The 144,179-nt window shown below is 35.1% G+C and overlaps 1 protein-coding gene and 2 long non-coding RNA genes across 4 annotated transcripts; 2 read left to right on the top strand and 1 right to left on the bottom strand.

The window, feature by feature from the left end:
• Positions 1–44,067: 44,067 nt before the first annotated feature.
• Positions 44,068–44,864, bottom strand: LOC117325892. The gene is made up of 2 exons (XM_033882394.1): positions 44,683–44,864; positions 44,068–44,312 (listed from the first exon to the last, which is right to left on the bottom strand). The coding sequence occupies exons 1-2, from the start codon at positions 44,858–44,860 to the stop codon at positions 44,101–44,103; spliced, it is 390 nt and encodes a 129-aa protein (XP_033738285.1). The 5' UTR covers positions 44,861–44,864; the 3' UTR covers positions 44,068–44,100.
• A 16,716-nt stretch (positions 44,865–61,580) lies between these two features.
• LOC117325891 lies at positions 61,581–66,579 on the top strand. Its single transcript, XR_004532392.1, has 2 exons — positions 61,581–61,739; positions 62,238–66,579. It is a non-coding gene; the product is annotated as an uncharacterized LOC117325891 (long non-coding RNA).
• A 24,483-nt stretch (positions 66,580–91,062) lies between these two features.
• Positions 91,063–107,604, top strand: LOC117325890. Of its 2 annotated transcripts, XR_004532390.1 has the most exons (12): positions 91,063–91,156; positions 91,505–93,639; positions 94,745–94,779; positions 95,166–95,228; positions 96,381–96,816; positions 97,131–97,205; positions 97,563–97,681; positions 98,533–98,632; positions 100,240–100,345; positions 101,438–101,496; positions 106,342–106,817; positions 107,394–107,604. It is a non-coding gene; the product is annotated as an uncharacterized LOC117325890 (long non-coding RNA). The 2 variants fall into 2 exon arrangements; XR_004532391.1 differs by lacking the exon at positions 91,505–93,639 and having other exon boundaries at positions 91,105–91,156.
• The last annotated feature ends 36,575 nt before the right edge of the window (positions 107,605–144,179 follow it).

Below are 144,179 nucleotides of genomic sequence, written 5' to 3'. Positions count from 1 at the left end.
TTCCGGTTTAAGATGTGACGTGTCTTATCGGCAATTGTATTTCAATGCCCCCACCCACACGCCCCACCCCCACCCCTTCCCACATAACACACACCGCCCCCAACCAGTCCACTAATATTTCTTCCCCAAACTTTCTTTGTACGTCGCCTTTAATATATCGTCACACTCCATTAAAACGCAAAATTATTTCTCCACATTACGACGATATAACGAGATCATTGTACATGTCTTTACACTTTTAAATTTAAGTGCACCAAACTCATATACTAGAATACATGAAAGCCCTGGAGATAGTATTTTAAACACCAGGTATCGCAAAAGGTGTATCAGTTTAAAGTACATGATTTGATCATTCCCGGTCTTCTCACTGTGGCGTTATATCCTTTAAATAAAATTACGTGTCAAATTTTAAAATATTTGTGTTGCTACAAATAATCTGTAGGAAACTGAATTTTATCTGGTGTAGAGAGTGAAGTTAGTGATAGAGTTGTAAAGGTGTTTGAGATTTATTAGATTCAATTATATCCCATAAATAATCTAGGGATATTCAGATTTTATAAATCAATACCATGTAGTATAGTCCTAGTAAGCTGTGACATTGCGGTAATAACGTTTAAAGTTTAAACAAATTTAAAGTAAATATTGAAAGTAATGTGTCTAATTCACGTGTTAAGCATAGTTTATTGATTTCTTGGAGATGAGTCACCTGGGTTTTTTAGTAGTTTTTGAAGGTGTCATCAATATTTGTGATCGTTGCACACGTCCTCCTAAGTTTTATAAGTCCTACATTTTGCATAGTCACATATGATATATGTGTAACGATATCATATTTCCTAAAAGTTTCATCACCATATTACCTTCATATCACACCGAACACAAGCAAGAGGCCAGTAAATGAAATAGCAAACTATTGTTTGAAGCTGAAAATATACTTTATCTTTCGAATTTTTCATGGTGTGATTTTCTTTACATACTTACTTTACCACACAGCTTTTTTTACCATTTAAGGGTTACCTTGGTATTTATCTAGCCTTAAAACAAAAGTGAAGTACTTCATCATAACGTCTCCGTCCCCATAGTACACTCGAGAAATACTCATTAGGATGAGAGGATATTTGTTAACAATATATGCTTATTTCGGTAATAACCTTATCTAATATTCAACACGACAAGCTTTCTAGAGTGTTTAACGCCGTATCAATTCCCACACACCGTCTACATATCGGAACACTTAATTATTTGCCCATACTAATTTTTCCAGCTATTATTTTGATTTGTATAATTTTGTTTTTCAATCCATGTTAATTGATCGCCATCAGAATATAAAACTTTTGTGTCCGACTTTACAGACATATACGATAACCAACGCTGTCTTTAATAAATCCACTATACATTTGTTTCTTGTTACCTGCTTCTGAAATTCGGTAATATAGCAATGGGTCTCTTGTAGGCAATATTTGTCATAACAGCATTCGTGGCACTCTTGGTGCGGGAAGATAGCTCATCAGTGTTAACATGATCTCGTATTCGGTTTGCTGGAGAGAGAAGATAGCTCATCAGTGTTTTCGTGATCTCGTATTCGGTTTGCTGGAGAAGGAAGATAGCTCATCAGTGTTTTCGTGATCTCGTATTCGGTTTGCAGGAGAGAGAAGATAGCTCATCAGTGTTTTCGTGATCTCGTATTCGGTTTGCTGGAGAGAGAAGATAGCTCATCAGTGTTTTCGTGATCTCGTATTCGGTTTGCTGAAGAGAGAAGATAGCTCATCAGTGTTTTCGTGATCTCGTATTCGGTGTGCTGGAGAAGGAAGATAGCTCATCAGTGTTAACATGATCTCGTATTCGGTTTGCTGAAGAGAGAAGATAGCTCATCAGTGTTAACATGATCTCGTATTCAGTTTGCTGGAGAAGGAAGATAGCTCATCAGTGTTAACATGATCTCGTATTCGGTTTGCTGAAGAGAGAAGATAGCTCATCAGTGTTTTCGTGATCTCGTATTCGGTGTGCTGGAGAAGGAATATAGCTCATCAGTGTATTCGTGATCTCGTATTCGGTTTGCTCAAGAGAGAAGATAGCTCATCAGTGTTAACATGATCTCGTATTCAGTTTGCTGGAGAAGGGAGATAGCTCATCAGTGTTTATTCGTATTCGGTTATTAGTACCAGAGAAAATACGCAATCATGACATGTATTGACCACTGGTATAACCGGATTTGACAGAAGAATAAAAGTATTCATGGTCGATTAGCCTGTAATAGAAGGACTACCACTGTCGTATGTATGGAACATCAAATGGACCGATTTTATTAACAAATTCACTTAATATATCTTGTGCGCTTATGTCAACAACGTTAACTAAATCCATTCTGTATACTTGTTAAAACAAATAACTCTTCGAGTTAGATAAGTGGGGAGTCGTTAGGGCACCGATATCTTTGGGCTGACATTAAACATGTTTTCCTTAAGGAGTCCATGCAAAGTCACATTCCCTCGAATTTCCTATGTCCAAGTATCAAGTAACTATATTCAATTTATCCTTTTTTTTTTTACATAAATACCTTCTCATAATATGCCCATGTATACAAACAAAATGGAGTATAATGATTGTTTTTTTTTTTTTTTTTTTTGCAGTACGCTTGACTTAGATATTTGTTTTCATATTGCCTGACAAAGCTACCGTATGGACTAACTTTTAAATTGTTTGTGCTTTAAGAGACATTAAATGACATCAAAATCGTCCCATACGAACCAATACATATTATTAAACTGACGTATATCACCAATTCAGTGTTTTTGTTATTAGATTTTAATGTTTATATCTAACCCTAGAAATGAATACTGTTTCTGGTCGTACAATTAGACCGTATCTACATCCCATCAGAAAGCATTCAGTTGTGCACGTCTGACCTTATCTGCGGAGTTTTACCTAAATATTCCTGGTCAACAGGATAGTGTGCCCGACACAGTTTCTAAAACTAGGGCGGAAGAGCTACTATCAACGGCCGTAGTCTCTATGCCGAAAATGTAGTAGACGCTAGTACACAGTATGATGTTTGCAAATCTAAATGAAAGATTATAATTATACTATATTGTATTGTTAGATGTTTTTCGCCGTTATCAGGTCGAATGTTTTTTAACAGAACTGTTTTACTAATGAAAGTCATTGGTCTTACTTGAAAGACAATTTTGAATTGCTTGACTTTGTACACATTACCCACAAAATAGATACGACTAGAAAATAAAGATTAGTGTCGGGTATACCTTATATATGACGGGAGATTGACCCTTCTATTGCCAACCGAACAGACAATGCCCTTATAAACCCAAGTACCACGGCCAATGACAGCAAGCAACTTTTTTCTTTCTTCAATTCTGATATTGATTTTATCAATAATAGAAAAAAGGGATATTCTCATAAAGTGAAGAACTGGTTAATCAAATCTTGTTTCGATGGTGATAAGGGATATCCTTAAGTTGAGAAACTAATGAAACCGGGGAAGGAGCTCGGCGTTATTGCGTTCCATAACCTGTAGTGGCTTCTCGTTTGAGTATGCCAAAACTCTACAGCGAGGATTTAACATCATTCAACCTAAATGATATTTACTAATAGATGAAATGACAATTCATCATACCTTCATAGGTACAGATGTATCACCATTGTTCAGCATGTTCTTGTATGTTGAATGAATACATTTCAAGATTGCTTTTGTTTAAATTGAGATATCTTTACACATTCACTAGTCTCTGTGTCTGGTTCACCGGCATAGGTAGCCGGTCGTTATTCCATGCCACATCTTGATTCGGCAAACCAATCGTCAATGGCCTTACTCCACAGAAGTGTTTGCTGGCCAATTTTTGTTCTAATATCCTTTCACCTTGTAAAGTTTCGTTGTTGATAATAAATGTGGTCTTAAGGAACCTAAGGTCATATAGAAATAGCGACAGAAGTTACAATCTCTCCGTTATTGACCTGGTGCGTTCAAACAACGCAAACCACATGGGCCTTGTATTTCCCATATACATCCTGACATGTCAACCATCCTCATTCAGTCTACTTCCTACTTCTGCTTATTACAGGCGCTACTGGTGTTTTGTTCAATATGCTGTACCAATAATCTGTGGCTTAAATTACGCATACATGCATTTTCCAATAAGTAATGATGAATGCACCTTGAATATTTAAATGGGTATCGCCCTCAAGCATACTTGGTATTTCATCTCTACGTCAAATATACACATACGTTTTGTATTTAACAAAATCACCACTGTTGGTTGCTGAATATCACTGCTTTTTTTTAATAAACTTTTTATATAATATACTCATTTTCGACAACATGACATTGGTTAATGAAAATGTCGCCTCTCAAGTATGTCTTTAATTTTGCAATAGAGTATTGCTGATGTCGCTAAAAACTACGCGGAAAAAAAAATCAACTTTTAAATTTGCTTGTCGCGTGTTCCACAAGAGGATGTACTTTCCCGTGTCTGTTGCCCTGATATCCAGACAGTTATACGCGTATGTCGCTTATCTACGGTGTCATATTTCAACAGCGCGTGGCACCGACCGTGACCACTTGACAGATGAGTAGGTATATGTTTATCTGACGCCCAAATGCACCCAAAAGAGAAACACAAATGAGGGATGCACAGGCATTTGACAAGGGGTATAAATGTCCCATGAGAGAAAATCAAATATCGCCAAACTTGCTATCCTGTCACTGTTACATGATAACTGTTTGATACCTTTATGGTTTCCATCTCAAGAATGTTGTCAGCTGAATAGCGATATCACTTTACTCATCAGTAGGAAATATTCATGATGTTTTACATTTAGGCAATGATAATCAAGAAATTCTACAAAATGACGTATACTATCGATAATTCACCGTGATATATTCCTTATGGAGTCCCTAGAGGATTAATATTGCAGCCAAAGATTTACCTTTTATTACACTCGTACTTATATACGACAAACATATAGTATTGATTTATTTTTGTCGACAACTACAATTTGTATGTGCATGTAAATTGTCAATATATCAAACCATCTGTCTACATAAAATAATTCTTATTTAACACGAACTATTGTATTTGATGTAATTTGATGTCTTTTTGATTTGAATAAAAAGCAACACAAAACAAATGATGCTTAAAGTGTCAAAGTGCGACCATTGTTAGCGGCATTTTCTTATATGGGTTTGTACCATAACAAAAAGTTTGAATTAAAATATTTTATGGAATGAATTGAAATCATATTGGAAATTAATGAGAATTATATTTTTATATTTTGACTGTTGATTCTTTATATGAACTTACCATATAAAAACAGCAAACCTTTGACCATGAAATCAATGTGAATAAAGTATGAAGACATAATTTCACGTGCTGATTTCCCACACATTACAACAGTTATACATTAATATACCTAAAAAAGTCCCCATTTCATTTACGAACATTGTGTTTTCTTTGCCATCTATTCACATAAAATAATTCTTATTTAACACGAATTATTGTATTTGATGTCTGTTTGTTTTGAATAAAAAGCAATACAAAACATATGATGCTTAAAGTGTCAAAGTGCGACCATTATTAGCGGCATTTTCTTATAGGGGTTTGTACCATAACAAAAAAGTTTGAATTAAAATATTTGATGTAATGAATTGAAATCATATTGGAGATTAATGAAACTTATATATACAGTGTATATGTATGTATTTTTCGAGCTTCAGCAACATCTAGTCTGACTTTTTCTGATATCGACTTTTAATCGATCCAGACTGGTATAAAAATTAGATAAACAATCAAAACAACTGGACTATCAGAGTAAGCAAGTTATATCAATCCTTTTTGTTAACACAGACTGAAACGCGTAGGAACAGGCGAGTTGAATAAGGATGACGTCTATCGTGACTGATTAGATAATTGCAGTCTTAGGCAAAGCTGGGTGCACTATTCACAGTTGCACACGACGAAAAAACAAACTGATTTCATTTAATTTTCATTTAAACTGTTGTCAAACGCCTGTTGCGTGTAGTTATATTACATACATCGTGCAAACCAGGAAGTGTTCGCTCTTAAACTAGCCCCGATAAGAGTGATATACCAACTCTTGTCCCCGGAAATTTAAAAACGGATCCTCCCTGAATATTATAAGTTCTTTTCGAGATCTACCGGCTAATGCATGTCTCTTCATGAATCTTCATCACAGCTTAAGTGGATAGCGCCCAGGTGCTAGTAATGATTTATACTTTCCTACGGGTGAAGTGTATGATATTAAGGAAGCCTAACAGGGTCACATGAAAAAAATAATCTGAGAACTAGGTTTGTTAATGAGTGTCTATCCGAATATCTATTTATCAAATAGATGTAAAAGTTTTCTAAATGACAAACATTGAATATATCAAAAGCAAAGTATACACGGAATACCGTAAAATCCAATTAAGTATAAGTATAAGTGTATGTTAAAAGCTAATGTTTCTTTGGCAAATGAGATTATGGCTGACCAAATTGCATTACATTACACATGCTTCGAGAAATTATTTAAGCTTTCATAAAGTTTAAAATATCTTGTACCTTTATTGTTACGTGTGTTCAAACACCTTTCAAAATAAATGTATCATATTTATATTTTCCATACTAACGCTTTTTCTGATCGAGAAATAACCTTCCAAAATTGAAAATATTATGCATTATATAGAATGTATTACATTATTGATATTTGTTGTATTTTTCCAAGATACTTTCCCTCATTGAAACCTACCTTCAAGAGAGAGAAAAAATCTGTATATATTGATAACAAGAACAGCAACGAATTGACAGAATCGAGGGAGGGCGAGGAGAGAAAGATCTTTCTTTCAAACCTATTACAGTTTGGGAGGAGACATTTTGGAATCGTAGGATTTGGACGATGGAATTGCCCGTAAAGATGTTTGGGGAAAAAACTGAGGACGATTCACTAAAGAGGAGAAAGCCTGGCAGAGAATACAAAGATTCCGGATATTAAGGAGCCTCCATAGACCACATGTACACGCTACGATAAAAGGTAGGGTCGTGTATATGGTAGAGAGTGCTAGGGAATATATGTGTACACTTGACGCTATGTTCTACCTCCTCAATTTGTCAGACAATCTCTGCACTAAAATCGGTTGCAATGCATACAAATCTAATGTCATGAGATTAAGGGTATAATTTCCATATGTATACATATTTATTCTCTTCAGTTGTAAACTGAATACTTCTTCGAAAATGACTACAACTACCACTTGATACGACGTGATTCGGTTTAGGTGAAAAAAAGTATGAAAGAAAGCAAGAGCAGGTTCAGTCACGGTGGGGAATCACGTGGTCTGCAGTTGGTGGGTAACACGAATTCAAAACGGCGGCCGCCAGTGCGAAAGAAGAAAATGGAGGTAGGACACTGACAATACACATTACGTGGGCAATTTATAGTGACGAGCACATACAACATTCGATTCCTGATATATCGATACCTCAAATGTGCTGCAACTGTCCGTAGTTTTCTGTAACATTCTGACCAAAATTTTCAGTCGATGCGATTCTCCTTGAACGAGGGGTGGTGGTTTACAAGAATAGATGATATTTCGTTCGTTTTTTTGAAGTCTAGACACAATATTTGGCTATAAAACTGACCGTTGCAGAAAGCGATGGTCTGATGTGGATTGTACATCGAAACCTATTGCTGAAATATTTTGTTAAAGGTCTAACCTGGCAAACTCACACGGCCCATGCCACACAAGCTGGAGTCGTTGACCGTGGAGAAATATCACACAGAAGAGAAGTTCATTAGTCTACTAAAACAAAAGCCTATTACGACAACTTCCACAAACGCTTCACCATAGGCGATTATACGGGATTTAGAGTTTTGATAGTCATCGGATCACAATGTTTTTAATAAATGCAGTGTTCAATCATTTCCTCGTCAATTCTAACTTTTTCACAGCATGATTTCAATCACCAGTGTCAGGCGTCCCTACACCGCTTATATTATATGAATACACTAATTAGCAACGGGATGTATGTCCTAGCATTAACCCATATACGTGGACGATATGACAGTGACAACGAATATTGTTGTGAAAGGAAGGTGAGTCCTGATATTTGGTTTGGTTTGGTTTATTTTGTTTGTAAATATCCTATTAACATCCAGGGTCATTAAGGACGTGAAAGCCGGAGTCCTGAGAGACATGGAAGAAGTAGACACATGGGCTTGCATGAAACTCAAACTAACCATATTCCGGAGACTTATACTGAAAACAAATATGGTGAGTAGGAAAGATTAAAGGGAAGAACGGTAATAGATAACTCAGTATAGAGCTTTGGAAAGCGGTTCGACTGTTCAATTGATATCAAGAATCGCATCAAAAGGATGAGAAATCAGTGAACTTCCATTCAAGTTTAAAGCCTGGACATACCAGCATGGTGTAAATCACAAAAGCGTGTGGGTAATGGGCGTCTACGAAGTACATGTAACACTCACGGACAGGAAGGAATTGGTAAGCCAACCAAGAACTGAATGCGGCAGAGAAAGGACAATGTTGCGACTGTATCATCAGGACGCTTCGGTGTAGGAACCATCACAACACCAAAGTAGGGCAGTTATCAGTGAGAATGCGGAGTGATGGATGATGAGGCTAAGCAAGTGATAACCGTCAGCATGAAGCAACATGGAAGCTGAATCCACAGGGAAGGTGTGAGACATCGAAAGAAATACTGTGGCAACATCTTTAAAATGAAACCGTAACTTTTTTATGCATTCAGAACGATACAGCATTTGAACTCTGTGGGAGAGCAGCTACCTTCATGTGTCCCTACATCATGCCAGGTTGCACTGATGGACGAAGGGTACTAGTGAAGGCATGTCATTATCGTTAAAGAGCTAACAGCGAGGTGACGAGAGGAAACACCACTTAACTGCCCGAAATGATGAAGCAGATGAGGAGATGATGTTGCGAAAACATCAAGGGCAATGGTTTATATTGACAGCAAGGGTCATTTAAGGACTACCAGGTTTTGGGGTGGAGGAAAGCTGGAGTACGAGGAGAAAAACCACCGGCCTACGGTCAGTACCTGGCAACTGCCCAAAGTTGGTTTCGAGCTCGCGACCAAGAGGTGGAGGGCTAGTGATTAAGTGTCTGGACCCCGAACGAGCAACAAAACTTTGACAACAGCAAGCAGTATCGATAGCAGTTCAGTTCATGGTTAGAACTTATCAACCCAGTCGGTGCATCGCTGGAGGACGTCGTTGAAAGTGCCAAAACGCCTTAAGTAGCAGGATCAATCTGATGATGGGATTAGTCAGGATTAGATTAATTCAGTATAAGGTAAACAATAGCAGCCGACCCGGATTTGGTCAAGGATTTTATAAATAACAAATATTCTTCTTTGTCTATCATCATTATGGAGATACCGCGCACGGAAGAGTGTACTCACACTGCATTCACGGATTCAATGTGAAAAATGGCTACTTTCTGTGTCATATTTATATCCCTCTTGCTGGCCATAATAAAAGTTTATCTCCTTTAGCATTGGTATTTCCTTTGACGTTTTTTTGGGGTTTTTTTCACAACTTTATATGAAAAATATTAGTAAGACTGTTGGGAAATTACGATATACACCGACACAAGTGTTAGAGTAAATGTAAGGTTGATTCATTTATCTTGTTTAGAGGGTTGGGTTCACACCAGACTGAGGGCAGTTAATATTTACTGTATTACCATTTTAAAAACTTCGAGTTCAGTTAACCTATTTGCAATTACATGTGTATTATATAGAAGGATACATGTATGTGCTCTGATCTTACAACTCGGGTCTTTTTCCAAACACATACCAAAAAGTTTCCACTTTAACTTCGCTATTTTGATGTCCCAGTTACGGTCCGGTTACTGTACTTTGTAGTGGTAACCCCATTTTATTCCCCTGTGATTTTGGCAGACATCTGCACTCCTCTCCTATTTTTATTAGCAAGCTTTATTTGTTTTACAACAATTGCGACAAAAGTTATACTAACTTATACTGTTTGTCTGGGTGGAAGCGGATGAAAGGCCTTTTTTGACGGAGAAAACCCACGTGGTCGTGCAGTTGACACGTCCGATCGAAGTTCGAAGCCCGGTTGACTTGGTGAAAGGCAAGTGTGTTACCATTGTGCCATCCGACCACCCTGATATTTTTTGTTTTTGATTTTCGTCCTTCGTCATATCCCGTGCTTTTCTCAGGAATTTTTAATTCGTCGAAATGAGTAACTTTCACCCTCTATACGTTTTTGTAACTTAACTTTTTTCTTTTTTGTCTCCATGGTTACCTTAATTGGTCAATGTATATACCAGCCAGCTTCTCGCCTTCCTCTTTTGTTAACGTTTTTAACATATTTCACAGGAACAAATGTAATGAATATCATTATATTGTTTATTCCCTTGACTTGCAATCGTACCGTGGCTGTAAACTACGTGTGAAGGGGCGTAACTTTAACAGGTATTTTTGCAAACAAATACATGTAGATGCATGCTTTTCATCGACCCTGTCAATTCACGATTAAATTGATTAATATCGTTTAAATTTCATGTGTTTTCTTTAGAATTAAATTTTATAGACGTTATAACATATACGTTCAATATCTTAGCACGAAGAGAACATTTTAATTACTATTTGTAATACTTGCGTGCTCAAAAGAAAGTATGTGTTAAGACATACTAAGACATCAACAACACAAGTAACGAGGATCGATATTGTTTTATTTATTTCACAAATCTTAATTTTTGAGTAACATAATATAAATGCGACATATATACATTACAACATATGGTACGGGGACTTAACTCAATTTCAAATGCAAAAGAGATATTTTAAACAGCATGTATCGGTTCTATTTTTCTTTCGACAAATACTATAGCAATTCAAGCCAGATCATACTTGTGATATACCTAACAACATTAATACATTTGTACGTACATGTTGTTTTTAATCTCTGCTCTTTCAACTGATCGTATTATCTCCTTTTTCGATTCCTGTATTCTGTTTTCAGTCTTTTCTTGGTTGGTTGCACATCTTTCTTTTATTTCTCTCCAGGTTGCAGAGTTTGAAGTTATCTGTTGAGAACGATTCCATCTTCAGACAAATGCTCTGCAGTATATATATAAGTTTTATCTTGTTTCAAACTGATAACTCAAGTTAGAGTTATTCCAATATATTTAAATAATTCAACAATTCAATGGCTACTGTTGGATTCTTATGGTGTCAAAAAAGAAGTAACCCCCTCCCCCCCCCCCCCCCCCCCCCCCCCCCCCCATCACCACTACCCCCCCCCCCCTCATCACCACTTACTCCCCCTTCCCCATCACCACTTACTCCCCCCCCCCCCCCCCCCCCCCCCGTAACCACTTATCCCCCCTCCCCCCATTTACTTACTTCTTCATTCCATCACTTACTTCTATATATATTTTTTTTCTAATCCTAATTATTTTCTACGGTTTTGAAAAATTGCACAAAGCATCAAAATATGAAAGAAGGTTCCAAAAACATATCTTGTATTTTTGTCACGATGGGGCCTGTTACACTGTACATTCATGTATAAATATGTACCATGTACAAAGTATATTGTACATGTATATATTTTTTTTATATATCCAAACCGGAATTTGAATCAATAAACTAAATACATTACATCTAACACAATTTAATGCTTTCAGATATAGCTTGTGCAATATTTTAAATATTTTGTTTTATAAAAAGTAGAGATCTATATAGATCTACTAATTATTTATAAATCTCTGATAAATCGTTATTAATTGAATATTGACCGATTTTCTTATTTGAATACCTTCAGTGTAATCAATTATTATTATCATTATTATTTTTTTTATTTTTTTTACGCATTATCTTATTTTCCTTCATTTATTGTTCTGATGGAACACAGATATTTCAGACTTGTATCACCTCATGCAATCCTTTTTATTTTGGGCGGAATAAAAATCAACCGACTTCTATTTTAGATATACTATCAAAACTTCCGGTAAAGGTTAGACTGGTGACTTTCGTTTGGGTGATATATAACCAAAATAATCAGAATGCCGATGTCACGTAAGCGTGCTTACATAGAAATCGCAAAGGTAATGTAATACGATGTCAATATGTAACTACAGCTTGTCATTCATGACACTATATAATTGAAGCATGTAGATTGTAGGAACCTCTAAATTTGAACTCATTACTCAATACTCATCGTGAAACTTATATAACTTAAGACTGTAAGAAGCTAAACAAACTGTTAGTAGGTGTAGATAATATACAAACATAGCATTCTGATAGGGCCGATACATGATTATATCGACATAAGAAAAAATCTGAACTGAGGACGAAGTCCGAGGTCAATATATATATATTCGATAAATTAATTATAATATAGCCCAAGTTTCCTCTGACCCTGCCACCCTGTCAGTTGGCCTTGTACCAGACACAAGAAGAAACTCGGTCTAGTCGATATATATGTAGCGGGACTGGACTGGGTCGATCATCGGTGACCAGGTAGCTCATTTGGTAGAGCATCCGGCTAGTGTTCGGAGGTCCCAAGTTCGAACCCTGGTCTGACTGCTACATTTTCTCCTCTCCTGTTACATAATTGGCGAATTTGCCTACCGCTGTTTAAAGCATAAGGAGTATGCTTGGCAGGGGGATATCGGAACTTGTGGTCGTCATGGGCGAAGACTTGAAAAAAGGAGTGAGGAGAGTGGCGGAACTGGACTGGGTCGATAATCGGCGACGAGGTACCTCAATTGGTAGAGCATGGTCAGTGTTCGGAGGTCCCAGGTTCGAACCCCGGTCTGGCCGCTACATTTTCTCCTCTCCTGTTACATATATAACCATGTAGCCGCTAGCTGCACTCTCCCTTCTTTAGAAACCAGACTAGTTAAACATGTTTGCCAAACTTCATAATTTACAAACTACCATTCTCATCTTTTAAATTGCACTTGTAAAAACTCGATAAAACCGTTTCAAATCAATGACTTAATAGGTTAAATATATAAGATATTAATGTAATCCTTAATCACATTTATGTATTGATTACATAGCTTATACATGTAGTTATTGGCTAGGTCTATTTACACTTAATCTAATTAAACTAGTACTGCCAGGATAGCATTGCGGCACTGACATTTCACTCAATTTTGAGATATGATGTTGGTCGATTTATATTTACTGAGGTAATAATAAATATCTCGCTTACATTTCTCTTAATGTCATCAAATGCCACTTCTCTGTTCTTCTAGTGTAGATTTCTTGTATGACTGGCCTTCCTTAATTGTCATGTAAATTAGGCCTAGATAAAAACCTAGGAAGTGTACTGTATCATCCATGTGTTCAAAATGAACAGAGTAAACATCAAACTCTGTGTGTTTTGTTCTGACCTCAGATTTCACCTGGTGTCATGGAATTTCTGTTCCTATATAATCCTGAGCTTTCCATAGTGATTACACTGAAACTAGTATTCCGGAGAGGTAATTATATAAACACTTCTGATTTTGAAACTCAATCCAGCTATAAGTGAGGTGTTAGAACCATGCCCATTAACCCTAGATCACTATATGAAACTAAATATCCCCCATACAGGATCTAAGTCGCAATGACAACAAGAAATCTGTGTCTGTGACAGTAACAGTACAAGTTTTTAGAGAACATATATAATTATCCTTACCGTGTTTTAAATATTCGTGTATTGTATTTAATTTAATAAGTATGGTTAAAGGAGACCAGTACGCATATCCCTGACCTTTCAACTGTTTTTAATGTCTTTACCATTATATTCTGTTAATCTTTTAAACCTAATTGGTCCAGATCTAGAGGTCCTAAATGGATATATGATAACAATTTCACATACATTGTATATACAACTGACATGGATTGTCTCCCTTGGATCACAGCTTGATCAGTTACAATGTAAATTAACTTTTCTGTCAATAACTATTGGTGAACTCCAATTTTATACTGGGATGTATTCATAGTACTTTTAAAAGTGCAGCTTGGAGTGATATATATATTGTTCCGATAGGCAAATTTACATCATAACAAAATAAACATAGGACATCCAGAATAAATCCATGCCTAGAATGGTGGTCATAACCTAGCTATATATGATTTTTAAGAATGAAACAACTTAGATATGTATACCAGTTAATGGTTTCAACATATTTAGTGTAAACATAATATAATTGCACAAGTTTCAACATGGGTATCATCTCATATGCTGGAAAAATTATGTTGGTTCAAACCAGTTTTCCATTTCATTTAAATGGTAGTAACTTGGAATTTGCCTAGAATTGAAAATGCTTGGTGTCATTTGTGTACATATATATGTACCTTGTGTATTTCTCTAGCCTATCTATGTGTACATGTTCAGGGTATCCATTGTTTATATCGCATGAGTGACAGGGGGCAATGTATGAGCATCAAAACCCTTTGAGTATGCATGCATCTCAAGAATTCTTGCAGACACATGCACAGCCATTTCTCGCACACTTCAATCAACTCTACTTGTCTTGAACAACTGAATGGATTTTGTTGAAACTTGGTCTGGAGTAGTATTGGGCAAATAGATCAAATGTTTCATAAATGGAGGATGTGGCTCCCATGGGGCTGGAGGGTTGAGCCAGCTAGGTCTTATTAGGGAAATAGTGGTAAATCCTTTACACGGATACTACAGTCCTGAGCGACTGAATGGACTTTGATGACATTTGATATCAGGAGCATAATTCAGCAAAGCGGATACAATGTTTTAAAAGCAAGAGAATGGCTCCCCTGGAGTGGGGCCCAATATGGGAAATAAAAGTTAAACCTTAAATCTAGGTCCACAGAGGTGGGCCAAATAGGAGAAATATAACAAAAATTCTTTAAAATCCTTCTTCTTTAAGACATTATTTGGTCAAGATTTGGTTTGAACATGTACAATAGTCAATTATTTGGAGAGGTAGCTCAAAAAGTAGAAAAATCACTGATAATATATATTTCAAGTAGAGTAAATTTTTCGATGATTACTAAAATATCCATGCGAGTGATATATCCATGCAGACCATCTGGACTTCTTGTTTTCTGTCAATTAGCCTAATTTGACATGTTTTGCCTGATCAAAATTCATCGTGTCTGATTAAAGTGAGTTTTATTTCATTACTATGAAATAGCCAGTGAAGCCATGTAACAGATAGTTTTAATCAGATTTAAAGTTGTTTAATGTCAGAGTCATCTGAAAGCCATGGTGCATGATGTACAGATAAATGTTCTACCATAAATTTAAACCATTAGATGACCTGATTATTTTTTTTACAGATGGGGGCATACATGGCATTTCCATTCTGTGTGTACCTTGCTGCCAACAGACAGTATATGGTTGAGAACCTGGTTGATCAGAAGTTAAAAGTGAGTTGATATTGGTGTTATTGCTTACCACTATCCCTTTATTTTTATTTTTTAGACTTTGTTAGGTTTGGATAAATTTTTGCTTATGAAGTTGAATTGAAAAGTACATTGTACAATTAATTTGTCCTCACATACAAAAAGATCCATCCAATGCACATCCTTTATATATCTTAATATCTTAATTTAAAGCTAATTAAGTTATAATCTTGTAGAAATTAGGGATGGACATAATGAAATAGACAAAAATCACGAGCTGTGTAACATCTATTTCATCATCTCTGGCTTTTACATTATGGTCTTATGTTAGAAGTTAGAATCTCAGAAACATTAAAACAAACTATTCACATAGCATGTATATGAAATTTAAATATCTAATCATCCTATAGTTTGAACAAAAATTCAAGGAGAGAAACTCTTAAGCTTGCTAATCATTTTCAAACTAAAAACATTATTTCATTATATTTCAGAAAATGAAGATACGTGGCAGGTAATTATGCATTTATCACAGCATCCATACTAAATGCAAATCCAACATTCAAGGGAATATTGATATGGACCAGGTTGCAAATGAAGAAAAATAAATTACAGTTAAACAGATAAGTTGTAGTTGACAGGACCCAAACAAACTATTGACTTATCCTGTGGTTCAACTTAACCGTGATTCTAATTATGGACATATATTGCAATGAAATAAATGGCCCAAATCCATCAGTTGTCTACCATATACATCATGTCCAATATCATGGTGGGACAAAATCACATCGTTTATGAAATGCACAGAATACAGATGAATACCTATGTAATACCTAGGTGTAATTAGCCCCAGTTTTATGACACACACACACCTGAACACAGACACACTCTTGTCAAGCATACACATAGTTGATAATGAAAGATAGATTTTTCCTGGACCATGAATAAGTTATTCGGACAATTCAATAGCAATAGGCATTGAAACTGCGACTAAAAAAACATGAGGTCCAGAGGAAGTAAATCGCTCACCTGTGTATAATGGTAATGATGGCAGAAATTGTGTTCATTTAATTCTTGTAACAATTTTTCTACCTTTTCTGCTGCCTTTCCCCCAACTACATGTACAGTTAAAACCAGATCTGGACTATATCCTATCATTCTTCAAGAATTTATTTTTTTTAATATTTTTAGCCCACCATCTGATGATGGTGGGCTATTCAAATCGCCCTGCGTCCGTGGTCCGTGGTCCGTCCCTCCGTCCGTCCGTCCGTCCGTCCGTCCCTCCGTCCGTCCGTCCGTCCGTAAACAATTCTTGTTATCGCTAATCCTCAGAAAGTACTGAAGGGATCTTTCTCAAATTTCATATGTGGGTTCCCCTTGGTGCCTAGTTATGCATATTGCATTTTGAGACCAATCGGAAAAAAACATGGCCGACAGGCAGCCATCTTGGATTTTGACAATTGAAGTTTGTTATCGCTATTTCTGAGAAAGTACTGAAGGGATCTTTCTCAAATTTCATATGTAGGCTCCCCTTGGTGCCTAGTTATGCATATTGCATTTTGAGACCAATCAGAAAACAACATGGCCGACAGGCAGCCATCTTGGATTTTGATAATTGAAGTTTGTTATCGCTATTTCTGAGAAAGTACTGAAGGGATCTTTCTCAAATTTCATATGTAGGTTCCCCTTGGTGCCTAGTTATGCATGTTGCATTTTGAGACAAATCGGAAAACAACATGGCCGACAGGCAGCCATCTTGGATTTTGATAATTGAAGTTTGTTATCGCTATTTCTGAGAAAGTACTGAAGGGATCTTTCTCAAATTTCATATGTAGGTTCCCCTTGGTGCCTAGTTATGCATATTGCATTTTGAGACCTATCGGAAAACAACATGGCCAACAGGCAGCCATCTTGGATTTTGACAATTGAAGTTTGTTATCGCTATTTCTCAGAAAGTACTGAAGGGATCTTTCTCAAATTTCATATATAGGTTCCCCTTGGTGCCTAGTTGTGCATATTGCATTTTGAGACCTATCGAAAAACAACATGGCCGACAGGCAGCCATCTTGGATTTTGATAATTGAAGTTTGTTATCGCTATTTCTGAGAAAGTACTGAAGGGATCTTTCTCAAATTTCATATGTAGGTTCCCCTTGGTGCCTAGTTATGCATATTGCATTTTGAGACCTATCGGAAAACAACATGGCCAACAGGCGGCCATCTTGGATTTTGACAATTGAAGTTTGTTATCGCTATTTCTCAGAAAGTACTGAAGGGATCTTTCTCAAATTTCATATATAGGTTCCCCTGGGTGCCTAGTTATTCATATTGCATTTTGAGACAAATCGGAAAACAACATGGCCGACAGGCAGCCATCTTGGATTTTGACATTTGAAGTTTGTTATCGCTATTTTTCAGAAAGTATTGAAAGGATCTTTATCAAACATTTTTGTAAGTTCCCCTTGGTCTGTAGTTCTGCATATTGCATCTTGGGACCAATAGGAAAACAACATGGCCGACAGGCAACCATCTTGGATTTTGACAATTGAAGTTTGTTATCGCTATTTATCAGAAATTGCTGAAGGGATCTTTCTGAAATTTCATTTGTAGGTTGCCCTCTGTGCCTAGTTATGCATATTGGATTTTGAGACCAGTCAGAAAACAACCTGCCCGACAGGCAGCCATCTTGTATTTTGACAATTGAAGTTTGTTATCGCTATTTTACAGAAGGTACTGAAGGGATCTTTCTCAAATTTCATATGTAGGTTCCCCTTGGTCCCTGGTGTTGCATTTTGGGACCAATCCGAAAACAATAGACAGCCATTATCGCTAAATCTTAAATTTTTTATAGAGGTTCCTCTTGTTTGAAAAGTACTAGAGGGCTGTTTCTGAATTTACACAGATTAGTAAGACTTAGAGGAAGGGAAAAGTAGAGAAAAGATCAATCTGACATGGAACCTATAAAGATCATTCAATGGTGGGCGCCAAGATCCCTCTGGGATCTCTTGTTTTTAAATATTTTTAATATTTTTCTTAAAACCCTCTCTATCAAGCCAAAAGAAAACCACACCCTTGGTTTTTAGGTCACCTGAGACGAAGTCTCAAGTGACCAATTCTAATCGCCTTTCGTCCGTCGCCCGTCGTGCGTCCGTAAACTATTTTCATTTTCGACTTCTTCTCCAAAACCACTTAACCAACTTCAATGAATTTTGCAGAAAGTTACTATGGCTGAAGGTCAACCAAAATTGTGAATTATATGGTCCCCACCCCCAAGGGGCCTGAGGGGTGGGGCCAAAATGGGTCAAATTGACTAAAACTTCAAAAATCTTCTTCTCTACTCTCAGATATGTGGAGTCAAACACACTTCATAGATTGAAGGGTCTTGTGGTGCTTTACCAAAATTGTGAATTTCATGACCCTGGAGTCTCATGTTTGCCCCTGGGGAGGGGGTAAACTTTACAATAGTTTATATAGGGAAATCACATTCTTGACTTTTATTTGTTGGATTTGTATTGGAACTCATTCTTATCTGGTCAACATTATCAGCAAGGGAGAACAGTTTGATGGTTTGCATATATATTGGCCCTGACTGATCCCCAGGGGCTGATGGGCGGGGCTAAAAAGGGTCAAATTGACTGAAATTTCAAAAATCTTCTTCTCAATACCTGTATAAAATAGAATCAAATACTTTTCATAGAAGGAAGGATTTCATGGTGTTTGACTTAAATTGTGAATTTCATGACCCTGGGGTCTCACGTTTGCCCCTAGGGAGAGGGTAAACTTTGCTATAGTTTAAATAGGGAATTCATATTTTTGACAATCATTTGTTTTATTTCTATTGGAATTAATTCTAAAATTATCAGCATGGGATAACAGCTTAATAATATGCACATATTGGCCCTGACTGACCCCAAGGACTGACGGGTGGTGCCAAAAAGGGTCAATTAAATTAACTGAAATATTTCAGGTGACCGTTAAGGCCCTTTGGGCCTCTTGTATCAAAATGCATTAAGTCGTTCAGGACTTGAAGCGTTTTAAAAGATTTACCTTAATTTCCCCTATTGCGCCCCATCCCTTCGCCCAGAGGGAGCCACATCCTCCATTTATACAACATTTATATCTCCTTTGCCCAATAATACTCCAGAGCAAAATTTCTTCAAAATTTACCCAGTCGTTCAGGACTTGCCCTGGCCCTCTTCCACAAGGGAGCCACACCCTCCGTATAATCAACATTATATCTCCTTTGCCGAATAATGCTCTAGACCTAACTTCATCAAAATTCATTTGGTCATTCAGACACTAGTAGCGATTTAAAGAATTTGCTTCAACTTAACCTATTGGGCACCGTCCCTCTGGCCCCAAGAGAGTCACACTCTTGGTTTACACAACATTATGTCTAGATCTCTTTTGACCAATACTGCCATTGAATCATTCAGAACAAGTAGCGATTTAAAGGAAACGACGGACGTTGCATAATAAAGCACTAGCTCATCGCCAGTTCGGGCCAGGTGAGCTTATACGTGAATCGATCTATGTACGCCGTTGTCAATTTGTGGTAACATTAAAGCAGTGTTTATATGTAATTAGGCGCCTGTCATGTCATTTATGATTTCATTCAACTGGTAACGGTATAGGTTTTCCTCATACACATTTGATATATGACAAACCCGATCACACCAAAAATGAATTAATACGACATTAAAATGAAAACTTATTATTTGTAGCTTACCTGGCAAAAAGGTTCAGTGATCTTGTATAATTATATCATAGTGCGGCATCGGTTGTCTGCGTACGTCGTCAGTCTGTCAACTTTTTCTAAAAATTGCTACGATAGTTCTTAACAACTAATTAGTAGATATTGACCAAATTCGTATCCATGCGCAAAGGGTAACTGCTTTTGTATCAATGGTGAAGTCGTGGTTCCCTGGGGCAGATACCTATAATGCGGTATTCTATCCCAATTTTTCCTGAAACTTTGTTATGTTGATTAAAGGAATATCAATTTTGAATAGATGGTGGATCTTACTCCTCTTGGGCGGGAGCGGCATGGTCCAATAGGGGAAATATAAAGCATTCCTTTTCAATATCCCTCTTCTTCTGTAGGAATGCCGGGATCTTGTCCCAATTTGGCCTGAGGCATCCTTGGCCTTGGGTGAAGGGATGTCAATTTTGAATAAATTGTTGATCCCAATTTGGCCTGAGGCATCCTTGGCCTTGGGTGAAGGGATGTCAATTTTGAATAAATTGTTGATCCCAGCCCCGTACGGTGAGACATAGCCGAATAGGGGGGGGGACAAAGTTTTTGAAATCTCTTTATTATGTACCAATTTTGCCTTAAGTATTCTTTTGTGAAGGGGAATCGATTTTGTAAAAACGTGGGTCTTTTCCCTCGTGGGGCCTTAGAGGCAGTGCCAAAAGGCGGATAAATTGTATAACAAATCCTTAAAAATCCAGGATTCTGTCCCAATTTGGTCGGAAGAGTCCTTGCGTGAAATTTGTTTTATAAACGGTGGCTCTTGCCCCAAAGGGGCTGACGAAGCGTAGCACAATGGAGGAAATGAAGCAAACTCTTGAAAAGCCTTCTGTTGAAATGAATTGCTTTGGTCTGAAATGATGGATCTCACTGCCCGTGAGTTGCAGGGCGGGGCCCAAAAAGGAATATTAGTGATATTTCCTTGATGTTACTTTTGAGTGTTTTTTTTATTTAGTTGGCTTAATCGTATAGGAATATGTTGACTACAGTGCATTTTACAGAGTGGCAGGTCCCAAACTGGGAAAAGTATTTCTGATAAAAATGTAATGTTTTCACAAAATCACCGAAACCCGGATGAGCAATGTAGGCATCACGGGCCTCTTATCTTAAATTGAAATAAAACTACAATTGTTAAACTAAACTTTTCACAAAACAGGCATACAATGGCTTAATTGCCAGAATATGAATATTGCATTTGCGAATCAATAACAAATAAAATCTGAAGCGGTGAACCCGCTTAATTTGTGGTCCAAATTGGTTACTTGTGTATAAACAATAATAACATTTTCTTTCTTTTTTTTAGCGATACAGCGACACAAGTGAATGTAGCTTTCGACGTACATGGAAACTCTGTAATAAACTATGTGATGGATCTTACCAAACAGATAGACGATTTCTTTCATCCAAAAAAAGACTAACTGAACCTTATTATCATGGAAAAAACGAAAACCTGTAAAGTGGATTGAAAAACAGTCAACTGATATGTAAATTCCATTTGAAAAAATGGTACATGTCAGAAGTTATTTGACAATTACTTTGTTTTAGAAAGGAATTCATATTAGATGGATAATATACCGGGGTATATTCACGTTTAGCAATCGAAATCATATGTTTGTTTACAAAAGCTTATACATGTATACGTATTGTGTAAAACTTGATGAATCAAGCATATAGATCAATTGGACATTTATAAAAAGTCAATAATTTCGACACATACAATTAATTGTGGATCCCGTGATGCTGATAATGTTTTTGATATGTGATGTTCTGTAAATAAAATATTGTTATAAAATTATACAGTAGTAATGTATTTACTATTTGATTGGCATATTTGGTGATCGTTTGTTATAGTGATTTTATTATGAAGTTAGTTTAAACAATAAATATTTATTAATCAAAATAGTCAATACATATACAAATAATTTTATTGGATGGGGAAAACAAGCTTAGGGCTTATATTAATTCCTTTCCCATGTACATACAAAGGCAAATATAAATCTTCGGAACTGGGACACCTTACATCAATATGAAATGAAATAATAATATTTATTGGTTACAATTTAAACCAATAGACATATATACATGTGGTGAATAGAATTAATTGTAGAAATAAACGACAGCGACGCCTGTAAATAAAAGTACCTTTTAGAGCTTTTAAAATACGTATAAATGTATGTCATTATACATACGATAGATGACAATGGGTTCAAAAATATTAGCTAAAACGTTTACTTAGCTTAATATAATTTTGTACTGTCAAGAATATTTTATCATTTTTCTGTATTGAATAAGTATCATTTCCCTTTATGAAGTTAGAAGCTGATTTAATATTCTGTTCGTATGTATGCTAATATTTGCCAGTGCTCTGGAGAATTGTTTCAACAAATTTAAAACAAATTTGATATAGTAATCTTTGTTTTGTCTTAACGTTGACCTAACTGTAAACAAATTTCATCGAACATTCTATTTTGGTCACGTATGACTGGAAAAAGGTGTCAATGTCATGGTTAGTATTTACAGAGAATCTCTGTACTTATCCTGTGACTTTATTAAGTTGGATAACTAAGTTGTTAATGTGGTATGAAATTAGATATACATGTACCAGTTATTATATTATTTGTAATAAGCCCACTCATATCTTTGTAATTAATGGACATGTCAAGTAATGGCGTACCCACCCCCACGTTGTATGTGTTGGCAATCTGGGTTTATTGTGGAGGCAGGGTAGTCTATAGCTAGTGATAGGACGCAGGACTATATGTGACTGGTCTAAGGGTCGCTAGTTCGAGAACCGGCACAGGCGTTGTGGCAGTGCAAGTATTGTGTAAAATCCGTGAGCGCCGAAATGGCAGCTCTGGTTGAATGCTTCCAAGGGAGCTGAAAAAAAACATTGTCTAGTTGCTAAAGACCAAATATCAACGGGTAACAATTTGTGAACCGCTTTAAGACGGCTGCGATGCTGTAGTATAGCGGTGTGTTAAACTCTAAATAATTATTACTGCAGGTGTACGTGGTGTGAAAGAAGACAAGATCTCGTTTGTAGTACCCTGTTTTCGCTATATTATTGATAGATTTATATCATGAAAAGATGATCCCATTAAATATAGTTAATAGATAATTTAAAATCGGTTCCATTGCTTTTGATGTTTTTTTCTTCAAATTGATGGTAAATTCCACACCATTCGAATCATTGAAGAACAAACCCAACATATTTATAGTGTTTTAAAACTTTGTAATAGTGTCAGTCATCATGGCTTGAACAGGATACTATTTGATAGTGCGAAACAAATTACAAGCTTGTACTATATTATGAATTGGAAGATCACATGATCTGCAGTTGATAAAGGATATTGACTTTGAGATAAAACATAATTGCGGTGCATATTCTTCTATTTTAATACCTTAAAGTTCAAGATAATATACGTATGTTATTATTGACCTTTTGAGCCCACTATCATCAGATGGTGGGCTATTCAAATCGTCTTGCGTCCGCAGTCCGTGGTCCGTCCGTCCCTCCGTAAACAATTCTTATTATCGCTATTTCTCACAGTCACGGACCTTTCTCAAATTCCAAATGCATGTTCCCCTTGCAATTGGTACCTAGTTGTGCATATCGCATTTTGGGACCGATCGGAAAACGACATGGCCATCTTGGATTTCGAAAATTGAAGTATTCGTTTTTAAACGAACATTAATGTTCGGTTATTGCCATCAAGAACTGGACTGAGAAATATGACCATATTGGGTAGCCACATTCACCAATACGCCATCTACTGTCTGTTTCAATGAAATATGGCTGCCCCCATTGCCTTACGCTTCAAATAATTTACTGGCAAAAACATCTTCGTTTTATGTAGTAGTATTACCGAAAATGTTGAAATGTATTCAGTAGATGTTTTCAAGATGCATACGATTTGAGAAATACATAACTCTAGCGAAATGTGAAGACTAAATGAACCTGAACTTTGCGAATAACTCCAGGTCAATATATAATGCCAGTGAATGACAGATAAAATATAACTTGTAATAAGTAGTATTGCTACTGATTGTCTTCACTTACCCTTTATGTTATCCTGGTTCTTAACTTATTCTTGTTTCAGCTCTCAACGGACTTTGAAAGAGAGTTGAAACTAGTAGTCATCCCGCACGCTGAATACTGGCAGCGTTATGTGAGTGTTGCAGTCAGTTGCTGATTGACAATTGAATATGATTTGATATGAAACAAATAGACTAGTGGCTTACTCTAGCAAAGTATGATTCACATTAATAATACTTACCTTAAACCACTCTGTGGTGCAAAATGTTTCCATATGTTCCCTTTTTTGCTTCTTTCTATACATACAAAATGTACATATTTTTGTTGTTGTTGTTGTTGGAATGCTTTACCTCCGAGTACTGATCATGAATACTTTTTTTGTAAAATTCTCTATTACTCACAAAGTCTATATAAACACTATACCGCAGAAGGCACGATTTTTAAATATACTTACCTCTCCTACGTTTCTGGTATTACCTGATGCCGTCTGATGCGATATGTCATCGAATCAAAATCGGCGCCTTCTACGACAAATCCGTTTCCGTACCTTTACATAAACGACTAGATCCACTGACTGTGCTGGCGGCATACCTAATATTCCGCTATAGATGGAAAGCTTTAACCGTGATTACCTGCATCTTTCTATATATCAATGGAGTAATCATAAAAGATTCAAACAAAGCACATGTCCCTGAATTACGTAAATATCGGTATGACTTGTTTATTTCTGTTTTATTATTAGACATCCTCTTACTTCCGTACGGTCTCCTTGTACAATGTGGCGATGTCGAAAGTAATCCCGGTCCGACTACAGCTGACGAACATATAAGTCTTGTACATTATAACGTACAGAGCATTTTACCAAAAATTGACGTGCTTTTTACGGAACTTAATATGTATGACGTGCTGGCATTCACTGAAACGTGGTTAAATCCCATTAACGAGACCTTGAACGATTTAATTCACGACGATTTTTATCCACCTTTTTGTAATAGTAGACCAGATCGAGTTGGAGGCGGTGTGGCGGTTTACGTTCGGGAAAAAATAATAGTTAAACGGCGTAAAGATCTCGAGATTAGGAATATTGAAAGTGTGTGGCTGGAATTAAAACTGAAATCACAGAAAATGTTACTTGGTACTTTTTATCGTCCACCAAACTCTAACGACCACTACTGGAACATGATCCACTTTTCTATAGAACTTGCATTTAATACAGGTATTACAAACATCCTGATTACTGGAGATTTGAATGACAATATGTTAATAACGAGTAACTGTCCCCTTAAAAATATCATGCACCAATTTGACTTAAAGCAGTTAATTACTGAGCCAACACATTATACTGAAACCTCGAGTACTTTACTTGATGTCATCCTCGTTAATAATGACAATATTGTAGAATATGCTAACGTAGGTGATCCTTTTCTCTATAGTAATCTTAGATACCATTGTCCTATATATGCTTATTTGAAATTTAAACGTTCACCAAATAATAAATGCACTAAACGACGTATATGGTTATATAAAGATTGTGATTTTAGTGATTATCGGGATAAATTGAATAATGTCATATGGAACGATACAGAAGCACTATCAGTTGATAATACTGCAGATTTTCTTTCAACGACGATTTTGAAAATAGCCTCGGACACCATACCAAATAAAGTAATAACATTACGAAAGCGCGATCCCCCTTGGATGCACAATAGTATCCGCAGATTAATCAGAAATAGGAAAAGAATCCATGCTAAAGCTAAACACACACAAAACCCCCTACATTGGGAAACATTCAGAAAAATAAGAAATACTTGTGTTGGTGCTATCCGCAATGCAAAAAACAATTTTTACAAAAAAATGTCTTCTAATCTTCAATTTACGTCTAGTTCGTCTAGAAAATGGTGGAAAATGTTGAACTCTCTTACACAGTTTTCATGCAAATCAACCGACATACCTACACTGATTTACAATGACATAGAATACACAAATGATAAAGAAAAAGCCAATGTACTTAATAACTATTTTGTCCAGCAGACTGTACTTGACGATTCACATCATAACCTACCAATTATCAATGACAACAACACCAGAATGCTAGATAATATAAATATTACAGATCAAGACGTGTCTGACGCCATTGATATTTTAGATGCTTCTAAAGCCTCTGGACCGGATAAGATTAGTGGTAAACTTATAAAAGAAGGGAAAAGACAATTAATAGGGCCTCTTTGTAATATTTTTAACAAATCGTTACATAATCAATATTACCCTGCAATATGGAAAAATGCCAATGTTATCCCAATATTTAAAAAAGACGACCCAAGTGCTGTTTCCAATTATCGTCCTATTTCATTAATAAGTATAATAGGCAAAGTTATGGAAAGGTGCATTTTTAAACATGTTTATAATTTTTTGCGTGATTCTTCTTTTTTTACTGAGCACCAGTCAGGTTTTAGATGTGGCGATTCTGCTATTAATCAGCTATTGATTATCACAAATGACATTGGTAAAGCTTTAGATTGTGGGAAGGAGGTACAGGTTGTGTTTCTTGACATAAGTAAGGCGTTTGATCGCGTCTGGCACAAGGGTCTTCTCTATAAAATACAGAAAGCAGGCTTTGAGGGAAATATTTTAGGGTGGTTTAAAAGTTATCTTTCTGATAGGAAACAACGAGTTGTGGTAAATGGTGAATTTTCAAACTACAGTACTATTAAATCTGGCGTTCCTCAGGGCTCTATATTAGGGCCCCTGTTGTTTTTGATATTTATAAATGATATAATTTCGGATATTGGCAGCATTATCAAATTATTCGCTGATGACACTACTCTTTATCTCGTAATAGATAATGCAATTAATTCAGCAAATATTATAAATAACGATCTTTTTAAAATTCATACATGGGCCACTCAATGGTTAGTTACGTTTAATACAAATAAAACGGAGTCGTTATTAGTCAGTAAGAAAATTTCAAAATGTAATCTTCCACAACTAAGTATGGACAATACGAATATAAAACAAGTTTTATTACATAAACACCTAGGTTTATATTTCAACTCTGAATTAAGTTGGACTAACCATGTAGATTGTATTATTTCTAAAGTATCAAAAAGGCTAGCAGTTCTCCGCAAACTTAAATTCCTTCTTGACCGTAATACCTTGGAACGTATATATTTCTCATATATAATGCCTATACTCGAATACGCCGACGTTGTATGGGATTCTTTACCAGCTTTCCTTATAAATAAACTAGAATTAATTCACAAAGAATCTGCAAGAATAGTTACGGGAGCAACAAAACTGGTAAGTAGTGAACTATTATATAAAGATACATGTTGGGACACATTAGCAGAACGTAGGAAAAAACATAAGATAATTAAGCTTCATAACATGGTTCATAATCATACTCCTCCTTCCCTTTCTAACTTACTTCCAAGAAGAAATTCTGAAATACATAGCCAAAGAACTAGACAATCAAACCAATTATCCATCATCAAAACTAATACCAGTTCCTACAAAAACTCATTCCTTCCAACCACTATTCATCTATGGAACAACTTACCCTCCACCATTAGAGAAAATGCATCCGTGTCAGTCCTAAAAAAATATCTTGATAGAGACAGAAATAAATTGCTAAGTTATCTATCCTGTGGAAACCGTAAAGCCCAAATTTATCACACCAGACTCCGATTAAAATGTAGTAGCTTAAAAGCACATCTTTTTGAAAAAAATCTTAATGATGATCCTTTTTGTTCATGTGGATACATCGAGGACAACTTTCATTTCTTATTTGCATGTGAAAAGTATACAGATATAAGGGAACAATATATATATACATTAAACTATGACTTAGATACGGATTGTTTACTCTGGGGAAGTCCAGACCTTACAGTACAAAAAAACGAAGAAATTATATTGGCAGTACAAGAATTTATAATGAAGAGTGAGCGTTTTGTGTAATCAAGTCATATTGTATGTATGTATGTATGTATGTATGTATGTATGTATGTATGTATGAGTGTATGTATGTATGTATGTATGTATGTATGTATGTATGTATGTATGTATGTATGTATGTATGCATGCATGCATGCATGTATGTATGTATGTATGTATGTATGTACGTATGTATCGCATCACTCGAACATGTGTATTGTTATGTCTTACAATATATATATATATATATATATAGATATGCTTAGTCAAAGCTTACAAAGTTCCTAAGTGATTATATAGTATTTACTTAGATCAGTCGTTTTCTCAAATGTAAAATACATTGTACCTATAGTGTAACTTTACTACATTAGTCTCTTATTGTGCGTTGTATATTTATTTGTATGTAATTATGAAAACATGAACAGTGCTCGGACAGTAATATTATTGTTTAACGTCAGCATTCCCATGATCACTCTACTTTATATCTATGTCTATCATTAATAAGGAGATGGTTTTACATAAGCTCTAAGCTTGTTACCAAATCCTCTTGTATACTTTTGATTTATTGTACTGTATTACTTATTCTCAAATAAATATTGTTTAAACTAATATACTTATGTCAACAAATATTGCGCAGGCGCATTCGTCTCCGGATGTTTAGAAAGTTTTGCTCTTCCGTGTTCATTCCAAAACGGCTGACATTATAGCATAGGTCTGCAAATATGTCCGCGATTTACTTAAATGTGTAATATATATATTCTAGAATGTTACATCATTATCAACAAGATGAGTATTTCTATAATTTAGAGAAAAAAATATATCAATAACGGCATACGAGACGATACATTGTATCATACTATAGGTTACTGTACATGTTTGCGAGAAAGGTAGATACTAGGTGGCATTTGTGGTCAGGGTGACTGGTTATAGCGTTAACATTGTCATCGATTTCCATATTCCATTTTCCTTTGACGAAAACGACCAATAAATCAAATGCAAATGATAATATCTTGTTGCCATGTGCACGGGATTGGTTGTTGTAGGCGATACTTGGAACGTATTTACTGTTGTAAGGGAGGTAACTGCAAGATTACGGAATTCAAACGTTAAACCAATTTGATTGGTCGATTCTTCCATGACTTTGGCAATGGGTTTACAATCGAAGTGACAGATAACTACGGCAATGTTCAGATGATATCAACAATAACATTTTTAGATACGTGTGGTCGGCAGTTGTCATGTTTAAAATGAATAATTATATAGCTTGTTTTTATTTCGGCAAAGTCGAGAATATTTACTGAAACGGACCACAGGTGAAGCAGACTTGGAAATACCGAAACGAAGAAAAATGGGGCTTAATTATAATATAAATTGGCATTATTTTCAGAGAATTGACCCACATATATGTTTTTCAATGCCTAATTGTAATATATGTAAAATATTAGAGGTTTACGAATTTTAAATTAATTTTTCATTTGCGAATCGCGGCCCGATTGTCGTTAGAGTTGAATTACCGAAATGGCCGATAGTGGACCCAAATCGATATTTTTACGAGAGATTGGACCCAATATAGGATCTATTAATCTTTGGTGTGTGTATAGAGACCATATGAATTTTTTTCCTTTACCTGGAAGTATTTTGAAAGAATTTGCAAAATACCGAATTCACGATCAAATTTTCGATTGTGACGAACTACTGAGACGGTGTTAAGTTCATGTTCAGTCAAACTGATTGAAATCAGCTGTTACATATGTACACATGGCTACGTTTACTATGCAATACGCCTACGTATTTTTTTTTTCAAAGACGGAAAACGGAAATCCGGATTATCTAAAAACAAATGCAAAAAGACTTGTGATATTCACTTTAATTTGATATTCAGCCATTAATTGTTATTTGTAGTTTTATAACTTCTGAAATAGTGTGATCGATTCTCTATATAATATTGCTGTGGAACTTGTGTTATTTTTCAAACAAATTCATTTTGATAATTTGTTAATATAGAACGTTCATCAAGTCATGATCAAGACTTGAAATTCTCGCTACACCATACTTCAAACACGGAGTAATCAATGAATTTAATAAATTGAAAATTGAAGTCAAGCAAATGAGTTAATATTTACCTAAATAATTTTTCAATATACAACACATGTTCAGATGACTATTTGTGCCATGCTGTTACAAGATTTCAGTTACAATTCTAAAAGTCAAGCAAATGAGTTAATATATATTTACCTAAATAATTTTTCAATATACAACATATGTTCAGATGACTATTTGTGCCATGCTGTTACAAGATTTCAGTTATAATTCTAAAATTGTATTACAATGTAGTATGTAAATATATGTTATACTGTCAATATCCACAAAGCGAGTGTAGTCTACTGTACTCCGTCATGCCGGTAGATAGCGGTACATATACGTACTGCTTACATCTAGTGCTTACTTGTGTGAACTATAAATCAATAACAAAAATGGTTCATATATTTCTATATACATTTATGACTTCACAAATTATGCGGTGTCTGAAGATCTGAATGAAGTGAATAAACGATGTATAAAATTATTTTTATGAAATATTCAAGTCATAGATCATTCTTTTTTTAAAAATACTGATTTCAGGTCCATTTTGGTAATTCAACTATAACGGCAATTAAAATACTTCTCGTTTTTTTAAGCCGGAAAACGGAAATCCGGATTATCTAAAAACAAATGCAAAAATACTTGTGGTATTCACTTAATTTGATATTCAGCCGTTAATTGTTATTTGTAGTTTTATAACTTTTGATATATTGTGATTGATTCTCTATATGATATTGCCGTGGAACTTGTGTTATTTTTCAAACAAATTCATTTTAATAATTTGTTAATTTAAAATTTTCATCAAGTCATGATCAAGGCTTGAAATTCTCACTACACCATACTTCAAACACGGAGTAATCAATGAATTGATAAACTGAAAATACAACAAATGTTCAGATGACTATTTGTGCCATTCTGTTACAAGATTTCAGTTACAATTCTAAAATTGAATTAGTATGTAAGTATATGTTATCCTGTCAATATCCACAAAGCGAGTGTAGTTTACTGTACTCAAAGTCATGCCAGTAGATAGCGGTACATATACTTACTGCCTACATCTAGTGCTTACTTGTGTGAACTATAAATCAATAACAAAATGGTTCATATATTTCTATATATGACTTCACAAATTATGTGGTGTCTGAAGATCTGAATGAAGTGAATAAACGATGTATTACATTATCTTTATGAAATATTCAAGTCATAGATCATTCTCTTAAAAATATTGATTTCAAGTCAATTTTGGTAATTTTACTATGACGGCAATCAGGCCTAGAATGGCGTATAAACCCCTAATATTTTACAGATGATTAATTTTGACATTGGAGAGCATATAATTGTGTCCATTCTCTAAGCACTGGTAGAATGTACAGAATAGAGCTTCATAAATATATTCTCAAAATTACTAATTACCCCGATGAATATAACATTTTACATAAACCTCCCATGACTGATGATTAAACTTGCAAATCTCCTGTGTCATTCCAATTTTGATATGTGTAAATATATACACGTACTGTATATATATAGTTATAGATATGGAATGCTTCACAATTTGCATACAGTTATGGAATATTATAACACCCCCAAAAATGTTCTCTCCACATAAAGGTGTGATTTGTGCAATTACATTGCTGAATTGTGTGGTTCAGTATGATTGGATGATCAACATTGGAAAAGGACAATAAATAGGGAATGTGTCGTCCCATCGAATGGACTGTAATCTTTGTGATCAGGTTTGAAGTTGAAAATGAATCTGGAAGTTTTCTTTTCCTGTTTGCTGAATTATTCGATGAAGATAGTCTTTATCTGGTTGTTATTCTTTATCACATTGTTTACAATACTGTAATTATACCAGAAGTTTATCTTCTCATATACAGATTTATTAACATCAAATGATTCCTGAACAAAAGGAGTCAGTTTTGTTTTGTTTTGAAGTACCATAAATGCTTGAGTACAGTTTCATTCTTAGATACATTCTTAATTCGGGCCTTGATTAGCAGCTCTGGTTTTGGTTTTCAGTAATTCTTTATGTGTGTTTCATCATATTAAGTTGAAATACAACTATGTATGCCAAACTAACGATGGAACTAGCCTAAATTTAGTGCATATTAGAAGTTGGCATCAATAAGGTCACAGAGTCCTGGCTGTATTATAACTGATGATGCCTTCCCGAAAGAAAGAAGACATATTTTATTTTCATCGATCCAAGATAGATCAACACACTTCCAATTTCAATTAGGACCTTACAGAAACATGCACGTGTACAATCAAATCAGAACAGCTGCAAATATTTCAAATTATTTGCAATTAATTCCTAAACCGATATCAGTAAATTTATCAACTTAAAACTTAGAAGATTACCGATTTTGCATTAAACAATAATGTTCGTTTACAGTACTTCCAGTACTTTGATTCTTTCAGGTTACAAATTAATTAAAAACAAAGTTATAATAGTAACGAAGGATAAACGGTAATTAATTTTATTAGTAAACATTTGATATCAGATAACGGATTCTCCAACAGTTCACCGGTTTATCTCAAGTTTTAAACATGAGGGATTCCTCTTTCAACCCCTAGGGTATGACAGATTGCACGCGCTAACTTTCTGAACCGGAAATACTTGCTGAAGTACTTTATGGGTGACGTCACTAATAGTTCCCGTGTTGTTAGTTAAAGTTTAGTATGCGTATGAGACACAAAGTTTTATGAAATGACAAGATGTACCGTTGTTAACATCAGAATAGTATCACTGATATCTTATTACAGTGTTTGTTTGAATAAATATTGTGAATTAATTTTAGACCTATGTTTTCTTGTGTAATGATATTGGGAGCCATTTCTTTGGGTTGTGATGGGTACTTCTTCAAATGAAGATTTTCATGCGCCGACCATGTGCATTTGTTAACAAACATACATAGACCACTGATTTCATATGCAATTATCTAAAGTGGTGGGAGAAAACTAATCATAAATTCCTCCTCGGGTTGAGATTTCTTTGTCACATTCCCAAAGGCAGGGACAGAATCTATTAATCCATTACAATATATTGTAAATGAGTGAAAAGGTACCCCCATAATAATATTGGACAACTGCTATAATTTAAACAAAAGCTGATTACAGACATTTTCTTTCCATGTGTGAGTAGTTAATTTCCAATACCCTTTTGAAGAAGACATTTATTCTTTATTTTTATGAATTTTACACAGTACTAATAGATTTATATACATGTATCTACTATAATGTTACTAGTACATGTATAGTGTTTCCGCTTTTGCATTGTTTTTAAAATACCGGAGTAAAATGTATTATCCATCGTTTAGCTCACGTGGAAACTACAACGGCAATTGGTGAGTAATCCTTGTCAGTGTTGGCACCATGTGTCATGCTTTGAAAACGATAAGCTTTTACGGATTGATATGTCATGCGTACACTATAGATGAAATCCAATATGAATTTATGACGAGGCGGACTCATCGTACCATGAATAACAATAGCTTTCTGGAGCCTGCACGCGATTAAAAATATTTCATTAAGTATCAAGTTATTATTCACAGGTATGGGTCTTTTATTATTAAACAGTATATTATAATTATCTCATGGCACGATATCGTGTCTTCGTTAACCCCCAACTTTTCGACAAAAGACTTGATGGATAGTTCATATGGCTATGCAAATGGGAAAAAAATGATTCGCCGATGTAAGGTTGAATAAATGTATCGTAGAATGACTTCATTAAGTTCAGAAGAGATCGGTCTATAATATATGTTGTGTATTATGATGTTATCAAATTCTAAAGTGAATATTATTAATATATATTTGAAGGTCATTTATCAGCCTGGTCAGGAAATCAGCATGCGTTTGCTCTTTTGATTACGACACTGATAATCACAATCTTCTTTATTATCAGATAAGGCAATTATCTTGCTTCATTACTGATATACATATATACTATGGTGTCATTTGTGTGTGTGTGTGTTTTTTTTGTTTTTTTGTTGTTGTTGTTGTTTTTTTTTTTGGAGGGGGGGGGGGGGGGGGGTCATAAAAGGCAATTAGTTTGAAATGAAAATTGGATACTTAATATGTTCATATTGTACAATTCAGATAATGTTTTACACTGCATGCTTGTTTGTTTATTTGTTTTTTACAGAATAGATATCGCATCGTGTAAGACGAATCAATGACAGGATCACGTGTATGGTTAGTTAGTACCTTTTGATAACTCTTTAAAATTGCAAAGAATGCGACGATTCAAAGTGATTTATAACAGAGCCACAAATACATGAAAATTTCTAAATCGTGACGACGGGGGCATCAAATCTCGCACATCTATGATAAGGGTCAACATTTTAAATTCTACATTTAAGTAGAAAAATGCTGTGTGCTATTCTCAATATTGCATTATATCCGATATTGTTATGACTGTAGGATAACCACTATTGTTAAACCTAAATAATAACCAGTATTGTTTAAATTCTATTGTAACCATTATTGTTAAAATTGCATGATAACCCTCTGAATTTGTTACATACATATACGTTAGGCCAGACGCCTGTACTATTGTTCGCGTTGTACATGTCTGTATGCTTTACATTATATACAGTTTATACCAGATCTTTTCGAATAAAAATCATGTTTATTTACTTAAACCGCGAGTGTTTTGAAGAAAAAAAATGTGTATGATATTTTCGCTATACTCCGTGGCGACCAAGAATACTCGTATTTCACGAGCGTTCATGACACCTTGTAAATTGTCAGTTGTGATGGTAGACACTGTGTGATTGCTAGATATTCACAACATCGTGTGTAATTGCTAGGTATTCACGACACCATGTGTATCTGCTAGATATCAATGTCACCTCGTGTAATTGCTAGGTAATGATGACACCGTGTGTAATTGCTAGGTATATGATGACACCGTGTGTAATTGCTAGGTAATGATGACACCGTGTGTAATTGCTATCTCATGGCACCTTACATATGTAATTGCAATACATTTCAGTGTGTGTTTTTGAACTTAATTACACAGTGCGCAATTACTAGATACACATGACACGGTATGTAATTGTTAGGTATTCATGACACTTGGAATGCCAAGTACCAATTACACCGTCTTGAAATGCCAAGTACCAATTACACCGTCTTGAAATGCCAAGTACCAATAACACCATCTTGAAATGCCAAGTATCAATGACACCGTCTTGAAATGCCAAGTACCAATTACACCGTCTTGAAATGCCAAGTACCAATTACACCGTCTTGAAATGCCAAGTACCAATTACACCGTCTTGAAATGCCAAGTATCAATGACACCCTTTGTAATTTCTAGGTACCCAAGACACAGTGTGTAATTGTTAAGTATTTATTGCACAATGTGTAATTGCTAGGTATCCATTTTACCGTGTGTTATTGATCGGTTGTCAAGACACCGTGTGTTATTGATCGGTTGTCAAGACACCGTGTTTTATTGATCGGTTGTCATGTCCTCGTGTGTGATTCCTACGTAACATGACACAATGTGTAATTGCTAGGTATCCATTTTACCGTGTGTTATTGATCGGTTGTCAAGACACCGTGTGTTATTGATCGGTTGTCAAGACACCGTGTGTTATTGATCGGTTGTCATGTCCTCGTGTGTGATTCCTACGTATTCATGACACAGTGTGTAATTGCTATGTAGCCACGACACCATGTGTAATTGCTGGGTATCTATGAAAACGAGTATAATTGCTAGATTTTCGATAATGCCATATGTAACAGCTAGGTTTCCATAAAACCGAGAATAATTTCGAGATTTTCCATAATGCATTGTATGTAATAGCTAGGTATCAATGAAACCGAGTGTAATTGGGAGATTTTCCATAACGCTGTGTGTAAGTACTTAATGACACCGTGAGTAATTTCTTAGTATTCTATGGGACCATGTAGAATTGCGTATGACATTCCTCGATATCGTATATAATTGCTAGGAATTTCAGGAGAGCAATGTTTATTTTCTCAATTTTGTTTGACAACCGGATTCAAAACCAAGCATGCACAATTCGGGACCAACGGAAACCTCTAAGTGAAGTTTGAGAAAAATCCCTCTTGCACTTTCCAAGTTCAGGATAACAAACTCCAATGATTTAAATCCAAGAGGGACATCTGTCTGCCATTTTTTCTCGACCAAGCTCCAAATTTAATGGGCACAATAAGGATAAGGGGAAGTATGTGCGTGAACTTTGTTCCATTTCCCTCAAATACTGTTCAGGAAATAGTGATAACAAATCTTCAGTTGTGAAAATTCAATATGGCAGCCGGTCGGCCATATCGTTTTACAGATCAAAATTGAAATTAATCTGGACACTCTGATATTGTGAATTAAATCACTTCCAGAAGTTTCCATAAGTACACGTGATACAGTAATAGCAGCTTCGTTGTGATATACTTTGAAAGATGACGTCAGTTGCCCAACATCGCCCTTATTAAAATATCATCGACGATCAAAATAAACGACTTTCACATTGTAAGCATTTTATTTACATGAACAATTTAACAATAGAAAAAAAAATGTTTACAAATTTTAAAAAATAATGCCAATACTCAAGTCCGTAAAATACCAAGCCAATCTGAACATTTTATCAAGATCAGAATTCTAGGAATATCGTAAATGTTTATAAAATACATGTCGAAAGATACAGATGCAGTATTCTGTAGATTTATGATCACATGCTCATTAGATTGTACAAGCACCTTCGGTGAATCTTAATAAATATCTTTCAGAAAAGATTGAAGCCGCACTTGTGTGGATAGGTCTCAACGACAAGGCAGAGGAGGGGTCATGGATATGGCTCAATGGGGTCAGGCTAGATACCACCTATTGGTCACATATTATTCTCAATGACAAAGATGATATGTTTAGGGCAAATACACGATCTGCCGATTGTGGAACACTAAGGTATAGAAAACTCGTTGACAATAACTGCTTGAGGACAATGCCTTGCCTCTGTGAGAGGGCAGATCTGGTTTAGTCTAGTAGCATCAATTGCTATGGACTTAGACCATCCCAGAACTTGATGTTTTCCAGAGTTCACCATGCTGGATACCATTGATATTTTTTTTTCAAACATTTGGCCTGATTCAATGGATCTTAATGTATCCCACGGACCCTTTCCATTATTTTTGTCTAGGATGTCGCAGGTTTAATTTGTGATTGACGAAGCTGATCATAGGCGACATAATGCAACACCATAAATTGACTTAATGTACACTGGACATTGTTGGGAAGTTTCAGTCCTATTTAAAACCCAAAAACATTTTTTACATGCATGTTCTTCCCCAATTTGTAACACGTGTCTAAATTGTAATTTTTATGGGTACATTTGCAGTTCTATTTTAATTTCCTGTATAGATTGTCATTACCATGAATGCATGTCAGTCCTATTTTAAACACGTGTTTCAATTGTGGTTTCAACGGATTGATGTTTAGTCCTTTCAGTAACACTTGTTTGAATTTCAATTTTGATGCATGTAAGTGATTTTTTCTCTTCTATTTGAATCACATGTTTAAATTGTAACGTTTATGTATGGCTTTTCAGTCCGTCTGGAAGCACACATTTGAATAATCTTTTTTCTCCTGCTATGTGATTTTCCCTCCGATTGGTAACACGTGTTTAAATTGTCATTAATATTGATATATCTTAAGTAATATTTTAAATATCTGATTCATATGTTATGTATGAATTGTTAATCCTATTTGAATAATGTGTTTAAATTCTAATTTTTATGTATGAATTTCCAGTCCTTTTTAAAACACTATTAAATCATTATTTCAATACATGTACATGATTGTTCTCTCCTATTTGAACACGTATCTAAATTGTTTTTTTGATGTGTGTATTTGCAATTTTATTTGATTCACTTGTTTAAATTGTCATATATATGTATGGCTATTCAGTCCCGTCTTAAACACATATTTCAATCGTCGTTTCAATGGATGAGTCATAAGTCCTTTCAGTAACGCATATTTGAATAGTTATTTCAATTGGATGAATTATAAGTCCTATTTGAAACATAAAGTTAAATTGTCTTTATTTTTATGAATTTTCAGTCCTGTCGTATGTTTCTATCGTCACTATTATGAATGTAAACTTTATTTATTTTACAATAATTGCGAACAAGTTATATCAACTTATATTAATCATGCTTGTTGGCCGGGTTGGAAGAGCGCGAGGGGTCTTACTGTGGGAGGAAATCGGAGTAGCCGGGGAAAACCCACGTGGTCGTGCAGGTGACCCCATACCTTTTCACGTCCGATCGAGTACTGGAACCCCGGCCGTCTAGGAAGTGTGTTACTACTGTGCCAACCGACCACCCACTATTATGAATGATTACACATGCTCAAATTTGTTTTCATACAAAATTAGTAACATAATTCAATGCATTGCCTATAACTTTTTTCGTCTAGATCAACATCGATTTTGTGGTATATTTTTGATTGATAAATTATAAATACATCTGAAGAAGGAAGGAAGTGAATATTCTTGTTTGTACTGACCGGGAGGTACTGTAAGATTGTAGGATCTCTGTCCTATCCGTAGGCAGTAAGTTAAATATTTGGGGCCAGTAACTCTAATCTGGTCCTAGTTGTTTAATTATCGTATTTCATTTGTTTTTATATCTGTTTATACATTGATATGCCTGGTGGTTCTGTTATTACCACTCTGATTCTCATTTTGAGGATTTAACGTAAATCGTATGACACTTAGTCGCAGGTAAAGCAGCTGATACTTACCCTTACGGGACATCTGGATTTGTGTTTATGTAACTGCTCTCATTTGTATAACATCTGTGCTCTATCCAATTTCTTTTAACCTTTTTTAAATAACGAAATACAAAAAAAAGAAAAACCTAAAACTAAACAAAAACCAAAAAATAGCATCTCACTTGATGTATTTATGAACTTCCTTCAAATGATTGATATAATTAGCAGGAATTATGGGACACTTCGCATCACTGTTAATGTTGCGTCCCATACGCTTGCTTATTAGTGTATTCATGTAAAATGAACAATGTTGTACTTTGTTGAAACTTCAACATTCCAATGACGTCACATTGTTTACAGGTTCCGCGTTGTGTCTGCACTGCCTTACACGAAGGCTACATTTGGCAGTGTTTTTGTCAGTTTTTGGGGTTTTAATTGATGATATGTAGGAGAGCAACACCAAATAATATTAGCTATGAATATAGTTTAACGAGAAACGGTAAGTTAAGCGTAAGAATTCTACTTTCACTTTGTCACCGCATTCCTGATCGAAGCCGGGATCGACTGTCATGGCAACGATGAAGGCCGTGGTTTTAGCAAAATATTAAACGTACAAACTTGTACGTATAACTTAAAGCGTTCCATATAATACAGTATGTCTTTGAAAATTATCTGCAATTAAAACATTTGATTAATTACGATTCGTTGCGTTCGTGTAGTGATGTTTGTTCGTTTTTATGCATGATAATAGGGGGAAAGTTCTATTATAAAGCCAAAAACGCCTTACAATACGTATATGAAATAGACATTATTTCTATGAACTGAACATTTTTAGCCTCTATTATCATCCACAGCCCTACTAGATTTATATGTAATGATGCTCAGTAGTGATTTCACGTTTGTGTTGTTTGTAAAATAATGGAGTAAAATTAAGTATAACTGCTCATTGTTTAGCTTTCATTGAAACTAGTCAACGCTGTCATTCAGCAACAGATATTGATGATTGTTCTTGAACAGTGTTGGCACAATAACCCATGTAATGAAAACAAAGTTTTACCAATCGATATAGGCGGCGATAAAGAATGCTTACAATGTACATAAAATCCAACTTGGAGAAATGACGAGACAGCCTCACCATACCATCAACAACAAGAGAAATATTTTATTTAATTTCAAATGTTCCACATGGTAAACAATATACATGTATTCTATAGGATCATGTTATGTAATGCCATAGCCAGGTGCGGAACACTTTAATTATCTCAACACGTCACTGTTTAGACCAATAGCTCTGGTGGCTACGCAAGTGGTTTTAACCAAGCGTAGCAGAATCGAATTATACATGTGTGGTATCTAATACACGACAACGTGTTTAATTGCTAGGCATCCAGGATACCGTATGTAATAGCTTTCATGGCACGTTATTCATGATATTGCACTGCATTTCATGATACCGTGTGTAACTTATGTTAAGTCTGACTACCTAAAAAGACCGTTCCTAATCACTAGGTACTGTGAAATGCTTTAATTTCGAGGTTTCAAAATTTCGCGATTTTGTACCAGGAACTTGCAGGGTCTTAATTTCGCGCTACACCGTTTTCAAAACAATGTCAATTAGGGTTACACAGTTCGATCTAAAACGACTAATGGAACAAACAATACACTTCTAAGAATGTGTCAACGGGAATCCTTAATAAAAATATTGATTTATCTTACATCGATGCATTCAAGACAGCTCAATAGATTTGAGAAAACTATTTTTAAAAGTCGATGAATATTTGTTTCGCGTAGCTCTCCGCGGAGATGACATATACAATCTATTGAACCGTAATTGCATTTGTGTGCCGTTTGTACAAGCAGCATGCACGACAAATTGCAATTACTGGATCATATGCCCAATATCTTATTTAAATCATGCTTATATCCAAATTCCCGGATTATTTTGCTATTGAAGTTGAAAAGAAACTTTCTCAAAAATTGATTTGGCTGATATAAACATCGACTTACGGTTGCCTACTATCAGCATCAAGCATGAGCAGTGGCTCGTATCGGTCCTTTGTGATTTACAGTAAAAATGGCTCACCTGTAAACACAATTTGTGGAGTTTTAATTCCCGCTTTGATAGCGAAGCGCAGATTTGCGAAATATAGAACCCCTGCGAAATAGAAGCACTTGACAGTATTTCAGAAGAAATGTGATTATTTTTATATGAATATTATTTGCAGAGCATTATAAATCCACATATATTTCATATGTATGATTTAATATGCTAAAGTTTGGCATACTTATGAAATATATTGTACATTTAATGGAAAATTCGAAAAAAAATACTCTTTATTACTGTAATTCGTGTTATATGACATAATCCGCTGTTTATCATTGCTGTGATGTGAAATACCTCTTTGTAAAACAGAACATTCCATGAACAAAACACTGCAAATCACTACCAAAGGGGAGCAATTATAAGCATAATCCACATCACTGGTATCGGTCGTGATTCCCGATAACTAGGAGATAATCCAGTGTCATTTCTCTCGGAGTCAAAGATTATTTACAAGCACAAAGACAGGACTCGATTACACAGTAGATAGAGCGGAGATAATTTGTTTCCTGTTGGCTATACATTATGATATATGTGCACAGATTAAGACTATATATGACTGTATATAACGAGTACAATAATGGCAAAAAATTAAAGTATTCGACTGAAAAAATGATAATAATGAGTAAAGAATTGCAATACCAGTTTTAAATATAACCTGGAGAGCCACAACGCATATCTAAAACAAAAAGGTATGTATATGTGTGTAATAGTACGGAGAGTCCGCTGGGTTTGACCGTTCCGGGCCAGCGACTGTGAGACAAAACCCAGTGATTGTATAGTATTTTAATATACCGACACTGGTCAGCAGACATTTCTCCAAAAGCGACATTTGTAGACTTTTCCGTATTGCAATATAGGTACCCTCAATACCAAAAACCAATAAATAAATTCTTTCACTTTGGCTTTATTTTAAGTACATTGGCTCGGTTATATCACGCAATCCAAGATTGAGTAGCATTGATGATTAATTCATCTTGTAAATATTAATTTTGTTAGAAACTGAGATACGATATGTCACAACTGAAAGTTAAATAGATCGTGTATCTTGTAAACCTTTTTGATAGTTAACTGTCCAACCGAAACACAGACTTTGATATGCCAGGTTACCTTTCAGTAACAACCTATTTGATTGATAAACGTGTTGACAAGAGAACAGCACACAAGGTATGGTCTATATAGCCCTCTTCTTATAATGCCAAAAATGCGTGGCACTATAATTCAAATAAAATATGTCATAATTTGTTTGAGGCAGTGGGGGTAACTGCTTACATGTGTAACGTGTTCGAGTGCATTTGTATAGAGCTAGTCCTCTGGTAGGCGAGGCGTAACTCTTACCTTTGGTTGTTATTTTGAATATGACCCCTTGGCGAGGTAAAATTCTTTTCGACCTTTGGTAGCAAGGCAAAATAGTCAACCCTCTGGAAGGCGAAATGCAATTATTACGCCTTTAGTAACAAGACTATTACTATTGATGGTGAGCCACTCAGTGACAGAATGAACAAAGACATTTTGTGATGTTCAATTGTAGATTGTATTCATAATATTTACATTGTCATAATGACAACCATGAGAAAATACATATTTACAGTAGTTATGCAATATGTACATTGTCTTCTATTTCGTTCCTTTAACACTTTCTCTAAATGTATCACTCATATATGAGCCAGAGGCTGAGAAAAGGGCCCTTATGGGTCAAAAAATAGATTATCACTTTTTTGTATTTTCTGATTGTACAGATATTTGTGATTAAAATGGTGCAAAAAAATCTTTGATACCTTAATCATTGGCGACACAATCACAGTTTGAACATTACATAGTTATTCTTAAATTATCAAAGAAAACACGACGTCAATATTTTTGTGGCGTCGTCAATATTTTTCTGACGTCGTCAATAATTCTATGATGTCGTTAGGCTTTTTGACATTAATATTTCACTTTGTTTGCTTTATCCAAGGAAATTAAACACAGTTTTAGTGTTGAATGCTTATGGTTAAATTAATCTTACACAAGTATTTGTCTCTCGTATATTAATGCCTGTACAAATTTGTGGTTTTGAATAGTTGGTACAGGGCCAAACATTGTGATTTGAATTTCTGGAAAACTTAGTTTGTACCTCAAGGTTTGCAGAATTTATCAAACTGCATGACAATAACCAAACATTAGTATTGCCTCTGACACACAGGTAAATTTAAAGTTTCAATGATTGCTTATAAATAACAGCATCACTGTTACAGAGTAGTGTCTTCATATGCCTCAGCTCCTGTGCCAGTTTCAATGGTGAACAAAACCAAAGTAAAAACCGCCAAACTATCACAAGCAACTGGCAACTATTGCACATGAGATGGAAAGAAATGCTTTAAATTTATTCAGAGGTGATTTGCTGTATATCATCACTCTAGCAACTAAGCTTTTCCTACTTCTGTTAAAAAACAAAGATCAAAGGTTGAACAGTTAAAATATGATTTTGTTTATTTATGTACAACATTGTATTTTCATAAATTTGCAAACAAATAAACTCAATTGTTTAATAACATGAAAAATAGGAGCATATACTTATTTACACAAATATTTACCAATATTAAAAATACAGACCTGTGCATATTATTAACTAGCTAGAGCATTGCGAAGTTGGATATATATACAAAACAAATACTAGTACCAAAAAGAGATTTTGTGATTATCCAGATGCATTTTACACTCTTCCCCTTGGTTTCAAAGAACTGATGATTATTGCATGATGATCAATATAAAACACAGTTTAAAACAAGAGTTGTGAGAAGACAACTTATTTTGTGAGTTGAGTTGGAATTGAAATTGATTTCATTGTTCATTCCTACTAGAGTTCACTTTATGAATATAAGCAGAATGTCTCTTCAAAGATATACCGTAACACATTATATAAAATTTACACATTTAATTGAGATGATAAATTAGAACACAAGAAATCTTTGACTACATTGTAAAACTTGATTTTATAAATACATGTGTAACACTGAAAGGAGCTGAACTGTTCAAATTTGTCGAAACAATTAATGCATAGTTATGTGGCCACTGACTATCTTGCTCATTCCTCTGTAAGAGGTGGTGGACACAACTCATCCTTGTGGGGATCCTTCACAAACTGTCGAATACTTCCACAAAGATACTTGGACCTTGCTGAGGATGTTCCTGCTGGCTCCAGTCTGCTTGGCAAACCAGTCGGCACAGACTTCCCTCTCTTCAGCAGGCGTACTGTTGTCTCCGGGCCACCTACATCTTTCCGCACAAAAACCTCACCTGAAATTTTAAAACAAAACTGATTAGCTATTAAAATTCATAATCAATAAAAAAAATTTTAAACCCGATATCCTCCTGATTATCTACTTTTTATCTACAAAATTAAGACATACAATGCATTTATATAGAAACAAACATCTTTTAAGTATAGAAATCTTTATGTATACAGGTTGGTCATTCAGTTCCCTTTTCTACAGCTGGTGAACTGACATCAGAGTGTACTAGCCCAACTACATGTACATTAATTATACCCTAACAGTTAAATCTTTACCATATCTTCATTAGTAATTGATTAATTTTTAACATGATGAAGAATTTTACTAAAATAAGAGGCTAAAGGGGACTTATATTTTTTATGTTACAACATTACCTGGTCTTTCTGAAGAAAACTTGAAGTGATGAAATGTCTGGATACCAGGGACTGCCCGAAACACTGGCTTGAAGAATGTCTTCCAGTCTCTCCACTGCCACTCTCCTTCCTGGCTTCCATACAGAACAACACGGTTGTGTGATGTTGAATGTTCCACAGTCCGCTTAAGATCCTCCATGGAATCACAATTTGTACGGCGAATTGCCCGCCTGGCTAGACCAAACAAACTGTCCACCAAACACCTAGCATGATATGGTTTCATAAAATGTAAATTAATTTCTTTGTGTAGGCTGTTGGCTACTCTCCATGAAAGATAACTTGTCATGATGTGGTTTTAATTTTGTCCTCCACAATTGTCAGCATTTAAGTGACACACTTCCTCTCCTTCACTGTGTTTGTTGAAAAAAGTCATCAAGCATGGACACAACAGAATTTGCAGAATGGCTCTGCTGCCCATCCTCACCAATACTTTGGGATTCCCCGAACACATAGTTATGTTGCAATGTCCTTCCATCATTGCAAATACCAAATAAGTTCACTTTAAAAGGAAACAAAAAATAAAGAGCCCCTTCTTGTCTACAATGTGTCGGAAGAAGAACACTCTGTGCAAAGTCAAATGTGTAATGAACATTCTTCAAATCATATTATGTACTTCAACATATTTACCCCTCCATTTTATACTTAATATCCTCGAACAGAATTTTAAAGAGTATATACACGCATGTGGGTTAATGTTGCATTAGATTATTAAACAGAAGAAAAATCGTTATGGTTTTAAATAAATTAATTATTTAATAATTTCCCCGTCAGTTCTGTTTGTTTTCTCGACCGGATTTTAATGTTAGGTGTCCAACGGCCTTACCGGGATGCTTTCGTCGGTCCTCGTGTTCTCGCGTGGTCACTTGACCGGCACGAATGACTACATTAACACTTGGTCGGTAAATATGGCAAGAGCATCCGACTTACGTATTTTGCCGTACAAACAAACGTGATAACTTGGTTATCGTACTTAGAAACAGAGAGAAAGTGCTGTACATTCTTCCATGCATTCACGTACAGTTACATAACAGCGTTATAAACTGGCATTATTGACGAAGTGCCGATTAATTGACTGCTTTTTAAATAATTTTGCCGATGTTTGCCATTTTCGTAAGAACGTTCAGCACTTTTCGTTATTCTCGTACAAATACCTTCACGCTCTAATCTGTTTCATAAGTATTGATTTTGGATAGTCGGGTGATCTAGGCTGATTTATAGAGCAAGTGTTAATGTTAATGTTTCATTATTGGAACTCTTCAGTGTTTTAAGTATCGAAATCGGCATATAGAAACAAACAAACGTTGATAGATGAATGCAATGAATCGTTATTAATTCAATTAATTATTTACAGATGATTTCTAAAGACATAAGGTATAGTTAGACATTTTCGATTGTACATGCAAGTTTGTAGATTCAACACTGTGGTAAAATCACCGTCCTCGTCGTTGCCATGAGAGCCGATCTATGCTGCTATCACGAATGCACTGACAAAGTAGGCAGTGGACTCTATCTTTTACATTAATACACTAATGAGCAACAAAAATGATGCAACATTAACTCACATGCGCGTGAATCCCTGTGCTAAAAATGCTTTCAGACGACACCACATAGGGCTACATGATAGTTCACGAATGAAGATAGGGGCTGAGTTGCGTAGTCCTAGGTGATCGTTTTCAAGATGAAGAACACGACTTACGTCATCAACAGCATGGGCTGAACCGACGAATTCGCATGCGTGGTTCTCCATCCCGCTGATTGGTGACAAAGATTAAACCGACATCACATTAATTAATACATCCTACTTAAGTATAGAAGTCCCAAAATTCGCGATTTAATGTTATGTAAAAACTGTAATCTCGCAAACACCCTCAAACTGCATGGTCGGTCGGTAAAATTGTAAACATCATTAGGTTATCGCAGCACAAACCAACGTTTCACTCATGTATGGGATAGAAACTGTAATTATTAACTATAAGCACAAGAGATATATATATTCGACTTACTCACACTTCATATGATAAAAACATTATGATTGTTCATTCTTGTTTGAGTTGTTCGTGTTATCATTATGAAAATAATCCTATCTCGGTGTCCAGAGTTTATTACAATGTACCTACAATAACAGTTAATGTATGATCCATGATAGGTGTAAAATAGAAGCATTAACGCACTACTATGTTGCACTATCTATGAAGAGTGCCACACTGCATTGTGATAATCATTAATTTGAATTATTGATATGTAATTGCCTACGATGTTGAAGGAATGATGCAAATATATTCTATTTTACATTTATTGCCTTGGTTGTAGGGTGATTTATTTCCCTAGCGGCAAGTTATATTGACTTCTCGCTTCGCTAACTCTCGTTTTTCAATTTGTCTGCAATCCTGTGAGAGTCATTGGAATGCTTAGATATTACATATTGATGATTTATACAAACACATTATCCAGTCTGTTTACCTTATATACAATGATTGTATGGATACGCAAATGGATATTTTGTGTTAACTTATGATCGCCGATGAACTTAATTATATCCAGCTACAACATCGGGTTTAGTCAGAGAAAAATCTCCGTCTGCTGTCTGACATCGTCCGTAAACAATCCTTATAATTGCTATTTCGTGAGAAGTACTTGAAGGACTTTTGTCCAACCCCACCTGTAGATTTTTCGTGGTCCCCAGTTGTTTCCATATAATTTTGATCCTGATCAGAAACACAAAATGGCCTACAGACTGCTGTCTTTGATTTTGACAATCGTTTGAAGTTTGTTATAGCTATTTCTCGAAAAGCACTGGAGGCTATGTCTCATACTTCATGTGCAGGGTCCCCTTGGTTCCCCTTGCTATACCTTTTTTTTTTTTTTTAATCTGATCATATTTGTCTTAATTTTCATATAGAGAATTTCCTTGTTATCAGATTAAGAGAAAAGAAGGAAAAAGTATAGAAAAGTATGGGCTTACTAAGAAGCAATACAGATCATGCAATGGCAGGTGCCAAGGTCCCTCTGGGACATATATTTTCAAGAATATCCTCAGTATATGATCGGGGGGGGGGGGGGGGGGGATCAGTATTGCTTACAATCTTATACCTATACTTCAAAGTATACCAATCTGCATTGTAATGGATCCCTGAGCGTCACTAAAACCTAATCATCGGAAAACGTGAACACATGTGCCATTCAAAAGGTCTGTCTTTACAAGTATAACGAATGTTTGTAATAGGACATTCCTAATTTACTATAATGTTACTTTGAAAAAAAGAAAATCCCGAAACCGTATTGATAAATTGAAAAAATGAATATGTTACGCCATTAATCGTTTTGAATATTTACTTTACAAGTATCTAAAACGATGACCAGTTGTACTTTTAGTCTTGAAAAAGTTAGCAAACGATTGAGTAAAGCTAGGTCAGAACGTTTCTTTTGGCATTCAAATTTTCAAGGATAAATTATGTCAGGTTGTGGGGATTTATCATTTCTTAGCTGTTGCACCTATTACACTGATGGAATATAATGTCTCTTGGTACGTTTTTTATTTTACCTGGTATTTTTTCCCATGGGGTCCTTGTATGTCTCGCTTATCCAGGGGGTAAGGTCATGTTCTTACTCTGCTCTCTTGTATGTAGTATTCAACAACTTTCGATAATGTTACAGCAAAGTAGCCTCACCCAGGTCCATTGCATTCATATCTCCCATAGTTGTTATGTAATGCCTACCTTATACATATGGACTTTATGGCCTGTATCTGTGTGGGGAATAAGCTCAATTTGACCAAATAGATACACTTATCTGTTAAAAAAAAAATCAAAATCAATTTTAAAAGAGTTACTTCATTTTTGAATGATGAAACGATTTCCTCCCATTAAGAAGTTATCCCCCTTTTTTGTTGCAGAATCTTCACCTTCATGTTTGTTTACCACCTGTTATATAAAGAGAGGACTAATATAGGCAATGCCTGCTGTCCGATCCTATCGACAAAATTTCATCTGTGTCAATAAAATATGTTGAAAATGAAAATTAAGGTCTGCCCAACAGCTTCATAATTTCCTCTGTTGTAGTTTTTCGTAACCCCGGTTGTAGTTTGTACGTTTGTGCAGCATGTATATTTAAATGAATTGAAATACTTAATCCCAGACTTTGTATTATATGTTTTCTAACATGCTTTTCTCATTGGCTTAGATTAAGATTTAGATGGTTCGTTCTCCTGCCTTATTCGTGTGTGTTGGAAGAGAAAGACATCTATTATCCAGTCGAGAAAGTTGCAATGTGGTTTTGGCTTACAGATGTGATGAATGTATTCCAACTGATTTTTTTAGGTTCAAATCTCAGTGATTAGAAGATGTGTGGATTTTTTTCTCTTGAGATCCTAGATTTGTTTTAGTTGGGCTTGAACATTTTCATGTAAACTATTTGAAATGCGATAGAGAAACCCCGGGAGAGTTGTGTTTCACTGTGAATTAATTTTACACCATATTGATCCATTGCATCCTAGATTCTCTACTTGAGTACATCATCAGTCATGATGTCACTTCTTCTACAGTTTTCGTCTGAGCTGTTGAGATGGTTGTAACCGATCAGCTGATAATAACTCATTCAGGGTACAAAGTTTGTCCTTTTGGGTAGTACTTCATTCCGCTAGATAATGTCTGAATGACTGTCTTCAAGTATCAATTATTCCTGTTAGGTTTTCTAACTTTGTTATGGTTAGGATGCCTACATAATAGCAAAACATGGTGAGTTCGTCTATATTCATCTTTAGAAGCAAGACCCTAACTTGTTTGACTTTCTGTGGAGTCCTCAAATAACAGTCTCTCTTGACGGATGTCTACCAGGTTGGAAAGTATCTCATCTCTGCGCTAAGTACTCCAATATCGTATCGTGATATATGCAGCTCTGTTGAAGTCAGTTTGGTCGTAGGACTATTTCACCTCGAAGAGCTAGTTATCCGATTGTTTTTTTTTGGTTTTTTTTTTATATATATATATTTCTTTTTTTTTAATGTTGTTCTCTTTACTCCTTCATTGGCCTAACCATTTTATTGTTTCAGAAACTAAGGCCACTACATTACCTCTAATATTGTGTGTCACATCATCTCTGAGACTAGCTTCTTCTGAACTTATATTCTCCTGGTTTCTTGCTACCATGGACTGAAGTATATACTATTGTCATTCCTGAGCTCCATTCTCTGAAGTGTGACGACTATATTGTCCACGGTTGGATAAACATTCGTACACCTATCCTAGTACCATTTTCAGTTTTTGTTTAAATTGATAAAAAAAAAAGCACCAGTACACCGTGCTGTCTACTTCTGAACATATATGGCAGAATGGTAGCGAACGCACCTGTTTGCTTGTGTTGGCCTATCCTGTGAATGATTTTTGCTCTAACGTTTACCAACTCGCCAACTCGTACCTAATCAGGGGAACAGGGGATGTATCTAGCTCTTCTTTAAGTCCATGGATTTTTCCACTAAGCAACTCCATCTGTCTCCTCTACCCAAGGCCTGCATTCTTGTAACCCTCATAGAAAGAGCCTTAAAATCTTTTCCGAAATTCAAAAAAATAATGTGTACAGTCTATAAACGTAAGCCTTAGTAAGTGTTAGTTGCAATTTTTTTCTGGTCTCACAATGCTGTTAACACCAATATTATTCTATGGCTCAATCTGATAGATTTGTTAATTAGATCTTTAATTGCATGGTCACAGGTACCATCCGAGAAGTACATAAGGATCATACTATGACGATCAACACTGCATTGAATTATCTGTTCTAACTCGCGATCAAGCCTACTGGTGGTGTCACAAGCTATACACAATAATTCGCATGGGAATATACCAGCCCAGTCATTCCTATGTGTGAAACCCTTACTAGCCGATAGCAGGTTTGATTATTGAGTATATATGTTAAAACGCATTGTAATTATACATACTGTTAAAATGCATGCGCTAATGTTAAAACTGAATGATAACCACAATTGTTTAAATTGAATGATACCGATTATTGTTCAAACTGCAAGATAACTGATAAACTCTTATATATACTTAAGTTAGGCAAGATGGGTGTTCTTTTGCTTAAACAGTTTGAGAACCTTGCTATTTAAAGGGCGGCGTTTATGCTGTTTACTATACAAACTGTATTTTGGCCGTGTGTATGGGATACTGAAAAAATCGTATATACTTACTCTAAAACGCATGTAGTTGCTGTATTCGCTATGCTTTAATGCAACCGAATACAATTGTGTATGTATGCTCTGTATTTCCCTCCCGACACCGTGTGTTATTGAACTGCATTTGATGACATCATGCGTAATTGCTAGGTATCCATGAAAACTTGTGTAATTGCTAGGTATCTATGACACCTAGTGTAATTTTTCTGTTGTCATGACACCGTGTGTAATTGGTCGGTTGTCATGACAACGTGTGTTATTGTTCGGTTGTCATGACCTCGTGTGTAATAACTAGGTATTCATGGTAAAGTGAGTAAATGCTTGGTTGCAAAGACACCATGTGAAAATGAATTGTTAGGTATGCTTAACACCTTGTGTATTTACTAGGTGTCCATGAAACCGACTGTAATTGCGACATTTTCCCATAACGCCGTGTCTAAGTACTCAGTGACACAGTGTGTACTTTCTTTATATTTTTGGGGACCGTGTACACTTGCGAATGATATTGTTAAGTATCTCGATATCGTATATGATTGTGTGGCGGAATCGGTTTTTAATAGGTATTAAATTAGGAGTTTTACCCCTTTGTTTGGTCGTGTCGTTGTATTAGCTATGTAGGGGAAATAGTTTGTTACCTTTTGGTTCCATTATTGTCGTGCCGGGTGTTATTATGGCCATATAATCCCGGTATTTTGCTGCAGTGCGCTTGTAGCCTGTTTGTTATGCATACTTCGCCGGCATGCTGGCGGAAGTGGTCTTATTTGTAAGGCCGTTTTTGATTATCCACTTGTAAAAACGTTGTAGTCTGTTGACAGTTTCAGTATGCTATAGGTTCATTTATATGTAGGGTTGTTGTTGTATTTTGGGAGGTTGGGTGGTTTTTATAATACACGTCTGCCCTTACTGAGACAATGCAAGGTAGACAACTTCATACAGGGGGGGGGGGGGGGGGGGGGGGGGGGCCTTTATGTTAGCATACCTGTAGCTATATTTGTTAGTAATGTTTATCCAGGGCACACCAGTTATTGCCATAAGATAGAATTATCATTCCTAAGTATTATGTAAACAGCAGTGTGTAGTTTTAGTTGTTTAAACTCTATTGTTCATTTACATTTGTATATATTTCTGGTGATAATGGGCACATGCCCTATTGGATATGCATTAGGCCCCCAAAGCTAGCTACTTCATTGTACATAATTCATATATCATCTTTATCTTAATAAACCTGTTAAACTTACTATACTCTTGTAGTCATCATTTCACGTCTATGCCATTGGCAAATTGAACCTGGGTGTGGTGGCGGCAGTACATGACTGGGTGTCACCTATTGAAACCATTTGACATTCCAGTCAGAACACAACGCGAGTCGAGGTGACATCCTCTCGTGGCATTGCTCACTGCGCTACTTCATTTGTAAGGTATTCCAGGAGGCAATGCATATTTACTCAATTTTGTTTGAGATCCAGTCATTTAAAACTTACATATAACATGTCCATGATTATTGGACAACATATATAAGAAGTTTTAGACAGGAATTCCTACCATCGATTATTTCAAAAATTAACAAGTCACATGCCATCAAATTCTATAGGCGACATGCTGTGTGACATAAATGTCCTCCCATAAACAACAAATTATATAATGATGAATCGATAAACTTGATGTCGTTGGTGGTGCGTAATGCTGTCCTTCCAACGACCTCTTTATTATTCGTTTTCTGTTTCATACAACATATCTGGTTCATGTTAAGAGTGTGAAGGAGTGATTTGAAGATAAGTGCACATAAATTTACCTTTTGTTTATAAAAAGGTGTCTCTTTAAGAGAAGGACAAAACATATTACGTCATCTATAGTGAAAAATGGTATAGTTATGGATGCATGCCTGCTACTATTTGTGTATATTATCTCAATAATTGGTAAGTGATATGCATATGTACATGTACGTGTATTGCTATTTCAGTGAATTGCTTATGTTTCTTGTCTATAATCAGTAATATGTCAAATGTATTTAAAATCATTTATACAAACATTTTTCCTTGTGAAATATTAGAGATTTTCAAATTGACAAAAAGTTGTTCATATTGCTTTTATTATCACTAATGATGACATATTAATCTGATATTACTGATAATCAAAGTTCTGGTATTGACCAATTATAAGGTGACTTTCTATTAATATGAACGACATCAACAATTTTCGTCGATGTTTTAAGCATGTACATGATTGATATCTAGTAATAATTAATATTCTGATCATTATCACTAGATAAATCCAAAATGTACATTTGTCATAAATAATGTAAATGGGTTTGTAAAATACAGACGGTTTTTTTTACTATTATAAACTGACATAATGGATACATATACAAATATATTTAGATACTTTATGTATTGCACGCATTAGTAATTCCAATTGATAACGTTTACAGAAGAAGTCGCAGATTGTCATGTTGATCTACCGTTTAGGACATTTACACATTAATAGTAATTTATTCAACAACACCGGCATAGAAGATAGATTATGATGAACAAACATCAATTTCACGCATGTCATGTATACTTTCATGAGGCAGAATTATCCGTGAACGGGAAACATAAGACATGTAGATATTCCAATATAAAGAGTCATGCTTTTAACAAGTTATATTCATTTTAAACTAGCGGTTTATGTACATGTAGATAGCTGTCATGTCCTAAAATAATGTTTATCAAATTTAAATCCGTATTTTTTTATTCAGTACTATATTTGAATCACTGACTGTCTCACAATAACCATAAATGATAATAAATCAGTTTCGTGTCTCGAAAAAACTTGTTCCCGTTACTAGGACGATAGGCAGATACAGTCAATTTAATATAAAAAGCTCGTACATGCATTAACTTAAGTCTCTGATACACGATAAATTACAGCCTAACTTTGGTCTAGCATCATTGGTACAAACCCTTTGTGTTATGTATGATACACGTTAGGTCTAACTTAAACTGATTCATTGATGAAACATTTGTTTAATCAAGGGATGTAACTCTCTGAGCTCCAAGTATTACTATAACACAAAGGCAATAGCAGTAATTTACTTTAAAACCTGCATCATGAATCTTATTGAAGGGAAACTCATGACAGATTCTATTGATCATATGACTCGCGTTCAATTCCTTTTCTTTCGTTTTGATCAACTGCCACGAAAGTTGGGGAGCCTGAAGTTGGTTTCGAGTTCCGAGTTCCGAGTTCCGTTTAAGAAAAACGGAACTAGGAACCAGTTCCGAGTTCCGTTTAAGTAAAACGGAACTGGGAACCAGTTCCGAGTTCCGTTTAATAAAAACTGAAATATTATGAATTAACTTTATTGATTAAGGTCCCAGTTCCGAGTTCCGTTTAAGAAAAACTGAATTACTATGTATTAGCCTTATTGATTAAGGTCCCAGTTCCGAGTTCCGTTTAAGTAAAACTGAAATATTATGTATTAGCTTTTTATGATTTTAGTCCCAGTTCCGAGTTCCGTTTAAGATAAACGGAACTAGGAACCAGTTCAGAGTTCCGTTTAAGTAAAACGTAACTCGGCCAGTTCCGAGTTCCGTTTAACAAGTTCCGAGTTGCGTTTAAGGTAATGTTGGTATTTTGAGCTTTACGGGTTTTGGTCCCAGTTCCGAGTTCCGTTTAGGAAAAACTGAAATATTATGTATTAGCTGTTTTTGATTTTGGTCCCAGTTCCGAGTTCCGTTTAAGATAAACGGAAGTCGGAACCAGTTCCGAGTTCCGTTTAACAAGTTCCGAGTTCCGTTTAAGGTAATGTTGGTATTTATAAGCTTTACGGGTTTTGGTCCCTGTTCCGAGTTCCGTTTAAGAAAAACTGAAATATTATGTATTAGCTGTTTTTGATTTTGGTCCCAGTTCCGAGTTCCGTTTAACAAGTTCCGAGTTCCGTTTAAGGTAATGTTGGTATTTATAAGCTTTACGGGTTTTGGTCACAGTTCCGAGTTCCGTTTAAGAAAAACTGAAATACTATGTATTAGCTTTATTGGTTTTGGTCCAGTTCCGAGTTCCGTTTAAGATAAGCGTATATGGGTTATATTTTGGTATTTGACTATGCTGAACAAAATAAATACCTTTTTTCTTTTCAATGGAGACGATTTGTTAACAAGAATACAAGTTATCGCACGGAAACAAACGTATGAATAAATTTAATATTTTCAGTAGCAGATCATGTGAGCTCTGACTTACAAAACTCAAATGCAATCCCCAAGCATCCCCTCCTCGCGGGAACAAAAAAATATGTATCTCCGAAACTTACGGGGGCGACATAATTAATGGTTATCATTTATTCGATTTATTTATATGAATAATTCCATTATTGATATCATTAATTCAAGGAATAAAGTGATATCAATACGAATTGTTAATGTAATTTATTCATTAAATGATATCATAAATTAGAATTCATGATATCGTTAAATCATTTAATGATACCATATATTCGAATTAGTGATATCACAAATTGTAGATTTAATCTAATCATTTAGTCTAATCATTGACAGCGAATAACAAGGAAGGCCTTTGGCAACAGCTCCTTAGAAGTTTCTTGCTACCCCGCGTATTTCTATGTTTCCAGGTGCCCATGAAAGAACTGTTCAATATTATTCAATGAAATTGTATTTTTTTATGTGTGTTGAATAAAACTTCAGTAATACCAATTAAAGATTTTTTCCCAGTCGTCATATAGACATTTCACCTCAACAGTAGAAGCCATATTGAAAAACAAAATGGTGTATGAAATATACTTTGCAGTTATTGCTTTGTTTGTGTACTTTAACTTCACACATATAGATACATTAACTACAAATAAAAACTCATATCTCCCTCCATGGACCCACATTTCGCGAAATCTAGAAAGCTACTTTAACAAACTACTTGTAATTTACGAAAGGGTAAAAAAAAAGGAAATGTACCATGAACGAAAACTGCGTTGTAACATTCTCTCTTGGAGGTTACAACACAACAATTTCTCTCAATTTTACAACACCAGTCGTGTTGTTATCCTTAAACGGAACTCGGAACTGGGACCAAAACCAATAAAGCTAATACATAGTATTCCATCTTTTCTTAAACGGAACTCGTAACTGGGACCAAAACTCGTAAAGCTAATACATTGCAGTTCCGTTTTTCTTAAACGGAACTCGGAACTGGTTCCTAGTTCCGTTTATCTTAAACGGAACTCGGAACTGGGACCAAAACCAATAAAGCTAATACATAGTATTTCAGTTTTTTTTAAACGGAACTCGGAACTTGGACCAAAACCAATAAAGCTAATACATAGTATTTCAGTTTTTCTTAAACGGAACTCGGAACTGGAACCAAAACCAATAAAGCTAATACATAGTATTTCAGTTTTTCTTAAACGGAACTCGGAACTGGGACCTTAATCAATATAGCTGATTCATAGTATTTCAGTTTTTCTTAAACGGAACTCGGAACTTGGACCTTAATCAATATAGCTGATTCATAGTATTTCAGTTTTTCTTAAACGGAACTCGGAACTGGGACCAAAATCAAAAAAGCTAATACATAATATTTCAGTTTTTCTTAAACGGAACTCGGAACTGGGACCTTAATCAATAAAGCTAATACATAGTATTTCAGTTTTTCCTAAACGGAACTCGGAACTGGGACCAAAACCCGTAAAGCTTATAAATACCAACATTACCTTAAACGCAACTCGGAACTTGTTAAACGGAACTCGGAACTGGTTCCTAGTTCCGTTTATCTTAAGCGGAACTCGGAACTGGGACCAAAACCAATAAAGCTAATACATAGTATTTCAGTTTTTTTTAAACGGAACTCGGAACTTGGACCAAAACCAATAAAGCTAATACATAGTATTTCAGTTTTTCTTAAACGGAATTCGGAACTGGGACCAAAACCAATAAAGCTAATACATAGTATTTCAGTTTTTCTTAAACGGAACTCGGAACTGGGACCTTAATCAATATAGCTGATTCATAGTATTTCAGTTTTTCTTAAACGGAACTCGGAACTGGGACCTTAATCAATATAGCTGATTCATAGTATTTCAGTTTTTCTTAAACGGAACTCGGAACTGGGACCAAAATCAAAAAAGCTAATACATAATATTTCAGTTTTTCTTAAACGGAACTCGGAACTGGGACCTTAATCAATAAAGCTAATACATAGTATTTCAGTTTTTCCTAAACGGAACTCGGAACTGGGACCAAAACCCGTAAAGCTTATAAATACCAACATTACCTTAAACGCAACTCGGAACTTGTTAAACGGGACTCGGAACTGGTTCCGAGTTCCGTTTTACTTAAACGGAACTCTGAACTGGTTCCTAGTTCCGTTTATCTTAAACGGAACTCGGAACTGGGACTAAAATCAAAAAAGCTAATACATAATATTTCAGTTTTTCCTAAACGGAACTCGGAACTGGGACCTTAATCAATAAGGCTAATACATAGTAATTCAGTTTTTCTTAAACGGAACTCGGAACTGGGACCTTAATCAATAAAGCTAATTCATAGTATTTCAGTTTTTATTAAACGGAACTCGGAACTGGTTCCCAGTTCCGTTTTACTTAAACGGAACTCGGAACTGGTTCCTAGTTCCTTTTTTCTTAAACGGAACTCGGAACTCGGAACTCGGAACCAACTTCAGGCTCCCCGAAAGTTGAGAGGTGTGACCGATTTGTTAGCGCCGTTTGAAAGATCTCGTGCGCCAACGAAAGCGTCACGTTATTATACTCTTACATTCTTGTTTTTTTCTGCTTACCTATTAGGGTACAGTGTATGTAGTAGGTAGTTCCTTCAAAAGTGCAATTCGATGTTTACAGCGCCTTTCTCATTTTTCCCTGAATTATCATCAATGGGTTATCATCACATTCATGGATTTTTTTTACAAACATTGCAGCTCATCAGTTGATGTACCCTAACCTGTACATGCGCCATGAAATTAAACAGAACTGACTGTTTTAGAATAACTTTAAACACAATATTATTTGTATTCAAATGTCACAGATGTAGGCGACTGTACGACACAGTCCGGGTATTGGGAGAAGGATCCGACTCACCATTGGTACAATACAACTGGTGATGTCATTTACACGACAACAGCCAGCATGGCGTCTCTGATTGCCTGTTCTTCCGTCTGTCTAAGACATAAGGAGTGTTTCATGTATGGCTACAGCAACATCACTGGTACCTGTCGTGGTTTCCGGTACCTAGAAGATAATCCAGTGTCAATTCTCGAGGAGTCAGAGGTCATCTACAAACATAGCCAAAGTAAGACATTTGTAAAGTTTTTAAGTGAAGATAAATTAAGACAGGATCTGACTGTAGAGTATAGATAGCGGTCGTAACTTTGTCTCCTCCTGTTCGCACAGCATGCTATATAGGTACACGTTCAGATTGTATTTAAATCAATAGTATCTATAGAGTAAGCAATTATATGACAAAAGGTAAAGCTGTATTCGACAGAACAGTAAAGGTATGAGTTAGTAATTATAAGCTCAAGTTGAAGTATACACTGTATAGCCAGAAATTAAGTTTGTATATACAATGTATGTATGGCCATGTTTAACACTGCAGCATATATACCCGTAGAGAGACCTATTTTGATTTTTATATTGAGACACATATTTGAGTCATTGTTTGACTATACGATAAAGAGACATACAAGTATCCCGACAGTTTATAAATACGGACTTTCAACATGGTCTTTGTAGCATATGAATCTACAGTAATCGCAGTTAAACGCAGCACTGCCACATTTCACGTTCTGCAGCGATGAGAAGTGAAAATGTAAGATTTTGCAGTGAAAATATAAGTTTTTTCGTTGTTGACCAGTCAGGGCAAACCTTTTATTCACCTCATTGAAATTTGCCGATTTTCTAATTGATGGCGTTTTCTGCTGTATATCTGAAAATATTCAGACAAGTTTTTGACAAAATACTCACTTGGCGTCAGCTTTCCATGCACAGATTCTCCGATAACAGCAGAAAATGCTTTAATTGCACTGATCAGTACTTTTAAAAAATCGCCGTCAAATTGACGTGGAGTTACGTCACAAAGAGAATACGTCATGAAATATGTAACTTAATTTCCTCCCTTCATGACAGACTATTGAAATTATGACAAAGGCAATGGAAACATATTTTATTTAAGCATATAGTACATTGGTTACTACTGGGATGTGTATGATATAATATAATGTATTATTAGTGTGTCGTGATCACATGCACTTTGATCTGAGTAGCGCGTTATACTTTAGTTAATAGTCTTACCAATATAAATATGATGCATTTGGTTTGGTTTGGTTTATTTTGTTTAACGTCCTATTAACAGCTAAGGTCATTTAAGGACGGCCTCATGTGCGTGCGACATGCATGCGTGTGGCGAGTGCGTATGTGTGTTTTGGGAGGCTGCCCTATGTTCGTGTTAAGTCTCCTTGTGATAGGCCGGAACTTTTGCCGATTTATAGTGCTACCTCACTGAAGCATACTGCCGAAGACACCCAGCAGGACACCCCACCCTGTCACATTATACTAACAACAGGCGAACCAGTCGTCCCACTCCTAATATGCTAAGCGTTAAGCAGGAGGAGCAACTACCATTTTTAAAGACTCTGGTATGTCTCGGCTAGGGGACAGAACCCAAAGCCTTTCTCACAGCGGTGAACGCTCAACTAAAGGCCAAAAGTGAGGCATTGTCAAGGGAGACATTAGGAAGAAGAAAGTTGTTCAGAAAGAAGAGAAAAGATAAGATCCCAAATTTAGTCGCCTCTTACGAATCATGCAATGGGGGCGGCAGGTACAATTCTTACGCCCTACCTGCAGGGCAGATGCAAGTCAATGTAAAATAATAATTGAATCTTTACACATAATATAAATTTATATACAGTATGTAATAGAGTATGACATAGCTGTAGCGTTTAACTGCATAATAGATATTTTTCATCCAAAGTATGGAATATTAAGTAAACAATGTATTGTTAAAAATATATACACTTACACACATATATATATATATATATCAGAAATTTCTGGTGATCTATCATTTCTATTAAACCATCAGAACAATCTATGTTGACCGTTGATACTTTGGGTCAATCAATATATGAGGAAATATAAGGGACATATTAAACTATTTGGCATAATTGGAATAATATGTCATGATTGTAACAGTAAAATAGCAAATGTTAAAACTGATGATGTACTATTCAGAGCAGATCGGAAGAGATTCAATATCACTATAATGACATTGTCGATAACCCAAATATATGATAAGTCTCTCGGGAATCTTCAATCAGTTGCAGTTTTTAGAGAGTTCCAGGTTGATGTGGTTTGATGATATATGACATATTTCAAATATCAATATACAACAAGAAAACCTTTATGCTAACACATTAAATCGGCCGGAAAGATTTAAGAAGCCAACAATTCACACTGGTGTTTTTTCCCATTGAAATCAAATGTGTAACTTGAAAAGAAAAACGAAGAGTCATTCATAAAGAATAAGTCTTTTATTAACCTGGAAACACTTTTTAACTACCAATCAATACTGTTCATGAGAAGTTTTGGCACATTATCATTTGTAGAGGTATACAATATCCTTGATATGATAAGTTAAAAACATTGAAATTGTAATTATGTTTTTACAAAAGAAAAGTTATCCTACCTGAACGAAAACATGCATACTGTATAGTGGAATGCATGTTTGAATAACAAATACAATTATGTGTTATCAAGAAAAGGGAATGGAGGCTATATTGGAATCAATTAAAGACTAATAGTAATAAAAAAAAGATAAACTTTAAAACAAATATACCAATATTATGCATGACTAGTATTGCATATATGGAGATGTCGTAATCAGTAATATAATGATAATCATGCATGGCAATGATATTATGGCTAAAAATACAAATAACAGGTGAAGCAATCAACTTGAAAATAAAATGCTTTGAAAACAAATATACAAATATTATAAATGACTAGTATTGGATATATGGAGATATCATGATCAGAAATGTAATATAATGAAAATCATGCATGGCCACCACACTTTGATGAAAAAGATAAGGCAAAAATACTCAATAAGAACTTTTTTTATTACAAATATGTTTTATTATGCACAAGAATAAAATATACACATTTCTCGAAACACCTCATTAAAAAGAAGGAATGTAATGTTTCTGGTACAGTGTATTTGTTATCGGTTAGTTTAGACTAAAGGGACAGATCGTTATACATTAATTAAAAACAAATTATCATCTCGCCATGACTATTAAATTCACGATTTTACCTCAGATACACGACCGTTTTATATATAAAAACACCAGCAAGAATATAAATGGTTAAATTTATATCAAACTCGTGAAAACAATGCATATATCAACATACATAACAACCCTTCCCTTTCCCCATTTGTCAACTTTAAACCAACCACAAATAGATCGCCCGGCTTCAGCCGGCCGATGATAAGAGACTTTCTCTGAATTTGAAATCTGTATATGTGTTACAACCTGTTACAGAACATTCATACTAAAAACATTTGGTTCGTTTGGATTAAGATTCCGTTGGGTGTAAAACGAAATGTGCCAGTTAGAAAATAAGAAGCACTCCGAAAAGATTGTTTGAAATCAAACTGTTAATAATATTTCAACGGTTTCAATGCAGGTTGTCTTCGGGCGGGCTATGTATTGTTGAAGGACGGCCCTCTGTGTGTAAAGAAACACGATAACCCTCTGCCGTGGGATGACGCGCAGGCGCAATGTGAAAAGGACCATGGCCGACTAGCCGTTATTGACGACATTCACAAACTTGAAGCGTATAACAATTATTCAGGTATAGTTTGAATCAAAGATCGCTTCAAACATGTACATGTATGCACTATGGCTTACCAATTTGAATTATCGGAATAAGCTACGGACATTTCTGTCTAGGCGTTTGAGTGTCGTTGATCGTGAGTTCGAGGCCCGGTCAGGGCACGAGTCATAAAGGTATCTTCCTTCGTCAATTGTGTTACTATATTTTATATATAACATATATAAACGGCTCTCTCTAACGTCACTGTGTTTTTATTGTGTGCTTTAACAGATAAATTCAAAAATATTCTTAATGTAAATATATGGAATGAAAATTATTTTTTACAACTTTCATGAGATCATAACAACATTGGCTTAATAGTTGTTATGATCTCATGAATTTTGAAAAGAATAATTTCATTCCTTTAATGAAGATGCCTAATGAAAGATAAAGATGCAGTTTTCTGTAAATTAATGATCACATGATTCTTGGAATGTACAAGCACCTGTGACGAATTATATATTTTCCATTTTGAAGGCGAACCTGTATGGGTAGGTGCCAGCGACAAGGCAAAGGAGGGGTCATGGATATGGCTGAATGGGGTCAGACTGGATTCCACCTATTGGCCAGAAACCAAACTCAATAATCGCGATACCGCGTTTTCGGAGAATACGCGCTCTGCCGATTGTGCAACGCTGAAATACAGAGAACTTAATGACAATCACTGCTTGAGGACAATGATATACCTCTGTGAGAGGGCAGATCTAGTTTAGTCTAGTAGTATCAATTTCTATGGACTTGACCATCCCGGTACTTGATATTTTCCAAAATTGACCATGCCGGATATCCTTGATAGATAATATTTTCAAACAATTGGCCATGTTCAATGAAATCATCACATGTTTCCCACGGACCCTTTCCATTATTTTTGTCTAAGATGTCACAAGTTTAATTTGTGATAGACATAGCTGATCATAGGCAAAATATTGCAACACCATAAATTGACTTGATGTACACTGAACATTGATGGTAATTTGTAATCATATTTAAACCCCACTATAATGACAATCGGTTATGTACAATATTTGCAGCATATGACACATCAAATCAAATGAAACTTTAAACTGTCCAGTGTGGTGAGCCGAAAAGACCAGCTCACCTGCTGCATATGCCTGCCATGCCAATACATATGTAAGACCTATTGGGCGAACAATTAGAGAAAACTATTTCGCACTTTTCACTGGGAACGGTGGATACAAGAACTGCTTTATAACTATAAAACAGAAATCAATGTTATCTTATTGGAAAGTGACAAACTTTGATGTATACTTGAAACACCGTTGGAGAGGAATCTCTGTAACAGAAAAAAACATAAGAAACTAAGCCACATGAAATTCTTCGCGTTTTACTTATAATAACGAACTGTTATGATATCATGAAGCACATTTGGAAAGAATCAAACATAAACTCAATAGAACATTTGTCAAAGCTCAAGATTTGTGTCTCTTAAAAACTATGGATATTTGTGTGACATCACGAATCAAATTTGAGTAAGGATCAAACAAAAAAATGAATACAAAAATGCAAAGAACAAATTTAAAATTTGGAGCTCAAATGAATGTTTTGGAATTGCTCTCCACCGTCGCAAAAGAGCATGATGATTACTGAAGAGAAAAATAAAAGGTGATAAAGAGAACACGAACGAAAATGACAATAGTATTTTATACAAACATGCAACCTAGATATTCAGATGGTCAAATCAGCTCTGCGAAAATTACTCCAAATATTGGTAAACTTTATCTGAAAATAAATTCCATTTGTAAAAACGATACTTCTGTGACGATAGTTGACAGTTTCTTATTTTTGATTTTTCATCAAAATAAAAAAAAAATAAGCATGAATGATAAACAATCAAAATTCTCCCACCTTCCTTAACTTACTTTATATATTCATGGGATGCAAAACAATGCAAATTTCAAGCTGTTACTGTATTTGATTAGTATATTATATCTAGGCGAATATTATTGCCACGTGTGATAGGAGTAAATATGGCTATGAAAAGATATACCCATCTGAAGATAATGCTCAGTATGCATAACATCATAGCCGGATATCCGGTATATACGCCTTGCAATGTTATATACTCATTACGATTAACCTGGAATAGCTATATACTTGTGTTTATACTCTCCGCATTGGTTGGTATCTCGTGGGGGAAAAACAACAAACTATTGATACTGCAGGGTCACAGATGTTCACAACTTCAGATATTAGACAACTTTAGTTACTTGAATCTTAACATCATAGTCATCAAATATAAAGTGTTTGTAACAGAACATTCTCAATTTACTATAGTGTTGTTACTTTGAATAATAGACACTCAGGAATCTCACAACTATCTAAAATGGTGATATTTAATCCAGTTGCATTGGTAGTCTAGAACAAGAATGACTAACGATTGATTAAAGCTAGGTTAGAACATTTTATTAACTTTTCTTGACTCATTCAGATATCGTTATGTTATCAGAATTAAAAATCGATCAATAAAAATATTAAAAGTCCTTTTTTTATCTTGAACATTATTTCCTGATTTTCATATTTCAGTGATGTGTTCAATAACAGAATAAAATTCAAGGTCGTACTATTGAATTTATTTCCTTGTGGTATGAGAGCTCTAGATGCTTGAATATGGTTTTACAAAGAAACATTCTGCCATATAATATAAGTTGACTTCAACGCATTTGTTGCATTTGTAGATAAAGGCTTGTGTATCCCATGCAATCATGAATGATTTTATTAAAAAAAATCCCTTGTATTAATTAATTTATTAATTTATTTGTTTATTGTACTTAATAGTTTTTTAGGGATTGTTACAAATTACCGGAAAACAGTCTTGAAATACTAGTGAATAGCTTTGTCATATAAAGGAAACAGGTTCATATCATTACTGGTATGTTCACCTGATTTAAGAAAATCTATTCCTAATTACAAAACTTAACTGCTCCAAAATAAATATAAAGTTTGTTTTGATTTTTTAATATAAGAAATAGTTTCAGGCATTAAAGACTCAATGTTCCTGTCTGTATTTCCATGTTTCGGCACGGATTTCAAACTAGCTTCTGATACACTGCGAAGGGATTGTGTTTACACTTTATCAGATTTATGAGGACAAAAAGAGTGAATTCTGCGAAGGTATAAACGTCGTTCCATTCATCAAGCATTTCAGGAAACCGGATAGTGTTCCAAATTAGACATTCTCAAATATTCACCGACCCTTAGAGATAATCATTTGCCACTGAGAATGGTGACCAAACCATTAATTATAAACAACTGCTAAAGAAGAAGCATCGTGGTCAACGTGTGACCAATGACTAGCGATGTTACTGCGGGTTTCATTTGTCATTCATTACAAGCATCCTCAGCGAATCACGGTTCCCAATGTTCTGGAAATATTATACAAACCCTTAGAATGAAAATAATTGTTTAACCTTATTTCCCTTCTGGATTTCCAGTTGACAAATATAAGAAGCACAATATCATAATATGATGTTTTATTCCAAATTGGTATTGATGCCTTTTTTATGCATATACACAAAAAACAGTGTGTGTAAAAATACTGTAACGGATAGTTCTCACTGGTGTTAGTGAAGACAAACTGTCATTGTAAAGCTGTGCTAACAGCTGATCGTTATTGTACAGTGTGTTGTGACCGTTGTCACATTTAGGTTGTTATATTTTGTCATATCACATAATATCCTAGATTTTGAGCATTGGTAGATATCTCTATAGATAATGTATCTTTGCTTTATTAGCTAAAATAGTCTATGGTTTTGTGGTACATTGGTTGTTATGGGCGACGCCATCTTACAATTAGCGTTCTTTTCGGTCATGGCAAGCGAAGCTACTACGTAAGTGTATGCGATTATTTGTAATGTTTAGAAAAGATATAGGTAATGTTTAGATGTATTAGAACATAACAAGTCAAATTATAATGGCAGTTCTGGTACTTACAATTTTATTTAGTAGTACAAGGTGATGTTTACCACAGTAGTCAAATGAGCACCTCTGTCAACTATCGGTGAAGGTCGCTTGCCGGTTGACTGCGTACAGTACGGCTATTGTAGGCCTATTATTTAGAGCCAAACCCGGATTGTAACCATTTTTAACGGGTTCCGGATAGTGATTAATATGTTCATGTAATTGTAGTTATCAGATTAAAGCTGTTATTTTTAGAATCTCCTGTTATCTGAAACTGTTTCTTTGTTGGCATTACGTTGCTAACTCGCGGCGTCATCTATGACGTCAATGGCGTAAAACGTCCGAATTGATAGCTTCCGGCTTTTCTTGGAAGGTACATAATGTGTCCTTATAGTTGGATAATTGTGATATGTCATCACCGGTAATACACTTTCTGATTACATATTCTGATATCATATAGGATTATTGTTATATTGGATTGTAGTAGCTGTTCTTACATGATTTAAACAGTATCAATAAATAGATTTGTCGTAAATAGACAATATAGTATTAGCCTTTTATACAGGTAGCTAAATACATCGGTTCGACTATGACTACAACTTATCAGTGAGTTAGTTTAATGGATTACCCAAATTTAATGGATTACATCGATTAATCTAATATTAGGTCTGTCGACACTTTGATATTATACTGATATAATATTGATATATAAATATCATGTTATAACTTATTAATTTATTGTGATACATCTGTATCTTGAATTGGGACCGAATTCCATGTATGGTAATGCATAGATAAATTCTCCTGGGTGTGTATGAAAGAAGAGTGGGATATTGAGCTTACTGTATTGTAACTTATTTATTGTTGAGCTTTATTCAATATAACATTTATACTTTGAAAACACGCCTTTGTTTTTCATTTCTGGTCATTTTGAATTCGTTTCTCTGACTGACATGAACGCCCGGATTTGACGAAGTTTATGTAACATGTTTAACTGAGTAGTCTGTGACTACGGATTCGCCATACTAGCGAAGAGGACCCAGCAGAGCGGCAGAAAAAAAAACGTAAAATTACATCAAATAGACAATAGGGTGTAGCAGTGTATATATAATACAATGTGATGTATTCAAGTACGGCCATATATTGACAAAACATGACAATATATCAAACAGTTTTATGCAGAGACATGATAACGTAGCTGCTATTCACTTCTATTGCAGATAGCTGACAGATGGTTACATAAATATTGGTATTCTTTTTTCAGGTTACAAAAATTGATAAAACAGAGTAATATAATAGTAATGAATGATACAAGCTAATTAATCATATCAATGAATATTTTGATCGCAGATAACGGAATCTATAGCAATATATTGTAAATAAATGAAAAATGTACGAACATCCGATATCCAATATCGAGAAATGACGAGGCAGTCTTATTGACAGCAATGTCGTTTTGGCACTCTGTTCAAAGAAATATTTCATTAAGTTTAAAATATCCTGGGTGGTATAACTACATTCTATAGCATCATGTTCCGTATCATTGAATCACAGGTGTGGGGCATTATTTATTAAACAGAACATAACAATCACCTCGTGATACGATCTCAATGTGACGCCCAAGCTTTACGACAGCAAGACTGTTTATCATTTCATTCTGAAGAGAGCGTTCTATAAAGTGTTGTGTCATGCTATTGTAAAATGCTGAAGTGAACATTATTTCCTGATTTTCATATTTCAGTGATGTGTTCAATAACAGAATAAAATTCAAGGTCGTACTATTGAATTTATTTCCTTGTGGTATGAGAGCTCTAGATGCTTGAATATGGTTTTACAAAGAAACATTCTGCCATATAATATAAGTTGACTTCAACACATTTGTTGCATTTGTAGATAAAGGCTTGTGTATCCCATGCAATCATGAATGATTTTATTAAAAAAATCCCTTGTATTAATTAATTTATTAATTTATTTGTTTATTGTACTTAATAGTTTTTTAGGGATTGTTACAAATTACCGGAAAACAGTCTTGAAATACTAGTGAATAGCTTTGTCATATAAAGGAAACAGGTTCATATCATTACTGGTATGTTCACCTGATTTAAGAAAATCTATTCCTAATTACAAAACTTAACTGCTCCAAAATAGATATAAAATTTGTTTTGATTTTTTAATATAAGAAATAGTTTCAGGCATTAAAGACTCAATGTTCCTGTCTGTATTTCCATGTTTCGGCACGGATTTCAAACTAGCTTCTGATACACTGCGAAGGGATTGTGTTTACACTTTATCAGATTTATGAGGACAAAAAGAGTGAATTCTGCGAAGGTATAAACGTCGTTCCATTCATCAAGCATTTCAGGAAACCGGATAGTGTTCCAAATTAGACATTCTCAAATATTCACCGACCCTTAGAGATAATCATTTGCCACTGAGAATGGTGACCAAACCATTAATTATAAACAACTGCTAAAGAAGAAGCATCGTGGTCAACGTGTGACCAATGACTAGCGATGTTACTGCGGGTTTCATTTGTCATTCATTACAAGCATCCTCAGCGAATCACGGTTCCCAATGTTCTGGAAATAATATACAAACCCTTAGAATGAAAATAATTGTTTAACCTTATTTCCCTTCTGGATTTCCAGTTGACAAATATAAGAAGCACAATATCATAATATGATGTTTTATTCCAAATTGGTATTGATGCCTTTTTTATGCATATACACAAAAAACAGTGTGTGTAAAAATACTGTAACGGATAGTTCTCACTGGTGTTAGTGAAGACAAACTGTCATTGTAAAGCTGTGCTAACAGCTGATCGTTATTGTACAGTGTGTTGTGACCGTTGTCACATTTAGGTTGTTATATTTTGTCATATCACATAATATCCTAGATTTTGAGCATTGGTAGATATCTCTATAGATAATGTATCTTTGCTTTATTAGCTAAAATAGTCTATGGTTTTGTGGTACATTGGTTGTTATGGGCGACGCCATCTTACAATTAGCGTTCTTTTCGGTCATGGCAAGCGAAGCTACTACGTAAGTGTATGCGATTATTTGTAATGTTTAGAAAAGATATAGGTAATGTTTAGATGTATTAGAACATAACAAGTCAAATTATAATGGCAGTTCTGGTACTTACAATTTTATTTAGTAGTACAAGGTGATGTTTACCACAGTAGTCAAATGAGCACCTCTGTCAACTATCGGGGAAGGTCGCTTGCCGGTTGACTGCGTACAGTACGGCTATTGTAGGCCTATTATTTAGAGCCAAACCCGGATTGTAACCATTTTTAACGGGTTCCGGATAGTGATTAATATGTTCATGTAATTGTAGTTATCAGATTAAAGCTGTTATTTTTAGAATCTCCTGTTATTTGAAACTGTTTCTTTGTTGGCATTACGTTGCTAACTCGCGGCGTCATCTATGACGTCAATGGCGTAAAACGTCCGAATTGATAGCTTCCGGCTTTTCTTGGAAGGTACATAATGTGTCCTTATAGTTGGATAATTGTGATATGTCATCACCGGTAATACACTTTCTGATTACATATTCTGATATCATATAGGATTATTGTTATATTGGATTGTAGTAGCTGTTCTTACATGATTTAAACAGTATCAATAAATAGATTTGTCGTAAATAGACAATATAGTATTAGCCTTTTATACAGGTAGCTAAATACATCGGTTCGACTATGACTACAACTTATCAGTGAGTTAGTTTAATGGATTACCCAAATTTAATGGATTACATCGATTAATCTAATATTAGGTCTATCGACACTTTGATATTATACTGATATAATATTGATATATAAATATCATGTTATAACTTATTAATGTATTGTGATACATCTGTATCTTGAATTGGGACCGAATATCGTGTATGGTAATGCATAGATAAATTCTCCTGGGTGTGTATGAAAGAAGAGTGGGATATTGAGCTTACTGTATTGTAACTTATTTATTGTTGAGCTTTATTCAATATAACATTTATACTTTGAAAACACGCCTTTGTTTTTCATTTCTGGTCATTTTGAATTCGTTTCTCTGACTGACATGAACGCCCGGATTTGACGAAGTTTATGTAACATGTTTAACTGAGTAGTCTGTGACTACGGATTCGCCATACTAGCGAAGAGGACCCAGCAGAGCGGCAGAAAAAAAAACGTAAAATTACATCAGATAGACAATAGGGTGTAGCAGTGTATATATAATACAATGTGATGTATTCCAGTACGGCCATATATTGACAAAACATGACAATATATCAAACAGTTTTATGCAGAGACATGATAACGTAGCTGCTATTCACTTCTATTGCAGATAGCTGACAGATGGTTACATAAATATTGGTGGGTTTTTTTTCAGGTTACAAAAATTGATAAAACAGAGTAATGTAATAGTAATGAATGATACAAGCTAATTAATCATATCAATGAATATTTTGATCGCAGATAACGGAATCTATAGCAATATATTGTAAAAAGATGAAAAATGTACGAACATCCGATATCCAATATCGAGAAATGACGAGGCAGTCTTATTGACAGCAATGTCGTTTTGGCACTCTGTTCAAAGAAATATTTCATTAAGTTTAAAATATCCTGGGTGGTATAACTACATTCTATAGCATCATGTTCCGTATCATTGAATCACAGGTGTGGGGCATTATTTATTAAACAGAACATAACAATCACCTCGTGATACGATCTCAATGTGACGCCCAAGCTTTACGACAGCAAGACTGTTTATCATTTCATTCTGAAGAGAGCGTTCTATAAAGTGTTGTGTCATGCTATTGTAAAATGCTGAAGTGAACAAAATATTTGAAACTTATTTTGCTGCCTGGTCACATAGTAAACAGGAAACAGATTACATTTGTTCTACTGATGTCTACAACGGTGACCTTTCTCGGGGGGGGGGGGGGGATTGAAGACCAATTAGTGTAGGAAAGAAAATATTAATATTTTACTTATTTAGTGTATAGTACGTACGTGCATTTTGATAACTTTTTGAAATTGCAAAGAGTACAATTCAAAGTGATTGAATGCAAAAATAGCACCGTTGTCTTGACAGGTTCTTAATCGGGACGACGGCATTTAAAAGGCATCAAATCTCGAGCATCTATGATGAGGGGGTCATAATTTGAATAAAGCGTAGAATAACCAAATTCTACATCATAGCAGAAAAAATATATGCTATTGTCGAAAATGTGTGATTACCACTAGTACTATTACTAATTCTGTATGAAAACCAACATTGTTAAACATAAATGAAAACAAATTTTGTTTAAACTACATGGTAACCACCATTACTAAATGTGTATTGGGTATATTTACTTCTAACCTCAAGTTTTTTAATACAAAAATGAGCCTAATATATTTGATTTATTGCGAGGCAACTAAGTATAAACGTATTTCAATATACACTGTGTCGTTCATAGGTATATCAATAAAGGTTGTAGGGGTTCATGACACCGTATGTAATTGCTAGCTATCCATTAGACAATGTGTAATTGCTAGGTATTCACTAGGTTTTATTCCTAAGTAGATGATGCAAGGATGGTAGATGGTACCATGTGTCATTAAATTCCAAAGTATGCTGAACACCGTGTTATTGCTAGTATCCATGAAACCGAGTATAGTTGTGAGATGTTCCAAAATGCAGCGTGCAAGTGCTAAATAATTAATGACAACACGTGTAATTTCTTAGAATTGTTTTGGCCCGCGTAAAATTGCGTATTATATATTATTAAGTGTTTCTCGATATCGTATTCCATGGTAGGCATTTTAGGAGAGCAATGTTTATGTTCTCTATATTGTTCTGAACCCAATCTTATTATGATATAATATTTCTATGATCATTGGTGCATTAATGCTTGAGTTTAACATATTACTGAAGCATAATAATTTTGTAAATTAATATTTCCCTCGTGGAACATTTAGAAAATTAATCAGTTTCATATCATCATAATTGTCTGAGTCATTTGAGGCAATAATTTTTCAAAGACTCTGTCAGTAAACAATCAATTATATTCAATCAGAAATCCAAAACACTTATTTCTTGTTGGTGCGTATACATACACCATTAATGCTGTACTTCAAACGCCTTTTTCATTATTCGTTTTCAGTTTCGTAAAACATATCTGGTTCTGGTTAGGAGTGTGAAGGAGTAATTTGAAGATAAGTGTACATACATTCATCTTTTGTATAGAAAGAGTTACTCTTTATGAGAAAGACAACAAATATTCGTCATCTGTAGTGAATAGTGTTGCAGTTATGGATACATACCTGTATTATCTACTATTTGTGTATATATTCTCAATCCTTGTTAAGTGATATACGTGTATTGCTTTTTTGATTTGAGGCTTTAACCAAATGGTGAAAAGACCTATTTTTTCTATTATTTTTATTATCATTATTACAAGCTAATCGGTAATATGTATTTATATATCAAAGTATTTAAAATGCCGCCTTATCTATCCCCTTGAAGAATATAAAAAAAATACTTTCTCATCTACCGAAAGCATAGTCTTTCATTGATATGTGCATTATTTTTCTATCTTTAGTAACATTATATTTAACATTTGACTTTCAAATCTGAAGCTACATGTAGCATTCCACGCAACTGATTTTTATTTGATAAACATATTGACCTTGACCTTTGACATCCGAGTCTGAAAGAGTATTTGAGGTATTATGCAGCAACCGAACAAGAGGCCATATGGGCCTGTATGAATCACCTGCTTATCTGGAACTTTTTTTCAAGATTGTCAGGTTTTGGCATGTCTGGCTCCATTGGTCTTTAATGAAGGTATAAGTCATTCATTCAAGCAAACCAGGTAGTATTTACAATTTGGGACCATAACTACAGAAGGTGCATTTAAATTGTAGAATTTTGGATGCCACCTCTCATACTTGGGAGCTAGCAGACTGCCTCAAGTTTCTTAAACAACAATGAGGCCAGCCAAATAAAGTCCCAGACCAAGTTTGAAACAGTGTGATCATTAAGTCAGCCATACAGAAGAAAACAATTTAACAGGAATGTTGTCTTGGAGTATATGCCCTTTCTGACCCTCCTTTCCACCATAGAGGATTCATATCCTCTATTACAAATTTTCACAATTAGATTAAAACAACAAGGAGAAGAAAAATGTTTGAGGCAGGTAACTTTAAAATGAAAGCAAAGATACGTAATTATTGATGAGATCATACAATTTTGAATTAAATATGTGGTAATCTGACACATCCGCCAATCCAAAATGTCCAACAAGATTATCATGAGAATTTTTAAGCAAAGTCGGGCATGAAAAGAGCATGTTCATATGTATATATGTGTGTGTAATTGAGGTATGCAACCCATTGATGTATTGCAAAACAAAAAGCAAATTTTGAAAATCAACCGATTCTCAAAATTCAACTTAATATGACAATTATTTTACCCAAAGGAAACTGAAAACTTGCGAAGAGGAATTTTTAAAGAAATTTAATAGAACAAAAAATGTGAGAGAATATAACTCACAGAGATATTACCAAAAGAAAGGAAATTAATTATTTATTATACAAATTATTGTTATTTAAGAGTTATATATGATTTATATGAATACGTCCCCCGCCCCAACATTATCAAGTAAAACAACAATAACAATAAAATGTTAAAATATTGCTTACATGTATATGGAAACTAAAATGAATTTGTAATGTTTCACCTCTTTTGTAACTTCCAGAAATCTTGAACTGGATGAATTGGAGAATTGAAGTCAATGTGACTCAATATTATAACCTATTACATTTTCGAACACTTTCAAATAACATCTGATGTATTATAATTAGGTGTAGAACAATTGAATACAAATATGAATAGTCAACAGCTAGAATGAGATTATAGGGGGAAAACCAGAAGGGCACATCCCTTCAAGTTGGGAAAAAAAATTAACACAGATGAACTAAATATAAAAAGGTAGACAATGTTATCTGGTAATTTGTGTAAAAATGAAATTAATTTTACATCTTCACAATGTGTTTACACAGTCCATCAGAACTGATTGAAAAACCAATTCCATACATGTTTAAAGCTGTTGTTGTCATTTGTCTGATCTTCAATAACCATTTTTTTTTTTTGCATTTTCATTAATTAAATAGGCCGAACACAATACTAGCTTCGTCTGTACTAACCCAACTAACCCCCAAAAAATCTTACATGGTTTGTTTTTTTTTTTTTTTTTTCAAAATTCAGTTTTTTTCCTGTAATGCAAATATTAGGTAAGATTTTGTAGTCCATTCCCGTTTAAACATCAATCCTTGTCAGTATAACAAGGTAGGAAAAAAATCTTTAACGGTAAAATCTTCAACGGCTTATCTTCAACGGTACGCTAATCTTGCACGGCTTTTCATTTTCCCCGCAAGTGTTATTATTTCTTAGTTAAAAATCTTGAACGGTGTCGGGGGTCCCATACGGCTTTCCATAGATTACACTTAATATTTCGGAAAATGTTCATTTTTATGTTTATATGTCCAATGAGAGAGATATATTTAACAATATTCTTAATTTAAATGACAACCAAGGGAAAGACATAGGAGGCCAGTGCTGGAACAATATTAAAAAAACAATTAAAGCTTTCCACATTAATACCACAAGGAGACAAATATGTGCATGCCGCAGACTCCTGAAACATGTATTTATGCACACATTCACCACACACATGCATGTCACAAACAAGGATGACTGTCCATAATTATAAATGACCCCTGTTGATAAGTTGTATATTAAACAATACAATGTAAATTATCAAACATTTATTGTTATATGGAGTATATGTATGTTAGTTGAGCAGAGGAGTAGTTATCCAGAGGTCCAATGTTCGATCCGTAGTGGAGGCATTGGAATAAATGTTATCGTCCTCTAAGCTGATTTTGGATAATTTCATGAAAATAGATGTACATTTTGACCAATGATATGTAACTTCACCATGATTAAAGAATACACTGTATGAATCAGTGTATGGTTTCAGTTACCTATGTGATTGTCGTGAAGTGATGCTATATGTATTTTGATGCTTTTATCGCCTGACCTGGTATCCATTCTAAGCCTTGCCAATGCAATACAATTAAACAAAACGATATTTCCCAATAAAGCTAAAATGTTATTGACCACAATGTACCCCCTGTGCTCAGTGTCTAAGTAATGTCTGTCAGACACAGGACAACATCACTATTGTATTGTTTTGTAAACAGTTGATGAGTCTGTAGCGGAACTGGATTAGGTCAATCATCGGAGACCAGGTAGCTCAGTGTTAGAGTGTCCGTCTAGAGTTTTGAGGGTCCTGGGTTCGAACCCGTCTGCCTACTACATTTTCTCTTTCTCCTTTTACATATTTTGCGAGCATGCCAACGCTTGTTTAAAGCATTGGGAGTAAACTTAGCAAAGGAATATCCGATTTTGTGGTCTTTGGGCGCGAAGATTTGAAAAAAGCAGGGAGGAATGTACATGTAGTGGAACTGGATTGGGGCGATCATCGGCAATCAGATGGCTCAGTGGTAGAGTGTTCGTCTAGAATTCGGAGAAAGGCACACATTAGCATGTTATTCAAGCTGTGGGTCAAAATTACCCAAACGGTCAAGAATACTCTGTTTTACTAGTGAAGTGAAGTTTAATCTTTTGAATGATATATTTTCTTTGTCCATTCTTTTGGTAAGACGTTTAAAAAATACTTTATTTTATCTTAGAAAACCAGTACTCTCACGTGATAAGGAAGACACACATTAACACGCTACTAAGCGATGGACCAAAATGACCAAAACGGTCCTAAATACCGTTTTTTTCTTGTGAAGTAAAGTTTTATATGTTGAATCACATATTTTCCTTGGCATTTCATACATCGATGTTCTTGATTTCAAAATGGTTATTACAAATACACCATTTTATATATAAGAAAATGGGCACTTTTAAACACAATACGTTCTAATTTACTATAAAATTGATTCATTGTGAATGCACCTTAGTGAAAAATGCGTCTGCTTGTTGCGTCCTGTGTCACCCGGTATGTACGTTAATTGGCCATCTCCAGCTAGATGTCAACTCATATCATCTTTTTTTTTTCAATATGTATTCAGAAAAGTTGTTGTTGAGTCGCTACGGTTATTAACATAAAAAAATAAGATTATTATATCAATACTTATTTAATTATTCTGCAATTAATTTTGTTCGGACAAATATTCCAAAATGGTAAGAGGTATGACATTAAATTTTTTTCATGTTGGTTGTGACAGCAAAGGGGTGACAGCAACAAAATCAAGTACATCAAAAACCCAATACGGCCGCAATGCCGTCATACCTAAAAACAATTCATGGTAAAAAAAGATCATGTAGGTATATTATTGTAGATAACAGCTAGGGCTATTTTTTTAAATTACAAGTTTAAGGTTAGAGATAAAATCACAAAAACTCGCCAAGGGGTCAAGTTTGTCTATTTTTAGAAAAATCCTCATTTTTCAATATTTTTGACAAATTCTTACGTAAATCGATGCAGTATGTCATTCAAATAATTTCGGTGTCTTTAGTTTTTTGGTAACAATTGTCGTTACGTTTGATACGCCATTTTGAATATTTCCTTTAATTTTTTGAGTATGCCGATAATTCATATTTTAAGTTTCTTCCCAAGTTCCACCGTTGGAATTCAGCACAAACTTTTATAACATGGATATGAGATGGTCATGTTTAAGTTTTGTAATTTTCGGGTCGGTCTAAAATCCAATATGGCCGCCATGACGTCATACCTAAAAAGCTTAAAGTTGGCATAACTAAAAAAAAATCATTATACTGAGGTCATGTAATTATTTCATTTGTAGATAAGATATCGGGCAAACTTTTTCCAACTATAGGTTTTAAGGTAAGACGTCAAATAAATAAGTTCACTTTGGATTAAAAGTTCACAAAATTTTCAACTTCCGTATGTTTTTTATTCATTTACATAAATCGATGCAGTTTGTCATTCTGATTATTTTAATACCTTCGCTTTTTCAATAGCACTACCGATTTAGGTGGTACGCCTATTTTGAAAATTTCCATGAATGGACAATCATTGATTTATCTTTAAACGACATTTTCTCAAAAAACAAGAGGCCCAGAGACTTGATATTGGGCCTGTAGCATGCTTGGGTGAAGAGCTACCTTGTTGTTGGGTTTTTTTCTTTTTTTTTTTATTTGTTTTTGTTTTTTCTTGTTGGTTTTTTTTTTTCAAAAGAAGGACCTTGACATATATTTAAGGTCAAAGGCGGCCAAAGAGGCTAAAATCTTTTAACGACTTCTCAATTACCAAGATACCCAGGGACTCGATATTTGGTATCTAGCATGCTTGAGTAAATGGCTACCAGGTTTGTTTAAAGTAATGACCTTTAGCCACATTCAATGTCACAGGTGTCAAAAAGGCTAAAATCTTTAAACGACATTTTCTGAATAATCAAGAGGCCTTGAGACTTGATATTAAGCATGTAACATCTTGCTACATTTCCTTTTACTTATTTTCATTTTTAAAATGTAATATTCCAATTTATTTAGTTCCAGTTAATTATTATATATAAAGTGGATCTGTCATAAGTTCATTTATGTATCTACACACTTACAGAAAACAATTGAACAACTGTATTGATTGAATAAGGCCACCCTCAAATAGGGTGACAAAACATTTATTAATTACGAATAAGTGATTATACAAGATGATGAGATAAAATTACGCATATATACAAACTATTTATATAAAATATCGCTTTGATCAAACATAAAATAATAAGCCAAGGTGGAGTTAACCAAATAAAAACCACCAAAAAGACATTTAAAATGTCTCATTGATCAGATAAGAGTTTTGAATTTTTCGACTCGCAAAATAAATATCTCGTGTCATCAATCTAATATGAAGGGGAAACTTATTTAATTTAGTTTTTTCCCCGTTTTTGTTGTTCAGCTAACTTATCGATCAAATGATCAGAGCCGTGTAAGACTGCATCTTTCAAGTGCACACGTCCCATATATGGCATGAATACACAGTGCGAAAAAAATAACGAACTTCTTGGAAATATTCATTTAATTCATTTCATTTAATACATTGTGCATTGTCATTATGTTAATTATGTATATGAATCGTTTGTAAAGAAACGGTCGAATAAACATGAAGAATTGAACATCAAGTATGTCATTTTATATAACACAAGTGACCACACATGCGACTGACGTCCCTTGTTGACAATTGGCGCGTAAACCTCAATAGTCATTCACTGTCCCTGCCATGCAGGATCAACGGACGGCGTTTTTAGTTTACCGCTGTAGATTTACACATGTCGCTTTGTCACCCTGGAGAGTTGGGTGACGTTTCCTCCAAACAGTGTGCTCAAACTGCCAAGAAAGGTGCGGGGTGGACCGATTTGTTAGCGCCGTTATGAGTGTCATCTGTTGTTCTGTTTGTATCACATTCGTGGTGGATAGGATTCTGGAGTCCTTTGTTTGTGTGTTTGATTGTTGTTGGGTTTTTTTTCGCGCGTTGTTCACATGGCCATATTTGTTGACACTCTGCATAAAATCCGAATTTGCGAAAGTTTCGGTCATGAAGGTTGTCGTCTGAAGTAGGTCGTTCCATCGCGTAGGAATTAAATTTAAACGAAAGCAACCAAAGAAAATACAGATAGGTTATATTAAACGTGGGTAAAAAAGAAACTTTACTTAATGGCAAAACAAGGTACACTGTAGTCATATGATACAATTCATTCGTCTTATAGAATTCGCTAATAGTACCGCTAGGCATATCAACGACCTTAAAGCTGTCGTTGTCTTCATCAACATGCATCTCCCAAATCCCAATATTGTTACGTTTGTCTGTCGACAGTCGACATCTGTCGCGAAAATCGTGATACTGTAAACGTACATATTTTAGCGGTAATTTTATTTTAGCGCTTTTCGCGCTAGAAGCCTTGCGCTAAATTATGATTGCGCTAATTACTTTTTCTACGTTATATTTCTATAGAAAGTTCTGTTGATGCGCTAATTCATCATTGCGTTAACTGGCTAAAATCTGCAAATGCGCTAAAATTTGATTGCGCTAAAATAAATACGTTTACAGTGGTCTAAATTGGTCCTTAAATATTGAATCAACTGGGACATGTACACGCCAAAGGCAGAGGAAGCAACATTAACATTAGGACAATCACAGTTGTCGCATAGCTTAATTGGTGGTTACATTTTGTACGTTGGATGTCGTAGAACACGAAACTAGGACACGAAACCAAATCCTGAAGTCTGCTAAATTCCCACATTGATCGTCTTCATCACATTCAATGGGTAAAACAGGCGCATTCTTGTGTTTGTTGCTGAATCTATTAGGGTACGTAGTAATTAAATAAGAGATTTTGCAATGACTTTCTGATTTCATGCCAGAAGTATTATAACTTGGTTATCATTACATTTCATGGATGTATTTACAAATATTGCAGATAATCAGTTAATTGAAACTATTCTGTTCATGCACTTTAAAGTTAGACAGAATTGAGAGGGTAAGACAAAGCTTTACTTAGCACGTACATTAAACACAATGTTATTTGTATTGTATTCATATATCACAGGTGTTTTCGATTGTGTGATACAGTCCGGGAACTGGGAGAAGGATCCAACTCATCATTGGTACACTACAACTGGTGATGTTATTTACACGACAACAGCCAGCATGGCGTCTCTGATTGCCTGTTATTCCGTCTGTCTAAGACATAATGAGTGTGTCATGTATGGCTACAGGAACATCACTGGTACCTGTCGTGGTTTCCGGTACCTAGAATATACTACAGTACCAATTCTATGGGAGTCAGCGGTCATCTACAAACATAGCCAAAGTAAGACATTTGTTTTTGTTATGGAAAGAGAAATTAAGGCAGGATTCGAGTGTACAGTACAGAGAGCGATTGTAATTTAGTTTTTATTTCGTCGTACAGTATGGTATATTAGCACAAATAAAATGTGACTGAAAAGTATATACAGTATAAGTTAATATATGGCAAAGTTTGAAGCTGTGTTCGACTGAATAATGCAAGTTGTTAGTTAGGACTTATAAGGTCAGGATTACTTCCGTTGAATCCCATCTCTATGGAAATACTTCACAACCTGAACGAGTATTGCTTGTATAGAACGTACTGACACAATACGTAATCTGCATCCTACTCGTGTTACGAGCGCGGTGATTACCAGAATGGTAAGACATATATGTGTGAAACGAGAGGGAAAGAACTATATATATTTGGAATAACAGCATACTTACCCGCAGAAAGACCTAATTTGATCTAACATTGAGACACACATTTGAGGCATTGTTTGACTGTACAGTGCAGACATAAAATCATCCCGATGGTGCTTTCTGTGTGTTCTTGTTGCCGTACAAATCTCCTGTAGTGGTAATGCCATCACTGAATCGTGTCACCAGAACACACAAAATGTTGTTTTTTTCTGTCTGATTGCAATATGCGTTAAAAATTGACGTACGGTTTGGTCATAACTGAACGTTACATCGTGTATCTTGTATCTCTATTTAATAGTTTACTGTCTCACTCCAATAAATACTTTCACACGCCAGGTTCACAATCAAGAGCATTGGACACGAGGCATTGTCTATTTTATCCTCTTCTTACATGTATAAAGACAACAAGTGTTTAAATATAAATAAACAATGGTAGTATGATTGAGACAGACGAAGTAACTCCTGATTACTATACACTAACCAATTTGTTATTATTAGAAAAGTTTTGAACATTGTCCATTCCTAAAATATATTGATTTTCTTTTCCCTTCCATATGTGCAAAACATCTTTTTGGGGGTGATGACTAATTTTAGCCGAAAGATGCATACTTTATTTGATATGTTCAATGAAATATCGATTATAATATGATAATTTGTTTATCTTTAAAATTAGTTTTCATGTTTTCATCCATATACACATATGCAGATAGTGTGTCCAGAGCGTACTACAATGTACCAACAATAAATATAAGCGTAAACGAAGTAAATAATTGATGTCATCAATATAATTTTTTAATGCACTACCATGTTGCATGATTTTTTTGTTTTGTATTTTTTTCTTCATATAGCATATTGAAAGCATATTTTCTTGCATACATTGCGTTAACAAACAAAAACACACCACCCTCATACAAAACTATACACTCCCTCCCTCACACACATCCTCATGTATCTACATCTATATCAACAACAATGCTGCTAACAATATCAGTATAGGGGAGGTAATTCAAGTCTGAAGGATAAAAATGTACATGATTCTATGTTATTGTTTAGATATAAATCTAAAAGTGTATTACCATTTACAGGATTATATAACGGACTTAATACAAAAACACACCTGATAAAATTAATCAAGATTTTATTAGTTCAATGAAGTTTATTTTGAAAGCATCCATACATTAATAAATAATAGGGAAGGTAACCCAAGTAATGTTTCTGGGCATGAACATGATGCTGCAATAGACAGGTGCTTGATACAAATAACTATATTCAACACACTCATGGATTGTCAAAGGACTTTTAAGATTCATTTGACATTAAATTCAAGAGTGATATACGGAGAAATTATGAAATAAATTTATTGTTCATTGAAGACATCATTACGCATGTTTTTAAGTACTGTGTTTTTTTCTCAATATTGTATCGACAAAGAAAAAAAATTCAATGTTTATATTTATACCTTTTAGGGGGAGATTTGTACTTATCTTGTTGTGTATACGTTCAGAAAAAAGAAGGGCGCTTAAACATTGTTTGTTTTGTCAAAAGAGAAGATGTTTTTGATTTTTTGCATGAGTAATGTAAAAGTCGTGATTTCAATCCAGTATCGCAGATTTCTAGGAATTGATTTAGTTTCATCACATCCCCGCAATAAGGACATTTGTGTATGTGATACTTTCATCTTCAAATTACCTAAATTTCACTTATTACAAGTTCTTACTCCAATATATTCTTTAATATACGTTTAAGAGACGAATTCTATGTTTCAGTCTATATTATTATAAGCTATTGAATTATAGTGCCGTGATAAATTTGAAGACATTTTGTAAATAAGTTTCTAATAAATAATATCAACATTAGAGACTGAAAGCGATTTAGATTCTGAAGCATTTATGTTTTGTATTGTATCAATCGAAAAATTTTGCCTTTGGAAATAATCTGTAAATAATTAATTGAACTTAAAATGATCCATTTCATTCGTCTATCAGCTTTTGTTCGCTGTCATATGCGAGGCTCGATTCTCAAAACAATGAAGTGTTCTAGTGCTATATATATATTCTTACGAAAATGACTTACATCGTCATTTAAAAAAGGGTAGTCAATTGATTGGTACTTCGTCAATTAATGCTAGTTTCTAATGCAGTCAAATAACTCTACGTGAATAGTAGAATAATATACAGCACTTTTCTATCCACGATTAACAAGCGTATCACGTTTATTTGTACATAAAATTACGTCGACCGAGTGCCCTGACCATATGTACCGATCAAGTGTAAATCTTAACTTTCGTACCGGTCACGTGACCACTCGAAAACACGAGAACCGAAGAAAACATCCAGGTTAGGACGTTGGACAACGAGCATTAAAATCCGGTTAAAAGACACTGAACTGACGGTGATATTATAAAATAATGTATCTATTTAAAAAAAATATGATTTTTGTTCTTTTCAATAGTAAATGCAACATTAACCCAAATGCGCAACAGGCAGTCATCTTTGATTTTAAGACTTGAAGATGGTTATCGGTATTTCCATAGATGTTCTAGAAGGATAATTCTTAAATATCCCAGGCTGGTTTCCCTTGGCATCTAGATATTACCATTGAATTTTGAACCTGATTGGAAAAAAGAAATATCTGACAGGCAGACTTTGAATTGACAGCTGAAGTTTGTTATCGCTATTTCTCAGAAAGTTATTCTTAGATTTTCCTTTATATCAAATTATTAAGACGAAAAGAAGAAAGAGGGGAAAAAAGGCGAAAAGATCAGTCTTGAATAAAAACCAATAAAGACAAGCCAATGGTGGCCGACAATATCCTTCTGGGATGTCTTGTTAATGTTCATGTTTAACCACGAACGATACTGAACCCTACGAGAGAGACTCGAAATTTACTTTTCATGACATGCGATGACTTCACAACAATTCCTGAGTGTGTTTCATTGATGTGGACTGATCATAGGAATTATTTCAATTACAATATGCAGTGTGAGAACTCTCTAAATGGTTAATCTTTACTACCACTGTTATAACCATGTTACAGGGCAGTCATACTAAAATCATTGGATACGTAAGGATACCGCTTTCGTTGCAAAGCATAACGAACTGTTTCATTCGAAAAATTAGAAGCAGTTTCAAAGGATTTTTTTGCAATCAATCTGTTATTTTTTCAACTGTTACAATTTAGGTTGTCTTCGGGCGGGCTATGCTCTGTTGGAGGACGGCCCTCTGTGTGTGAGGAAACACGACGACCCTCTGCCGTGGGATGACGCGCAGGCGCAATGTGTTAAGGACCATGGCCGACTAGCCATTATTGACGACATTCACAAATTCGAAGCGTATGGCATATATTCAGGTATGTTTTGCGTCAAAGATCTCTTTAATATGATAATAAGTTACCTCTATGGACCTGAGATGTTCATTACTAAAGTCGTCAAATGTCACAAAAATTCGCCAATTATCAAGTTCCGTAAAATATCAAGCCGATCCGAGTATTGTTTCACGATCAGTTTACAAGGAATACGATAAAACATACTCGCAACTGCGTTGAACCTTGCTGTTTACAGAAACGATTGATGCCAGATCTGTATGGGTAGGTGTCAACGACAAGGCAAACGAGGGGTCGTGGATCTGGCTCAATGGGATCAGACTGGATACCACATATTTGTCATATATCGAACTCGATGATTAAGATGGTGGGTATTTGCCGAACATGGACTCTGCCGATTGTGGAACGCTAAACGGTAGAAATCTATTTGACAGTAACTGTTTTAGGCCGTTGCCATACCTCTGTGAGAGGACAGATCTGGTTTAGTCGTGAACCATCAATTTCTATGGACTACACCATCCCGGAACTGGAGCTCTTCCAGAATCGACCATAATGGATAAAATTGACGAATAATTTGTCCAAACAGGTGGTATAACTTAATGGATGTACATGTATTCCACGAACCTTTTTCATAATTTTTGTCGTAATATATCGCAGGTTTACTGCGTTTGACATGAGCGTTCTCATATCGGGAGGGCTTATCTCCAGTGCGCACCCGCTCTGCGTATATGTGTTCAGTATTGCCCGGTGTTACCTGACCAAGCCAGGTTCGATTTGAGTTGCTGTTTGTATTAAAGTTAATTAACAATCTCAGAAGTGACAGTGACTAGAAACAACATTATAACAGACATCTACCGCTGCGGTAACAACAAAAGTGTAGACATGACACTCAACACACAGGAAACGACGATAGGATCTACGATATTCCCTCGAAGAAAATATCGTCGGTTTTAATCCATATGCATGTAACTATATAAACTGTTAGCTTGAATAGTGTGCGTTAAATGCGATTTTGCACGCTGGCAATTGGTCGGTTATTATATTCGGTACGACAATCATTAGAAGATAGCAATCGTCAATCGTCAAAATATCGTTAATTAAGACTATGATAGTGAAAACAAACCAAAAACATCACTGATTCACTTTGAGACACGTTGCCCTGAAAACTACACATATTTTTTCACATGAATATCAAACATGCTATAACAAAGAAACTTAAAATATTCGAGATGGGTTGTTGAGAGCTATCACGCAAGATTTAAGAAATTTAAATTCTTTCAGACATAACTCTCATCTAACCACTTCATTGACATCATTGCAACACTCGTAAAGGTTGTAACTGCTTCCCTGAACTTCCTCCGTGGTTCTATATATGAACCTTCTATGAATACATATCACTACTCAACTAGCCATCTTTGCTACAGTTCAAATCATATGTTTTTCCTTCAAAAATCATAATTCTGAGCACCACCAACATGAAATTTAAACTGTACTGACAATATCTTTTTATCATACTGCTTTTTAGTAAAATGGGTATGGTGTGCATGGTGTTTGTAAAGAGAAGAGAGGTATAATGTGGTGTGCAATGTGTACATTGTTTGCATTTGTACTTAAAAGTGAACGGAGATATATCATAGACACCTGATATCTGATGTTAAGAACGCGTACATAATTAAATAATTCATAAATCAACAAAACATCATTCAAGAGGCACTTTATATGCAATAAAAGTAGACATTTTCACTCGAAACTGTAGCATGAGAAAAATCCCGTATTGACTCTCAGTACTCCCAGTACTTTGATATACTAAAACAAAATAGGGGTAATGCATCTTTGAATTGAAAAATGGCTCAATGGCCAGGGGTTTAGCTATACAAAATTTTGGCATTTGTTTATATGATTGGTAAAGATGTTTTTAAAAGTAAAAAGTTGTCTGCACTAAAATAGGAACATTGTTACATAAATGGATTTTAGTATAGGTCTAATTCTCAAAAAGAGCTGTCTTTATATTTTGAATTGTTCTCACATAAAAATGAAATACACTTTTTATATAGTTGTTACGTGTTCGTAAGTGCACAAGATTAGGCTTCAAAAAGAGTGTATAGATGTCAACATTTTGTCCCTGGACTTTCAATCATAGGTGTCTGCATCTTGTTACTGTTATAGAAAAAAATATTAGCCCCTGGAGTAAGGACTGATGTTTTTCTATAAATGCCAATCAGATGCAAACGCCTCAATCGCAACATCCCGGTCAAATTTCCGGCAACACTCGGAAGGAGTAGATTTCCGAGTGTTGCCGGAAATTTCCCCGAGATGTTGCGATTGGCAGATGCCTGTGTTGCAATCGTATCGCGGATACGTGTAAAGGGGAGTAACTCCAACAGTGTACCATGCGGATTTCTTTCAAATTTCAGCGATGATACTGTATCATTATCAATTATCTAGAAGTGACTATGTTTTTAATGAAGCTTATCAATCCACTATTAAATTGATTAATACCCTTGAGATTTAATGTGTTTCTCTAAAATTGAACACGCTCAAAAGAAATTAGGTGTACAAACATACTGAGACATTACAAAACAAGAATATAGATCCGTATTGTTTTATCTACATGTATACGGAATTTTTTTTCTATAAATATTAACTAGATGCAGTCGCCAGTGATTTATTTCACAAATCTGACCAAAATTACACGAGACACATAAGATGTATGTCGTAGTGAGCAAAATTTACTCCTGATTGTTAAACTAATAATATTAAATCTCTTCAGCTACTTGTGTGAACTGCCTTGTGGCTTACCATTATATTAGTAAAGCTGTAGCATAGTTGTAATTTACATTCAATTATTGGATAAGTCAGATTTATAATCACAGGAAAACTTTGTTTCACAGGGCAGAGGAGAAATTCTGAAACTCTCATTCACTAGCGGATGAGATTTTTTTTTAATAAGCCTTAAATAAACGCCTTTGCCTAACAACAACCCCCACCCCCTTATTGAAAACTCTTATTCCCAAAATATCAAAATTTGCTATAATCATTTCATTTTCCGAAATTTTGGCCTCCAGAACCCTGACCAAAAAAATCCGGCATTGATTGGTAAAGATGTTTTTAAAAGTAAAAAGTTGTCTGCACTAAAATAGGAACATTGTTACATAAATGGATTTTAGTATAGGTCTAATTCTCAAAAAGAGCTGTCTTTATATTTTGAATTGTTCTCACATAAAAATGAAATACACTTTTTATATAGTTGTTACGTGTTCGTAAGTGCACAAGATTAGGCTTCAAAAAGAGTGTATAGATGTCAACATTTTGTCTGAATTTATACATTTTTTTAGCTGTTATTGACGGGTCATGCTGCCATCTGGTATATGCTATTGACTAAAGCGCCACCTGTTGGCCAAATGAGAAAATGGTTTCCAAATGTCAAAAAGTTATGAGGAATTGATCATATTTGATGAATCAATCATTTTTAATGAAAAAGCTCTGTGGGCCAAAATCACTATATAGCTGCAACAGGTCTTTACGGGATTCCTTTTATGAACTTAAAGAAAGACATGGTCTCGGAATGATGTTCGCTTTTGTCCGTTTCCTGCAACTACTCATATTAACCATTTTTGTATACGATATACATAACATTCGTGTAGGTAACATGTGTAGGCCCACATACATATTTTACCCCTATGACCTCGAATGAAGGTCAAGGTCATCAATTGTAACATGCTTTGTAACCCTACAGACACAAAGCTTGGTGTATAAGCCTCCTGGTTATTAAAAGTTTTAACATATTTGACACGTGTGACCTTGGATGTAGGTCAAGGTCATTCACTTGAACAAACTTAGTAGAACATTGACCTAACATGCCATAGACCCTTTATAAGGTTTCTGCGCTTTCTGGTTATAGAGGAAAGTGCTGTTTTAATGCTTCAACATAATTATGTGAAGCGTGTGACCTTGAATAAAGATCAAGGTCAATGACCATGCATAACTTGTGTAGCCATTATACCATGCGATATTCGTAGGAAATTTCAAGTCTGTGTGTGAAATATGAAAGGAACTGAAACATCCTTAATATTTGGCGGGAAAATCAACAATATTTTGATACTGCACAGAGACATTGAAAGTAGGTCAAAGTCAACCAAACCAATATATTTTGTACCCGTCATCCCATACTACATTTGAGTGAAAAACGAAGTCTATGTGAAATATTAAAGGCGCTGAAACTTGAGTTTTTGTGGGAAATTGATCAAAAACCCATTTTTTCAGAGTGCCATATCTTCGCCATTTTTGATGCTATGCCCTTGAAACTTAGCATTTTTCCTTAGTTAGACCATGCTCTCTCGTATACGATTTTATTTTTGACCTTTGTTTGACCCAGTAGCGAACTCCTAACCTTGACATAATCTCTGATAACATGACATGAGAAAACAAAATAATTAATTGTGGATGCTGTACAACGAGCGGTTTGGAAATCATGGACGTGAAAAAAATCTTCTTTTTTTTTAAATCGTTTTATAGCTCTGTGACCTTGACCTTGACCGTTACGAACGGGATAACCTTCGTGTGCCATGAGCCCGTAGTTGTCTATAACATACTCAAATATGTAGCTATGTTCGTACTCGCACAGATTACGAAAACGAGTGTACAGATAACGAAAACGAGGGCACATATTACTAAAACGTGCGCACAGATTACGAAAACGTGCGCACAGATTGACAATATGTGTGCACAGATAACGAAAACGTGCGCACAGATTACTAAAACGTGCGCACAGATTGGTAAATATATTACCATGTCCCTTCGGGGGCTCCGTAATTTTGTTTTTCAAAGTGTGTCTTATTTAAACATCACAAACATGTACATACACCAAAAAAATCTTTCTCCTATTTCCTACTATTTTGTTAATGCATATTTTTCCTGGTTTAATTTTCCTAAAACAATTTAAGTTACAAATATCACTGCTTGATAATACAACAGACAAAATAGCGTTTGACACCTTCTGATATTGGCTACTGACAATTATACAAATATCATATTATTAGGAACGTATGAATTTGGTTGCGTACTCCTCAATGTTTGTCAACATGTCACCCGGTCACAGGTAAGTCATGAATTAAAGTTATCACAGGTAAGTAGTAGGGTTCCTTTGAACTGTAGCCAGGATACTTAAGATCTACAGTCTTTCAATATCCAGGTAGTAGCGATAATGCTTATTAGCAGCGACTCGGCTTCGTTGTACAAGTTCCACACTGTTTACAGATATACTGCTAGTTCATGGTATACGTATAATGTCCCTGGCCCTGTCTTGAACAAGTTATTGAACACCGTTACATGCAATCTTTCGATTTCAAAACGAAGTTCAACAACTACCGAAATTATGCAGTTGAAGAAAAGGAAGGGACGATCTCATCACTGGCATTAACACGTGCTATCTAATTAGTCAGTGATCTCGCAAACGAAGTCCTGTACATGTACCTGTAAAACAAAGTATGTCGAGATGACCCAAACAATGCACCTGGTGACAGTCGATTATAAAATCGCATGACCTTTCAACCCTGTATGTAAATGAAGAATCTGGATAGGCTGAGGGAGCAGTTTGAAAAATGGTGTTTTGTTGGAGGAATTCGACGATGTGTTCACGGATTATTGTGTTTTGGATGTAACATTCGTATTGAGTGACACGGTAGGTTAAAGATGAATGTTTCTAGATGACGGTAGTGTAGTATGCGCCGTGTCAGTTTGAATAATTGTGTTTTTAGTCAATTGAAGTGAGATGGGGTGCCGTTTCGCTCGTGGCGGAGTTGCCAACCTTGTACTTTACAGAGTACACATACCACCGTCATATAAAAAAAAATGAAAATCGCATTTTCTATGCAAGCGCCTGTGATAATGATTATGTATGAAAACAAAGATTAATTTTGAAACCGTTATCCTACGCCCGTTCTAATTTGAATAGTCTCGTGCAACAACAAACATTTCTCTGGCATGTAGGTAGGGTATAGGAACTGTACTTGCTACCGCCATTGCATGACCGTTAGAGGCGATTACATTTTTGAAGTCTTTCTCTCAAGTTCCTAAATAACTTTCTTCTTCCCAATGTCTCTCTTGGCACTGCACCGTTTTGACATTCAGTTGAGTGAGCATTCGCAACCGGGTTGTCTATAGAAATGGTACAGTCGGCACAACGATTTACACTTGAAATACAACCGTTTTCATTCCCTGGACTTTCAATCATAGGTGTCTGCATCTTGTTACTGTTATAGAAAAAAATATTAGCCCCTGGAGTAAGGACTGATGTTTTTCTATAAATGCCAATCAGATGCAAACGCCTCAATCGCAACATCCCGGTGAAATTTCCGGCAACACTCGGAAGGAGTAGATTTCCGAGTGTTGCCGGAAATTTCCCCGAGATGTTGCGATTGGCAGATGCCTGTGTTGCAATCGTATCGCGGATACGTGTAAAGGGGAGTAACTCCAACAGTGTACCATGCGGATTTCTTTCAAATTTCAGCGATGATACTGTATCATTATCAATTATCTAGAAGTGACTATGTTTTTAATGAAGCTTATCAATCCACTATTAAATTGATTAATACCCTTGAGATTTAATGTGTTTCTCTAAAATTGAACACGCTCAAAAGAAATTAGGTGTACAAACATACTGAGACATTACAAAACAAGAATATAGATCCGTATTGTTTTATCTACATGTATACGGAATTTTTTTCTATAAATATTAACTAGATGCAGTCGCCAGTGATTTATTTCACAAATCTGACCAAAATTACACGAGACACATAAGATGTATGTCGTAGTGAGCAAAGTTTACTCCTGATTGTTAAACTAATAATATTAAATCTCTTCAGCTACTTGTGTGAACTGCCTTGTGGCTTACCATTATATTAGTAAAGCTGTAGCATAGTTGTAATTTACATTCAATTATCGGATAAGTCAGATTTATAATCACAGGAAAACTTTGTTTCACAGGGCAGAGGAGAAATTCTGAAACCCTCATTCACTAGCGGATGATATTTTTTTTTAATAAGCCTTAAATAAACGCCTTTGCCTAACAACAACAACCACCCCCTTATTGAAAATTCTTATTCCCAAAATATCAAAATTTGCTATAATCATTTCATTTTCCGAAATTTTGGCCTCCAGAACCCTGACCAAAAAAAAAATCCGGCATTACCTATAAATTTCTGACCCCCCCCCCCCCCCCCCCCCCCCCTTTTTTTTTTTCAAATTCCTGGGTCCGCGCCTGTCATTTATTAGTCAGATAGTGTACTTAGTATATAACCTTGGAACACTGGCCAAGGTGATAATTACAATTTATCGAGATAACAATTTTAATTTCAAACTTTAACATATATGAGCAATTATCTTTGATTCCTTGTAGGTAGGGATTGCCCCAATCACTTTGATAAAAGATAATTAGCTGCTCACTGATAGTCATTTGTACAGAATTTTATTGTTTGTTATGTTCAACCATTATGGTTGATATTGGTTTAAATGCCAGGAGTCATTTTCCTTTTCAGGAGAGAATGTGGCGGTGTTCAAACTTTATATGTTAAAGTTTGACATAATCTTTTAGGTACCTTAAATAGAATTGTGTGTTCAAAATACTTGCGCTGTGTGTTGTGTATAGTTTGTACCAGTCCCTGTGTCAATTGTACATGTGTATATACACGGTAAGCGAGTGAAATGATTGGTTGAGAGTGTCACTTTGACACTGCATGACCCCGCGCATACCCGTGCACGTGCAATGCCTTGCTGGACCCTGTCCATGCAGGTAAGGCCAAACCACACCACGCTATAAGACCAGCAAGGATAGACGTCCCGTAAAAACCTGTGTGCCTTACAGCCACAGTGTTAAAAAGGTAAGGGTATTAAAACAGAAATTATATAAATGAAGTATTGAACGTAATTAAACTATTTACTTTAGATGATAAATACGTCAATTTATTATAATTACAGTTTAAAAATATCTTTAATTTACATGAGGAAACGCATGTGGTCGGGTTCGGTAGAGTCTAAGCGAGTGTAAAAATATGTAAATTGTTCCAAGTATAACCTAGAAATAAAATAGAATTTAATATAAATATGTTTAATAGATACCTGTATACATATTTAATACTTTAAAGTATTAAATAGGTTATTTAAATATACGTGAAAGCGTTTACACGTGTCTGTATAGTGTCGGTCAGGTATTGTTCTTTTTGTTTCAGGTTGCTGTCACCGTTCTGTTGGTAGATTTTTAAACGTCGTATATATAATAAAATGTATTCGTAAAGATAGGCGTCTTGGAGCCTTTATTAACAGCACTTTGAATCATAAACCCACACATTGAAGGTTATACAAAGAAATGTCGTATAGTCTCGTGACATGTATACGATATACAATACAACACAATTACAATTGCACAAGAAATACTTTAAACTTAGATCTTTTATTTTTATCAGACAAGAATATGTACAGTGATCTAGTTTGGAATGTATAATTGTAGAATTCGACATACTGAGTCATACAGATAAAAAAATAAAGGTACTCGTCGCCAATACCTTGAAACACAAGGGGCAAATTCTTTCATTATGTGATATACTAGCCCAAATTCCCGTTTGTAGATCCAACCAATCATACGAATGACATATAGACCCATATCTACTACGTGATTACTATACATTGACACGCGTGTCTTGTACTTCATAGGACCGATTAAAATCATTAAATGGAGGGTACTGAGATCTCTCTGGATCTCCTGTCTTCCTCCGATGGGTGAAATATAAAAAAAAATCGGGCCAGAATGATCTAGGTTTGGTATATGATCATGACACACGCCTTACCTCAACTGACTCAACTGAGGGCTATTTGAAAATAAACTCTTTGATAAAGTGTTGGATAAGCCTAACATCAATCAGATTATCAATATACATTGCATTGCTATCAGAAAAAAAAATCGCATTTCAAAACTGAAATCTCGGAATTTGCTCCGACTGGCGAAGCAATGTCGAAGTGTTTGAAATAGCATGCCATATTCAGTCACAGACATGGGCGTTCAAAACATCTGTGGGGTCCGTGCGCTGTATTGAAAGTTGGACAAGTATCATCCAGGAGCGATATAGAAACTTGTTCTTACCAGACTTCGTTTTCATTCACTTCCGTGGCTTACTGTGCCAGCCCCGGGGTGGGGGTTGTACACGGTGACTACAATATACGTGATCTAAATATATAGATCTAAACATTTGTTTGAAGTCAGACTTACAAAGCATACGTTTTGGGTAACGGTGCTAAACTCAATACTGATATGTTGCCGCCGACGACGGAAAAGTGACGTCAAAGTCTTTTTTGTGACATTAAAAAACTTAAACCTGTATACCGAATAGCAACGACAAATGGATGAAATTGATGAAATATAGAATACAAATAAGATACAATGCAAATTTAAACATACTGAATACAAATGGGAAATATACAATATAAATGAAAACACATTGAGTTTAAATGCTAAATTACTGAATAATGCAACGGTTGAAAAGCCATAGCGATGACAACGTTGAATATTTATCTAAATTTCTATCAGTCTTGAACTAAAAGGAAAATTATAGTTAACAGGAACATTAGGTAATTGTTCCACGGTGACGGACACAAAAATTACGTTATATAGAGTAACGGTTTGAACCACTCTGGGCAGGAAGGACTAGTACTAACGACGGACTGGTTTGGGGCATCTGGAACTCCTCGGGTAGGTATAGCCAACCCGAGGATAATCCGAATGTGGTTTAGAACAACTATAGGGGCCGGACGGGAGAGTCTGTAACGACTTTGGTCGATCGACCATATATATAAGTAAAAGTTGTCTTCCTTCGTCATTTGTGTTTCTAAGCTATATATATATATATATATGGGGCAAAGAAGTAATTCAAACAGTGTAAACAATAAGGTTTGTTAAATTTTCGAGGCAATCCGCCCCTTTATCAAAACACAAAAAATCACAAATACAATCACATAATATATATAAGAAGTACTGGAAATACAATAAAATTCAATAAGAATAATGTTATAGTAACTGGAGAAACCACAATGAACCCTTCGGCACTTCTTTGACCCTTTATATATATATATATATATTATAAGCTTAGTGGCTTTTAGTGTTAAAATAGAATGATTTTTTGCTATTAAAACTGCGTTTTCCCCTCGATGAAGGAGAGTTTGTGCTCCTTGTAATAGCAAGTCACTCCTGATGGTATACGTTATTGGAGGTTATTTCCCCTCGAGGTGCCCCAAGCGTCCAATACTGCACGGGTTTTCACAGAGCCAAGTCAGTATTCCCGCCACCGTCAAGCGAGAAGGACCTTTCGTTTCGGTAAGATACTTTGATCGACATTTTCTCTGTTAAACATGTCTATTAGCCATTAATTAACTGAATTCACACATTGTTATCCTTCATTTCAATAAGTCGTTTTCTCAGAAAGTGCACGAATGCCGAGTTGTTGAATATGTGTGTACCCGGCACTTGTCTTAAGTGTCTGCATATTTTCCCTATATGACCCATTCTATTGACCAAGCTTAACTCGTACCAAACGAAAAAAGCACGTAGGCCTGTTGACGCCTAGTACGATAGACTTAAATTATTTGAAAAAAAAAAAAAAAAAAATTTCCCGCCAAAAAAAATCTGCCGAAAGCGTGCAACTGTCGAAATAGCAACTTGAAAATATGATGAATCGTCTTAATTCACAGGCGTTTGAAGTTCTGACTGTCAATTGAGATATAATACCATATAAAAAATAAGGGTATTGGCCAACTTGGAGGCTCAAGCGTGACTGCACAAAAAATAGCAGCGTTGAATGTCATGCGCATGCGTAGAGAAACCTATAGCTACAAATGTAGTTACATATTAGAATCACACTGGGGAAAACCACCAACTTTCGTATAATGCACAAACTTGACTGTCAAACCTCAATTGTGGTATAGTTTTGTTACTTAAAAAAAAGTAAAAAAGCCAAAAATCTCAATGAAAATCGAGCTTATAAATACTCAAGCAGACTGTTAACATGTTTTGTTAACAGCGATATATATCTGTATACCGTATTTGACCTAATAATGGCACCCCTACCTTTTTCAAGGAAATAACTCTTTCGACTTAGTGTCAAAATGGTGTTCAAAAATAATAATTCATGTGAAAAATTTTGCTACTTCGTGTTCAATTTTCTTCAGCAAATTAAGTAACAGTAATACAAGTTTTTGCCACGTTTTGTGTATTTCTACAGATGACATGTCGGTGCAAAGAGCAACCGAAACTAAACACAAATAATAACTTCCCATCTTTATTTGAAGTAAAAGTATTTTTGTTGATAAATACGGTATATTTTTATTTACAAATTATGAATTACAAGTTGGGTTAATTTAGTCTGATGACAAGCTATTCAATTGTAATTCTTAACATCACTAATTGGCCTTTAATTTTGCAGGTCCATGACGGGGCGGAAGTCTGTCAATGGTACTGGTAGGTATTTTAATTATTTTGTTTCAAAATATCATCTTGGACAAATCTGTAGGGTCATAAATTTGTATTATCAATTTATAAAGGGATATTTTGGTTCAGTACTCTTTCTTGAAGCAATTACTAGTACAGTCTAAGGTCATTTGTTAAAATAAAAGGGTTATAGAGCTTTTTATTTATAAAATAATTACAGGGCTATTTCTTTATTGTACTATTCTATTTCGATTTTCAGTTTGCTACAATTTTACGTTTTTACTTTAACCCCATATTTTTAGAAAGTAATCATTTTAAGATTAGAAAATAACAGATTGTATATATAAATTGTCAGAGAATGAAAGATTTAAATTTTACTTAGATTAGAGATTAATCAAGTGTATTATTTTTTTCAGGATGGACATTAGGCCCTGCCGTCCTGAGGCCAATGTCAAAGTCAACTGACCCCAGACCATCAGGTAGATATATTTTTATTGCTACTAGTTAATTTTGTTTCTTAGACTGGCATTTTGATTATACTAGGTATTTTGGTGTTTGAATCTTGTTGATAAGGTATTTTGAACTTTGACCTACATAAAAAAATGGGTTCAATTTCTTAAACTTGTTGGAACTTCATTAATTTAGGGTATGGCTTGACCTAGGTGAGGCAATGTCGTGCACCAAAGTAGGTCACTACGACCTACGTATTGACCTTAGATTTCTATTAGATATTTTTTCTAGATTACCATAAGTATAAAGGTCATAGTTACTGTGTATAGCTAAATTTTCAATGTTCTTGTTCCTCGGACTTCTTTGTAGCCAATTTGCATCAAACAATGTTCAGTTTTGTTTTAAATCGTGCACCCTGTCCATCTCTTTAAAATTAAATACTGGTCACCAGTTGCTGAGTAGGGGACATTTCAGATTCTTAAAAAACAAAACCACATACTGGTACTTTGTTAGCATCAAAGCACTTTTTAAGTAAATAAAAATGAACAAACAGTGAATTGCCATGTTAATCTCTGGTGAGTTTCCATTAGTAAATTGCAATGCTATAGTGATGGTTCAGTGTTTTTCCTGCCTATATAACTGAGTGCGCCAAACAATCCCATTCCCAATTCGTTTAAGCATTATTTTTTCACAAAAACTTGAAAATTTCCAATTATGACGACTTTTCAAATCCGGAAAAAAAATCCCAGTTTCATTTTTTATGAAGTTTTCGCACCAAATCACAGTCGGAATACCTCGGATGTGCTTCATATGTGGTGTTATCACATCTGAGGATTCCAAAAGTGATCAATCTATGTCGCAGTAATGCTTTATCAAAAAGAACACAATCTCGACCATGCTGTCACAGTTCCGTAAAGCTTAACCATTTGATGAGTGTGGTTGGGTTAAAAAAAAATTCCCAATTTATTACCCGTTTGCACTAAAGTTTCCCAGTTTGGCAAATTGAATTTTTCCCAAAATACCCAGAAAAACACTGTGGTATATCACTATAGTTAATCAGTATTTTCCAAAATTGTAATAGTATTGCAGAAGTTAAAAATGCCCGCAATAGTTGGGCCTAGTCAATGTTCTATTCCGGATAAACACTTCGTAAACCCAGACCATTTATGTTTCCTTGATAGGACTGTCCACAGGCAAAAGGACGAGATCCTGGTCAGGATAGGTGGTACTCCTAGCTCTGGTTGGGTGATCTGGTGCTGGTGGTATCTGGAGCTCAATAGATTTATTTCAGTTCAGCACCACTTCTCGTTTCTTTTGCAGTAGTTTTTAAGCCAGGAAATATCATTGATGAGGTGCTAGGGCCTTTACGGCTGCATGTTAGGCGAAATCATGATCCCCTCCATGATGGACCCTAAGGGGGGCATGTGGCTGTCTAGGTTCTAGTACTTTATCACTGATATTTCGGGGTTAAATTCTGTTGTAATTGGGGCGGGTAAGGGTAGTTGTTCTGCAATAAGTCTCTTGTAGTAAAAGATACTCCGGTGTTGGAAAGTCTGATTGGGGTGAAGGGTCAACCTATTCTGTCTGACAGAAAAGCGAGCCCCTCGGTCAAGGGAGGTAATGAACAGATCTTGCTACAATTTTTATTATAGTTAATTTTTCGTTATAATTTTCTCTATTCCAATCTGTTGAACAGCAAGCCCCTCCGTCAAGGGAGGTAATAAACAGATCTTAATGTCATATTTATTATAATTAATATTTCATAATATTCTCTTCCAATCTATTAGATGAAAAATTATTCAGTAATTTTAACACTTTTGTTAAAATTCAAACATCAAAAATTCCACTTTAAATTCTGATGTTTTATCATTCCTCTTATGAGACAAAAAACATTGCTTAATACATAAACATGTTATCTTTACTATTTTCAGAACCGGGGGACGTGCCTAGAGGTGGCATCAGGAGCCCTGCCAGGTCTCGGAAAGCTGACTGTGCTCACACTAGCGGTATAAATAGCAGTATAATAAATAATTTGAAAGACAATATTACAATGGTTACGATTTCATAGTTTGTAATTAGACGGTAGTATTTTGGTAACAGATTTGGTCTAGGACAAGATAAATTCTTACTACATGACATAATTGTGAAAGGTCATGTCTAGCAATATTGAGAGAAAATAGTACTAGCTGTTTATTTAGTATTTTGTAATGATTACATTTGGGACACATTAATAATTTCAGCACAAGATACAAAATTTTCTGTATAAATGTGACTTTTTTTGGTGAAAATGTGAAGTCTTTTTTTAGATAATATTTTGAATGGTCAAGATTACCAACCCTAATCCATTCAATTTCTGTTTTTAGGGAGCAGTGTAGAGCCAGTCATCAAAGGATCTTTGTCAACAAGGCGATAAAGACCTTAAGGATGGACAGAGTGGCAGTAATCTGTTTATTCCATAAAGCTGTGGTTGCCTGGATCTAAGGTACATACTCCTCTTCACCTATGATAAATATATATATCTGGTTAAAATGTATTTGCCCCAAATTATTATAATTTTTTTATTTTAACTATGAATTATTATAAATGTTTAGATTAGGATATAAACCTTATAATTATAGATAGGGGGGGGATGATGACTTCAAATTAATGATTATTTAAAGAATGTTTGCTTTGCATATTTTTGATAGTTACATGTAGAATATAGTTTTAGTTGAAAAACACTTAACTTATAAGTAAGAGTTTATTTTTTAGGTATTTTTATTTCAAAGAGCAATATTATCATAACCTTTCTTGCAGCAACAGATTATGATAGATATTAGATTATGGAAGAATAAAGACATTACCATACCATATATAGAAACAAAAATAACTTGTTACCATGTAAAAGGGAGTTATCTCCCCTTTATTTCATTTTTGTGCATTTTATAACATTTTCTTGGAGTCATATCCAAATATTCTGTGCTGACAGGGGGGATAACTCTTACAAGCAGTATTTAAATGTAGGACAAATCTTCTGTTTGATTGGAAATGTTTTTTCTCTGGAGGTAGCATTTTGTGAATTTCATATCCAACAAATGCTGTACAGATTAACTTGTTTCTGTTTACAAAACTAAATCTCCAGTTAAGTTTAGCAGTTTTTGTCCTGTATTTTACCTTGGCAATTCCTGTGAAATTGGTGATTTAAGTGGCTTTCAGAAAGATTTTCCTCTGTCCAATGAAGATTGCGTTTTAAAAGTCTTATAAAACAATTTCATGAACTGTTGAGTGCATTGCTATAATAATTGTCAATGTGTCATTGAGTTGGTTTGTATTGTTTACTGTTTATAATTCCAGCCATCAGGCTGATGGATAGGTCCAGAGCAAGCCCAAGCACCTGGATGTGGTGCTGGAGCCCCTGTCGGTCTCCGAAAGCTAACTGCTTTGCACACTTGATGTAAGTAGTATACATACAATTAAGGAAATCTATTTTTTTAGTCCATGTTAGGGTGAGGAACAGTTATACAATGCCATGTGTAATGTTTCTATTTGATACTGATTATATGGTGATTGATCTCGTTAAACATCAAACTTCGGCAAATAATAACTGTTTCTGTAATAGTATACCCAGTGGGCACACAACGTCTGGAGAACGTTGCAGTTACGTCAGGATGCAATGTTGCATTTAGGTTGTAGTAATGTTGCAAATGAAAGTTTGGGGAACGTTTTCATACAACGTTCCCACAACGTTACTGAGTTACGATGTGGCAATGTTTTATTTACGTTGTGTAGACGTTATTTTTTTCTTTTCTACTATTGTTACATATTATGAACAACAAAAACATTTTAATGTCTTTATTTCCATGTGTCCATGTGCTTGCACTCCTCCCATCACTCATATCTCTGATGTCTCCGATTACCTCGGTGCATCCAGTTATCACCATTTAATCTGTAAATAGAAAAACAATCAAACAATTATTATTGATATACCGTAAACTTTTCGGCAATATATCATAACGTGCTCGGTTAACAAATATGCGTGAAACTAAACTTATGCCCGGTGATACCAAAAACGTAAATCCGTTGTACTTACGTACGTGAAGATAAATCATAGCATGCCCGATCTGTTTGTAAATAAACACAAGTCAAAATCAAACAGTCCGATTGAAATGTGTGTGTGTGTACGGCCCACGTGTGTTTGCAGAACAAAGAACCGGAAGTTAAAATTACCGCGCAAATATCAATACTCTTTTTTCTTCTCTCTATTTCTTTTCCCGAAAATAATTGCAACGGTTTCAACCTAATCATGATATTTTCATGCAGTTAAAACTGAAATTAAAGTCGTTTAAAAAAATGTTTTTGAAATGAATGCGAATGTTTGCATTGCCCCCTGGCGGATATATATTGCAACATAAAGGGAAGTAACACCGATTTGTTATCGTAACCTTGTAAGTTCGTTTGATCACATTTATTTGTATTGAAGGAGGTCTTACAGCAAAATTGGATCAGGAAAGGATCAATGATCGATATTATATAATTAGGGCACATTATAGGCGACGTAGGTTGCTTTTAAACTGATCTAAACATATTCATTATTGACAAATAAAATTTTGAGCAAATTAGATAATTAAATTTATCTTTATCATGAAATTTGATGTTTTTGTTCGGTATGTCTTTGGCATTTATGTAAACTTGCAAGCCGTTTAAAATTAACAACAAATACACAAAGTTTGCATTAAAACCTTGTTACAACGTTGTCACAACGTCAAAAGCTAACGTTGCACGAACGTTTGACATAAAACGTTCTCACAACGTTGTAGGAAAGTCCCGGACGTTGTGACCCGAATAGGACGTTTTCCGGACGTTCTCCGAACGTTTTGTGTCCACTGGGTACATTTACAGCAACGAATTAAATTATTTTAAGGTGTAAATGGCTCTTTATTCTTGCATTGATTCATTCATATTATTTAGAAATGAAAATCAAAATTAGCCATGTACTGAATTGTTAAATGGTGGAATTGTTTTGATGTTATTGATGTGAGCACAGTAAAATTCTTGTTCCAGATTCAGTGTGGGGCAGTCCAATAGGATCAGGTCACCAAGATCCTACGGGTGGGACATAGTGGCAGGACTATAGTCTCCGTAGAGCAGGGCATGTCCATATGGCAAGGTAAGGCTCTAATGAAATATTGTAGTAGAATTATACACAGCAAATTAAATCCTAGTTTCCATTTCATACAAGTTTCCTAGTTTAGGTATAGCCATCTTTTAAGATTGTTCAGTTTGAATTGCTTAGTATGTGGATGTTTGTTATCAAGTTTATATTTGGTGTGGCTGTTCGTTATCCAGTTAATATTTGGTGTGGCTGTTCGTTATCCAGTTAATATTTGGTGTGGCTGTTCGTTACCAAGTTTATATTTGGTGTGGCTGTTCGTTACCAAGTTTGTATTTGGTGTGGCTGTTTGCTCTCCTGTTAATATTTAGTGTGGCTGTTTGTTATCCAGTCAATATTTGGTGTGGCTGTCTGTTATCCAGTTAATATTTGGTGTGGCTGTCTGTCATCCAGTTAATATTTAGTGTGGCTGTCTGTCATCCAGTTAATATTTGGTGTGGCTGTCCTGTTATCCAGTTAATATTTGGTGTGGCTGTCTGTCATCCAGTTAATATTTGGTGTGGCTGTCCTGTTATCCAGTTAATATTTGGTGTGGCTGTCTGTTATCCAGTTAATATTTGGTGTGGCTGTCTGTCATCCAGTTAATATTTGGTGTGGCTGATCGCTATCCAGTTAATATTTAATGTGGCTGTTTGTTATCCAGTTAGTATTTGGTGTGGCTGTCTGTTATCCAGTTAATATTTGGTGTGGCTGTCCTGTTAATATTGTCCTGGGTGTGGCTGTCGGATATCTTAATATTGTCCTGGGTGTGTCTATAGGATATCTTGTTAATATTGCCATGGCTGTATGTTGTCCAGTTAATATTACCCTAGACGACTTGCTATCATTATTTCTTTGATTTTGACAATTGAAGGACTGGTGTCATACGTTTCAAACTTCGCCTGTAGGTTCCCTTTGAATATTGAGTCTGATGAGGAAAATACAATTGTTGATTTTGTCAGTTGAAGTTTGTTACAACTTTATTCCATGAAGATTTTGATCAAATGATTAGTAAACAAAGAGAAAAGCATAGTAGTTAGTAGTTTGCCTTTGTTCTCATGACCAGTCTTTACTACTCTGTGCTAATTTTAGTTTTATTTCTCTCAACAGTAAGATGTGCGAGATCCACGCTTTGGCTGCATCACAAGCATGAGTGCCATGTCCTTCAGGTAAGGCTTAGACAGTAAGATCTAGATAAAAATAGAGGTATTTTAAGTTTTAAGTATTTTGAAGTTTTAATGCTGCTGTGTCGATACTAATGAGGATACAACTTATTTATGATCCTTATGACAAGACCTTTCTATTGGTACTACATTTGCTGACCTTTGACCTACTTTTTAAAAACTTTTAACCTTGGCCACATGATACCATATTTTTCTGGGTATTTCCCCATTTTTTTGGGAATAAACTCGTCCTCCATTTTTTATAGCCTGTACAATATACAAACCATAGACGTTATCAATACTATCGATGAAGCTTGTGTAGTCTACCATAATAGTGCCAGTCATGCTAGTAAACAGATATAGGTGTTCTGTAAAATATTTCTTGGTGCCTTGTGCTACTTGTGTGAAAATAGAACATGAATGAAAAAGAATGGTTCATATATTTCTATTTGTCTGTGACTGAACATGTTTTCTGAACCTTGTAATTTTTTTTACAATTTTACTCGTCATCTGTAATTTGTTATCGGAAGATCTGAATGGAATAAAATAGTTTGGTCATAGATCATCAATGTAGCAAGCTATCTTCTTTATTTCTAAGATGGCGCCCAAAATTTCTCCTCATTTTCAGTGCACTAAGTCTAACCAGCCCCCTGGGCTTATACACAGCAAATACGGTATTATTGACTATGAGATTGGCCTTTCATATTTGATGTTTTCCTTGTGACAAGACATTTCCATTGGTGCTACATTGATGCACCTGCTGACTTTGATCTGACCTTTGACCTACTTTTAAAAATTGAATTCTCAATTTCAACCTACATTTCTTCTGATAACACTTGTGAATTTTGATAGTTGGATTTTTATACCACTATATCTGACAGGTAACTTGATGAATCTTTCTAAATATTTATATGTAGGGTCTTTTTGCTTCATAATTGTACATGTTAATTAATTATGGCCCTTTGCAGGTTTATTAGCTCACCTGAGCCCAAAGGCTCATGCGAGTTATTGTCATGGAGTAGCATCCATCGTCTGCCATCTTTAAAATCATTTTATCTTTTAACTCGAATATTCTTAGCTTCATAGTAAAAAGATTTAGTATGAATGTTCAGGTGACATTTCCTAACAATACAGTTATTTTATTATATGGAATAGAATATCTAGAAAGTAGTGGATTAGGATGACTAATTACTTAATTTCAAGTGTACTATTGACATGAAACCAGAAGCTATTTTAGAGAAGTGATAATATTTGTAATCAAGCTTTGGTTTATCAAATTAGTAGCTGTAAATTTCTGAAATTAATTCTCATATTTGGGTATGGATACTGTCAGAACATGTACACCCAGAAAACTAAAATCCGTGTGTATATCAATCTTCTACTTATTATAGTGCATGTAAACTTCTTATACTGAAAAGTTACTTTCTTTCGCAATAGTTGTAACCTTATACTCGCAGAGAAACTGCAGATAAAGACAGAATTATATTCACACAGAAAACAGATAAAGACTGAACAATATCAAAAATTATTTGTTTTTAATGAAAATATACTGAAAGTCACAAAAGTGCATGGAGTTGGAATTTTTATCAGGGTTAGCAAAAAAAAATTGAGAATTTACAAACCTGAATTTTAAACACATTGAAACAGGTTTTTTTAGCTCACCTGGACCAAAGGTCCGGTGAGCTTATGCCATGGTGCGGCGTCCGTCGTCCGTCAACATTTGCTTCAAATCGCTACTAGTCAAAAAGTTCTTATTGGATTTTGACCAAATTTGGTCAGAAACATCCTTGGCAGAAGGGGATCAGATTTTACATAAATGGTGACTCTGACCCCCAAGGGGCCTGAGGGGCAGGGGCCCAATAGGGGAAATTGAGGCAATTCCTTTAAATCACTACTAGTCATAAAGTTATGAATGGATTTGAACCCAATTTGGCGAGAAACATCATTGGGGGAAGGGGAACAGATTTTGCATAAATGGTGACTGACCCCAAGGGGCCAAAGGGGCGGGGCCTAATGGGGGAAATAGAGGTAATTCCTTCAAATCGCTACTAGTCATGAAGTTATGAAAGGATTTGAACCCAATTTAGTCAGAAACATCCTTGGCAAAAGGGGAACAGATTTTGCATAAATGGTGACTCTGACCCCCAAGGGGCCAAAGGGGCGGGGCCCCATAGGGGAAATAGAGGTAATTCCTTCAAATCGCTACTAGTCATGAAGTTATGAAAGGATTTGAACCCAATTTAGTCAGAAACATCCTTGGCGAAAGGGGAACAGATTTTGCATAAATGGTGACTGACCCCCAAGGGGACAAAAACAAAAATTGCGGCGCCCAGTACACAGCCATATTGTCGACTTTGTCTTGACATTTTACCTAAAAACAGAGACGTACAATCATTGGGGAAATATTCGCAGTGATTGATCAATTAATAGAAGTCATTGATCACATATCTCATCAAAATGACACAAGCCTCCATGTGCGTTTGTAAACATCACCGATGAAGTAAATCGGTAACGTTCGTTTTGATTGGTCGAAAATTTCATGTGTAAAGGGTGGTAATTTCGAATCTCCGCTAGAGGGCCAGAACTGACGCCTATATCTGCCAAGGGTTCGTGGAGTGTAACGTAATCAGAAGCCTTGGCTAGCGAAGATGACCCCCGAGGGGACAAAGGGGCGGGGCCAATAGGGGAAATAGAGATAATTCTTTTAAATCGCTACTAGTAATAAAGTTATGAATGATGTTCTAAAAACAATTCTTGAGGTCTTTCAGGCCCTTAGAGAGTCTTGACTTCGTTATTTCTTTAAAGCAGTTGGGATCCCCACACCATAGCCATATATAGCATTGTTTGAGATTGACAAATAAAACGAATTGAACATGAACATGAACATTATTTTGACACTTGGTCTAATCCAACCAGGTGAGCGATACAGGCCCCATGGGCCTCTTGTTTTAAATTAGAAAATTTAAATTCAAATCTACATGTAATGTCCTGTCTTAGTTAGGTTAAGAGCAATAATTACCTAATCAGGTGAGCATTTAGAATTATAGGCCTCTTGTTAACATTGAACCTTTTGAGCATAATTGCATGAATGTGAATAGATTTCTATGAAATTTGGTATGCTGTAAGCTTCACAACATCTTGAGTTATTTCAACATTGGGTTGCAATAGTTACAGCCCTTTGCAGTTTAAATCGAGGGTTGTGAGTGTTAGTCCAGTAGCATACCTTGATGAAGTTAAATAAGACAAATGACCTTGGCCCATACAGGTACCTTCAAGGTCACAAGGGTCATATATATACAGTCAAACCTGTGTATAGCAGATACCTGTCCATAATTGACAGTGCAAAGAACCCCCTATGAAAATCATGTAAATATGTTTATAGTTGACACAATTATAATGGTGACAGTAGACAATTATTTTATTTATGCAAATTTGAATGGATGCAACTAGCAAGTACATAATTGTCAGCCACCACTTTCTTTGGGTATAGTATATATTAAGGAAAAAGTTTGATCCGGATTCAAGTATATTTTTTCTTTCTTCAATGAATGTTATGTACAAATAAAATTACTACATGGATTTCGGAAAATATATCTGTAATGATAAATAAACTCTTTATGCACTTTTTTCATGTTTTTTATTGATGGTTTTTTGGTACATAATGAACCTTGTGTATGTTAAATTATAAAATAAAAAAAGATATTTCAAATATCATAACAAAATATCAAAATTGAAATTTTGTGTTGGATGGATCTTGAAAATTAAGTAATAATATCTGTTATCTTGTTTTGTTAGTGTTTAAATAGAAAAAGTCAGGAGATATATACAGTAAACGGTAATCAAACTATTCCTGCTTGGTTCCTAATTTAACTCATTAAACAAAGTAATCCTCTATATAAAGGATACCTTTCTATAAAAAAAACCACTTTTTCCATTGTCCCTTGGGTGTCCATTATACTTAGGTTTGACTATGTTAAATATTGGTTTCTAAGCAGACAGTGTCTTTATGCTCACATATAGACCGAGCATATAGACAAGATCTCGGGTGACTAATTAAAGGCCTCTGGGTATCGTTTCATAAAGCTTTGTTACAAATTTTTGCTTAAGTCAGATTTACAAATTACTAAGCATTTCACAAAACCTTGAGTAACTTAAAACCATATCCACCGCATCGCAACTTACGAAAACAAACATGCCCTATGGAATAGAAAATGACGTCTTCCTCAATAACAAATCGGCATAAGAGAACTTCTATGCCTTGTGCGCGATTGTTTTGAGGTGGACACTGGGTTTTGAATGTTGAGGAGGGATGCAGGCAAAATAGACATTGTCATGAAACTACTTGTACGCATATTTGCAGGCTGTGCCAACAGTTAATATATTTTAAGAACATTCAGTATATCTATATATGGGCATTGAGCAAAATCTGTGAAAATTGTGTTGTTACTGTTTATTTTACCGTATAACAAACAATATGAAATAAAAAATTGTAAAGAAAATTTGATCTATCAATAATACGGTTGTTTTGATGGAACAAAATAAAGTTCATAGTCTGTGTACGGGACTCTGGAATAGGACCGGCGTACAATTTTAACCTAATAAATGTCGTCCTTGTATACCTTCAAGTTAGAGAGTGGTATATTTTTACCAAGAGAACATATGGTTTTGACGCAAGATATGAAAAATGTTATGAACACCTTTGTGAATCGCACTTATAAGAACTTAAGTTTTGCGTAACTTTTTCGTAAATACCTGCGAACGTTTGTAAGTTACGAAGCTTTGTGAAACGATACCCTGGACATTTGTTTTATTTTCAAGATTTGAAAATAACATTGAGAATGTTATTTGCAGGGGAATGTCTAACGTCAGGACATTCACCGGGTCAGGGTTCCAAAGGGAGCGTGATCTCACTCTGGATAGATGACATAGCAATGGGGATCTTTGTTATCTCAAGATGGTTCATTCATTTCTCAATTCGTTCCGTCCCTTCCTCGACAATGTTTAACTCATGGCACAGACATGAATCTGGTACAAGTTAAGCAATACAGCATCATGATTGGAGCGCCAGGTCTGTGTGGTCCAGGCCTGGTAATCCAATGGACCACCATGTGTCAGACTGTTATTGCTTGTAAATCTTGTATAGGGTGATTGTTTGTGTCTTGAGTTGAATACTTGGAGAGGAATGGACGGATCTAGTTGAGACTTGAATTATCCATCTTGTGATTTCCGATATCTTTATTGCTTTGAAGTCTATTTGGAGTCAAGGTTGCGTAAACTTGAAGAATCCTGGCTATAAGGATGGACTGCCATGCCCCACCAAACCCCAGGTGTGTATTGCAACATAACGATCAATACAAGGTCAAAATAAAAACTTTGTTTGCCCTCAACAGACTGACCAACAAAAACGGGCCAAAATTTGTTTCATTTCAAATACGGGATTAAAATACAAAGATAAAGAAGAAGAAAATCGGGACCTGAGAATTTATATCAAATAAGTGATATGCAAATAATTGGGCTCCTCTGTATTAGCGTTTAAAAAAAGTTTTTAGTAAAGTCCCTGGGCCAAAAAATGTATTCCCATGTACCTGTCCAAATAGGAAACTGGCAATCCTCCCGTGTCAACTTTTGTAAGACCAATCCCTCACTTCAAAAAGAATGACGCCACACATTATAACAAATATCCAATATATTTTGTGCAGTTTCAGAGAAAAATAAACTCAACATCTTGCTAGCTCTTATTCTCTTATACTAATTTGAGGACATTTCTTGGAAGGGATAAGTGTATTGTTAGCAGCAATTATTAGTAAACCTGTAAATGCTGTATCATACAGTGTATGTAATATTTACAGTGGTTCCCATTTACTGGGGTTGGTCTAATAAAAGCTATTATATCTATTCCACAGACGGGATCGGACGGGAACGGACGGGATCTGACGGGATCGGACGGGATCTGACGGGATCGGACGGGACAGACGGGGTCGGACGGGACCCAGACCATCTTTTTCTTTTTTTTTCCTTTTTTTTGTTTCAGGTGGTTCTGTTGAGGAGGCCTCCCCGTGGCAGAACTGGTAACAGCTTAAAGTATTTATCTGCAAATAAGCCCATGCCAAAAAATTAGCCATTCCCCCACCAAATCATTTTTGCAGAATCATTGATTTTACCAAAAAATAAGTAATATAAATATGTACTCCCAAAATTTTGATACTAAACTTAAATGCTTGGGCAAGGGATTTATTAAAGATAAATACGGTACACATAAATGTATGTTTATGTGGGCTGGCGAACATCCTCATTCTGTACATGTCTCCCCTTGAAAGTATGGAAATATTTTGTAATTGTACCAGTCTTTCAACAATTTCTTGTCTGGGTAATTACTTCTAAAAAGTATATATATATATATCTTTGCAGAACTAGCTGCTAGCTAGGTCACTGTGACCTTGATACAAAGGTCAAATAAGTGAATTTTTCCAACAGTTTCTTGTCCAGGCTTTATCTTTTGAAACCAACAAACCGTTGCAGAAATCTTCACAAAAAATAATGCTGTACACCTTTATCACCAAATGAAGAACAGGGCTTTCTTTCTGTGGATGAGTAACATTTTTATCAATGTTTTGAATGTTTTTATGCATTTTCATGAGATGTAGTTGATTTCCTGAAAGGAATTTTAATTCGACATTTTTTGTTTCTTTTGCAAAAGTTATTGCCCTTTTTAAACGAACATTAATGTTCGGTTATTGCCATCAAGAACTGGACTGAGAAATATGACCATATTTGGTAGCCACATTCACCAATACGCCATCTACTGTCTGTTTCAATGAAATATGGCTGCCCCCATTGCCTTACGCTTCAAATAATTTACTTGTTTATTTTTTGTGCTTGATCTTGCTCCAGCCTATGGTCCTTTGGTTCCAATAATTTCTTGTTTTGGACAATAACTTCTCAGTATCTTTTAATAGCCCTGTAATCTTCCGTAAACTGATCAAGGCTGATATTAAATAAGGGGAGACATGTTTTTCTTCACAAACCTCTATTCCCATTTTTTGAATGCTCTCCCAATTTCTAGCAAAACATGTATGCTAGGTTGTACCTGAAATTTTCCTTGTTAATAAATAGATTGAAAACAACACAGATTTGTTATTCATTATCTCAAGGTAATCTCCATCTATATCATAGATATTTGAAAGAGTTATTGCCCTTTATTTTTAGTAATTTCCTGCACTAGTGGATTTTAACAATACATTCTACAAACAAGGCAATTCTTATCCTAAAATTATCATTATCGTTGGTAGTAAATATAGCAAAGATGTGATTTTTTTATATACATAATTATGAGTAATCGCCCATCCAAAACTTAATACATTGTATAATGTGGATACAAATATTAAATGCAGAATTGTGTGTGATGCCATCGAGAATGTACAAAATTTATTGAAAACTCGGTGAGGATATACTAAGATAAACATGAACAGCAATAACTTTTTCAAAGAACAGTAACATTTCTGGACATATATTGTGATAATACACATGTTACGGACATAATGCCATTATATCTAGAAATTGTAGATGTTTAGTCCTCCTTTAGATTGAAAGGTGTGAGCTATTCAAATCCTTTTGTCCATGGTTCAATATCTGTCCCTAAACACTTTGTTGAATTTTGAATGATTACAACAACAACAACAACAACAACAACAAAATGGCCGATAGACGGCCATCTTGGATTTTGACAGTTAAAATTTATGGATACATTTTGGAAAGTTCATATGTACTATGTAGGTTTTCCATGTTATTGGAGGAAGAGGGGAAAATTAAGAGAAAAGATCTTTTCATGGACCATTCAATGGTGAGCATCGGCCCATCGGTTAAGGAGGAGTTGTCCAGACAAAATGTGTCTACAGATGGACGGACGGACAGACAACCTGATTCCAGTATACCTCCCCAACTTCATTGCGGGGTTATAAAAAATAATTTTGTTTTTTAAAATAAACACTTGTCCACAATACCAGAGATGTATACATCGGCAACAATCTCTGCTAAAAAAAGTTACTATATTCATTTTAAAAGATAGTAAGGAATAATATCATACAAGTACATATACATACCACAGTCACATCTTATTAGTTTGTTTGCTTGCTGGGTTTATCGCTACGTGAACAGCCAGGGTCATTTTGAGGAGAGGTCTCCTTGTAGTAGCTGGTGACTACCTCTCTGAACAACATATAGAAGGCCTGCCGCTCGCCATCCAGAGCAATAGATTAAGTGCCTTGCCCACGAACACAACCACATGCACATCTTATTGAGAAACACAAAAATGCGGGTATAGATATCGAAATACATTTGTCAGATGTTGTATGTGTCCAGTAAACATTTTGTTAGCTCTTCTGAGCTTATGTTGTCACGTCGGCATTGGTTTTTCAAATGTAAAGATTTTGGTGCAAGTGTTAAAAGCCGTAGTAATTTATGGTAATTTGGTCCCTGTGGGGGTTAAACAAAGATTATTTGGGAAATTTGGACTTATAATTGTACTAGGGTGCTGATATTTGGTAATATATTTATTCTTAAATTTATTTATTTTTTATATATATCTTTTTATGATTGTACTAGGGTGCTGATATTTGGTTGAGAGTACCTCTGAAGTTGCACTATCCCTTCTTGGAGTGAAACTGAAAAAGAAAGAAAAACTGAAAATGCTCGCATTAGACAATTTATACCGGTCCACATTTTTTTAAGGGAGACAACTCTCATTAGGATATTTTATCAAAAAAATGAAGAAATAGGTCCAAAAGCAATAACATTAATACAGCATAGCTTGTCTCACGAATGTTTGTCAATAGATAATTTACATATATATATGAATTGGTATGGTTTTGAGAATTGAATTGCACAATCTAATAAAGTAAACAATATAAATATTATTAATTCAATTTGCGAAACCATACCAATTATTAGCTCGTCTCTTCGAAGAAGAGTGAGATCTTATGTTGTCGCGTCGGCGTTGGTTTTCCAAATGTTAAATTTTTGGTGCAAGTGTTGAAAGGCATAGTAATTTATGGTAATATGGTCCCTGTGGGGGTCAAACTATCCCCTGCCGGAGTTAAACTAAAAGATTTTTTGGAAAAAAAACAGATTTTGGAAAATTTTTGGACTTAAAATATTTTTGCGTCAAGTTTTTGGTGCAAGTGTTGAAAGGTATTAATACATCACTTTATAATTGTACTAGGGTGCTGATAATTGGCAATAGAGTCCCTCTAGGGTTAGACTATCCCCTGCCGGAGTTAAACTAAAAGATTTTTTTTTGGGGAAAAAACCAGAATTTTCAAATTTTTGGACTTAGAATATTTCTGCGTTCAGTTTTTGGTGCAAGTGTTGAAAGGTATTAATACATCACTTTATAATTGTACAAGGGTGCTGATATTTGGCAATAGAGTCCCTATGGAGTAAGACAATCCCTTCCTAGTGGAGTAAAACTTTAAAAAAAAAAATGGATTTTTTCTTTTTAAATCTGTGTTTTTTTTGTTTTTGTTTTTAAATCTTTGGACTTTGTGTTAAGTTTATATTGTGAGTGTTGAAAGGCATAGTAATACATGGTATTAGGTTCCCTGTGGGGGTTAAACTTTCCCTTTCCTGAGTTAAACTGAAATATTTTTTTGAGGAAAAAAACATTTTTTAAAAATTTTCGTGCAAATGTTTAAAGCTTTTTAACACATCACTTTATGATTGTACTAGGGTGCTGATATTTGGTAAAAGAGTCCCTATGGAGTTACACTATCCTTTCTTGGGGTGAAACTGAATATAAAACAATATGAAAACGTCACAATAGACAATTTATACTGGTCCACATTTTTCAAGGGAGACAACTCTCATTAGGACACGTTGCCAAAAAATTGAAGAAATAGGTCCAAAAGCAATAACATTTGTGTTTAATATCTTCATTTAATCTACAACAGCATAGCTTGTCTCCCAAATGTTTGTCAATAAATAATTTATATATATATAAATTGGTATTGTTTTGAAAATTGCATGAATTCACAAAACAGCTCTTGTTTTTTTGTTTTCTTTTAAATACAAATTTATTTGAAAACATTTTCTTTATCCACTTCATAATGGCTTATGTCGTCACTCCGGCGTTGGCGTTGGTTTTTCAAATTTTAATTTTTGGTGCAAGTGTTGAAAGGCATAGTAATTTGTGGTAATATGGTCCCTGTTGGGGTTAAACTATCTCCTGCCAGAGTTAAACTCAAAGATTTTTATGGGGAAAAACCAGAATTTTCAAATTTTTGGACTTGGAATATTTCTGCGTTAAGTTTTTGGTGCAAGTGTTGAAAGGTATAATAATACATCACTTTATAATTGTTCTAGGGTGCTGATAATTGGTAATAGAGTCCCTCTGGGGTTAAACTATCCCCTGCCGGAGTTCCACTAACAGATTTTTTTGGGAAAAACCAGAATTTTCAAATTTTGGGACTTAGAATATTTCTGCGTTAAGTTTTTGGTGCAAGTGTTGAAAGGTATTAATACATCACTTTATAATTGTACTTTGGCAATAGAGTCCCTCTGGAGTAAGACAATCCCTTCCTGGAGTAAAACTTTAAAATCTGTGTTTTCTTTTGTTTTTGTTTTTAAATCTTTGGACTTTGCGTTAAGTTTATGTTGTGAGTGATGAAAGGTAAAGTAATAAAATGGTATTAGGTTCTCTGTGGGGGTTAAACTATCCCTTGCCGTAGTGAAAGTGAAACTGAAATATTTTGTGGGGGAAAAACATTTTTTTTTTTTTAAATTGTGCAAATGTTGAAAGCTATTGACACATCACTTGATAATTGTACTAGGGTGCTGATATTTGGTAAAAGAGTTCCTATGGAATTACACTATCCCTTCTTGGGGGTGTAACTGAAAATAAAACGATGTGAAAATGCTCACAGTAAACAATTTATACCGGTCCACATTTTTCAAGGGAGACAACTCTCATTAGGATAATATTTTGTCAAAAAATTGAAGAAATATATCCAAAAGCAATTACATGTGTATCTAATATATTCATTTGATCTACAACAGCATAGCTTGGCTCCCGAATGTTTGTCAATAAATAATTTATATATAAATTGGTATGGTTTTGAAAATTGCATGAATTCACAAAACATAATCTTCATAAAGTAAACAATATAAATATTATTAATGCAATTTGCAAAACCATTCCAATTACTATATTTTTAGCCCACCATCATCAGATGGTGGGCTATTCAAATCGCCCTGCGTCCGTGGTCCGTCCCTCCGTCTGTCCGTAAACAATTCTTGTTATCGCTATTTCTCAGAAAGTACTGAAGGGATCTTTCTCAAATTTCATATGTAGGTTCCCCTTGGTGCCTAGTTATGCATATTGCGTTTTGAGACCAATCCGAAAACAACATGGCCGACAGGCAGCCATCTTGGATTTTGACAATTGAAGTTTGTTATCGCTATTTCTGAGAAAGTTTTGAAGGGATCTTTCTCAAATTTCATATGAAGGTTCCCCTTGATGCCTAGTTATGCATATTGCGTTTTGAGACCAATCGGAAAACAACATGGCCGACAGGCAGCCATCTTGGATTTTGACAATTGAAGTTTGTTATCGCTATTTCTGAGAAAGTACTGAAGGGATCTTTCTCAAATTTCATATGTAGGTTCTCCTTGGTGCCTAGTTATGCATATTGCGATTTGAGACCAATCGGAAAACAACATGGCCGATAGGCAGCCATCTTGGATTTTGACAATTGAAGTTTGTTATCGCTATTTCTGAGAATGTACTGAATGGATCTTTTTGAAATTTCATATGTAGGTTTCCCTTGGTGCCTAGTTATGCATATTGCGTTTTGAGACCAATCTGAAAACAACATGGCCGACAGGCAGCCATCTTGGATTTTGACAATTGAAGTTTGTTATCACGATTTCTGAGAAAGTATTTAAGGGATCTTTCTCAAATTTCATATGTAAGTTCCCCTTGGTGCTTAGTTATGCATATTGCATTTTGAGACCAATCCGAAAACAACAAGGCCGACAGGCAGCCATCTTGGATTTTGACAGTTGAAGTTTGTTATCGCTATTTCTGCGAAAGTATTTAAGGGATCTTTCTCAAATTTCATATGTAAGTTTCCCTTGGTGCCTAGTTATGCATATTGCATTTTGAGACCAATCTGAAAATAACATGGCCGACAGGCAGCCATCTTGGATTTTGACAATTGAAGTTTGTTATCGCTATTTCTGAGAAAGTACTTAAGGGATCTTTCTCAAATTTCATATGGAGGTTCCCCTTGGTGCCTCGTTATGCATATTGCATTTTGAGATCAATTGGAAAACAACATGGCCGTCGGACCGCCATCTTGGATTTTGACAGTTGAAGTTTGTTATCTCTATTTCTCAAAGTACTGAATGGATCTTTCTCAAATTTCATAAGTAGGTTCCCCTTGGTCCCTTGTATTGCATTTTTGGACCAGTCTGTCCTGAAAACAACCTGGCAAACAAACAGCCATTATCGTTAAATCTCAAATTTCTTATATAGCTAGGATTCCCTTGTTTGAAAAGTACTGGAGGGATGTCTCAATTTGCACAGATTAGTAAAATGAAGGGAAAAGTAGAGAAAAGATCAATCTGACATGGAACCTATGAAGATCATTCAATGGTGGGCGCCAAGATCCCTCTGGTAATCATTTATTGACAAACATTTGCGAGACGAGCTATATGTGCTGTTCTCCAACAGCTCTTGTCTATGTAGTATTATTCAAAACAATTTATAATGAATAAAACTCAGATTTTATTTATATGTTCCACTATAATGTAAGCTTTATCTCTCTTATATCAACTTTAAAAAAATATTGCCTTTACAAATCCAGCTGAATGAATGCAATGAATGTACTTAAATTAGTGAAAATCAAAAAACAATCTAGCTGAGTTAAATAAATGTTCAGGAATTTTAATAAACAATGTAGTTATTCTATTATTTGAAGAACTACTACAGGACCAAATGACAAGGGCCCTTTCACCCGAGTTTTGAAATATTTCTGTTAATTTGATCCTTTATGGCCCCACTCATAAGCCCCTGGGGTCAGTCGGGGCCAATATGTGCATACCATCAAGCAGCCATCGCATGCTAAATGTGTTAACAAGTTAGAGAGAATTCCAATTGAAATCAAACAAAAGATAGTCAAAAATGTGATTTAAGAAATAATTAACGATGATTCATGTATTGTTGCATGATATACAACTCTGACTCGGATATTTTGCAATTAAATTAATAACGAAGGCCACAGGCCTGAGTTATTAAATTAAAACTGCAAAATATCCGAGTCTCGGGTTGTATATCCTGCAACAATACACGAGTCAAAGTTGATTATTTCTATTCTACCATGTACTGTTTAGTTCTGAGATCTACGTACCTCTTTCTAATAGAAAAAAAAGAAATCCCCGGAAAAGCTTGTAATTTATATCTTGAGCGTTGCAATATTTTGTTGATCAAATATACATTTCTTTACAGACACTACAGTACTACAATCAAGAACATCTATCATATGGCATTGATTTTGTAAAAAAGGGGGGGGGGGGGTTAAAAAAAGGGGGCCTTCGTATGTTTCGAACTTGCGTCATGATGAAAAGCTTAGAAGACACTAACCAATTAGCCCACTCAGCTACAGTAACTGTATTACCAATGGGTGAAAATTAGATACATAACATTTGAAATATTAGTCAATTTGACCATTTTTGCCCCTCGGGGCCCCTGGGGGATGGAGACTAATTCTAATTCACAATTTTGGCTGACGTTTGGTCATTAATCAATCTTCCTGCCAGGAATTTTATTGAAATGAGATCAACAGTTTGGAGTACAGTAGCCAAAAATTGTTTATGAAGTGCACCACGGATGACGCTGGACAAAAGCTGTACCTAATGAGTGACCAGGGACATTTTGTACGCCCAGGAATTCGTTGATGAAGATTTGATATTTTTCTGTAACATACTTATAACACCATTATCTAACAACATACAAAATGTCACTTCGATCAAATGATTGCATAATTCGGAAATGCACCACTGAAGTTGCAGTGCAGTGTGCACTAGGGTGTCGAGGGCACAGGTACTTGTGGACATGATTATGATATTTCTAATTCAAATGTTTCATTATAGACGAGTAAATTAATGTATTACAGTCGCATGCTTAATTTGAAAAAAAATATCGTACCTCTGCCTTATAAATACTAAAAGGTAAGCAAGTAAAAGATCGAAAATCTAGGTCACCGCCTACCCTCTCGAGGAAATCCCTGTTCTCCCTGAAATATGCATTGCTTTACTGCTACAAGCCTTTGTGTCATCGATTCAGAAATTAGTATTTATAAGGCCGAGGTACGATATTTTTTTCAAATTAAGCATGCGACTGTAATACATTAATTTACTCGTCTATAATGAAACATTTGAATTAGAAATATCATAATCATGTCCACAAGTACCTGTGGTCAAGGGACATTTTGTACGCCCAGGAATTAGTTAATGCACAGGTGCCTGACTCGTTTTACAAAATAATAACATACATACGAGTACATACAATGTATAAAGAGATTTAAATGTACTCTTATATGTTATTATTTTATAAAACAAGTCGGGGCACCTGTGGTTAATGAAGCTTTTTTGATATTTTTTTCTGAAACATATTAATAAATGACATCGTTATCTAACATCATGCAAAATTTCACTTCGATCAAATGATTTTATAATACGGAAATGCACCACTGAAGTTGCAGTGCAGCGTGCATTTGAGTGTCCAGGACGTCGTTAATTCATATTTTTAGGTCACCTGAGACGAAGTCTCAGTTGACCTATTGCAATCGCCTTTTGTCCGGCGTCGTCCGTCGTGCGTCGTAAACAATTTACATTTTCAACTTCTTCTTAAAAACTGCTGAACCAAATTCAATGAAATTTTACAGGAAGCTTCCATGGCTGAGGGTGAACCAAAGTTGTTAATTATATGGTCCCCACCCCCTAGGGGCCTGAGGGGCGGGGCCAAAAAGGGTCAAATTGACTAAAACTTCAAAAATCTTCTTCTCTACTCTCGGATAAGGTGGAATCAAACACTCTTCATAGATGAAAGGGTCTTAAGGTGCTTTACCAAAATTGTGAATTTCATGACCCTGGGGTCTCACGTTTGCCCCTGGGGAGGGGGTAAACTTTGCTATAGTTTATATAGGGAAATCACATTTTTGACTATTATTTGTTGGATTTGTATTGGAATTCATTCTAACTTGTATCAAATTATCAGCATGGGAAGACACTTTGATGGTATGTATATGTTGGCCCTAGTTGACCCCCAGGGGCTGGTGGGCGGGGCCAAAAAGGGTCAAATTGACAAAAATTTCAAAAATCTTCTTCTCTACTCTCAGATATGGTAGAATCAAATACTCTACATAGATGGAAGGGTCTTAAGGTGCTTTACCATAATTGTGAATTTCCTAGCCCTGGGGTCTCACGTTTGCCCCTGGGGAGGGGGTAAACTTTACTATAGTTTATATAGGGAAATCACATTTTTGACTATTATTTGTTGGATTTGTATTGGAATTCATTCTTACTTGTATCAAATTATCAGCATGGGATGACAGTTTGATGGTATGTACATGTTGGCCCTAGTTGACCCCCAGGGGCTGGTGGGCGGGGCCAAAAAGGGTCAAATTGACAAAAATTCCAAAAATCTTCTTCTCTACTCTGATATGGTGGAATCAAATAATCTACATAGATGGAAGGATCTTAGGGTGCTTTACCAAAATTGTGAATTTCATGACCCTGGGGTCTCACGTTTGCCCCTGGGGAGGGGGTAAACTTTACTATAGTTTATATAGGGAAATCACATTTTTGACTATTATTTGTTGAATTTTTATTGGAATTCATTCTAACTTCGTTAACATTATCAGCTTGGGATGACAGTTTGATGGTATGTACATGTTGGCCCTGACTGACCCCCAGGGGCTGATGGGAGGGGCCAAAAAGGGTCAAATTAACAGAAATTTTAAAAATCTTCTTCTTACAGGTCATTTAAGGTAGAATTAAATACTCTTCACAGATCGAAGGGTCTTAAGGTGCTTTACCATAATTGTGAATTTCCTAGCCCTGGGGTCTCGTGTTTGCCCCATGGGAGGGGATAAACTTTACTCTAGTTATAGGGAAATCACATTTTGACTATCATTTGTTTTATTTGTTTTTAAATTCATTCTTTCATTCAAATTTACCGAAATATTTCAAAAATCAGGTGACCGTTAAGGCCCATGGGCCTCTTGTTTTCATTATTTTTTGATGTAACATCGGACGAGTGCATAATACTAAATTTTACCATTAAATCTTACGAAGATACGATGAAGTTGCCCTGTATTCCGCCTGCGGTCGGCACGCGAGTGTCCAGGGAGATTTTTGCACGCCCAGGAAGTCGGGTTTTTTTTTTTTTTTGTTTTTATTATTTTTTCTGTAACATAAATTTCATTGTTATCGGACGAGTGTATATCCACTCCAGAGACATCAATGTATTTTGTTATCAAATCCCTACTCCAACAATGTTAAAGGTTTTACAGGGCGAGATACTTTTGACAGGCGCCGTGTAACCTCTACTGTAACTGTCCATAGCTCATTTTCCCGATGCTGACGATGAAATTTTCAAAGTTCGTTTTTTGAAAAAAATATAGCGTGTCAACTTACATTTAAGTGATCAACAGGGTCCATTATATATTCCTTTCCATAATCCCATGATTAAATGAGAAGAATTTCGTAGCAAACGCACAAATTATGAAGTTTTCTTCTTCCGAAGTGAAGCAGAGCTAAGGTAGCAGTGAACAGTAAAAATGCCAAATTCTGAAAAATATGGCACATGTTTTAGATATGTAAACATTGTGAATTAACCTTACATATAACCTCTAATAAAGTATATATATTTGAAATCTGTACAATATTTGCAATTTTAATAGAGCTCTGAAGGATAAGTAAACTGATATTTTCTGTGAGTTTTAGAGCTGTGAATACCATGGTAACAGCTTGAAAAATTCTCAAAAATTGCAAAATATTATGATATTTGACCCTTCAAACATCTCTATCCCAAATACAGAATTAATCTTGTTTGGACATATGTTGCAGTGGCGTAGGAAGCGGGGGGGCAGGGAGGGCAATTGCCCCCCCCCCCGCCCACTTTTTACAGTGGGGGGGGGCAAACATATCTTTTTGCCCCCCCACTTTTTGACATCGAAAATCTAAAAAAGGGGGAAAAACACGAATTTATATATTCATTTCGATAAATATCTGTATATTTTCGAACCGATAATGTTTTCTTGAAGGCAACGATAAAAACTTTATCTTGTACATCCGGAATATTCCGACTTTTATACTAGTATATCAATCCTCAGACCTGTGTGTCGGTCGTCTGGAATAGAGCCTGGTAAGTCAATATTTATATCTTAATACGAAATTTTGCTTAACCTCATCACATAGATTCAATAAGTTGATGATAATTTGTGAAGTTAATTGAGTTCATAATGAGAACAAGACAGAAACACAACATGAATAAGAATGCGAGGTTTTAATGTGAATAGAGTGATACTAATTACCGACAGGTACGAGGAAATACAAAAAAAATTCGGCTCGCGCCTACGGCGCCCGCTGTATCACTAAATTACTGCCTCCCCCCCCCCCCCCCCCTTTCGATTGCAGATCCACAGGGGGACTTCGCCACCCTGGGACCCGCTGGGCGGCCCCCAGACCTCTCGCAAAAAGGGGGGGGGGGGGGGGGGAAATCGACTCGCGCCTACGGCGCTCGCATGATCACTGGACCACCCTTTCGAAAACACCTGGATCCGCGCCTGATCCCGAATTATTGGAAATGTGCTATATTCATTTTCCGCGGAGGGCTTAGACCCCCTTGAACACCCTATCAGGGCGCTGCCCTGGACCCGCTGGGCGGCCCCTCGGACCCCTCGTAAAAAAAAAAAAAAAAATCTGCTCGCGCCTACGGCGCTCGCATTATTACTAAATTACTGGACCCCCCGCCCTTTCGAAAATCCTGGCCGGGCCTGGTGATTCATGTTTTGCCATAAATAATATATTCTGATTTGCGTAAATAACTTATTTTGTACTACATAAATTATCAAAATTATCATGGGATGTTGAAATGATAATTATTGGTTAATTTTGCGGAGATGGCATACGATTTGTTTAGTGCGTAAAATTTAAGGTTAAAAAAAATGTTGCCCCCTTCCACACACACACACACACACACACACACACACACTTTTTGACGACTTCCTACGCCACTGTGTTGTAAATTAAGTTTTTCCGCTATCTCACCTTTCCTGTGGGCTTCCATTTTTCGCTGTAGGCAAAACTTTCCTGTGTAAACACACGTTCGGAAAATCCGGATATTTAAAATCCGGAACCAATTTATTAATTTCTGTTTTAATAAATGTGAAGCCTGTATGTACTACTTTATACTGAATATGCCAATTATAGTGTACATTTATTTTTTCATTTTTTATGCATATCACAATACAGGAGTTATTTGCTTAACAAAAAAATTGCCCATGGCCAGGCTGTCTTACTGTGGTGTGCTACCTAAAGCAGACAAAAAATACTGCCGGTAGTGAAAATAGAAATGCCACGTGATTTGCCGGTTAATACAAATATGGATTACAAGCTATGTCCTACAAGCGGAATACAACAAGAACCGTATCATTTTGTTTAAACTGTATTTTATTTGGTTATAGCAATGGTACATACAAATAATACAAATATAAGGATAAAGAAACAAGTACTTGGTACTTATATTAATCCGTCTCCTGATGTAGATATAGGCTATGGACTGATATTGACAAAATTAATAATACATATATATGAAATGTGCAGGGAAGAGAAAAAGAACGGGTGCAGGGATCGGGTTGGGGATTACTTGGTGGCATCGGGGTCGGCATCAAAAATGCAAGAATGGAACAAACACTGGTTATTTATCATCAGAGTTCATAACAAATATGTACTTACACTATATGATATAAGTATTGGGACTGTACATGTATTTCTGTAAATATGTACTATTAATATATAGTAAAACAATACAAACACAAAATCTTAACGAAATCTGCGCCATACAAAGTGTATATATATAAGTATCGCGACGATAAATAGGATCTCTAGCATAAAGACAATGGTAATTTCAGAAACGTTTAGATTGAATGATGAAACTTTGAACACAATAAAAAATAACTTCGTTGAACTGAACAGGGAATTCTGGACTGCCATAGAGTAAAAGGTTAACATTATAGTTAGGAGGAAGGTGATTAAAACATTGAAGTCTAAGCTGCCGGTAATTGGCACAATGGAGGAGGAAGTGTTCAGTAGTTTCAGTAGACAGATTACACGAACACATAGGGCTATCAACTAAGTTTCGAGCTGCAATTCATTCTTAGACGTGCATGATGAATCTGGCCGTGTCTGCTTCTGCAGTGGTAATAGTGCTGAGGGACAGAGTGAACAGAAAGAGTTTCGGAGTTAAGAAATGTTTTTAAGTTAGTTATGGACGGATTGGATTTGATGTTTTCAGGAAGTGTGTTCCATAAATCAACAGAAGAGGGTATAAAAGAATCTTTATAGAGTTTTGTTCGACAGTTTATTTGACAGAAATTATTAGCTCTTCTTGTGTTATGAGTATGAATATCAGATTGACGAGAAGGAAGGAAGTTATTCAGATAAGGAGGGCACTGACCATGAACAATCTTGTGGAATTGAATAATTGTATGCTTTCTCCTGCGAGCACTTAGGGGGTCCCAACCGGTTTCTACATAAAGTCTAGCGTGGCTTGTGAGTTTAGTTGCACCAGTCACGATTCTAGCTGCTTCTAGCTGTATATTTTCAAGAATCTGGTTTTGGCCTAGAGTTAGGTTGTCCCATACAATATCACCATATTCGAATAGGGGTCTAATGAAAGTATAATAAACAGTTTGAAGAGACTTCCTGTCAATACTAAATTTGAGGTTTCTAAGTAAACTAAGTTTTTTAGAGGCTTTACTAGTTATATATTGGATATGGTCAGTCCAACTCCCGTTAGCAGATATTGATACACCGAGGTGTTTATGGCACGTTACTTCAGTTAGGGAAATGTTATTCATGATCAGGGGTGGATGGATAGGTTTGTCAAGTTTCTTACTTACAGTCATTGTAACAGTTTTGTTAGGATTAAAATTTACGAGCCATGTTTGAGACCACTCATGAATTTTGGTTAGATCGTTATTTAACTGATTTGTGGCCAGACCCGGTGACTCCACTTCGACATATAGAGACGTAACGTCAGCAAATAGTTTTATATTACAATGGATGTCATGAACAATATCATTTATGAAAATTAAAATAGTAATGGTCCTAAAATTGATCCCTGGGGAACTCCTGCTGTGATATATGCTAAATAAGATTGCTTACCATTTATAACAACACGTTGACAACGATTTTTTAAGTAATCCGTGAACCAAGTAAAAAGATTTCCTGTGATACCCAACGATCTTATTTTAGAAAGAAGGCCTCGATGCCAAACCCGGTCAAAGGCCTTGCTTATATCACAAAATACCATTCTGATTTCTTTACCTTTATCCAACGCGGAGAAGATATCATTAGCAATAGATACGAGTTGATTAATAGTGGAGTCGCCGGATCTGAAACCAGACTGACAGGGTGTTAGTAGGGACTTGTCAACGAGATAGTTGTAAACATATTTATATACGCATCGTTCCATCATTTTACCAACAATTGACAGTAGTGATATAGGTCGATAATTACTTAAAGCAGATGGGTCATCTTTTTATATACTGGTGTAACATTAGCAATTTCCCAAGATGATGGGAATATACATGCAGTGAGCGAAAGGTTAAATACTGCTTGTAGTGGATAGCTTAAAATATCGGCAGCTTCCTTAATCAAACGTGGACTTACAAGGTCGGGACCAGAGGCTTTCTTCGTGTCGAGGGAATGTATAGCATCAAGAACGTCCTGGCGAGATATTACAATATCAGAAAGTATATGTGTATGAGACTGGCTTAATACAGGGGGGTCAATGTAAGTGTCATCAATAGTAGATTGAGAAGAGAAAAAAGTGTTGAAAGCGTTTGCCTTATCCAGGTCGTCAAGTAAAATATCGTTATTGTCAGAAATAGGAGGAATGTCGCTTTTCCTTTTGGAGTTGGACATAAAACTATTGATAATTTTCCACCATTCCTTAGCACCAGTATTATTACTATGGTTAAGTTTATCACAGAGTTTGTTAAAATGATTTCGTTTGGAATTGCGAATGGCGTTGATACATGTATTTCTATATTTTCTAAATTTAGCCCAATCGTCTATTTTACCAGATTTCTTTGCTTTCCGATGAAAGTATTTTCTTTTACGAATCAATTTCCTTATAGTGTTGTTTAGCCATACAGGAGCGTTGCTTCTTACAGTTATAATCTTATTTGGTATACATTCTCTAGCCGTCTTAAGTATAATGTCAGTTAGTAAATTAGTACTTTTTTCTACGTCATGAATGTCGAGAATGCTGTCCCAGTCAGTTTTAGAAAGTTTGTCTCTGTAGTCGTCGTAGTCACCAAGATCATAAAGCCAGATATAACGTTTGAAATATGATTGGACTGGTTTGGAAATATTGAGGCTGCCATAAACAGGACAATGATATCTAATGGGCTGGTCTAGGAAGCTTTCGCCGACATGACAGAAGTTTATAAGGGACGGATCATTAGCACATACAATATCTAGAAGGGAAGAAGAAGATTCGGTAAAGAAGGTAGGACTGTCAACACTCTGGTTAAGGTTGTATGTAGTAAGTAGATTGCGAAGGTGAACAGAGTGGTTGTTATTGTTTAATAAGTTTGCATTGAAGTCGCCGGTTATGACAATATTAGGTATTCCAGTGTTGAAAGCAAGTTCAATAGAATGAGCAATATGGTCCCAAGAAGAAACGGGTTCATCAGGGGGTCTATAAAATGTCCCATATAGAATTATTTTTCCTGATATGTTAAGTTGCACCCACACGCACTCGACTGAAGGTAATTCTAGGTCTGATCGACGCTTGGATGTTATACTGTTACTGATATATACCGAAACTCCTCCTCCTTGTCTATGCGGTCTACAATAGCAGTAAGGGGGAGTAAAACCAGGAAAGTCATAAATGGAAGTTACCTCATCAGGGCTAAGCCATGTTTCGGTAAAGGATAGGATACTAACCTTGTAGAGTTCGCTGAAGAGTATATCAATCTTTTGCTTTATACTTTGAACGTTAAGGTGAACAAAAGAATACTTGGCGTCGTCAAACAACGTTGTAAAATTAGAGGAGCATGAGGAAAGGGATGATAATTCGGAATCACTAGGCCCAGGATTACTTTCGATGTCTCCAGAGAGAAGGAGTAATAATTGAAGGAATATTAATGTTATACACATGGTAGTGGAAAGAGAAATGACGCTCTTCACTTTGTAAGGTACATGCCTAAATTTGGTATCAAAGTCATGTCTAAGCTGAATTGACGCATGTAACATAACGTTTAATAAATGTAAGACGTATGATACAATTAATACAAGTAAAATATCCACAAGTACAGACCCGGTCATGTATGTATAGTTACATGATCTATGATAGTAACGGTTATAAAAAGTACCTATCCGGACACAGTAAAGATTAGGACATATAGGCATTCGAGTTACAGAGGTTAACCAAAGTAGGAAACTTCATATTCGTGTCCGGATATGGTATAATTGGAAGCCAGCGATAATTAAGATAAAAAACATGGTAACTCAACAAAAAATAGGTTACAGTGTGCTTGTTCACGTGGGTAGTGGGGAAGGGGAGGTAACAGTGTAAGGAAAGTAAATAGGTAGGACAGCGGAAGAGAAGGATGATACGGAGAACTAATTCGATGGGTAATATTTCCATCGTATATCTTGGGAAGGGTTGAGTAGGTACAAGGGTAATGTTTTCAATTTATATACATATATTTCAAAGTTTTATACACTTATTTGTATCCTGGGTACATGCATGCTACACAGACAGAGGATGGCTGAGGTTTAAGGTTTCAACTTTTAGAATGTTGTAAAGATACCAAAACCTCTGGTCGATCAGAAAAAAAGGTTGTTTTATGCTTATCGTATTAACAGCACGAGAAGCTCAGCAATCCCGAATATATATCATGGGTTAAATGTACATATTATGCACACAAGTAATAACATGGAAACTAAATACATTATTTAAATGTGGATGAACATGAGATTGTAAAACATAATAATGTGTATGTATATATGCATGTTTTAGATCTATAATTTCACGTTCATGTCTATATATATATGCTTATGTACAAACGTTCGCATACACAATGCTTGCAGATACAGTATAATGTGAATATTGTTAACTAATAGTAACGTTTCACTCAATGCTTACAAACACACGGTATATATAACATAAACAAGAATGGTAAGTACGCACATACATAGGTTTACAATTGCAAGCTTAAAATACGTTTGCAAAAAATATATATTTACTTGTAGTTGGATACACCAATTGAATATCGGTGATACAGATGTGACACCATTTTAGATATACACAGGCATGTCAATCATCTCCCCAGGTGTGAGAAATTGATCTTCAAATATTGTAGAAATTACCATCCATATCTGTGAATGTATTAGGCAGCTAAAAGAATAGGATGGAGTAATATATATAGTTGAAATATGTTGAATGTCTTTATTGTCCAGTAAAGCAAAGTAAACAAATATTTCATACAGAAAATGAATCTGAGTAGTCGATCATATATAGTTCATAATCTTACTTATCATCAAGGTAAAGTACTGTATCCTGCACTTATTATTTCTTGCATATTGTGTAATATGTATAACCATGGATAATATATTAAATCATTATTATTGATTCTGATTTTGTATTTTACAAGTGCATGTAGAATTTGCAGAATGAAGATGTTGGAATTATAACACATGCTTTTTTCATTAAAATATAGAACTGTTAAATTAATATTCAACTCAGACGGCAATCGGACCGCGAAACACGAATGAATAAAAATGATTTTAGATATTTCTCGGTCATTTAAAACCCTAATATTTTACGTATGATATAGTTGTGCAATGAAGAACATATATTTGGGTCCATTCCTCGAAAATAATGCCAATTTAATTAAACCGCATTATTTCTCAGTTTCGGCAGAGACGTGTATATTTAGTTTCGGTAATTTTGTTCTCCACTCGCGTCATTAAAGTGTACCTGGAACGAAAAACGATATTCAAATATGTTATTCTATGTAACCACCAAAGAAGAATGTCGCGAACCGCATCAAAATCTGTTCACCCAGTGCCGAGATATCGCACATCGAAGTACGCGAATTGCACCTGTCGTGAAGGACACTTAATTCAGAAATTAATAAATAGATTCATCATGATCTACAATAGACTTATTATTATACTGACTAACTATATCTCTCCCGTATGAAAACCAGTGTTGGAGCCTACAACGTACTTATACATACCAGATTGTATCCCTTATTTTAACATGTCATTGTCTAATCACTAGTTAAGTCTACAAACGCAGGGGTACCCCAGGGCTCGGTGCTTGGACCACTTTTGTTCATTATATACATTAATGATATAACAGATGATATAGAAAGCCTTTCAAAACTTTTCGCGGATGATACTTCTCTTTTATGCTCTGATAAATCCCCGCAGGTTATTGAACAGAAAATCAATAGTGATCTTTTAAATATTCAATCGTGGGCAAGTAAATGGTTGGTCAAGTTCAATCCTGCAAAAACTGAAGCGTTGCTTATCTCTAATACAGAACTGGATCATATTATCGAAATAAATTTTAACAATATAAATATTGAATTTGTTGACTACCATAAGCATCTAGGAGTATATATAGAATCTAATTGTAAATGGAGCAGTCATATACAACATATTTGTAAAACAGTAGCGAAGCAATTAGGTGTCCTCCGTAAATTGAAATATATCCTAAATAGAAGAACATTAAATATAATATATAGATCCTTTATTCTCCCTGTTTTAGAATATTGTTGTGAACTTTGGGACGGTTGTTCGATTGCTGACGCCGACAGTTTAGAAAAATTACAGCTAGAAGCTTGCCGATTTATCACTGGTCTACCTTCATATACAAGCAGAACATCCCTGTATGCTGAAACGGGATGGGGACCTTTATCCCAACGGCGTTCCCGTCGAAAACTCCAATTGTTCTTTAAAATACACAATAACATTACTCCTGAATATCTAAATACTCTACTCCCGCCCATTGTTGCTGATCATTCTGAACATAATCTTCGCAATGCAGAAAACTATATCTTGCCTAAGAACAGATTGGAATCTTCTAACCTATCTTTTTTCCCCTCAACAATTAACCAGTGGAATCAATTACCCTTAGATATTCGGCACATTGTTTCATTTTTAACCTTTAAACATGCCATTCGTAATTCTCACCTACCACAGGTACCAAATTTGTTTTTATATGGTAAACGTAAAACTAATATCTTACATACACGGTTAAGAAATCGGGCTAGTGCATTAAGAAATCATTTATTTAGAGCCAACCTTATTACTGATCAACGTTGTCATTGTGGCTTTCCTAATGAAAATACCCACCACTTCTTCTTTGATTGTAATACTTATGCGGAACAAAGAATTACACTATTCCGCCATCTTCTTTTTGGAGACACGACTCTTTCTGAGCAAGAAAACGAATTGATTTTTATGCACACTCAGCACCGTCGGTGTCGGAAAAGATTACTCACATTATATATGTATATAATATTGAATAATAAATAAGATGCTCCCCTTCTCCCCCCCCCCCCCTCTCTCTCTCTCTCTCTCTCTCTCTCTCTCTCTCTCTCTCTCTCTCTTCCTCTCTCTCTCCCTCTCTCGCTCTCATAATGTTTCTCCACGTGTGACTGTATGATAGTGTGAGATAATGTATTTTAGTATTGTAAATAAGCCATCTTGAATTTTGTAAATATATACAGTTTTATTGTAAGGAAAGGGCTTTGTATAAGTTGAAAAACTTGTGCCCGATCCAATTGTTTAAAGAGGCTTGCCCGCAGAGAGATCAGAAAAATCGGCTAATAGAAAAAGACTTTTTACACATGACAGATTGTTGGAATTGTTGAGTTTTTCATTTTATTTTCCTTATAAAACGCTGAAAAGTGATATTAAAACCTCATTTTTTTAAAAAATATTATTTATTTAATCGCAACCCGCAATAAGTCCCCGCTATAAAGTGGAGTCTAATTTGATTGACACATCAAAGAAACAAGCACGTGCACAGTGCCGCACAGTGATAACTTCAAAGGCAGCGGCGATTTACAAAGAAGATTTGCCGTTATATTCCATACATTCCCCTCTCAGGTTGAGTTTTAAAACGTCTTTTAAATACATATTCTGTAATTGTTTTCAAGAAATAAAGTCGGAAAGCCTCTAATTTTGTCACATAGAAACGTGTACTGAAGTTTATTTAGTGATCGGAGATGTGCCGTTTACCGGTCCGTCTGCAGGTAAGCCTCTTTAAGCATTGAACTGTTACCAAATGGCAGTATACAGTCGATATGAATACAATTTGGGTGACAGATAAATAGAATGTCACCCGTTAGGGCGACATGAAATATGTATCGGTCACCCAAATTGTATTCATATCGACTGTAAACTACCATTTGGTAACAGTTCAATGCTTATATTTACATTCATAAAGATTTTTTTATTTACAAACGTACTGTAGGTAATGACGCGTTTAAGTGTGTCGCTTACACTTTCACTGACGTGATCAAGCTCAAATACCGGAACAGCCGAAATTTCCTGAAGGAATAATATAGTCCCTCATGCCGTTATTTATAGTAAACACATATAATGGTTTTTGCACAAATTTGGCTTTATTTTATATTTCAGATACGTTTCTAGGTATCGTCAAATTGTTCACAATTGCATAATTTCTGTTTGTTTAAAATCGAAACCGTTTTTCTGCTCAATGATATACGGTTTACATTTAGAAGTGATGCGGCGTTGAACGGGCATTGCACAGGACAGACTCGGTTCCTCGGAAACACTTAAGTTTCTATCGACTGGATTTACGTTATTTTCAGAAGAATATCAGCTCTTTAATTCTTAATGAAAGACTTCTTGACAGTAGGTGAAAACGATTCCAATGACATTTCGTTCGAAACAGATTCAAGTCTAACCGGTCACATCAGTGTCGCTAACTTAGCAGACGATTTTCAACTTCACAGGGGCTCGATGTTGTAAGGTAGGCTTTGACATTGATCAGTGAATAACCACAAAACTAAAATCCAGAATACATACACAACCGGAAACTATGTCGATACTCCCGATTTTTTTTACAAGAATTTTTTTTTTTATAAATATTTGACTTTTAATGTTGTCGTGTTCCATTTCTGAAAATTCGGAAACGAGCCCCTGTGAGTGTGACGACATTGACAATATTGATAATTTCGTAAAGGTCAAGAATGACGCTTTAAGTAATTTCGTGTTGACTACATTATTTTTAATTATAAAATTATACTCTCATAGCTTGTGACGTTGCTTTATTTTTCGTTGTGGCTCCTGTAAATAAATGCTAGCATTCGAAAGCCCTCTAGGCCGAAAGTAACTTGCGGCCATTGTTTAACCTACAGCACCTGAAGCTGTATTCATACACTGACCGAATCACTGTACATTGTAGTATACAGTCTCATGAATACAATTTGGTTTACTAACGACATATAGACAAATGCAACACAGAATGTAAATATAATTGTATTAATTCATTTGAAAATCTCAGGCTTAGATAATTTTCTCCAAGATAATAGAAGAAATATGGATTATAAGACGACACTCGACCAATGATAATGCACGTCACTTTAACCGGTATATACGCCTTGTAATGTTATATACGCACTTCGATAAATAATGGATAGCTATAGCCTTGTATTTACTATTTATAATCTATGCATTGGTTGGTACCTCGTGAATATGAGACAAAAACAAATTGAATAAATTCTACAGAACTCGGAATGGATAACGAAAATTAAACTCAATCTCGAGGAGAAAATATAAACAAAATTCAGATTTATATCAAAGGTTACATGTTGATGTAAATTCAAGCTGTTGTCAATATTTTACATAAAGTATCCTCCGAGAATCAAAGGATATACAGAAACGAGAGGTTATGTTACGTCAATAATTACTACACATGTATCGAAAATAAAGATATTAAAATTTATCTAGTCTTCTTCCTTACTTGACAACGCCTCTCCTAACCTCACTCTCTTTCTCCTTCTTTACCTTGCGGGGGCCGCGGTGGCCGAGTGGTTAAGGTGTCCCGACACTTTATCACTAGCCCTTCACCTCTGGGTTGCGAGTTCGAAACCTACGTGGGGCAGTTGCCAGGTACTGACCGTAGGCCGATGGGTTTTCTCCGGGTACTCCGGCTTTCCTCCACCTCCAAAACCTGGCACGTCCTTAAATGACCCTGGCTGTTAATAGGACGTTAAACAAAAACAAACAAACTAAATGGTAGTCCAAATTAACCAACGATTGAGTAAAGTTAGGTCAGAATTTTTCTAAGCTTTTCTTTCGACATCCAGATTTTTAAGAAAAAAGCAAGCAAACAAACAAAAAGAAATACAACAGCAGAACTCTTATTTTAACTTAAATAATTGATTAATGATTTACGGATTCCTTATTTTTTAAGAAATTAATTCCTTGCAATTTTGTTATCCAAAATGCATTGCCTTTCGGTATGTTAACCCTTAATACTTATAAATGACTACAGAAGAACAGTCTGCCACATAAAACAATGTTGTCTTTAGCGTAATTGTTGCCGTAATTTTCATGATTACCAATGGGTCTGTGTCTCCCACGAAATCCTTTCATACACTCGATAGAGACAATATTATCAAGATATTAACATTTTGTGCGACTATCGTGAGACCTTTTTTAGGACTTGTCTGATTTATTTGGTGGATTCCAGAGCGCAGATTTAAAGTTATGACCTAAATTAGTGAATTTAACGAAAGATCCCGTGTACTTATTTATTTTTGTATCTTTTTACATTAATGATAAGTGGTAAACAATTACAAGATTACAGTATTGAAATACTAGTGAATGCTCCTGTCATTTAAAGTTCACGAGTTCAAAGCATAAATGGCATGTTCAAATGGTTTAAGAAACTGTATTCCCAGTAACAGTGAGATAACTTAACCGCTCCATGTTACGTAGGTTGTTTATTTTAACTTGCGATTATTAGAAAAAGTTTTCGGGCATTAAGAGCGAATTTCGGCATGGAATTCAGACTAGCTTTTGATTCTGAACAAAGGGATTGTGTATGCACTTTAACAGATTCCTAAAGCAAAATAGAGAGAAAAATTGGTTTAGTTTCAAACGTCATTCCAGTTACCAAGCCTTTTATTCAACGCACGCCACTAGATATGCTAGAATGCCAAATGTATGTTATACCCCAATGCATGTCAACCAATGCTCATTTGCCATTGTCGTTACGAAAACAAATTAAATTTTAAAAAAGAATTATACGCATGTATTGATGGAACAGCCTTTGATGTTTGATAACAGATCTTTCCAATATGCACAAAATGACCCCTGTAATGTATTACTACGCAGCAGCCTAAATGCAAATGTCTACACTAGGATATATCATACATGTTCATTAGGGTTAGGAGTAGCATATATGTACTCCGCAGTGGAAATGTAAATATTGTATATTGTAAATCAGTAAAAAAGGTACTTACAAAATAATGTCGGACAGATACTATCATTCGAACAAAATATATTACGAACTTCATTTCCTTCCATGTCCGATAGGCTAATTTTCTAACAATACCTTTTTTGAAGAAGATCATAAATCTACGATTATATATTTGGACACTTTCGGCTTCTATCATTATATACATCGCTACTAGATTTATATGTAGTGAAGGTCGAAGTGTTTTCACTTTTTCGTTGTTTGTGAAATTCCGAAGTCAAATGCATTATAACTGTCCTTCGTTTAGTTTCATGGAAACCTGTAAACAGTGTCAGTACCATGTCCTTTGCCTTGAAAAAAAAACGTATACCGATCGATATAGGAGGCGCTAAAGTAGATCAAACCTAATATGGAGAGATGGCGAGGTAGACTCACCGTACCATGAACAACAAGAGTAAGGCTACATCCTTGTCGATCTCTTATAAAATTTTAATCTTTGCCATAAGGTCTCATGCAGTCTGACGCTTGCACTTGGTTAAAACAGAAGTATGTTAATATTATGTATCTATTCATTTGGCAACAATTGCAAAACAATGTATATCAACCTATGATTACACTTTTTAGTCCGTATGGAAGCGCCCCAAAGGTCTTATTGAGGAAAGAAAACCGGAGTACCCAGAGAAAACCCTCGTGGGAAGTGACCCCTACCCTTTTCACTTCCAATCAGGGAATCAAACCCCGGCAGCCTAGGTGAAGGGCAAGTGTTTTGCCACCCGACCAACAGCCGTGTAATCAATATATTATACACCAACATCTTACGTATTGCTAAGCCACGTGTGCAGGTCATTTATTATTAAACAGAATATTGTAATTATCTCATCGTATGATCTCGTGTCTTCGTGAAACTCCAGACTGTTTTGATGAATAGTGCAAATCGCTACGCAAATAGAATAACAAAAGATTTGGCAATGAATTATTGAACAAATGTACTAAACGGCTTCATTATGTTCTTCTGAAGAGACCGTTCTATAACGATTTATGTCGCGCTATCTGATAGGTCTGAAGTAAATGCAGTCTGGTGACCGTGTGAACAGAAATATGCTTACGTTCCCTTTTTATTACGACAATGATAATCACAATCGTCTTTATTAGTAGTAAGGCAGTTATCTTGCTTCACACTGTTATACATATAATTACAACGGTGTCCTTTTGGGGACCGGGGTGGGGGAGGGGGGCAGGGGGGTTCAAAGGCCAATTATTATAGGAAAGAAAATATTATGCCTAATATCTTTATATTGTTAAATTGAGGTAATGTTTTCTGCATGTTGTTTAATTTGTATTAGTTTTTTTTTACAGAATTGAGGTCGCATGCGACGAATCCATGACACGGGTCACGTGTAGAGTTAGTTGTTACCATTTGATAATTCTTGCAAAGAAAACGACAATTCAAAGTGATTGATAGCAACATTTCCATGACCGGTTCTAAATTGAAACGATGGAATGTAAAGAGCATCAATATCGCATTCTTTGATGAGATTCAACTTTTAAAGAAAGCGTAGAGTAATCAAATTCTACATTATTGCAGAAAAAAAGCTATGCACTGTTGTCAAACTTGTATGATAACCATTATTGTTAAGACCTTATGCTAACCACTAATGTTAAACCTAAATGTTAACCACTACTGTTAAAACAATATGGTAACCGTCATTATCGAAACTGTATGATAACCCTTTGCATTAGTTATGTATATATGTTTGGTCAGACGCATGTACTAATGTTCCAACCGTACATGGTGTATGCTTTACATTTTATACGGTGTGTATCAGATTTTTCTGAACCTGAACAAAAATCTTGTATTACTTAAAACCGCGCGTATTTTGAATAAAAAAATGTGTATGTTATCTTCGCTATATTCGAAGGCAACTACATGCACTCATTTTTTTACGCAACCATGTGTAATTGCCACTCATCCATGCCACCGTGTGTAATTGCTAAGTATTTCGCTACATCATGTACAATTGCAAGGTATGCATAAAACCGTGTGTAATTGCAAGGTGTTTATCGACACTAAGTGTAAGTGTTAGGTATCCATTACATTTTTGTACGTTTTACTTATCAACGGTACCGTGTGTAATTGCTTGGTCCCCATTAACCGTGCATTATTAATCGTGTGTAATTGCTATATTATGGTACTTTATATATGTAATTGGAATATATGTCATGATATTTATTGTAACTGCAATCATATGTAATTGCTAATTACTTAATGACACTGACTGTGTTAAAAGAAAACAGTGTTTGCTTTCAGTATATTGTTTGAAAACTGCTAGTAATTTTAAATTTTCTATCATATCTCTATGGCAATTGGTTCATTAACCATTGCTTCAACTGATTACTTAAATTTAATGTTACGTAAATCAATATTTCCCCCTGGAACATTTCTAGAAATCAAAATCGATGGATACAAGGGTGTCAGAAAACAACCGACTATATCAAAGAAATCGATCAACTTATATTGATTTCTTTTGTGGTGTGTATTCCTGACGATGGATTTACTTTATTGATTCATCAGTTGTAGTTAACAATTTCATTTCAAGTTGGGAGTGTGAAGGAGTAAGTTGCAGACAAGTGCAGATAAATGTAACTATTGTTCAGAAAAGAGGATTCATTATGAGAAAAACAACACATATTACGTCATTTATAGTCAATAGTGGTGTAGCTATGGATATAAACCTGTATTATCTACTATTTTTGTATATATTCTCATTAATTGGTAAGTGATATACGTGTATTACTATTTGAATTCATTCTGTATGTCTTAAGTACTCTAATATATAAACCATCTATGTAGTCATTTCTGGGTACATTTTTACCCGTGAAATATAAGATATTATCAATTTGATCAAAAGTTATTAGCATTGCTTCTCTTATCACTATTGATGATATACTTATCTTTATGAGTGATTATAAAACTGGTGATAATAACCATACTGAAGAAACTTTTACCAATATGATCGACATACGCCGATAGTTCTGCTCCGATGTAAATTAAACTAACACTTTATATGATTGCTTTCTATAGTTGCTTTGTAACAGCTTTGTCACATACATTTTGAAACACATTTGATACCAATTAGTCATGCCTATTTTCATTTTTAAATAAACTATATTTTAATTTGATCAGTTCTTTTTAAAACATATATATTTCGTTATATATAATATACTTATATTTTGCCACACTCTTGTAATATATCTTATATTCAACGGTGTATTCAAAATAATCTCTATTAGTGTACATTCGTATGGCATGAAACAATATGCTGATTTATTCTACTGGAACGATATGAACTACCTCGAATATAAACAGAATTTTTCCCGAAGAAAATAATGCCAACCACTTCCAAAGGGAACAATATTTCGTATAAGTATATTTGTAATGAATATGGGATACAAAAATCAACTTGCAATAAAAAATTGAAATATGAGTAACAATGTCCCCTTAAACGTCGCTTTGAAAAATAAGTTGAACAACATGGTTGACCGAAACACTCTTTGTTGAAAATTACAAAATAATTTGCACCGTCCGTTCACTCACAGGTGAGGCAGCAATTTGATATACGAGTATAAATGTCCCCTTAAACGTCGCTTTGAAAGATAATTTACATTAACATGGTTGACCGAAACATTCTTGGTTGAAAATTATATAATAATCCGCACCATCCTTTCACTCACAGGTTAGACAACAGCCGCGAGTGACCTTGACTCCAATTTAAGTTATCGTAAATATACTTCTAAATGAAAAGCATTTCAAACCTTTATGTGACAGAATGAATTTACAAGAAAAACATAGACCAAAGTCACAATAGCCAAATCGATATTCTAACATTTAAATGAAACTGTGTTAAATATGAATAAGATACATACATGCTTTGAGACCATTAAAAAGATATAGGTAATAAGGCAGGGTAAGCGTCTTCCGTTTCAACAATAACACCCGCTCTGCAAGTCGAGGTCAAATATCAAGAATTATCAAATTACTAGCCAGGATAGTGAAAACGATGGGCATATCAACTACTAAAACCTTTCCCATTGTATTCATCAACATGCATCTCCCAAATCCTTTTATTGATAGTCAACAGTCAACATCCGTCACGGAATCAGGTCTGGAATATTGATTAAACTGGTGTATGTACACGAGATAGTTAGGAGAACAGATATGTTACTATCAAACATTGGTAAAATTAACAATTTGGATCATCACGCTTGTTCTAAGCTGTCCATGTTGGTTGTATGTTGCTGAATGTAAGCCATAGCGCGCAAAACCAGATTTCCACAATAATCCTCTTGATCAAATTGCATTGTACAAATGCAATATGTAGTTATTAGTTCTTTGATGATAAACTACAATTCGATTTACAGCGGCATTCTAACTTAATTAATGAATAATCATCACTGTTATAAGTGTGTTTACAAACATTGCAACTGTTCGGATGATGTAACTTATTCTGTACATCTACCGTAATGTTAGACAGAAATGATTGTTGAAGACCAGTCTTTCATTATCACCTATATTAAACACAATGTTATCTGTGTTCATATGTTACAGGTTTAGGCGACTGTATAACACAGTCAGGGTCCTGGACCAAGGATCCAACTCATCATTGGTACAATACAACTGGTGATGTCATTTTCACGACAACAGCCAGCATGGCGTCTCTGATTGCCTGTGCTTCCGTCTGTCTGGAAAATAAGGAGTGTGTTATGTATGGTTACAGCCATATCACTGGTACCTGTCGTGGTTTCCGGTACTTAGAAGATAACCCTGTATCAATTCTCTGGGAGTCAGAGGTCATCTACAAACATAGAAAAAGTAAGACATATTCGATTGCACAGTACAGAGTACGGAGATAACGTGTTCTCTTTTTCGCTAAACATTATAATACATATGTATATCAGAACAAATAAAGACTAAAACGTGTATAGACTAAAACATGGCAAACAATAAAGGTATTTGACTGATAATAATGGGTAATAAGTATAAGAAACCCCCATCTTTTTAGGTTTGTGAACAGATAACTGGCATTTTAATAAATGCTCAATTTTCGACAACCAAAGTGTTTGTTGCTCTATTGCCAAAACAGCATAGCAGAGTAATTGTATTTGCTACAACATGCAAAAAACGATGGTAAAAAGTATATTAAAGCATATGCTTGCGAAACCAAAAAGTAAATTTGTAGTCGACTGAAAGAAAATGGTATTTTTATTTGTACGGCCATGTTTAGCATTGTGGTATACACAAGGTAAGTGAATATATGACAACAAATATTGGTATTCGGTTAAATAAGGAAAAGGTACTAGGTAAGTATTTATAAAGCCAGGTTTGAGTATACGATAGAGACCCAAAAATCAAGTTTGTATTTAACTGAACTAAAAGGGTTGGTATATCTATGTAAGATCATGTGTGTTTACATCTGAAAGTTTCGTATAAATGTATCCTGTACCTCTTTTAATAGTTGACTGTCTTATCATCTCAACCATTGATCATCCACATTTTGGGATTACAAACCAAATTCAGCCAATAAAGATGCATATTTTATAACTATGGTGAAACAAAATATTGAAGATAGTATGGTTATTTGTTTGTTTGTTTTTTGTTTGTTTTTTGGGGGGGTTTTGGGGGTTTTTTTTGTTAAAAGGAGTTTTCATGTTAATGCTATGATAATATACCGACTTATGTGTTCATAGCTTATCATAATGCACCTACAATAAGTGTATACACAGTCAATTAAATGATCAATGAAGTGTTACAATGTTGCAATATATATAGAGAGTATCATATTTTATTTCCAATAATCATCAATATGAAACATCACATTACAATACACATGGTATGTCATATCAACCTCGCTTCGCTTACTCGTGTTATTCAATTGGTCAGTAGTCCGTGGAATTAAATTAAAGGACAAGAACATTCGAAAGAAGTCATTTTGATATCTAAATATCTCATTGATGATTACTGTTTATTCAATTAATTGGCCAATGGAAGTTATTTGTTCACTTAAAAAAGTATGTATATTTGCATCATCGGGTTAAGCTAGAGGAAATATCCTTCTACTGTCTGACGTCGTCCGTAAACAGCTCAAGCTCAAGCTTCACATGTTTGTTTCCCTGTATCCATTTATTATTGAGTCGGATTAGGAAACAAGATGCCCAATGGTCGAATATCTTTGATTTTGTCAATTGAAGTTTGTTATCGTTTTTTTTCGAAAATGCTGTTTTCTTAGACCTTTTTAAAACTTAAGCCTTTTTGTCAAATTATTAGGAAAATAGAGGAAAGATTGGAAAAGTAGCGGAAATATCAGTCTTGCATAGAGCCAATAGAGACCATCCAATTGTGGGTGACATGATCCCTCTTTGATCTCTTGTTATTATTGTTCGTGTGCGGATACATCTGTTAGAATTATGATTCCTGTTGCAAGGTACGACGCGCTATTGAATGAGGTTTGATAACAGAAAATATTTAAATCGTATTACAAAATGCTACAAAGTCTTTGAATCATTACAAAGCTACATTCTCGTAACAGGAATTCGAATTCATACCAGGTATGACGGACTGTTGCATTCGCAAAATAAGAAGAATTTTCAGGAGATTGTTTGCTGTCAAAACTATTTTTAACGGTTACAATGTAGGCTGTCATCGGGCGGGCTATGTACTATTGGATAATGGCCCTCTGTGTGTGAGGAAACACGACGACCCTCTGATGTGGGACGACGCACAGGCGCAATGCGAGAAGAACCATGGACGACTAGCTGTTATTGACGGCATTCACAAACTTGAGGCGTTTGTCAAATATTCAGGTAAAGTTTATGTTAAAGATCGCTTCAAACATATATGCAATATGTCTTTTAAATTAGAATATATTGGGGGTTTAAGAAGCCTTCAATATTAACTGCCAAAGCAACTTTGCTGGTAATATAATACAAATGGCTAGTACATGGTGTAGATTATTATTGTTTTATCTAATTGTAATTTACGAAATATTATTGGATATATTCGATATTGAGTTATTCGATATCATACGTATACCATTATAAGGGTTCCCAGAGGGATACTGACGCCCTATATTGAATGCTCTTTCATGGTTTTATGGGGGGGGATCTACTTTTCTTCTTTCTCATTTCCTCTAAATAATCTGATTGCTATGAAAACTAATAAAGATCTAATGAGATCTTAATTAGAAATGGAGAAAACATACTTAAACCGTTAAAATCCTATCGGCCATTTTGTGCTCCGAATCATTTTCAAAATTGAAGTGGCATAACTATAAACCAAGTGGAACTCACATGTGAAGTTTGAAAAATGTATTCGATTGCTTCTCATGAAATAGTGATGAAAAATTTTAAACTTCGAATCGTCAACTCTTGGCCATTGTGTTAAGGTGTATAATGAAAGAGGGTGGGGAAATTACATGCGATTTTTTATAAATATTCCTCCAGTATTTAGCAAGAAACAGGGATAACAAACTACAAATGTCAAGTAGCCATTTTATTTACCCGGTCAAACTCGAGTTTGAATGGGCACAACAAGGGACCAATGGAAACGTACATGTGCAGATTGGAATATATCCTTCCAGTATTTTTCATGAAAAACTGATGACAATGTTCAATTATCAAATTCAAAGATTGCCACATTTCGGCTATTTATATTCAAGGCCAAAATTTAAATTTCAAATGGTATTTCGTGTGATGTTTGAGAAAGCTAATCAAAATTCTTTGTTACAACCAGAATACATTGTTCAAGATACATAATATTGATGAATGAAAATGCAGCATTCCTTCTTGGGTCCTTTTCTTGAAACTCTAAACAAATCTATAAAAAAAAACATATCAAAGTTGGAATGTACTTGCAAATATGACAAATTTGATTAAATGTTTACAGAGAAGATTGCCGCGGGATCAGTATGGGTAGGTGTCAACGACAAAGCAAAGGAAGGGTCATGGATATGGCTTAATGGGGTCAAGCTTAACACCGCCTATTTCTCATATAGCTTACTCAATGATTACGATTCTATGTTTACGCCGAACAGGCAATCTGCCGATGGTGGACTGCTAGAAAATGACAAAATTAATGACAATAACTGCTTGAGGCCGTTTCCATACCTCTGTGAGAGGGCAGATCTGGTTTAGTCTATTAGCATCAATTGCTATGGTCTAGACCATCCTGGAACCGGTACTTTTCCAGATTTTACCATGCCGGATGCTATTAAAAATAATATTTTCAAAGAAGTGGCATACTTTAAGTTTAATGGATGTACGTGTATGCCATATATCTGTAAGAGGGCAGATCTAATTTAGTCTAGTAGCATCAATTCCTATGGAATAAACCATCATAAGATCTACGATATTCCCTCGCAAAACATCGTCTCTATTGATTGAAATAACTATATAATGTGCTACCTTGAATATTATGCTAGAAATTCTATTATTTTCGGTACGATACTTATGATATGGCGGAAAACAATATATCCGTCATATCGATTACATCAATGAAAACAAAATATAAGATTTTCTTTAAAATTGAGTGATATACTCAAAGAGCCATTTCTTTGAAAATTAAATATGTATATATATTATACACTTTTTTTCAAATGAATACTGTGGATACCATCACAAAGAAATCCCTTCACTTAAAAGGTTCGGAAAAGTTTCTATCCTATTTGAAACATCGATTAAATTGTTATTGTTATTTGAAACACGCATGTGAATTTTCATGATAGTGGATGAATTTTCAGTCCTATTTAAAACACATGTTCAAATCGTCATTTTTAAGGAGAAATATTCAGTACTATTTGAAACATTTTAAATTGTCATTTTTTAATTGAATGGGGTGATTCATTTGTCATTGTCATAGATGAACGTTCAGTCCTATTTAAAACACGTGTTTAAAGTGACATTGTTCAGGATGAATTTTCAGTCCTAACTGACATGTGTTTATGTCGTCACCATTATTTGTTTTTTTAAGTAATTACAGAATTAGTAACATGTGTTATATGTTGGCTGTAATTAATTACTTATTTTTATTTCAGTATCATAATTTTCTACTTCTAGTTACAGCAATTTCAATTTTCTAGGAAGACAAATTATTGTGAAAATGAGCTTTTTACTGAAAAATGAAAGAAAACTTATATTATTTTTTAATCTTTTAAACATGGAATCTTATTGGAATATAAGCAATATCGGTTTTGTCGGTACAATTTCGGTTGATACAGTAAATTTATTTGAAGGGAAAAAAATGTTTGTACTGACCGAGGTACTTAATCCATATCCTTGCCCTACACGTAGGTAGTATGTTGAATATTTGGGAACAGTGGCTCTAATATAGTCCTGACTATTTATTTTAATTATCTGGTATGATTTGTGTGTACTTATGTTTATCAATATATTGATATGCAAGGTGTCTATTTTCACCGTAGTGAATCACTTTAAAGGGACATTCCTTCGTTCGAACATCAGAAACATGCATAATTTTTATTGATGAAATCAATGGCCTAATGATGATTATTTAAGTGTCTGTGCCTACATGTATTGAATTTAATGCAGAAATGTACAAGAAAAAGGCGTATCGTATACAAATACCCTATGTCTTTGCGATAATCAGTGATAATTCGGGTCGAATTAAGAATTTTTATGACTTTAATACTCGAAGAACTTTGGTTTATCTTGAGAGTTAAACAGCCTTATTAATGTATATAAGAATATAACTTTTACTACTTGAAAAAATACGTATTTTCTAGTTAATTTAATTTTAACGACTTAAACTTTATTCAAACGAAAGAATGCCCCTTTGAGTTTTGGTGTTTTATAATACAGGAGAAAGGTTTTTTTATGTCCCAGGGATAAGTAGGATAGTAAACATGTATTTTAAGGAAACAATACTTTATGCATTTGAGTTTTAAACACAAAAATAACAGAAGCTGTATATTTGGTCTTTATTATATATATATATACTATTTTGAATGGTTTACAAAGCTGCAGATGTCGTCTTTATTATATATATATAATATTTTGAATGGTTTACAAAGCTGCAGATGTCGTCTTTTTTATATATATATATACTATTTTGAATGGTTTACAAATGTACGTCTGAATTTAGTTCCGTAGGAGAGTTACTCCCCCTTGAACAGGCTGAGCTATCGCCGAATGCATCGTAAATGCTTCACACCAAAATGCATTAAATGATGACCAAGGTATAGAATATAACTTTCATTAAAAAAGGGAGTAGCTCAAATCGTTTAGATGGCAGTAATAGCCCTGCTGGTATCTGGGGAAAAAAATCTCTCTCTGAAAATGTCCATCATTTCGTTTTTGAACGTCTTATTTATGCATATCAGATGTTTGAACGGTTACAAGAGCTGAATCGCGCGAAGGAAATTTATTATATAAATCTATAGTAATATTAATTTGTATAACCGATCTGTATATTCAATACGATTTTTTTCCGAAATATGCAACAATTTGTAAAGACCAGCGGAAGGTTTAATGCGATTTACGCCTCTAGTACATTTCTAAAAAACTTATCACAGGTTACTCTTTTTTTATATTGCCATACTACTATTAAGTGACGCAGTTATAACATTTCTGTACATTTAATGTATATATCGGAGGAAGGGGCATGGGTAATGTTGTTACAATCTGTGCCAAATCCTCATGCACTCTCTTGGTATGAATATGTTTAAACTCGATATTCCTTATTCCACATGCATTCTGCTAGCTTAATCAGTTTTCAAACATGCATCTGCAATGTGACTTGATAAACGCATGCACTTTTAGATAGTTCATCGTCATGTGGCTTTCAGACAATAGAAATGATGAAAGCAATGAACTGATTCAGAAATAAATGTCTTTTATGATGATGGCTTTCGCAGGCTGTTTTTCAAAGTATCTGTTCCAGGAGAAAGCGCGTTATGCGTTTCTGTCATGGGAAATGGAGTATGCACTATGTAAGTTCCACAATATACATCTGATTTTATTTGACTTAATATTTTGTCATCAACGGTAAGAGGTAAAACTATCTCGTGGTGATACTATCTCTCTACTTAAAGGACTACTTTATGGTAAATGTTTATTACATATTTGAGGATTTTTCGAATTAGAATCAGAAGAAGGTATATGGAATTTAGTGATAAACATGTAATTGCCGTTCAGCCATGAAAAAATCTCGAACATTGAACTGAAAAATATAGACCTTTCGAAATACAAATTGTATCTCTGTGTTTAATGAGTGGCTTTCAGTCAACTCGAATATGAGTTGTATGTATGAGGCACTGCCGATAGTCATAGAGCAGCAAGGAACTGATAATATGGCTTTATACACTAATGCCCAAATGTCGATGTTTTGTATATCAAGATATATCCGCAGACTGTAATAATCCCAGGGTTCCAAGTGTCATGGTAAAACCCCATGTAGGATACTACGAGTTCTACTTACGATTTAGCTTTGAAGTAATACCATATAATTTGTATGATATACAGGATATTGAAACACATGGATATGATATCATCCTGCCATACTTTATATTTTTATAGCTAGCTGCCCCCTTGGTAGAATACCTTTTCAACTGCATTTTCAACAATGACCGAAGTCTTCTTTTTTTTAGCAAAATCAAACACTGCATGCTACAATTACCATTGATCATGTACAATATTGGTATCATAAGAAATGTAAGATTAAAGGTAAACGACCAAACAGACTTACCAGCTCACCTGCTGTACATTACCTCTCATGCCAATACAGGCGTGTCACCTATTGGGCAAACCATTAAAGAAAACCATTTAGCGTTATTCCTTATAGCCAACCGCACGAAATATACTTATTTCATATTAAAAATATGAATATCGCAATGTATTGGAAAATTTCGTCCGCTTTCAGAGAATCAAATTGATTCCTAATGATGAAATCGAGAGGGGACACCATAAACGTTCTCTCTGCTTCTCTTCATCTGTAACTCACTACTATTGTAATTGCCTTACTGTCCTCTTGAAAATGCAATGGCGCCAGAATGCAGTGCCTATCATTAACATTTTAATAATAAATTTGGATTCGAATTTAGAATTTGCGTCCATTTTCTGTTTCAAATTTTTTTACGTCAGATTTTAAACAGCATTGCTGTCTAATCCGAATTTTTTTCATCAATTTGATTTAAATTTAAAAAAACGTATATATTATGGGCTGTATGATCGGGAATTGAACCGGTAACAAAGTATTTTTTATCGTATAGACTGATTGAATGTGATCGTTGAATTAACTAGTTAAAATAGTATTGACTTACATACATGTCACGTGATTTAGATATGATCTGAAATCAAATACATGGTTCAAAGAAGCTTATCATTGTTTCCTACAATGCATACATTTTTCATTCGAGGGGCCTTCACCGGAAGTATTTGGATTTCTACTTGCAGCTATATATGGTACTGTTGTTAATGTAACTGTACACATACATACATGTATGTCTGTAGTTATAGATCTTTGCTGAATTATATATATGTATATACATATATATATATTTACCATATATTTCGTGTATTGCTTCACACTTGTACAGGCATTTTTTATATATTACTTCCTGTTCACCTATGAATATTTCAAGCATATTCCGGCATATTTCATGTATTACTGCAACCATATATCTACATCATATACCTTTAAATTCATACATGTTTTTTTCATACTTGATATGTATTATTGCACTTAAGCATCTGTACATGTATATCTCAATCATCATATATGTTAACTGCATACAATTCAATATAAATAGAATATGGATTACTGCTTGCATTCAAACATACTTGTATGTATGTATTTATACATCTTGGCTGAATTATACATACATTTGTATTTATATATGTATATACATGTAGACACTTC

This window comes from Pecten maximus, chromosome 4 (genome assembly GCF_902652985.1).
Source record: "Pecten maximus chromosome 4, xPecMax1.1, whole genome shotgun sequence".
NCBI classification, from domain to species: Eukaryota; Metazoa; Mollusca; class Bivalvia; order Pectinida; family Pectinidae; genus Pecten; species Pecten maximus.
Note: the sequence above shows the minus strand (reverse complement) of the source record. Positions and strands in the feature narration are given on the sequence as shown.

What these genes read in the sequence shown, in the direction of transcription:
- LOC117325892 (XM_033882394.1), bottom strand. Translation starts at nt 44,860, where the DNA reads ATGGAGGATCTTAAGCGGACTGTGGAACATTCAACATCACACAACCGT. An exon ending in GTTTTCTTCAGAAAGACCAG is followed by an intron (nt 44,313 to 44,682) that starts GTAATGTTGTAA and finishes TTAAAATTTCAG; the next exon opens with GTGAGGTTTTTGTGCGGAAA.